The sequence below is a fragment of the Grampus griseus genome, assembly GCF_964374135.1.
Source record: "Grampus griseus genome assembly, chromosome: 3".
Classification (NCBI taxonomy): domain Eukaryota; kingdom Metazoa; phylum Chordata; class Mammalia; order Artiodactyla; family Delphinidae; genus Grampus; species Grampus griseus.
In genome coordinates, this window is record NC_139019.1 from 102569276 (window position 1) to 102713454 (window position 144179).

At 40.2% G+C, this 144179-nt stretch overlaps 2 pseudogenes across 2 annotated transcripts; one reads left to right on the forward strand and one right to left on the reverse strand.

Moving 5' to 3' along the window:
* Positions 1-758: 758 nt before the first annotated feature.
* On the reverse strand, positions 759-3897 carry LOC309819854 (elongation factor 1-alpha 1-like; annotated as a pseudogene). The gene is made up of 2 exons: positions 3883-3897; positions 759-2030 (listed from the first exon to the last, which is right to left on the reverse strand). The product of its transcript is annotated as an elongation factor 1-alpha 1-like (transcript).
* A 384-nt stretch (positions 3898-4281) lies between these two features.
* LOC309819855 (small ribosomal subunit protein eS6-like) lies at positions 4282-110956 on the forward strand (annotated as a pseudogene). The gene is made up of 3 exons: positions 4282-4321; positions 30597-30845; positions 110261-110956. The product of its transcript is annotated as a small ribosomal subunit protein eS6-like (transcript).
* Positions 110957-144179: the final 33223 nt, after the last annotated feature.

Here is a 144179-nt window from a genome sequence, read left to right on the forward strand (position 1 = left end):
GAAATAACTATATCTCCTTTAGTCCAGTATATTACAATACAGTATTGGGTTTTTAAAAATAAATTAAAACAGAAAAAACTTCAATTTAGGCATTCAATCAATGATTTTCTTTATTTTCAATTTTTGTGTAGGGTGGGGAGCACGGAAGAGAGGGGAAAAAAAACCCCAATGTGTAACATTGCAGGAACAGTGTATATTTCATGTATTATAATAGAATTAGCGTATTTCCTGATAAATTCCTCAAAACTGTGACCATGTTAGATTTCCAGTGGAGGTGGGAAATCTATAAAGCAGCAGTGCTTTGGAAATCAAACTTCTTGTTACCTGTACTCCATGTGCGCGTGACTTTGAAATGGTGTTTTTATTAGCAAGTAGATCTATCGGAAGGCATCCCTGCTGCCTCTGCCCCAGCTCACTCCTCTCTTCCCTGTTTCCATTCTCTTCATCTTAGTCTTCACTCCCCACTTTCTTTTTTCACTTTTTTTTTTCTCATTAAACTTTCTTTTAATGGTTTTCAAAATTCTGGGACAGATTTTTGGTCAAGTTGTTTCCATGAAAGAGTACTGGTTTTTTAAAACGAATACCTTACACACAAAAAAATATGGTTCACAAAACATTCTCCTTTCCTCCTGAAGGTTTTACGATGCATTATTATCACTAGTCTTTTACTAATAAACTTAAATGGCCAGTTCAGACCACCCATTCTGAGACTGTTCTACCACGATTAAGAGCAGGCTGGCAGGTATTAGGGATAATATTTATTTAGTCTTCTGAGTCTTCCCGGCAGACTTGGTGACTGAACCAGCTCCAGCCACCTTCTTGTCCACTGCTCTGATGACACCTGTGGCAACCGATTGTGTCTTATCTCACAAACAGCAAAAGGGCCCAGAGGCAGATAGGCAGAGAAGCTAGCAACACAGGTGGGCTTGTCAGGAACCACATCAACTCAGAAGCATCACCATATGGCATGAGTTTGGGCCCAGAACAACAATCAATCTTCTCAGCTTGGCAAACTTGCAAGCAATGTGAGCTGGGTGACAATTCAGCGCAGGTGTGTAGCCGGCCCTGATTTGGCCTGGATACGGTTCGGGATCATCACCCAAGCCATGAAGCCAGCTGCTTCCACTGGTGGGTCATTTTTGCTATTCCACCAGCCATACTGCCCATGATGAACATCTTTGACAGACACGTTCTTGACACTGAAGTTCACACTGTCCCCAGGAAGGGCTTCACTCAAAGCTTCATGGTGCGTTTCAACAGACTTGACTTCAGTTGCCTGGAGCAAAGATGACCACCATGCTAGGGGTGAGAACACCAGTCTCCACTCGGCTGCCAGGGACAGTGTCAATACTACCAATTTAGTAGATGTCCTGGTGGGGCAGAGGCAAGGGCTTGTCCGTTGGACGAGTTGATGGCAGGGTGCAATCCCAAGCCTCAAGCAGCACGGTTCCACTGGCGTTGCCATGTTCACAGGTGACTTTCCATCCCTGGAACAAGGCACGTTAGCACTTGGCTCCAGCGTGCTGTCACCATTCCAACCAGAAATTGGCACAAATGCTACTGTGTCAGGGTTGAGTCAATTTTCTTAATGTAGGTGCTGACTTCCTTTATGATTTCCTTGTATCACTTCCGGCCACAGAGCAGCTCAGTGGGATGCATTTTGTTAACACCAACAATTCATTGTTGCACACCCGGTGTGGAAGCCAGAGGGGCATGCTGACGGTCTGCCCGTTCCTGAAGGTCCCTGCTTCAAATTCACCAACACCAGGAACGACAATCAGGACAGCACAGTCAGCAGATGTGCCTGAAATCAGGTTTTCGATAAAGTCTCTGTGTCTTGGGGCATCAGTGATGGTCACAAAATACTTGCTGGTTTTGAATTTCCATAGGGAGCTATCAATGGTGACACCAAGCTCACCTTCAGCTTACAGTTTATCCAAGACACAGACCGCCCTGAAGGAGCCCTTTCCCATCTCAGCAGACTCCTTCTCAAATTGTTTGATGGTTCTTCTGTTAATCCCACCATGTTTCTAGGTCAGATGGCTAGCAGTGGTAGACTTGCCCGAATCTAGGTGTCCAGTGATGACCATGTTGATAGGAGTCTATTCCTTTCCCATCTTGGCTTAGATTTAGCAGTGGTTTTCATGACATCTGTGTTCTGGCAGCAAACCCAATGCTTCTTCCCTCTTTTTATTTCTTTAATTCCCATTTTTCTCCTTTGGACTTTGCCTTGCCTTCAGTGTGCACACTGGACCTTAGCCCTCGGTGAACTAACACTTAACAGTTTCATGACCCTTAAACCACATCAAGAAAGTCACAAAAGGCTCCTCAAAGGATCGGGAAGAAATACTGCACCTATAAATACACACAGCCGACTTTCTAGGTCTCCTTCAATCATAACTTCAACCTCAAAAAGCAGTTGAAAAGGCCGTCTGATTGTTTACAACATTTGTTAGAACCCTGGATGCAGTTTGGTTTGGAGGTGTGATTCTGATTTGGAAGTTTCCCAGGTGATTCTTGTCCACACCCAAGTCCCCACTGAGATCCTTCCCCAGATAGCCATTGAAGAACCAGAAATCACAATGAAATGCCATAGTCCATATGAAGCTATTTCCACTGTAGGGAAAAACTGTGCTTCATGGGAAACTATGCATTGTCTGCACACAGCACACCCTTCCTGTTATCTGATTCTAGTCTTCACTGCCCTTGAGCTATTTTACAACTTGTATGTTATAGGTAACTGACAGACATGCAAATACTTCCCTGTCTGGTAGAGGTTCAATTGATTTCTCTCCACTCCCCCTGGAAAAAAACCCAGTTTTGTTCTATTTGCATTCTGATTTCAATATTTCTAATCTTTAAATGTTTCTTTTCAGATTCTCTTGAACCAGTTATAACATCTGTCGGTTCCATCTTTGATTAATGAGGAGAATCAAATCTTTAACATATACACATTTTTATATCTGTATGAGGGTCACGATTTTACCTTTCTATGAAAACTATCTTTTAACACCACTCTCCCCAGCCTTTTCTCATCATTCTTTTCCCACCTCTGATGGTTCGTTCAATGTATAAATCAGGTGATGGTGATTCAGCATGTGATGGGTATAAATAATTTTATAGGTACAACAGGCCATAATACTTTGGAGGTGGGGTGTCCCAGAAAATCTGGGATGTGTGGTTGCTGAACAATCTTTTTCATAGAACGATATAGCTGGAAAGGGTCTTAGTTCCATCTAGTCTCCTTCACTATAGGAACTAGGCCAACCAAAGCCCAGAAATATGGAGAGTTTTTCCAAAATTGCACAGATCTTGAGTAGCAACAAAATTGAGTTTGAACCCAAATCTGGCTAATTCCAGACTCCAAAGCCTTTATTACTACAGTCAATCTTCTCTTCCTAAAGTGGGCCTGACAATATGAACCTGAAGCTGACTGTAAGACTTAAAGCCAGAATCTAAATAGAAAACCCTAACATCAATGCCACAGCAGGCCCTCTGTGCTCTCCCTCAATGCCTGAAATGAAACGACAAAACACATGGCAGAACTCCTGTGTCTGACTGGTCAACCCGTCTCCTTAATTCACAGGCACACTTCACATGTCATTTATTCCCCCACAGCGCTGAAGCACGTAATAAATGCTCGATAAAATTTTGTTGAATAGAACTGATTGGAGTAGAAGTAGCAGAGACGCAAAGGACCCACAGCTGATTTTAAACAAGGACGCTTTAACTAGAGAGCTCGAAGGAGCCAGCCTGTTGTTTTGATCCCAAGTTGCACCCTAATCCTTCTGTGAACCATACATTCTAAAAATAACCCAACCAGGTTTGTAGTGAATAATTTATAATCTAGAACAATTATTATAACTAAATACCCTGACCCACTTTTTGCTGGTACATTCCGATTGACATAGCAGGACTGTCAGAAATGCTTTGGAGTGAATGACAGCCTATTTTAGGAAATCAGTAGCTGCACTTACATTGGTTGCGCTTCCTTCCCAGGTCGGTTTTCAGTTCGGGTGGATGATGCAGGGCGGTATTAACAAAGGCGCCCTATAGCATGGATGCCTGAGAGCTCTTTAAACTGTGTGCTAACAATATTTTTATATACTCTGTCTTTCCCTCACCTTCCCGCCCCCCGCCCCCCCAAGCTGTTTCCTTAGCTGCCTGAGCTGTTTGGCCCTGTCTGAATTGCTGCTGCTGAAGCCTTTTCTGGCAGGTTGCCCAGGGAGCAGCTCTCCTGTCGATTCTGCCTCTCTCCAGGAGTTGCCTGCCTTCGGTATAATGGGCAACATTGAAAGCCGCAAGGCGTTCGGTCGGCAAGGTCAGAGTGCCTTTCATTCCCGCAATAATCAACCAGTGTAGCTCTTCCTCAGACCTGGGGAGAGAGAAGATAGAGGTCAAAAGAGCAATTACATTTCACATTGACTCCAGAAAAGGCTGGGATCACGAGACTGAAAAGCAAAACGGATTCTTGCTTCATTCTGTTCCATTCTCTCTCTGGTCATCTTTGTTATTAACACTAGCCTGAAACCATAACAAGTTTTAGCTTGATGACGTGCAAAGCGCATTTTCCGCCTCCAGATGAGATCTTTCTTCTTAGACATTTAGCACTGTCAGAATATTGCAAAAGAATGCAAATGAGCTGCAGGATCTATAACCAGAGACAGTAAGCAAAGGCCATTAATTATGTTTTTAAAAAATGTTAACCCTAGCAGACTGTATAACAAGCAATTGTGCTAATTTCAATCTGTAATCAGTCCCTACATTAGCATAACTTTATTTATTTAGCATTAAGGCAACAATTTAGAGAATATAATTTAGTTGCAAATGTCAGTAATTTTGCAGTGGCAGACTGTTGTTACAAAGCTACCTCTATTTGACCTTACAGCTGCCAGGACTAATTACTTTAATTGCATTAATTGCACTGACCATTCTGGTGTTTAGTGTAGTTGCTGTTTCCCTTTAACCATTGAGCAAATCAACCAGGCTGAATTCTGAGGAAAATGGGCCAATGTTTTCTTCTAAATCTTCTTTGATTCTTTTCTGCTTTTTGAGACGCCAGATAATTCGCAGATGATCAGTGCTCTCTCACTGAGATCAAGAATTTTGAGGAAAGCCCATGAAAGGGAAAAAAAAATCTGTGTTTCTTAACTGAACTTTATTGCTATTGCTGACTCGATTAAAATACAATCATTTTACTAACTACCAAGAAGCATTTAAAAGATGGTGTGGCAGGTTGACAGTAAGTTAAAAGTCCCTCATTTCACACTTTGGAATGAAAACATTTCAGGTTATTTTTTCAGATAACTGAGATTACTTTGCTCAACAACTTGGATTGCTAAAATATTCTATTATAAATGATACATATCTATCTGCTTTGTAATAATAATAGCCAACAATAGCCGGTGCCTGCTATTATTCCAGGCACTGTTTTAGACACTTGACATGTATTTATTCATTTAATCCTCTCAAAAAATCCTATAAAATACGTATTATTACTGTTGTTGTTGTTATACATAGGAAGTAATGTAATTCATGGCAGAGCCAGGATTCAAATCTAGATATCTGGCTCTGGAGCCTCTGAGCTTGACCTTGAAGCTAGATCACTTCAGAATTAGATCAAATTCTTCCTACAATTCTGCTACACAAAATTGATAAAACAGCTTTCCTCCTAAGTCCTGGCTTGCTGTCTCTGGTCCCTCATATTTATACGACAGAGCTTCAGTTTGGCAAAATTCCTCTTGGAAGTGAGGTGGCCAGATCTGATTAAAGTCTTAACACTCCCAAGGGGTGCAATACTTCTTCAGGCTAAGTTCTACTCATCTCTAAGCTTTCAGCCCCTGTATCATGTCTTTGGAGATGCTTTCCTTGACCCCCTCCTCTTATTATGAGCTCTGGTGGGACCATGAACGTTTCTTTCTTAGCTCTAACATCCTTCAATTCAATATTTAATAACCCCAAATTAACACAACATTGTAAATCAACTAAACTTCATTAAAAATAAAAAAATTTTTAAAAATAATTAATAACCCAGATACTCTGCCTTTAATAGGGTAAGGAGGAGTGGTACTGTCCATTTTCAATAGTTTTACTATTAACTATTCAATCCCACAAAAAAGCACAAAAAAATTCACAAAACCCCTGATTCCATTAGGTTTGAGACGTATATTCCAATTACCTGGCGTCCACAGGATGAGATACATGAATGGCTTCTATCACTTTTTTTTTTTTCCAATTCCACCCTAGCTCCTCAGCGGGTGTGGAGCCCTCATTCTGGATTTTCTGATGAGTAATAAACCTTTGGACTTTATCCCTTCCTCCATGTCCCCTTTATATCCAGCTATTATAACCCATGATTCTGGCAAACCTGGATTCTCCCTGTATTAAACATACCCCAACTCTCTGTGTCCATGACTAGGTTCACATGATTGCTCCCCGCCCACATTCCCCACTCCCCCATCCCATCTGCTTTTTGTTTTCACAGAAGATCTGTGAAATCCTCATATAGCATATTCATATCTTTTCTAGAGCATCTGCAATGGGTTATTCCATCAGTTCTATCTCCTCAGCCTTGACCTCCTTTCTCTGACCCTCTGCTCGGCCTCCCTTCAACCCTTCATCATCTCTTGTAGGGACCGTTGCAGCAGTGGCCCAACTTCTGGCTGATCCCATCTCTGTCCTTTACACAGCTGCGTCCCTTGTGGACAATCATGCAGGAGCTCCCTGCCTGGCATTTAACACATTTTGTTTTCAGTCCTCAGGTACATCTGCCAGGCATCTTTACATTTTGAATCTGAAGGGTGTTCTTCTGGTAGAGAAGACAGAGCAAAACAGGAGCTGAGTAATTTTATTTTCTCTTTGTCTTGTTACCATTACATCACAATCTTTTAGAAATATGACTAACACTTCCTTGTTCTTCTTTGCTCCCTACACGTTGGTAAAAGTCATTCTTTGTTATCCCTTTTTTCCCCTAGCAAAATTGAGCTTATTTTTTCCCTTATTCTTTATGACTCTACTCTTCTAGGTTCGTGCTACTGTGTTGCTTTTGTTCTTGGCTACAATTTCTTTAATCTGATTTCAAACGTGCTTTTAAAAATCTTAGCTCAAAGGAGAGTTCTCTGAGCAACCATATCGATTTCTGTAGTTTTTCTTCCATATTCGGCTTATTTTTATGACATAGCTAGAATTTCATTTTCTACTCCTTATGGACCTAGCTACACCCTTTTAGAAAACCCTCTGGTCAAGAGACTGAACGTATATTTTCTTTGAACTTTTTGGAATTTGCTTTTCCATAGTCTTGAATGCATGTCAGATACTGATGAACATTCCTGGCTTTTGCTCATTTGAATTCTGAGAAGCTCTCATTTTCTCCCAAGGTTCGCAGCACTTTGTTCTAAACTTGCCCTATCTTGAAGATCAGAATCAAGTTTAGAGGAACTGTGTCCTTCAGATCCAAGCCGACAATCTACATCTCTTGATCTGCTGAGTGGAAGACCTCTGTCCCTAGAGGCAGAGAAATGCCCAAACTCCACACTGCCTAATGATGATGGGTGATCCTACCAAGATTTGGCTCCTGTGCACAGGCTCTAGGAAAGAATGACAGAGGAAGTGGTGGCAGCCTCAGGAGAGGTACCCAGCCTCATTCGCAGGAGGGGAGGCCACCAGGTCAATCAAACCCTTACCTAAGTTATTGAATGCCATCTTCCTTTGCCCAGAGGTGTTCCTCTGAAGATACAGAGTTGCAAAACAGAGTACAGAGTGTGGAGGTGGGGAAGTAACAGCTATTGAAACTCTATTGTGTGCCAGGCACTGTGCTAGGTACTTACATACCCCTATCATTTATTCCTCCCAATACCATTTTTAAATATGCGGAAATTGAAACACATTAAAAAAGTTGACTGTCTTCTGTAAGTCACAGGACAGGGGATGCAGAAGCCAGGAATTAAACCTAGACCTGAGGATGAGAGGGTAACACAACAAAACAAAACCAGAAAATTAACGATGCGTTGCTAATACATATATTACAAAAGTCATGACCTTATAAAGAAGATATATGTACAAATCAAGGCCTATTATGATAAACTTCAAGAAAATATCTATAATATTTTGTTGCACGTTACTAATAATTTTGATGTATATAAGTAGAATTTTTATCATATCCATTTTCTTAAAAAATATAACCTTTATTTCAATATTTTTCCTAGGCAGAGTTTTTTTGTTTGTTTGGTTTTTTGCGGTACGCGGGCCTCTCACTGTTGTGGCCTCTCCTGTTGCGGAGCACAGGCTCCGGATGCGCAGGCTTAGCGGCCATGGCTCACGGGCCCAGCCGCTCCGCGGCACGTGGGATCTTCTCGGACCAGGGCACGAACCTGTGTCCCCTGCATTGGCAGGCGGACTCTCAACCACTGTACCACCAGGGAAGCCCATAGGCAGAGTTTTTTTGTTTCCTTGACTTTTGTTTGTTTGTTTTAGTTTTAAAAGCTATTGGTGAAATTTCTTGTGAAAATAAAAACGAAATAACACCACAGTGATAGTCACATAATTTGTGATCCTTAAAGGAACTAGTCTTCTTGGCACATAACTGTCAGCTGCACATATAAACGTTCTTTGGAAAGTCTCTCCCAGATGTTAATGGAAATACTGATTTTCCCCTCTTTTTTATAGCATCTATTTACCATGCTGCCTCCTCATCTCCATTCTGAGCTATGGTCTCTTAAGTGTCTGTGTCAGAGGCAAATGCCAAAACCAAGGTGACTAAGCTGGTGTCAAGCCAGTTGCAGAAACAGAGAGAAGACTTAACTAATGGCACAGATCTTCTAAGTCAATGGACTCTGTCTCCCCTAATTTCATTATCAATTCACCGCAGGAATCTGATAGAGTCAGTATGTTAAGTCAAATTCAAAAGCTCAAAAACGAAAAGGGAAAAAAAAAAAAAATCCAATCTCAGAGTCAGGTAGACACATCATATTTCAGAGAAAATCTTTAGTATCGATTTATAGCTGCAGACTCTTGTCCAATGGTTTCCTCTTTAAATTAAGAACACTAATGATTTCCCATCCTGAAATTAATAAGCCAAAAGCCGCACAAATTCAAAAAAGGCACTGATTGTCGTACTTCATCCAGGAAGTGCCAATAAGTGGATGCCCAGCCTGTTCCCTTCAGCGACTGTGGTTGATGACGCACTATAGCATCTTGAGAGTCACTCGCGTCCTTGGGAGGCGTTCTGGCGTATGCCGAGAGGCCATAAATTTGAGATGGAACATCCTGTTTGTTGAGGCTTCTGTGCATGCAATCTAACTGCTCTCTGATAAACAGATTTGTTTGGGAGAGAAGTTCCTGCCTAAGTACTTTGGAGACCTAATTGTGCTCGTGGAAAGGCGACACAGACCCCACGTGGAGACAAGCCAGGCAGTCTGGGGCATGTGCAAGGCACAGAATTAGTTCCAGAGGTGGGACAGCCACAGAGACTTGAAACAGAATCGAAACCAGAAAAAAGGAAACAGTTGTTTGTGGGGAACAGGAAATAGATAGTAAGAGGAAATCGACATAGAGTCATTTTTGTACTGAGTATTTTTATTTACCCTGTGCTGTTGTACGCCATCTTTGTAAGCCACATTAAGTTATTTTAAAAATAATGTGGGAGGGCTTCCCTGGTGGCGCAGTGGTTGAGAGTCCACCTGCCGATGCAGGGCACACGGGTTCGTGCCCTGGTCCAGGAAGATCCCACATGCCGCAGAGCGGCTGGGCCCATAAGCCATGGCCGCTGAGCCAGCATGTCCGGAGCCTGTGCTCCGCAACGAGAGAGGCCACGACAGTGAGAGGCCCACATAACGCAAAAAAAAAAAAATAATAATAATAATGTGGGAGTATGATTGAATAAATGAAGTCTCTTTAGAACATTTTAAGTTAGTTGATTAGGAAAAAAAAAGATTCAGAAATCTTCCCAATGTTCCCTAAAGGAAAAAAAGGGCAGCTTATATTCCTACTTAATTATCTGTTTTTACAAAAGTAAGTTGATTGTATTAAAATATTGGAGTCCTCTGTAACTACCTTGGAATCTCTTCCGGGGGGTGGTAACTCTACCATTTTGATTGGTGCATACGTTAAAGAGATTTACATTTTTAAAACGCGCACTCCTACAGCCTTCTGTTATATATCTGTTATGGCCGGACTTCCTTGGTGGCGCAGCGGTTAAGAATCCGCCTGCCAATGCAGGCCACACAGGTTCAAGCTCTGGTCCGGGAAGATCCCACATGCCGTGGAGCAACTAAGCCTGTGCCCCACAACTACTGAGCCTGAGCTCTAGAGACTGCGAGCCACAACAACTGAGCCCATGTGCCTCAACTACTGAAACCCGTGCGCCTAGCACAGCAAGAGAAGCCGCTGCAGTGAGAAGCCTGAGCACCACAACAAAGAGTAGCCCCATTCACTGCCACTAGAGAAAGCCCATGCACAGCAGCGAAGACCCAACACAGCCAAAAGTAAATAAATAAAATTTAAAAATTTATAAAAAAATATATATATCTGTTATGGCATTTTTCTTTGTAATGATTCACTCATATGTTGTCTTGCCCACCAGACTGAATTCCTGGCGGGATCACAATGTCTCCAGCACCTACAAGGGTACCTAGAACAGAGAAGACATGCAGTAGATACTATCTGGGGATTAATATTAAATAATACAATGTAGCTAATTTGTAGGATAGTTACAAGAATTAAATGAGATAACATAAAAATCCAACACGTGTCTGAATCACAGTAGGAACTCAACAGTTAGTTCTCTACCACCTTCTTTGAACTAAAGGAAAAATATTCTTTAATTTTTAAAGCAGTGTAGAATACTAAATACCAAATTTCACTTAATAAGAAATATGTGCTCTGTAGAACTTAGTTAGCTCATGAAAATAATCATATTTAGAAATGTAAGGCCCAGGTAGATGGATGGGAACAGAAAAACATTGGGAAACAAAATTTGGCTTCTTTCCTCACAATGCTTCATGGGGAAAATGGCCATAGGGAAATGTTGGTCTCCCTTCTCCTACAATCCCTTATCAGTTCCTGGAACTAACCTGGATCCTTTTTCCATCTTGGATGAACCCCTAGGCCCCAAACCCAGACTAAGGCTTGGCCACTTGAAGGGAGCAGTAGGAAATTTGGCGCCAACAGCTCAGATCAATATTTTCTCAGACTGGGTCACTCATTGTTCTGCACAAATTTCATGGCTGAGTTGTCTTCTGGACTCTCCTACCCCAGAATAACCTGGCATTTACATCTTGCAAACAGACAAGCTCTTTGCTCTAAAGTTGGCTGCTGAGGAATAGCTCTACAGGTGTTATAAGGAGAGGAAGGCTTTGTGAAAGAAAGTACAGTATAGATATATGGTGGGGGGTGGGGAGGGAGGCAGTGTGCACCTAAAAGGTTTTTAGTCAGTTGTTAAGGACAAGCTATGACTTTGGCCTTCTAGGAAGAACGATTTCCCGTATATGGTAAACCTTGAGATTCGCCCGACAAATCTATATGCTGGTTAAAAAATGTCCGGTATGAAGCAAAGGTGAAAGAGAGAGTAATTACTGTGTCCACAAGTAGTCTTGTCTATTCTAGTGAAAATGACCACTAGGCTACACTGTATTGCCTTTGTGGTTGGTTTCCATCAGACCATAACTAGCTACAAAAGAGTGAACAAAGGATGTCCCTTTCTGAAAACGGTGTCTATCATTTCAATGATTTCTAAACACATCTCTCTCTCCATCAACTTTCTAATCTCTTTAAATTGCTAGTGAGAAGGGCTTTAACACATCCAGTTAGTGATTCTTACTTCTTGGGTTGTAATTGGAAGAGGAGCAGTGCCTCTGATCACTTAGAAGAGATTTTGGAAAGAACACCTATAATGAGATTTAAAAATAAACAGCATCTTTTTACTGTGGTCTCTGTCTGCCATTGAGACTTATTGTTGGTGGACTGACTGATGGGAACAGCATGGAGCTGACTCTACTTATGAGAGATCTATCTGCTTACTCTTTCAAGAGGGAACTGAACAACTTTCTGTTGAATTCTCCTCTTCTGTGTCACCAAAACTCTCTGGTCATCTACAGTTCTTCATTTCAAGAAATGGGGCATATTTGAGACTCTGAGGTCTTTGCAGAAACCAGAAAAGAAATGAGTCTAAGAACGTGAGTCAGGCATCAGCACTGACCTCAGTGTTTTCCTTAAAAGGCAATGCTCGGGCTTCCCTGGTGGCGCAGTGGTTGAGAGTCCGCCTGCTGATGCAGGGGACATGGGTTCGTGCCCCGGTCCGGGAGGATCCCACATGCTGCAGAGCGGCTGGGCCCGTGAGCCATGGCCGCTGAGCCTGCACGTCCAGAGCCTGTGCTCCACAACTGGAGAGGCCACAACAGTGAGAGGCCTGCGTACCGCAAAAAAAAAAAAAAAAAAAAAAAAAGGCAATGCTCCACTATGATTCTGAAAATAGGGCTCAAAACACTTTTGGCCTCTGGAGTAGCCAATCCAAAGCTTGATATTGGACCATATTGATGAAAAGTTCTCAGCCTCAGGCTGCACCTCAGAAACATCAGGGGCCTTAAAAAAGAAAAGAGAGGAAAAAAAAAAAAAGAAAAGAGAAAGGAAGGGAAAGGAAGAGAATAGTATAATATGATGAAAAAAAGGCAAACCATGCAAAAAAGTGCACTGTGAAATAATGTTCTCTCCCAACTCAGCCTTCAGTTTTCCAGTCTCCAATTCCCTCTCATCCAGGATTAAAAAAGAATAGAGCTGTCCAGTCCTCATACCTACTGAATCAGTATCTCTGGCAGGTGTATGTTTAATAAGCTGCCCAGATGATCCTATTGCTCAGTCAGGTTAAGAACCACTGACCTTGACAGGGTGACAACACTCCCAGGACCTCCCACTACAGCGGGTACATGATATGATGCATGGGCTTGGGAACCGACTGAGTGCAGAGGACTTCAGAATTGGAAATCGCTTCTTGTGTGTACTTGTTAGGGAGAGGAGGTTTTGCACTACTTGTTTAAGAGGCAGAGTAGTATAGTTCAAACAAAACAACACAACAATAAAACAAATGTCCTGCCTGGGACTTAACAAAAAGGTCCAGATCTGACTTTGCCAGCAATTCCCTGTGCAACATTGCCCCCAGGTATGAAAACCTGGCTCTCAGAAATTTGTAAATTTCACCTCTCTAATCTTCTATAGTTTGGTGGCCTACCCTGGACCTAGTCATACTTTCTTCTTCCTGATCAATTCCAGTTTTGTTAGAGTATCTAAGGCCCCCCCCTCCCCCGACACAGCTCAAATTCCCCAAGGGAAGCTGACCCCCACACAGCCCAGGGAAGAGCCTGACTGGTCGAGGGATAAGTCCTTCCCTCTTCAGGAATGGGTATGTGACCCAAGTCCAGTTAATCTAAAGTGAAGACAGATTGGTGGGAGGTTTCTGAATTGTGAGAAGCCTTGTAATAGGGAAGAATAAATCTGACTCCATATTAGATCTGTTCCTTTTGCTTTAATCTTTGTGCTCTATTGTCTGTGCTTACTCATGCTGGCTCTGCACCTTTTGTAAAAGAATGTGGTCTATACCCTGAAATATACAGGATAGCCTATTCTCAAGGCTCCGACCTTCCAGAGTCCATTCATATAGAGGCAAAAAGTTGCAGAACAGAGAATAACATTTGTCTTTTGGAGGTTTACAGGAACATCATGACCTGACCTACGTGAACAGCTGTAAGAACAAATGATTCCGCCACCAAGTTTGCAGCAACTAACCATGCCCCTCTCTCACCTTGCCTTTAAAAGTCCTTTGCTCAAACCCTTTGGGGAGTTCGAGGATTTTGGGGCACGAGCCACCGAGCCACCATCTCCTTGCATGGCCCTGCAATAAACCTTTCTCTGCTGCAGATTCTGGTTTGGCTTCACTGTGCATTGGGCACAGGGATTTGTGTTTGGTAACAGCCTGTTCCTCTCTCCTACTAACAGTCAACATAGCTCTGATGGCAACTGGGGCCATCCTGTGGACTGAACTCTGGTGATGAGCTGACACTCGGTCTGCAGAGTAGAAAGACTAGAGAACATAGACCCAGTCGATATATTGAACCACAGAATCCAGCAATGCTGAAGCTCGCACTCTATCCAGACTTCCTGATATACGAGCCAATAAATCTATTGTTTAAGCAATGTTGAACTGAGTTTTCTGTTCCCTGAAGCTGAAATCTTCCTAAATAATCCATCTTCTTTAAGTCTAAATCTCTCACTCAAGGCCTTAATTCATTCCCTGCTCTCAGGTAACTATTATTAACTTCTTGGCCATTTACCTTGTCTTTATATCTTTTTCAGCTTTATGACCCTTAGATAACTTAGTGACTATTAAATCGCCATTTTTACCATTTCTTCTCTGTCTACTCTTGGCCCATCACAAATTAGCATTTAGGAGCACCGAAGTGTATATATAATATACGTAGCCCAGTTCTTGTTCACAGTATGGGGATACTTTACCCAGTGCCAAGTGGAGAGGGAGCTTACGTTCAGACTGTCACCAGCTTTGGAAATCTAGGGGTATCTGCAGGAGATATTACCAATGTCCCTTTCTAGCTTTCACTAAGAAAAGGACCTTTTGAATCTTAACGCTAAATGAACAAGAAATAGATTATTCTCTTCATGTGGAATGTAAAGTTTTTTTGTCTTTATCTTGGGAAGGCGATTTTATAGGAACTCAGGAGAGAAGAGGAAGGAAGGAAGGAAGGAAGGGAGGGAGGGAGGGAAGAAAGAATCAATTTTTTTCTAATCTTATGTCCCAGGATGCTTTCATATATAATTTCAGTTAAATCTCACAACAAGCCTGCAAGGTAGGTTTATCTTCACTTTACATTTAGGGCAACTGAAGCTTAAAGCAGTGATTTTCTCAAGGCCACTCAAGTGCATGTCAGAGCCAGATTCACACCAAGGACCGTGCAACTCCAAAGCCATATATCTTCTACACCTTAAACATTTTTAGCACTTTATCTATCCCCTCGGAAAGGTTTTTGGACTTTTGCAATCCCCTCGGACCACCCCTTTGCTGAGCAGGTGGTAGGCATCACCTGGGCAGGCTTCTGGCATCTGGCTGTTGGGCTTCCTTCCCTGGGTATTTCCCATGCTTCTCCTAGGGTCCCCAGAAGCCAGCCCTGTGCCCGGCTACCCCTCTCACAGGTGACTGAGGTAAACTCAAGGTCACTGAAAAAATGGCGGATAACGAGGCTGTGCTCCCGTCACATAGTTCCCTGGCTTGATTCCTCTATGATACTTTGGTGGTCTTGGGGTCACCATTGGTGAAATTATAGTCCTGGCTCTAGCGAGCAACCTGGTCTTGTGGATCACTGCGATGTACTGAATCGTTCACAAATACCTACTACACAGTTTCTATGCTGCATATTTTCTCTCAGGCAATCTGTCCCAGTTCTCAGTGAAGACTGCTACAGCTCCCAGGTACACACATCTATGTACTCACTCACAAGTCAAGCTTAGAGTATGAGGAATCACCGTGAGCAGAGTGGGGCCGCCCTCTTTTCAGCGTTGTCCCCGGTCATGATGTCAGAGAAGCGTGATAGTACGGAGAGAGAGTGGATGGGAAGAAATGTTGCAAGAAGGGAAGAAAAAAGAGAGGGAGGGAAGGAGGAAGATCTGGACTGGTTCAACTGATGGTACCGCTGATAAGATTTGTACCAATTCTACCTGCATAGAGACTGTTGTGGCTTAGTGATGTCAATATCAACACTTCTGAAAACTATATTTAGAGGAGAATAGCGTAAGAAGATCCAGAAATCAACCCAAAGATACTGCCAGAGTTCCTTTTGGTGTTGCAGTGTGGTCATTCTTCTTACTGAAGCAAATAACTGAAGGGAATCCTGATGATCTGGTCTCTTCCCCCAGTCCACCATGTCCTGTAATTTGATGGGAAAGGGGGAAGGAAGAACACAGATTCCCACATTTCATGATCATTTCTTGTATGACAGGAATTTTCATATTTATACTTCATTTGTTCATCACAAATCCTCTTCAGTGAAGGTAGGTGGAAATTATAAGCTCCGTTTTTTACAGTGAAGATAACTGAAGCTTAGAGAATTTGAGTAACGTTCCCTATCATCACTAGCGAGTGACTAAGTAGAGACTAGAACTTGCTCTTGTATCAATGCCAGGTTCTTCACATGCATCATCTCATTTAATCTACAGAACATTTGTATGAGGTACGTACTATTCTCTCAGAGTTCTGCAGGCCAGAAGTTCAAAACCAAGGTTTCAGCAGGGTCATGCTCCCTTCAAATGCTCTAGGGGAGAATCCTTCCTTGCCTCTTCTAGCTCGTGGTGGCTCCTGGTGTTTCTTGGCTTGTGGTAGCATAACTCCAATCTCTGCCTCTGTCTTCATATGGCCTTCTCCCCTGTGTCTCTGTGTATCCTCTTCTGTCCCTACAAGAACTCTTTCATTGGATTGACTCTTTCATTAGGATTGACCCTAATCCAGTAGGATCTCATTTTGATTCTTCCCTTGACTATTTCTGCAAAGACCTTATTTCCAAATAAGATCACATTCTGGGGTTCTGGGTGGACATGAATTTTTGAAGGACGCTACTCAACCCACTGTAGCAGGTCAGGAAATAGTATGTTTAAGATCACACAGCTATGTGGGCTCAAGATCTAATTACCAACTATATTTATTTAATACTAAGTCTTGTTTATAAGAAGTTTAGAGCAACCTTTGGGGGCTCACATACTTAAGTGGTGGACTTTGCATGGGGGTCTAGGTCTCATAATAGCAGGTAGAAAGGGAAGCTGGAGAAACAGTTTATTACAATTAATGTGGCTCTGTTTGAGGCCCCCTGCCTAATAGGTGTGGTAGTGTAGAAATGATAAAAACCACATGAACATTTTTGGTGAACAACTAGAGCAGAAGAACCTTGTCTTAAGGGCTCTGTTGGCACAGGGGTCACATGGGACAACACATGGTGTGAAGGGTGAGAAGATGGAGTGACAAAGATGACAATGATGAGATACTGTGATGACAGGGAGCTCAATGTTGGGACAATGAAGAGAAAGGCTCTCAGGTGTTTACAGGCTTTTTAAATGAGAGTAGGAGATTTTAAGCAAATTAATTAAAACTACACTCTTGCATGTCCTTAAGTGTTTGATGAGGATATCAATAAAGGTTAGGAATTACTTTTTTGGGTGTGCCTCTTTAGTTGAGATACATCTGCAAAAGTGGTCTAAGTGTTGGTCATGGATTTATAGACATGATACAAAGATTATATAGAAATTAGAGAAAAATTCTTGACATTGTGCTGGAAGTTTTGTATCTTCTATGTATTATCCAAATCTTGGGGGGAAAGAGCATGATTCAAAAATTAGGAGATGAAAAGATCAAGGAAAGGTCAGAAATGGGGGAGGGGTTGGGCACTCAAGTAATCCAGCAAATGAAAAAAGCGTAGACAAGAAACCTGATAACATGGAAATCAGATTTACAGTGGTGGGTGAATTAAGTCTAAAATCAAAAGCAGTCTTTAGACGCTCTTGTGAAACAGGTTTTTTTTTGTTTTTTTTTTTTTGACTTCCTCATAAACTTCCTTCTGTTGATAAGCTGCAACATTTTTATTATAGAATTGTTAAGTGCTCCATTTGGGGGCATCCATTGCTAGGCAGGTCATTGAAATCTAACAAAATGAACATTAATACATTTATTTCAAAAGAGGAGGATGAGGGCCTTATGGATGTGTCTACATATGAAGCTAAGAGGAAAAATGTGTTTTTCCTTAAGACTGTTGGTCACTTCAACAAAGGAGAAACTAGAATATCAATTAAACGTCTGATTTCACCTAAGTAACATGAAGGATGAGAATTCATTTAGTCCCTTTTGTACCCCAGCCCTGACTGTGCCCAGCCATTTGCTGGAGACTTTCTAGTGCCTTGAAACATTCTTAGTGTTTTGAGAATGGTGCTGAATTGCTTCCTTTGCAAGAGATTTAACCAAAAAAAAGGAGCGTTTTCTTTTCTTTTTTTCTCATTTTCAGACATAATCTTGGCAGAATGTTTAAAAGAAAGATAAACAAAATGTCAGGAACACTTACAAAAGAACACTAAAACAGAGAGGCAAGGGACGGCAGGAAACAGAATGAATGGATATTGTCATACAGATGGCGGTCACTGCTCAAGTGGCGGATACAGTGATAACTGAGTTTTCTCTCTCATGCGATGATTGACAGTGAACTCATTTCAAATAGCTCTGACAGGGCAGAAGCAGAAAGGAAGCGCCTCTCCTTTTCTTCTCTGCCACAAGGGGTAAGTCATAAAGTCCCTCTCAGTAACATAGAGTCATGTATTTGCGAGGTTAAGAGCGTAAGTGGGAGAATAAATGCTTAGCTTCCCAAATTACCTTGTTCCCTGGGAGGCTTCATCAAAACCTACCAGAATCTGCATGGATGCTCCAAAATCTGCCTGTTCTAAGCACCCACAGATGTTTTCTCTTGGCACCGATAATAAGGATCTAGGATTAAATGTTACCATTTAATAATTAATACCATTCAAACTCTCCCTCCCTTCTGTTTAAAGTTGGCACGAGGGCATAACTGCCGATGTGCTGACATCCTGGAACACCCTGCCTGCTGAGTTCCATGCTATTAGAACATGCTATTCAGGATAAAAGTACTTTAATTTCCCAAGATGTAATAATTGTAGTTTTCATAAACTGGGGCCATATGTTGGAATCTGTTCACATACCTGCAGTTACTTACACTTACATATAAAAATTGGCAAATGATTTCTTTCAAAGAAATTAGGATGTGGATTCTCTAACATTCTCCTGAATATTTTAATTGTGAAATCCTATGCTTTTATCATACATAAAAGAGCATACTATCACAGAATTATATAAGACAATGCTTGTTTCTGAACATGGAATTATCTTCCTCTTCCTTTAAATCACACTACACATCTAGAAAATGGTAACATTTGGGAAATCTGAGTAAGAGGTATCCAGATAATCTTTGTATTATTCTCTCAACTTTTCTGTAATTCTAAAATTATGTCAACATGAAACATTAAAAAAAAAATTGGAATCGTATCTGCACTAGCTTGATACACTCTTTTTAAACAAGCCGAATCTTCTGTTTTTATCTCCAAAATCATTGACAGATTAATGATCTGTCATCATTGATCATCACTGACAGATCATCCTTCTGTATACAGAAAACACTTAGAGTAAAAGTTCTACCCTAATACCTATAGGAACATAAAGTAACAGATATGTTTGTTGTATAACTAACAAGGTCACAGGCTGTTCAGCTGCTGGAACAAACTCGATTAAGACCGCGATAATCTTCTGAAAGATTGTAATTTATCTCCATTTGAAGGGCATTATCTTAGTTCTTCAGCTATCACAGGGAGCAAGGTTAACAAATATTCACTGATGAAATTTTGAAAGCTGTAGTCAGATCTTATTCTCTTAAACCCTTCTAAAGGGCTGTCAAAAGGCAGTGAAATAAAAATTGTCAAATTTGTACACAGACGTACTTCATGGCTGTTATCTGAGAAAGTGGTTTATGACTCATACAGTCACTACCTTTACTTAAGCAACTTCTCGTTTGCTTTAGATTGAAGACAATCTGTTCCCATTGCTCACGTGGGAGAGATTACCACAAAATGCTCTTGTTTACTTGAAGTAAGAAGCTATGAGACACAAAATCCACCCAGAGGGGATCTGTACTTTCAAAATAGTCTCATACTTTTGCTAAGGGTCCGCATTACTGAGAGTCTTCTTACTAAGTACATTCTATTTTAAATGTGGATTTTGGGGGCTTCCCTGGTGGCGCAGTGATTGAGAGTCCGCTTGCCAATGCAGGGGACACGGGTTCGTGCCCTGGTCTGGGAGGATCCCACATGCCGCGGAGGGGCTGGGCCCGTGAGCCATGGCCGCTGAGCCTGCGCGTCCGGAGCCTGTGCTCTGCAATGGGAGAGGCCACAACAGTGAGAGGCTCGCGTACCGCAAAAAAAAAAAAAAAAAAAAAAAAAATGTGGATTTTGGGGCCTATAAATGGCCTTGAATATTTCAAGTGGGTTTTGTTACTAATTTTTAAGGAGGATGGAAGGAAGGAACTAAAATCATTGAGCATCTTCTATGTGCTAGAGGCTCTGCTTGGTAAACAGGTTATGCTCATTGAATTTTCCCAACAACCCTGCAAGCTATGTCCTATTTACATCTTACAGATGAGCACATCTAAGCATGGAAAGATAAAGTCCACAGCACCTATTCACGTAGTGAGTCATGGGGAATTGAATCGGGGAAAGGTTCACCAAAAGGTCATGTCTTTCTACTATTATCCATACCTGCAACTCTTTGTCAAATGTTCTGCCTGATTTTTGCCTGGACATTTGCCCGAGTGATTGATTTTCCCCCCTATGCTGGGGCCAATTTCTTTGAGGTAGAGTATTGCTATGATGTAGACTTGGAACAGGCCTGAAAATCCTCAATAATACACAGTAATATGGACTCACTTAGTTGCAAGGAGGGGGAAGTGGGATGGGGCAGGCAGAGGGGAGGAGAAACTGCTAGGCCCCTCCCAGTGTCCCAGATATTTAGAATGCATGGACCCACTGTAACAGAGAAGAACAAACCTGACTCCATATTGGATCTAGTCCTTTAGCCCTAATCTTTGTGCTCTGTTGCCTGTGCTTAGTCATGCTGACTCTGCACCTTTTGTAAAAGAAAGTTGCCTATAGCCTGAAATATACAGGATAGTCCATTCTCACGCTCTGACCTTTAAAGGTATAACACTTTTCCATTCATACAGAGATAAAAGTTGCAGAACAGAAAATAACAACTGTCTTGTTGGAGGTTTATAGGAACATTGTGATCAGACCTACATGGACAGCTGCAAGAACACGGGATTCCTGCCCGGAGAATTTTACAGCAAGCAGCCACACCCCCTCCCCTTTTAGCATAAAAGAAGCCTGAATTCTAAGTTGGGTAAGGCAGTTCTTTGGGACACTAGTCCACCATCTTCTTGGTCTGCTGGCTTTCTGAATAAAGTCACTACTCCTTGCCCCAACACCTCATCTCTCGATTGACTGGCCTGTCGTGTGGCGAGCAGTGCGGCCTGGGACTCGGTAACACCACTAGCTTTCGGATACTACTGTATGAAACGTAACTTCTTGCCACTATTACACTTGAAGGTGATGATGAGAGAAGTGGGATAAAACAAGGATAGTGCAAGAGAAATCCAATTCAACTTTCTGTAAAAAAGTGTTGTGTGCACATGCTTTATTTTCACAGTTTCTTAGCTGTCCACAAAATCTATCACATAGTTAGGCCCAGTCCTCTCAGCAGAAGAGAGAGCCCAGGAGTACCTCGCTTTTTTGAGGTATAATTTTAAAAATGAACAATGGCCCAAACAGGCTTAAAAACCTTAAAGTATATTTAGAGACTTAACACTGAACACATTTAATGCTTCTACCTTCAAATTATTAAATGCAGACCCTATTTATGGAACTCATCAGGATGAAAAATATTTTCAGTCACGGGTGGTGTGGTCTAGTAACATGAAGTAAGCTTAAAGTAATGTGATGGTAATAGTCACACAACTGTATGCATTTGTCAAAATTCACCAAATGGACACTCAAAAACAGTGATTTTTTTTTAATATAAAAACTATCTCAATAACCCCAACTTTAAAAAAGGTTTCCGTCTTGTCAGTGTATTCCTGTGACTGTATAACCTTATTTGAAGATAACACTAAAAGCTTATGTTTGATTCCTTTGAAGACTGTTAAGTCCAGGCAGGGTCTGATTGTTTCCCTGAGATGCAAAGAGTGGGGGTACTCATGTGACTGATTTGGGATGGAAACCCAGTGCCTAGAAGAGCATTAGGCACGTGTCTGGGCCTCATTTGTACCGACTGATGGAATACGTGGAGATCCCCACTAGTCCAGCAGGGCACAGCCCAGATGGCCCTGTTAGCTCTAGGTCTTCTTGAGCCAAAGGCACCCTACAAACCGGGCTGCTTCTTAGGGTCCTAAAGATCTTTACAGGTGTTGGTGGCACTGGTCCTGTATTGCTTACTACCAGGATATGATCTAGATTGGACCTTATGGACATTTTAGATCCTCTTTCATCCTGAGAGTAGTCACAGAAATGCTCTAGAAGCTCATCTTCCTGCTGGCTGAGAACAGGGACATAACTTTCACCAAACACAAAATCATGTGTACCTTGAGGCTAGCCTGGAAAAAAATGAGGGGCAAAGTTGATCTACCTGGAAAAGCATGTTTGTTCAATCATTGTTCCTCCTGCTTAGGTAGTGATGGATACTTGCTTTTGGGATTCATTTTGTTTTACTTGCAGAGACATAATTTTACAATTAATTATTCTTCAAAATAAAGCTCAGCTCTTAACAACAATGAAAAATTCTTACTATACCTGAAGTCAAAATTTGACAAAGATAGATATATCTCCTTTAGACTACAGAAGTATTTATAGGGTCTCCTTCCTAATTATGAATTTATATTACTATGTGAAATTCATTTGAAGAAATAGTTGTATAAAACTAACAGAATATCACAAGCATTATGGATTTCTCCAGCTATTTATATTTCAGTATGTAGATGTAACAATATTATAACTAAATACTTGCACTATGTATATAAACACGTATCGGTTAAGCTATATCATCACATTTCTCCAGGAAATTGGCTGAAGTCTGTTTTTATCAGTCAACTAAAATTATGTGGGAATACTGCTTTCTTCTATGAAATTTAGCCAACCTTAGAAATACTTGCATAAATGTTAATTGCCCACCAAATTTCTAAAATCCTCTGAAGTCTCACCTCAGTGATTTTGGTACTTTATCTCTGGAGAATATGTCCTGCTCTTTTTATACGTCCAAGAGATATCTGCTCTAAATTGTCTCTTGTTTTAGTCCAGGCATGATGATGGTGCTGGCCTAAGCCAACTTATTTACTAATAATTTCTCCAGTGGGATGAATCTTTGGGGCCGCCACACAGGCCAGGAGCATTCCAGCCAGTGGAACCATTTTTTTCTAAGAACTGATGGTTCAGTTTTTAGGATTTTGGTGAGCTGGTTGTTAAACAGTCATTCTTAAAAATTAAGTTATGTAAATTTACAATTGAATGAATTATATTCGAACAAAGGTAATACCTCAAAACTTACCACTTCTTAATTATTTCCGATTACCTATCCTTTTGAGGTTATTTACATTTGACATGCCTGTAGGATGGAAATATAATGATGTGCTATTTCATCTCTTCCCAACTCTATGTTCAGTGACATTGCCTGGGTAACTTAAAATTGGCCATCATAGGAAATCAACAAACATTACGATTTAGAGCCGCCTACCCACTCCCTCTCCCATACACTCATCGTTTCCTGCCCCCAAGAGTTGTTAAGCATTTATAAACACATTTAGCAGCTTTATATTTAAAGTTAATTGGACCAGAAAAAAAAAGCCCCATGACTTTAGCCTCTCCCACCCATACCATAGGCATTATCATTATACAGCCATACTTAGAGAAATTACCTACCCATCCCTTCATTCGTTCATTCATTCAATAAATATTACTTACTGCTGTTAGTACAAAGCACTGTGCTAAACATTGTTGTAATGGAAGAAAATATACACTACACAACTCAACAAAGAAATGCTTAGTAATGGAAAGAACATGTGCTTTGGATTCAAAAGGATCTGGAGTCTGAACCCAACTGTGTAGGATGACCAACCTCAGGGGTTTTCCCGTGATTGTACTGGTTTTAGCACTGAAAGTCCTGCATCCCAGGAAACCATTCTGTCCTGGACAAACTGAAACATTTGGTCATGCTACAACTGTGACACTTAATGGTTTTGAAAACTTAGGCTAGTTCCTTTATATCTCTGAACCTCAGTTTTCCCTTATAGTATATGGGGGAAAGAAAGTCAATTTTCAGGACTGGTGTCAGGATTAGGGTTATATGGGCACTCCATATAGAAGTGTGCCCATACATGTAGGTAATTAGAACGCTGTCTCACATATGTAATATGCTCAATGTAAGTTTTTATTACTATTCATAATAAAATGCAGAATAAAAGAGGTAAAGAACTCTTTTGTAGGAGTTGAGATTATAACTATAGATTCTAACTGAAGGTTTTAGAATGGTATAATGGAAAAGGCAGTGTCTGACTTTGACCATTAGAATACAAACTGCCCTTACCCCATTATCAAACTATATCCTGCATATTCTGATGCTGCTATATTATTTTCCAGAATTTCACATCCTGATTTTCAGGTCCTCACCAACCTTACCGTGAAAACCAGGCTACTCCTTTCCACTTCTGCTCTAACTAGCTCAGGGCCTGCTCTTCTTTAATGCCTGTGGCTGGGCGGGATAAAGCAGGTATTTAAATCCCAGTCTCAGAACACTGTCAATAAAATGGTGTGCTCAGCTTGTATATCGGTGAAACAAAATTCATTGGGAAAAAGGAAGATGTAATACCTACACTGCAGATTCTCAGTGAGGCTTAAAGGGTATGAAACATTCCCAAACATTAGTAGGTACTCAAGAAATGCTAAATAATATTCTCCACTTCTGCTTAGTTGCTTTCCGAAGTCTAAACAGCCAATAAAATGTTATGCATTGAGTATGTTCTTGATACTGTGAAAATGTGAAAGCCTTTCATTTAATGATGTTATTAGGCTAGAGATAAAGGTTCAAAATAACTTAAAGATCTTGAAAAGGAAAGAAACACAATGTTTTGTTCTGGGGGATGAAAAAGTCCACAGAGAGGCTGATTAAAATACCGACAGTGGGCATTTAAAACTATAAATGGAATATAAGTAAAGCATCACTGTTGTTTGAAAGCCTTTTACATATGTGGGTACAGACATAATTTTGAATAGACATTAAAGTAAGACACATATGCAAATGTCCATCGATCTCACTGCTGGGGAAGTGGCTTCAAAATAAGTCTTATATTGTTTTTCATTTTATTTTATTTATTTTTAAAATTTATTTATTTTTAAAATTTATTTATTTTTAAAATTTATTTATTTTTAAAATTTATTTTATTTATTTATTTTTGGCTGCATTGGGTCTTCATTGCTGTGTGCGGGCTTTCTCTAGTTGTGGCGAGCAGGGGCTACTCTTCATTGCAGTGCATGGGCTTCTCATTGCGGTGGCTTCTCTTGTAGCAGAGCATGGACTCCAGGCAGGCGGGCTCCAGTAGTTGTGGCTTGTGGACTCTAGAGTGCAGGCTCAGTAGTTGTGGCACACGGGCTTAGTTGCTCTGCAGCATGTGGGATCTTCCCCAAGCAGGGCTCAAACCCATGTCCCTGCGTTGGCAGGAGGATTCTTAACCACTGTGCCACCAGGGAAGCCAAGGCTTATATTGTTCACCTCCTTCCTTCAAGGGAAATTACTCTTATTATTCTTATTTTGTGCTTGATATTATAAAATTCTGATAACGGATGCTGAAAGTTCACTCCTCCTTTTGGGAAAACTGTGAGAAAACTGAATGACTCCTTGGAGAAAAACCTTTGGTGACGAGGTTGCAGATCCGGTATCTTAGCCAGCCTCCAAGATGGCTCCCAATGATGTCTACCTCCTGGTATTAACATCCTTCTGCAGTCTCCTCCTACACTGAATCAGAGCTGCTCTGTGTGGCCAAAAATTACTGTAAAAGTGTTGGTGGATGATTTCTGAACCTGCATCATGCAAGTAGGGTTGCCAGATGACATACAGTACGCCCAGTTAACTTTGAATTTCAGAAACCAACAAGAACAATTTTCATATAAATATGTCCCCAATATCGCATGAGCCATATTAACACTAAATAATTATTTATTGCTTATCTGAAATACAAATTTAACTGGGTGTCCTGTATTTTCACTTGCTGAATCTGGCAACCCTTTTACGAAGGGCAGTTCAGCGTCTATCTTCTTCTCCTGGATTGTTAATCATCTTGTGAGGATGCTCAAGCAGCCTGGTGGGTCGGCCCACGTGAAGAGGAGCTGAGACCTCCTACCACCGGTCAGCACCAACTTGCTGCCTGGGTCAGAGAGTCACCTTGGAACCACTTTTATGCTTCAGGTATCTCTTTATGTAACAAAATTTGCCTCACTTCTGATTTGTTTATGTCTTTAGTGGATACTCTAGACTATGGATTCCATTAAAACAGAGACATACCCGTTTTTGATCCTTATTATGTTCAAGTACCCAATATAGCACAGGGCCAGGCACTTGTAGTTTCAGTTTTGTTAAAGGGAGTAAACAAAGGAAGAGCTCAGAGCCTCACTTTTTTTTTTTTTTTTTTTTTTTTTGCGGTACGCGGGCCTTTCACTGTTGCGGCCTCTCCCGCTGCGGAGCACAGGCTCCGGACGCGCAGGCTCAGCGGCCATGGCTCACGGGCCCAGCCGCTCCGCGGCATGTGGGATCTTCCCGGACCGGGGCACGAACCCGTGTCCCCTGCATCGGCAGGCGGACTCTCAACCACTGCGCCACCAGGGAAGCCCAGAGCCTCACTTTTGACATCTGTAGAATGGGATAAAAATGGTGTCCACCATATAGGGTTGGTGCGAAGACTGAATGAGTTAATAGGCTTAGACATGTGCCTGGTACGTAAGAAGTGCTCATTACACAAGGGAAGAGTGTTCCTTTATCTCAATGTTTAACTTGTATCGTAACTACAGGGAGGACTTGTTAAGATTCTGATTACCGGGACCCAACCTCCTTATTTTCTGATTCAGTGGGTCTGGGTGTGACTAGATGATACTGATGCTGCTAATTTTGGGAATGAGCCACTGCTTTGTCTTAATGCTTTCAGTGACCGTGGCTATACTGGGAGGGTGCCTTCCCACTTCTCTTTATAAATGATTCGTGCTGCCTGGGCACAGACCTCAGCCCAGGCAGAGCTGTCAAGAGTATGGAGTCTGATTTCTCTTAACACAAGCAGGCACAGACGTCTCTGATTTTTTTCTGGCTGTAATCAATATCTCTAGACCAAGGGATGCTCTATACTAGCAGGAAGTCTGCAACAGGAGAAAGACAGCAGCCTCCATTCTAAATTCAGAGATGAGTTCTGTTCAAATACTACCATTATTGCTGATTCCTGGACCCTGGTCTCAGTCTGCTTGAAAGCTAAGTGCATACGTTCAGCTGAAATCCTCACTGTGCTCCAACGTGGGAAGAAATGTTATAGTACATAGTGAACAATGCTGCAGTGGATCAGAAACGTTTTTTGTTCTCCTAAGTGGCACAGGTTTAAAGCATTAAACAAACAAATCTAAAAGTGTTCCTTGTCATTAGAAGTAATGTTATGTATAATATGATCACATAAAATCAGTGAGAATACAAAGTAATTTTGTCTGATTTCAAAAATGAATAAGATGGCTGCCAATTTTCATAGAGCAAAACATGTATCTTCATTTGATTAAATAGTTTTAGAGTTGTATATATGGATTGAAAGCAAAGTAGAAAACCAGGGGAAGGCATAATCATTTATTTTTGAGGGCTTTAATTTTGCTTCTGATTTGTATGCCTTACTCATTTTAGACTTACAAACGTGGATGGTCTCAGGACCAAACCCAGGGTCTGATGCTTATACAATTTTGGAAACCCTTTTTAGGAAAAAAGTCTAAAAGATAGTTTACTTCTGCAAAATTTACAGAAATAGATGCTCTCATGAACTTGATTAGGGCTCCTCACCAAGCCGTGGAAGGGGCCCATTCTCTCATGCAAGTGATGAGTTTGAAGTTTAAGCTTCATTCTCTTCACAGTAAATACACCTCTGGACTTATATACACAGCAGAACTGGGACATGAAGTTGAAGTAATCTACCCATCAAAACCACAACGTGATTGATTTATGTAAGGTTTGTGGAAATCAGTTTTACGTTTCAGTCATATTGTGAGAAAAAAAAATCATATGTCTATATTAATGGACTGGTAAAAGATCTTTGCTAAGCATATGGAGAGAGCTTTGTGGGATCACCACATCACTGATTTGCTTCTACAAGGAGGACTGCTTGGTGACTGACCGTTATCAGGATTATTTTTTAAAAAATTAAAAATTAAATAACAGTTAATTTTGGTTTTGTTATATGCACCTCATCTAAGATCTTCAAACTTTTTGGTTGTATCACACAGCAAATTATTTGATTGCATTTATGGACAAATAAGTAATAATACAAGGTAATTTGTATTGTGGGCAAAACACAGCAGAGAAAAACCAACGCTTACTATAATCAGAGATCGAAGAAATCCTTAAATCCGGTGTGATGTGGAGATTTCACAGAAATGGTGGAATTGTTTTATGGCTAGGGTAGGCACCTGTTATAAGCAGCAGAAACCATTTCAATACAGATGGGAGCATCAATTTTGGAAATAACAAATAGAAAACTTCCAATAAAATAGAAGGTTCCTGTGAAGGAGATTCATGGATGACCCTTTGAAGAGTTAAATAAAGGTCACATTACTATAAGAAAAGGCTTTGAAAGTCATACTAAAATCTGAGTTTTAAATTAGGAGTTTAAGGGACTTCCCTGGTGGTCCAATGGCTAAGAATCTGCCTGCCATTTCAGGGGACACGGGTTCGATCCCTGGTCCGGGAAGATCCCACATGCCACGGAGCGACTAAGCCCGTGCACCACAACTACTGAGCCTGCGCTCTAGAGCCTGCAAGCCACAACTCCTGTGCCCCACGTGCCTAGAGTCCATGCTCTGCAACAAGAGAAGCCACTGCAATAAGCCCATGCACTGCAACGATGAGTAGCCCCTGTTCGCCGCAACTAGAGAAAGCCTGCTTGCAGCAGCGAAGACCCAACGCAGCCAAAAATAAATAAATAAATAAATTTATTGAAAAAAATGATAAGTTTAAGATGAACATATACACACTACTATATATAAAATAGATGACCAACAAGGACCTATTGTATAGTACAGGGAAATATAATCAATATTTTGTAATAACCTATAAGGGAAAAGAATCTGAAAAAGAGTATATATATATCTGAATCACTATGCTGTACACCTGAAACTAACATGATATTGTAAATCAACTATACTTCAATGAAAAAAAAGGCCCCATTGGTGTGGAAAAAATAGATAAATAATTTTTAACAATAATAATAAAATAAAATCTGAGTTTTTGTGGGCCTCTCACGGCTGTGGCCTCTCCCGTTGCAGAGCATAGGCTCCGGACGCACAGGCTCAGCGGCCATGGCTCACGGGCCCAGCCGCTCCGCGGCATATGGGATCCTCCCGGACCGGGGCACGAACCCATGTCCCCTGTATTGGCAGACGGACTCTCAACCACTGAGCTACCAGGGAAGCCCTAAAATCTGAGTTTTAATGTCAGTGGTTGTCAAAGCTTGAGCTCTAGACCAGCAGGTTATATATGTAAGCTCTCAGGCCCCATCCCAGTCCTACCAGATTTGAAACTCTGGGGAGGGTCCCAACAATCTGCTTTAACAAGCCCTCCCTCCGGGTAGAGAACCAATGCTCTAAATTACTGTAAGCCACGGAAGATTTCCGAAAGGAACGTAATGCTTATAAAGCGGTGTTTCTGAAGATTAAGCTGGCAACTGTGGGTGAGATAGATTGGATAGAGAAAGGATTGGAGGCACGAAAGTCTGTTTTCTTAACATAATGTCTTAATTAGCATCATATATATAAATTATAATACCTGCTGCTGAATTCCAAAGCTGTTCTTTGTCAGAGTTTTAGCATCTTCATTTTATGGTACAACATATTAAATTGTGGCAATCTACCTTAGTGAGCCAGCTTTAAATTATTTAACAATCAATTAAATGCTTTCATTTTATTATCGTGAAAGTTAATTTAATAACTTGTAGCTAGTAACTAGTAGGAGGAAACTCCATCTTTTACACAAAATACAATAAAAATTCAGCAACCTTATAAACACAAATCAGAAAGATAGGAGGACCATTTTTATGTAATGAATTTGGGTGCTTTAAGGGAGTTTTAAAAGATACTCTCCTTCCCTAGACATGATAACTTCAAATAAACATGTGTGAACTCGCAGTATTATAGGATATTTAAGAGAGAGAAGGGGGATGGGGGAGGGGATGGAGAGGAGAGAGCTAATGGTTATTAGTGGTGAATGAGAGAGTAAGGGAGCAGAAGAGTGACAAAAAGAAGAAAAATGCAGCCAGAAAGTATAAAAGAATGTGCCTCAAAAATCACTCAAATCCATCAGCTGTTGGGTCTCAGTGAATCAGCAGAGCAGGACCCAATCTGGCTCTAAGTGCGGGGTAATGAGTACCTCCTATGACAGCCCAGCTGCAGAGAACTTATGCTTCTGTGCCTTGGGGCAAAAAATGACTCTAATGCTGCTGGACGGCTGCCCTTTGAGTGTTTTCTTAAGTTTGAAATCTTGGCACTTTTTATATACCCATCCACAGAAAACCTGCTATGTGAGAAACACGCAGAAAATGTACTTATGGAACCCCATGTGTGACGTGATATTGTTTACATAAGGCTTACACAATTTGAGAATAAGGCAATTTGACAGAAGAGACAGGTTGATGAAATGCCTGTGGTATCTTTTTTTTTTTTTTTTGGCATTACAGTTGAGTGGGTAGAATATAACCATGGGAAAGCCGAGAGCTGGCCCCGATTCCTGGCTCTGTTACTGACATCCCGTGTGATTCAGGACAAGAGACACCGCTTCAACCCCACGTTCATTATCCAGGAGGACCTGAGGGGAGATGGGTGTAAGGGCTGGTACAGGGCTCCAACATCCTCGTTTTTCATCAGATTAGAAGGTTATCCAGCAGACAACATCCAAGCCACATGTGCCCCTGCCAATCTCCCCTCAGGTCAGGCACTAAAAAGAGAGCTTTTCATCAAGACCAAACCTTGAATATTGTTAATGTTGGAACCGTGTAGGGCAGCTGGTCATGGAAGCAGGGTAGAGGCCTGGGAGAGTGTGATAAGAAAGGTTTGGAAATGGGTCAGACGCAGGCATAAGTGCCCCAAAGCATGAGGCAAGCTGCAAGGGCCTGGAGTCACAGAAGAGACCCAGAATCAGAACACACATGCGGGTTCCATGCAAAAATCAAGGCAGTGAGATAAACTGTGGCGGTGGTCAGGGGCCAGAGCCCAAGGTAGGGAATAATAATACTACTCATTCACATATGCCCAGAGCTCAGCATGTGCCAGGCACAGATCTTAGCATCTGGACTGTATTAATTCATTTAATCCTGGCAGCCCACCTAAGGGGTAGTATTTTGTAACGCCCATTTTTAAAAAAAATTATTTATATTTATTTATTTTTATTTATTTATTTTTTGCGGTACGCGGGCCTTTCACTGCTGTGGCCTCTCCTGTTGCAGAGCACAGGCTCCGGACACGCAGGCTCTGCGGCCATGGCTCATGGGCCCAGCTGCTCCGTGTAACGCCCATTTTACAGATGAGGAAACGGAGGCACACAGAGATACCACTGAGGCACACGGAGATATCACTAGGCAGAGGCTCAATGGCTGGGCATGCAGGCAAGCTGTCTGCAGGCTTGAATTTCACAGGAATAGAAGAGGAGCAAGAGGTAGCATTGTGTATATAGATCAGAAATAAAGTATCCAGCATAAAGGTTAACTTTCTGCTCCAATCAGATGCCTCCTACATGCTTCCCGTCAGAGCGCTAACCAATCACAGAATGGAAAGGCCTACAGCCCAGCAATGTGCCACATCTCGCAACCGGGAGAAAAGCAGCTGCCTGAATCTGTTTTACCACCGCCAGCCTCTTCTGCTGGTCCTGGTGCTCCGCCAGGCCCAGGAGGCAGGGGGTCGGCGGCCTCTGTGCCAGGATGGGAGAGTGGGCTCCGTCTGATTGCAAAACCATAGCCTTAACACAAGCTCTGTGTTCACTCAACAGAAAACGAAGTGGAAAGTTTGCAATTATGTAGCTTATTTGAACCAAGGAGTCATCCAAAGTGGTAATTCGACTCTCAGCCGTGAACCAAACTGGGGGAAAGAGATGAAGATGTTCACCGCACAATACAGAGGAAAACATTCACCCTGGCACACATGCACACAACCCTGTTTGAATAAAATGTAATTGGAAAAAACCTCACTTGGTTAACAGATTTGCTGAGATTCTTTTAAACTGTGCTTTAAGAAGAGCACATCAGTGGACAATTTTGAAAAATAACACTATAATACGCTGCAAATTCTCACAACACTTACAGTGATATTACAAGTGAATACATTTTTCTTTTCAGAAAGAATATAACCCATAAGGATTATGCCCTGGAACACTCATTTTTCTCTTAACTCCTTCTTCTGAAAAATGCCAATTGCTTTTCATATGAATGTCTTGTTTCTCCTTCCCTACAAGTGGGAAACGAAGTTTCAGAGCTTAAAAGTAAACTTAAAAGCCAACAAAAACCTCGAACTTTGGATCAAGCCCTGGAGCATCACGAACTATCACGTAAGCTTTGGTGAGAAGTCCTGAGTTGATTAGACACATTAAACCAAGGAATTATAGAAAAATGAAATGGAGACTTAATCACATAATTAGAGTCTTTTATTCTACAGATGAGGAAACTACAGCTAAAATGTCTCTCATTAGGTCATTTGCTCACAAAGCTGGGAAGTCACAGAGATGAGTCCATCCTTTCTACCATCCTCTGCTCTTGCTCTGCTACCCACTAGACTGAATTTTTTTTCTGAAGTGTTTTTTTTTCCTCCCACATATGAAATAAACACCAGAACTCAGCTTTCCTATTTAAAAATACATGGGAAACAGGACTGCCCTGGTGGTGCAGTGGTTGAGAATTAGCCTGCCAATGCAGGGGACATGGGTTCGAGCCCTGGTCCGCAATAAAGCCACCGCAGTGAGAAGCCCACGCACTGCAACAAAGAGTAGCTCCTGCTGCAAGTAGAGAAAAGCCTGCGTGCAGCAACGAAGACCCAATGCAGCCAAAAATAAATAAATAAATAAATTTATTTAAAAAATAATTTTAAAAGATCTCTTAAGCTAACTTTTAAATTCAGCTTTTCACAATTTGCTAATATAGGGTTAAGCTCTATTAATTCTTTCTTCAGATGTTGAGAACTTACGACATACCTGAACGGTGAATTTGGCATGAAACCAACATTTTACTTTTGTCAGCTCTGCAGAGTCAATATATCATATCCCCAGAAGAGAAGGTTGTGTTCCTCTTTGCCTCAAACATCATTAACAAAACTGACAGTGAAGCGCTAATTCCAGAACTGTTCCAGTTGTTACTGACGTGTAGAGTGGAAAGAACTGAGCCTGACTGTTAGATGTCAAGCTGGTTTCCACTACTAACAAATAAAAACCTGTACCGTTTGACTTGTAAAGAAGGGCCAACTGGGCTTCCCTGGTGGCGCAGTGGTTGGGAGTCCGCCTGCCGATGCAGGGAACCGGGTTCGTGCCCCGGTCCGGGAGGATCCCACATGCCGCAGAGCAGCTGGGCCCGTGAGCCATGGCCGCTGGGCCTGCGCGTCCGGAGCCTGTGCTCCGCAACGGCAGAGGCCGCGGCAGTGAGAGGCCCGCGTACCAAAAAAGAAGGGCTGACTGATCAGAACAGAGTAGGTTAGGAAAAAGTATTAAGAAACATGATTATGCCACCTTTTCAGAATTTTTTTAATCATAAAAAGGAGAAAACAGACGTCTAAGTAAAAACAAGGATGCTTTAAGGATAAATGAAAAACAAAGGTTCAATTAGTAAGAATTACATTTCAGTCTTCCTTCCTCTTTTACTAAAAGAAATACAATATTCCTCACATGTGTTACATTGCTAAAGACAGTTGAACTTCTTTACGGTCATCTTCTCTGGGTCTGTGGGCATTTCCAGACAGGCATAGATTCCAACTTTATGCTCTGGTTTCAAAGTGAAACAGGTATGTATCCCAATGTTTTCGGTTGTCTTCCATGTATGTTTTTTTTTAATGTATTTTTAATTAATTAATTTTTGGCTGCGTTGGGTCTTCGTTGCAGCATGCAGGCTTTCTCTAGTTGCAGCGAGCGGAGGCTACTCTTCACTGCGGTGTGCAGGCTTCTCACTGTGGTGGCTTCTCTTATTGCAGAGCACGGGCTCTAGGCACACAGGCTTCAGTAGCTGTAGCTCGCAGGTTCTAGAGCACAGGCTCAGTAGTTGTGGCACATGGGCTTAGTTGCTCCACGGCATGTGGGAATCCTCCCAGGCCAGGGCTCGAACCTGTGTCCCCTGCATTAGCAGATGGATTCTCAACCACTGCACCACCAGGGAAGTCTCCCATGTATGATTTTGATGGCTTCTATAGGTAGACACAAACATCAATTTTTTAAAAACTTTTTTACAAGTTAATTAATTAATTAATTATGGCTGCAGTGGGTCTTTGTTGCTGTGTGTGGGCTTTCTCATTGCGGTGAGTGGGGCTACTCTTCGTTGCAGTGTGCGGGCTTCTCATTGCGGTGGCTTCTCTTGTTGTGGAGCACGGGTTTTAAGTGCGCAGGCTTCAGTAGTTGTGGCATGCAGGCTCAGTAGTTGTGGCTCGCAGGCTCTAGAGCGCAGGCTCAATAGTTGTGGCGCTTGGGCCTTAGTTGCTCCGCGGCATGTGGGATCTTCCCGGACCAGGGCTCGAGCCTGTGTCCCCTGCATTGGCAGGCAGATTCTTAACTGCTGCACCACCAGGTAAGTCCCCATCAATTTTTTTTAAAGAGGCTTTTGGAATTCCTCAATTATGATCTTCCTTTACCTTTCTGAGTGCTTGGCTATAACTGGCGATGCCGGTTGCTTACCTAAGTTCAATGTTTCCACCTTCCTTCCTAGTAGAACCCGGATTTTGTTTGGGGAAAAAAAATCTGTCCTGTCAGCTTTTGCACAGCAAAGGAAACCATAAACAAGATGAAAAGACAACCCTCAGAATGGGAGAAAATATTTGCAAACGAATCAACAGACGAAGGATTAATCTCCAAAATATATAAACAGCTCATGCAGCTTAATATTAAAAAAACAAACAACCCAATCCAAAAACGGGCAGAAGACCTAAATAGACATTTCTCCAAAGAAGACATACAGGTGGCCAAGAAGCACATGAAAAGCTGCTCAACATCACTAAGTATTAGAGAAATGCAAATCAAAACTGCAATGAGGTATCACCTCACACCAGTTAGAATGGGCATCATCAGAAAAATCTACAAACAACAAATGCTGGAGAGGGTGTGGAGAAAAGGGGACCCTCTTGCACTGTTGGTGGGAATGTAAATTGATACAGCCACTACGGAGAACAGTATGAAGGTTCCTTAAAAAACTAAAAATAGAACTACCATATGACCCAGAAATCCCACTACTGGGCATATACCCTGAGAAAACCATAATTCAAAAAGAGTCATGCACCCCAATGTTTATTGCAGCTCTATTTACAATAGCCAGGACATGGAAGCAACCTAAATGCCCATTAACAGACAAATGGATAAAGAAGATTTGGTACATATATACAATGGAATATTACTCAGCCATAAAAAGGAACGAAATTGGGTCATTTGTTGAGACGTGGGTGGATCTAGAGACTGTCATACAGAGTGAAGTAAGTCAGAAAGAGGAAAACAGATATCGTATATTAATGCATATATGTGGAACCTAGAAAAATGGTACAGATGAACCAGTTTGCAGAGCAGAAATTGAGACACAGATGTAGAGAACACACGTATGGACACAAAGGGGGGAAAACAGTGCAGGGTGGTGGTGGTGGTGTGATGAATTGGGCAATTGGGATTGACATGTATACACTGATGTGTATAAAATTGATGACTAATAAGAACCTGCTGCATAAAAAAAAAAAAATATATATATATATATATTATTCAAGTCATCCAAAAAAAATTACATCATCTCGGTGTGTAGTAGTATATTAGAGATAATAGTTCCCACATCATTAAATATCGCTAGTGATGTAGCTAACATTAAAAATTCTAACAATGTGATCATAGGCTTCTTCAATGAAGAATCCAGCCTGGGATATAAATTCACTGAAATTATGATATGCTCGGGTAGGAGATTTTGCAAGCAAATGAGGCAACAGCTTTTGGAGGCATCTTCAAAAGATAGTACAAAAGGCCATTGGTGGGGCTTCCCTGGTGGTGCAGTGGTTGAGAATCTGCCTGCTAATGAAGGGAACACGAGTTCAAGCCCTGGTCTGGGAAGATCCCACATGCCACGGAGCAACTCGGCCCGTGAGCCACAACTACTGAGCCTGTGCGTCTGGAGCCTGTGCTCCGCCAACAAGAGAGGTCGTGATAGTGAGAGGACCGTGCACTGCGATGAAGAGTGGCCCCTGCTTGCTGCAACTAGAGAAAGCCCTCACATAGAAACGAAGACCCAACGCAGCCAAAATGAATTAATTAATTAATAATTTAAAAAAAAGAGTAGCTATTATCATCATTGAAGGGAAGTAAAAACTTTAAAAAAAAAAGGCCATTGGTGAGAAAGAACACTTATATTTCAACCCTCTTTGAATCCTGTGTATTCAAATTTTTAAATTAAAATGTATCTTAATGTCAGCATAAAAAATAAATTCTCACTGTGTTCATGTATTCTTTTCTGTAATCCAATTAGCATTCTTGGTAGTAATGCTTTGAACTCTTTTTCTGGTAAACTATCTATTTCTGTTTATTAGTTGTTTTTTTCAGGTGTTTTCCCTTGTTCTTTCATTTGAAATAAATCCCTCCGTCTTCTCAAAAAAAAAAGTGAACAGGCAAGTGACAGATAGGAAAATGTATTCACAAAATATGTATCTAACAAAGGGCTTCTATCCAGAATTTATAAAGAACTCCTACAAATCAATAACAAAAAAGATTGACAATCCAATATAAAAAGTGGTCAAAGGAACAGATACTTCCTAAAAAGGCAGTCTAGATGACAAATATGTACATGAAAAGGTGCCCAACGTCATTATTAATCAAGAAAATGCAAATTAAACCATAATAATTTACTCAGGAATGTCAAAGTTACCTACCAGGAGGCTAAAATAATCTCAAGTGTTGTTGAGGATGTGGAATAATGGAGCACTCATATGTTGCTTGTGGGAATTTAAATTGGTTCAGCTACACTGGAAAACTGTACCATACACCTGTACATTTACCTAACCTATCACCCAGTAATTCCACTTCTAGGTATGTACTCAAGAAAAATGAATGCGGTTGTTCACCAAATGATACATACAAGTATGTTCACAGCAACTTCATGCAGAAAAGCCAAATATTGGAAACAATGAAATAACCACCAACAATAGAATAAATACGTTGTAGCCTATTCATATAATGAATATGAAACAACAACGAGAAGAATGAACTCCTGACATATCCAATAACATGGACAACACTCACAGACAAAATATGGAGTGACAGACACCAGATACAAAAGAGAATATACTATTGATTCCTATTTGTATAATATCAAAAAGGAAAACAAATCCATTGGTCAAAGTAGCTGTTACCTTTGTGGATGAATATACACTGGAAAAGGGGATACAATGGAGATGCTGAAAATGTTTTACCCCTTCTTAGTGATGTTTATAAGTTTGCATATAAAAATAAAAATCCATGCTCCCCCCCCCCCCCAAAAAAATCTGTCCTGTTGAAAACTGTTCTCATCAGGCTTTCTTCACCACCCTCCTTACCATCACTCTCACTGCTTTTCACCCCACTTCACTTTGTAGCTAAAGGTGGCCACGTGATGGTTTGGGTCACGAGTATGTAAGTGGGGATTGCTGGGTAGAGCTTCTAAGCAAAAACGCTTTAGAAAGGAAGCTGACTCAGCTGGTGGCTGGCCTTGGCTTTCCCCTTCTTGCTGGAAATGGGGTGTGAAGTTGGGGTGGAGCAGCCATCTTGGCACCCTTTGAGGGCTCTCCGTGAGGATGTGCTGAACAGAAATAGAAAAGACCCTGGATCCCTATTGGCTGACTGGGGCCACAATGTCAGCTCTTGACAGCTTACTTCCAGACTTCCGGTTATATTAAAATAATGACAATAGTGGTAATCATGCCATCAATTTGTTTAAGCACTCTCCTTTCAGCTTCCTGTTACTTACAGACAAGCTTACTTCCTACTCATGGGAATATTTTATTTCAAAAAAATTTTATTATTATTATTTTTTTGGCTCAAATTTACATTTATTCATTGTCAAGATACATGTACCAAAGCAGTACAAGTGTATCCAAGGGAACTTGAAGCATGATTAACATTTTGGTCAAATCTCAAAGGGAAAAAATTACGTAACAGCTCATCTCTCTTCCCATCCATTCTTTTTTTTAACATCTTTATTGGAGTATAACTGCTTTACAATGGTGTGTTAGTTTCCGCTTTATAGCAAAGTGAATCAGCTATACATATACATATATCCCCATATCTCCTCCCTCTTGCGTCTCCCTCCCACCCTTCCTATCCCACCCTTCTAGTTGGTCATAAAGCACCGAGCTGATCTCCCTGTGCTATGTGGCTGCTTCCCACTAGCTAGCTATTTTACACTTAGTAGTGTATACATGTCCATGCCACTCTCTCACTTCGTCCCAGCTTACCCTTCCCCCTCCCCGTGTCCGCAAGTCCATTCTCTAGTAGGTCTGCGTCTTCATTCCATGGGAATATTTTAGAGCAGAAAATTCAAAAGCAAAATACACTAGAGCCTTTAATGAATGGTATTTCCCTAGGCTAACTTGCTTAATTATGAGGATGTTTAGTTAATATACAAATTATGAAGCTTCGAATAATTGGCTTTTATCAGCATCCTCATTATTATCATTAAGGAGGTTTTTATTCAGAACTCATTTGCATGGGAAGCTTTCTCAGCTATTTACCTGGTGAATGGTTTTCTGTATTGGAAGCCTGTCTCCAGCTTGGAAATCACTGAGGAGAGTCTGGAGTCTTCAGTACGATTATAGCAAGAGAAGAGTTTTATAAATGAGTGACTTTCTCAGAGGTGCTGCAGCATGTTGAAGCTGTCTTCATGAGAGTTGTTACAAATGATCTTTAACTGAGACTAGTTATTTGTGAAAATTTGATATGACTTAATATCTTTTTATATAAAAGGAAATTCAAAGTTGTCAATTATTATATGGTTTGTAATAATATCGTTCTTATCCCCATTCGTATATACTTTCTTCAGTGGGATAGAAGATGATGGAGTTACAGTGAGCAAGCTGGGAATTTCTTTTCACTCTGGGCATGCCCATGGGTGTTTCACATTGTGAATATCATCTGTTCTATTTCTTGAAGCAGAAAAAAAAAAAAAGAAGTTGAGAACTGCTTTATACACGAAGAACAAACCCCCCTAATGAGTACCTCTGGCAGCACCCAGACAGACCATGGGAGCTCTGTTCTAGATATTCTCAACAGGCATGGAGTGTGTTGGGGGGTAATAACCCTTCAGGGATGTATCATTATCTCAAGGGTGAGGGCTTAGAGCTTTTTATGTGTACCAGAAGTGGTATCAAATTAAAAGTTGAGAAAAACTGCTGGAGAGCCTTCATTTAATATGTTTCTCTCGGCCTATGTCCAGTTCAAAAATTGGTAGTAGTGACCTGAATCTTCACTGAATTGAGAAGTTTTATGAGGCTATGTTCAGGCCCAGTACGGGGTGACTACAGTGATTGTCTCCCTGGCCTTTGGGCATGGCTCCCCATGTCCCATTGGTACCTCCTTACCCTTTTGCTTACTAGGGCATTTAGGTTGAAGTCATTTCCATTAACCTGTGTAAACAGCCTTGGCCAATTCTTCTGCACTGCCAGCACATTTGGGCATTCTGTAAATCTGTATTAGCTGGGATTACTTTCAGCGGCAAATAATAGTGAGCTCTCAAAGGACAGTGGCTTAAACAATACAAAAGTTTAATTCTCTTTTAAGTAAAGTAAATCTGGAGGTAGCGAGTCAAGGACTGGCATGGTTCCTTCTAGTTTTCTGCTCCATTTTCCTTATGAGGGGGTTTACATTTTTATATTCTGTATAGCAGGATGAGGAAAGACCAAAAAAAAAAGAAAGAAAGGTTTAGTCCCTGCCTTGTAAGGAAACTTTCTGTAAATACTATATAACACTTTGGTTTTGTATCATTGGCCAGAACTTCATCACATGGTCACATCTAACTGAAAGGGTGGCAGAAAAACAGAGCCCTCTATCTGCGTTCTTAGATACACTCAGATAAAGTCAGGATTCTGTTACTAAATAACTGGAGAATGATTACTGGGAAGCAATAGCTGTTGTTGCCGCCATTTGCAAATAACTGTAATTAACAGTATGGCTATTTGTAAATGCACTGATTTCAACATACGGGCTGTAACCCTTGTCTCATTTAGCACCTGAAATGCTTTCTCCACTTCCAAGGATTTATGGAAGCCAGATGGCGGCCAGTTACCAGCCATAGGGGTTTAAGTTTTCTCCACTGCTTTTGTTTATCTTGATTCTGTAGATGAAAGAGCTCTAATTTATCTTTTTGTTCTCCCAGGCCCCATTCCATTTAGTGGAATTGCTTTTCAGATAGGATACACGTCTTCCTCCCCTGTCATGTTGGATGCCTGCTTATTTCTGAAGATTATTAGGGTGCTCTTCATGTGTATACCCCTTTCAGGGGCCCATTCCAGTGGCTTGATCATGACATGTACTAAAGAGCTCTGGTGTTTAACTAGACAAGGAAAAAAATTGCCAAACCAGTGAAAAGTAGTTTTAATATCTCCTAGCTGGATAAAGAATACACCTTAGGGATTATTAGTAGCAATTGTTAGGCACAGGTGAACCTCTTATTGCAGAAGGAGTGATGACGTCCTCTTGGTACTTTCTCAAAGAGCCAGAATTCTAGAGCACCTCCCTATCAAGTGACCCACAGTGGCCCATCAATGAGGAGTAGTAATAGGCTAAACAACTGGACTATTTAATTCCACATTTCCTGGCTTCTAACGGTAGATTTTGGTATTTAAAAGACTTTTTAGCAGTGGTTCTATTCCTCGAAGGGATAGGATTTTGAAAATAGATTAAGGTTTGAAGGAGTGATAATCCTGAGAATAAAAATAACACGTATACCTATCAAGACAATTAAAAAAAATCTTTTTCTCTGATTCATTCAACAACTGAGAGTTGTGGTGGTGTAATTTATTTATTTTTGGACTTTTTTAATAGAATAGTACCTTTTTCACTGGGATGGGACTTTAAGAGATTTTGCTATCTTAAAAGATTGGAAGTCTTTTTATTTTGTTGTTAAAATCATGACACGGAAGGCACCATGTTGCCACAAGAGTAGAGACATGTTTTAACAACTGCTCAACAATTCCCATATGGCTCTCTTTAATTCAACTCAATGCAGTTCACTGCAATAAATCAATGGAATTCAATTTAATTAAATACTTACCAGTTCTATGGAGGGGGTAAAAAGATACCATTTTATTTAGGACGTACACATATATGCACCAAGAGAAAAAATATGAGACAGGCTACATCTCAATGCCAAGATGTTCGTAACAGGACATCATTATATCTGTATCATAGTATTTATTTTACTTTCAGTTGGATTTGTGGAAAGGAGTCCCTGAAAGACCATCAGGAGATTGTACCTGATGGCACGTCTATATTCATCATACTCCTTTGCAAAGGTGACAATCTGAGTACAGAGTTATTTACAGAGAAAGAAGTCAGTACACCATCAAAATCTTATTTATGCATGCAGAATACTATATATAAATTAATGTTAATGGTAGTTGTCAGTGGGTTGGGGGATTTTAGTGCTTTTGCTTTATCTCTTACACTTTTCTGTATTGTTGGAATTATTTACAATGAATTTGCATTATTTATCTATTATGAAAATGTAAATGCAATAGATGACATTTTCTATCATTGTTAAAGAAATCTGGGTATTAAATTAATGATGTCTTTGAAAGAGGTCACAGCCATCACTTAATATTTTGCTTTGTTCATCCTCTTTTTTCAGTATTCTACCCAGTTCTCTAAAATAATTGAGGAAAGAAGACCTACTAAAATAAGCATAATGCGATGAGGGGTTCAAGATGGTGGCAGAGGAAGATCTTGAACGCACCTCCTCCCAGGGACACAGCAAATCTACAACTACATATGGAATAATTCTCTCTGAAAAAGACCTGAAAACTGGATGAACAGAGTCTCCACAACAAAGGGTAAAAGGACACAGGTGGGTAGGAGAAACAGAGATATGGCCACACCAAGGAAAAAAATGACATCCCAGGTACGGCGATCCACAATTGGGAACAATCACAAAGGTATAGTTAATTTTCCTGAGGAGCAAGGGATTTGAGCTCCACATCAGGCAACCCAATGCATAGATCTTGCACAGGAGAGATGAGTCCCCCAAATACCTGACTTTGAAAATCAACAGGGAACACATACAGGAAAACTATGGAACCACAGGGAACAAAAAAACCCCACTCTTAAAGGGCTCATGTGCAAACTCACCTGACCTGAAAAGCAGCACAAAAACATCACATTGAAAGTGCACGGACCATAGGTGAAGGGGATCCATTTACTAATGTTGAAACATCTGCTGGAGAGGCAGGAACCAGCAGGGATGCTCCTGGGCCCTGAGACACCAGAGGAAGTCATTTTTGTGATTGTAGGCTACCTTGCTAATACCAGCACTGGTGAGCAACATTTTGGAAATCTCCATCTAACCTGTTAGTGCCAGGCGGTGAGCCCTGCTAAGAACCCTGTGCATGCCTGCATCTCAGCTAGGCCTCACAACCTGCTGGGTGGTAACTCCACCCACCAGTGCCTGGCAGCCACTAAGGCCAGGTCTCACAGCTATTCTGGGGGCCAGTCCTGCCCATCAGAACCCAGCAGCTACCACACCCTCACCACAGCAGGAGGGCCCACACAGCCCACATAGGGGAGGCCCCTTAAGTGCTTGGCTATGGTGGCCAGGTAGGACTGTGCTTTGGAGCCCCACAGGACATCTCTTATATAAGGGCACTTCTTCAAAAATGGGAAGAGTAGCTGATTTACCTCATCCATAGAAACAAACACAAAATTAGGCAAGATGAAGAGACAGAGGAACTATGTTTCCATCCAAAGAACATGACAAAACTTCAGAAAAAGGGATAAACAAAACAGAGTTAAGCCATCTACCTGATGAAGAGTTAAAAGTCATAGTCATAAAGATGCTCGCTGAACTCAGGAGAAGAATGGACGAATATAGTGGGAACTGTAACAAAGAAAATACCAAACAGAAGTTTTAATTGAACTGAAAAACACACCAGAGGGGTTCAACAGCAGATTGGATGAGGCAGAAGAACAAATCAGTGAACTGGAAGACAGGGCAATAAAACTCACCCGGACAGAGCACCAAAAAGAAAAAAAAAAATTAAGAAAAGTGAATATGACTTAAGGGAATTTGGGGACAACATCAAGTGGAAAAACATTCATATCATAGGGATCCCCCAGAAGGAGAAGAGAGAGAGTAAGGGTCAGAAAAATTATTTGAAGAAATCGTGTCTGAAAACTTCCCTAATCTGGGGTATGAAACAGACAGTTAGGTCCAGGAAGCCCAGACAGAATAAGATGAACTCAAAGAGATACATACCAAGACACATTATAATGAAAATGGTAAAATTTAAGGATAAAGAGAGAATCCTAAAAGCAGCAAGAGAAAAACAACTTGTTACCTACCAGGGAAACCTCAGAAGGCTATCAACAAATTTTTCAGCAGAAACCTTACAGGTTGGAAGGAAGGGCATGACATATTGAAAGCACTGAATGGAAAAAACTTCCAACCAATAATTCTCTACCTAGCAAGGTTATCATTCAGAATTGAAGGAGAGGTTAAGAGTTTTTCAGATAAGCAAGAGCTAAAGCAGTTCACTGCCACTAAAGCAGCCCTACAACACTTTATCATTTTACTCCCCCGTTCTGCATTTTATACTTTCGATGACACATTGTACATCTTTTTGTTTTATGAATCCCTTAACTAATTTACTGTAACTTTAGTTAATTTTACTACTTTTGTCTTTTAACCTTCATACTTGCTTTATAAGTGATTGATCCACTACCTTTATTATATATTTACGCTTTCCAGAAATATTTTTACTTTTGTATGTTTTCTTTTCATTAGTCAGTGCTATTTCTTTTCAGCTTAAAGAAGTTCCTTTAACACATCTTTACCCTTCTTCTCCTACCAGTTAAGATGTGTGCTTCATGAAGCTGGTTACGTTTGTTCCCAAGCCTATTTAAGCAAGTTGTAATGGCTGTTGTAATTATAAAATTTAGTTCAAATTTATGTAAACCAGTAACGTATGAGGTTGAGAAGAAACTTCTTATTTCAATGTAAACTAAGTTGAAAGTGTTGGAAATACTTAACAGAGTTGCTATAGAGGAAATGCAGTAGATTACGTATGGTAGAGACAACTATGAACATTGTGGGGAGGGGATCCTGATGCTAGGAATCTAGAAGTGATTTGCATCATATTTCTCCATAAATATGTTTAAGTTTCTCCTACAGAAAAATTAGTGATGCATTTTGCATGTGATTTCTGAAAGAAAGCCAATGTTCAGGTCCCTGATCTCAGCTTTATACAAATGGCAAATGAGTGTTAAAATGTTTGAGATAAGCCTGTATTTTGTTTTTTGGGTGATTTCCTGTTTTAACTGACATACTCAATAACACTGGTACAACAAACAGTGCATCCAGAGAATAATGTGTTAAGTAAAAGGATTATAATTCGTCTGTGACATGTTTTTGTTAATTTTTATCACAAACAATGACATTTTAAGCTTAACAAGTGCCTGACAGCAGCAAAGACTGTGAAGGTGTGGAGTGTAGAATTTGCTGGCTCATGCTAAAACAGCTTCACTTCTCTCCTTACAACTTTCTCTCACTGAATTTTGTAAAGGCAGGTGTTTTTCATTTGACCTTATCAAGAAAATAGAAAACAAAAGATTATCATGAAATTTAATGAGAACATGTTTCTTTGTGTGGCTTGCAAAGCAGTGGAAGTCGATTTCTCCCTTCTCAATTCGTACCCTTCCTTAGTACATCTGGGCTATTTTGCACACTGGGGACTATTTTTCCTAATGGTGTTTTCATTCTTTTGTCCAACTCCTTGCTTCAGTTTTCAGAGTGGGAGGCATCTGCGGTTCCAGATAAATCGTAATGCCACACTGCTCTCAGTTGCTCAGCACACCAAGCTCTCTGCTTTCTCAGGAGTTCCCAAATGCCGTTCCCTCTGCTGTTCCCTATGGCTTTTCCTCATAGCGTTCACCCAGTTAGCTCCCTGTTTGCATGCATGTGCACATTAGTAGGGAAAAATATAATAAGTACATAAACCACAGACTTCTGGGGAGGGGAGAGGGGCTGGAAATTAATTTCAATCACCAATGGCCAGTGGTTTAATGTCTATATAATGAAGCCTTCAAACAAAAAAACAAAAAACAAGAAGAAAGGATCTGGAGAGCTTTCATGTTGGTGAACATGTGGCGATGTGTGGAGAGTGGCTGACTCAGAGAGGATGGAAACCCTGCACTCTTTCCCCATACGTTGCCCTATGTCTCTTCCATTTGTTATATCTTTTTATATAAAACTCATAATCTAGTAAAGTAAAATGTTTCTCTCAGTTCTATGAGCTGCTCTAGTGAATTAACCAAACCCAAAGGAGGGGGTGGTTGGAATCTCCAATCTATAACTGGTTGGTCAGAAGCACAGGTGACAACCTGGACTTGTGATTGGCATCTGAAATGGGGGAGGGGGGCAGTCTTGTAGGACTGAGCCCTTAACCTGTGGCATCTGATGCTATCTCCAGGCAGACAGTGTCAGAATTGAGTTGAATTGTAGGACACCCAGCTGGTGTTCGAGAATTGCTTGATATGGGGAAAGACCCATACATCAGAACTGGTGACCAGAATGGTTAGCTATTAACACATATACCAGGAAAGCTTTCATTTCTGTTGATTTCTTCCCTGATAAGAACAAAAGGTTGCTCATAGTGCCACTTCCCATCGTTGCCTCAGAATGTCCCAAGTTTCTCTTACAGTAGATTTTTTATGTGGGTTAGCTAAAAAATTTGAGAAACGAAACGAAGAACCCCTGCAGCTGCTTCCCTATTGGTCTCATCTGGTGTGCATTGCTGGGTCTGTGTGTGTTGCTAACCACCATCACTGGTTCATCAGCTGCGTTCCCCTGAGGGTGGTTCAAGTCATAGCGTTGGTGATGTCACTCCCGCCACCACTGCTGAGACTGGCCTGGTCCCAGTCAGTGATGCGTATGGTAGCAATTTGCATCATGCTGTGCTATCCAAAACTTTCTGAATGTGCACTTTCTATAGCAACTCAGTCAGAAAGTCCAGCAGCCCCATGCTTGTTGTCTCAGACCTCTTGCGCTAAAGTCTGATCACGCAGAGAGAAAGATGCACTCACCGATGCAAAAATTCCTGATTATTATTGCCTCCACCTCTTTATTTGGAAGGGGGTTTGGTATATTGGCTAATAAGGAGGAGGAAAATAAAAATAAAAACCAGTACTGTTCACATCCACTACAGACACAAAGCATTACCTGACATCCTGAATATTTATCAGAACTGTAAGGAAAGGGCAATGCAGATCAATTTCAGATTCAGGCCCCTCTCTGTCATAGTCCTGAAAAATTTCCAAAGGCTTGGACAAAATGGTAACCTTGATGAATTTCAGGAATATGACTTTATATGGCTTTCCCTTTCACAGTCTGAAAGGCTAAACAATGGGCTTATAAACAAACATCTTAGTAGTGGTATAAGCTTTGTGGTTTGACTATATAAACGGATGAAACTATGCTTTTAAAGTGACACGTGAAACCGGCCACATTCCTTCATCTGATATATGGCCATGCTTAGTGTGAGTGTGATAGCTGTGCTGGTGAAGATGACGATGAATCCTTTAGGTATGTTGGGCAGGATTCAAATCATTAACTGGAATTGGATGAAATTTCAGAATTGTGAAGACAAAAGAAAGTACTGAAATGGAGGAAATTGAAAGCTCACTAGAAATATTTGGAAGAAACAGAACTTGCTGCCTTGCAGTTAATGATCTGAATCCTGCTCAGCATCCCTGAGGTCATGGGCATCATCTTCATCAATGTCATTATCATTGAATTTCTCTCAAGCTCACACTGTGAATGGCCGTATAGTAGGTCCTTTGGTGCCTTCTACTGCTCTACCTCCTGGCTTATTTAGAGCTTGTTAACGGTGTCATCGGGTTTTTAATTGGTCAGCTGTCAGAAACTTAGAAAACACTGAGTCATCTCCCTGAGTAAAATTGGTGCTTCGCAGCTTCAAACTTGAGTTTACTGTGAGAATAAGACAGAGGCACGTCCTACTGGGAAGCAGTGGGGCTGGGACAAGTGAAAGGCCTCCCTCAACCCACTTACAGCACTTCACCTCATCAGGGTGATTTGCCTGTCACTGTCCATATGGTGCCCGAGGCAAAGGGTTACTGCTGCTGATGGTGACATCCCCTACAGCAGCGGCTGCAGCAATTACCTGGGAGTCACATTATATTTGCAGTTTGTTTGGATGGATGGAAGGGAGAGGCTGCAGGTCAACATCCAGTTTTTTTGGTCAGACTTGTCAAACACAGGAATAAAAATATGACCACGATGGTCATTTAAATACAAGCTATTATAGTCTTATATCTATTCACCCTTGAATATGTCCTTCTGTTTATGTTTCTGAGTTCTTACTCTATATAACTCCTTCATGGGATTATATTTCACATGAGTCTTACTTTCCTCTAGGTGAAGCAGGTTTTCCTCAAGCACGATCAGAGACAGGGAAAGAGAAGGAAGGAATGATAAAGGGAACATAGTAAAAGGATTTAAGGATGATTTTTAAAAACTGAATTCAAATAATCAGAAAAGTAAAAATGAGAAGAGAAAAATGGAAAAGTGTACTGAAAGCAGTGACATGCAAAGAAAATAAAAAGAACAGAGAATGATAGTAGCAAAACCTGAAGGTCTCAATATATCATAGAAAGGAAAAGGGAGCAAAAGGCAATTAAATGCACTGCATTATGGGCTTCCCTGGTGGTGAGGGCTTCCCTGGTGGCGCAGTGGTTGAGAGTCCACCTGCCAATGCAGGGGACATGGGTTCGTGCCCTGGTCTGGGAAGATCCCACATGCCGTGGAGCGGCTAGGCCCGTGAGCCATGGCCACTCAGCCTGTGCATCCGGAGCCTGTGCTCCGCAACGGGAGAGGCCACAACAGTGAGAGGCCCGCGTACCGCAAAAAAAAAAAAAGCACTGCATTATACCATATGATCCAGCAATTCCACTCCTTCATATGTGCCCAAGAGAACTGAAAACATGTCCACACAAATGCCTGTACACAATGATCACCCTAAGCCGGAAATAACCCACATGTCCATTAACTGATGAATGGATAAACAAATGTGGTATATACATACAATGGAATGTCACTTGATGATAAAATGGAATGAACTGCTGATATATGCAACAGCATGCGTGGATCTTGAAAACATTATGGTAACCGAAAGAAGCTAGTCACATAATGTATTTGTTGTATTTTCCACATATTGTATTTACATGAAATCAGAATAGGCAAATCAATAGAGACAGAGAGTAGATTGGCAGATTAGGACTAGGGGGAGGAGGGAAAGGAGGAAGACTGTTAATGGGTATGGGATTTCTTTGTGGGGTGATAAAAATGTTCCCAAATTGGACAGTGGTGATGATTATACAACTCTGCGAAAATACTAATAACCACTGAATTTTACACTTGGAAATATTACATTTTATGGTATGTAAATTATATCTCAATAAAGCTTCTATTAAAAAAAAAACTCAGGGCTTCCCTGGTGGCACAGTGGTTGAGAGTCTGCCTGCCCATGCAGGGGACACGGGTTTATGCCCCGGTCCGGGAAGATCCCACATGCCGTGGAGCGGCTGGGCCCGTGAGCCATGGCTGCTGAGCCTGCGCGTCCGGAGCCTGTGCTCTGCAATGGGAGAGGCCACAACAGTGAGAGGCCCACGTACCGAAAAAAAAAAACAAAAAACAAAAAACAAACCTCACTGTATTATTTTTCTTTGATTCTCTAGGGTCTTCCATAGGGATGGACCCTAGCAGTATGTCTAAGGAATAGATGGGGGGAAGGAAAAGAGGAAAAAAGAAAGAAGGTGGCTTAGAAGGACAAAAAGATATAGGCAGGAGGCAGATATAGAAGAGAAAGCAACAGTTGAGACTTTCAGCTGGGCTTGTTAAACTGCAAGGAACAGAGACCTACTCCAGTTAACTCAACAAAAGGGTCCACTGGAAAAGAAACACATGAAGAGACCTTGAAATGGCAAGCCTTGGGCACAAAGGCAGATCTTGCAAGCAACTCTGTCATCTTCCTCACGGGCTGCATGTTCTCTTTCTCACATGATGTTTCTATTCTCTCTGCATCTGATCCACTTTTTTCCCCTAACGTCCGACTTTTTCTGCTGTCTCATAATTTCAGCCAGCATGTGACTTTGACTTAAAGCCTTCTCTCCAAATGTGACTCTACCTTATAGCATTCTTAGTACAATCTTTGCCCTCTGCCTCAGTGGGTATATGATTCAGTCTCTGTTTCCTGATTCTCATTTCCTAAGAGAGAAGTCGAACTAGTTTAGCTCATGTTTGTAATCCAAAAGCTGGATCATAGGCTACTGGTCAGTGAGCCAGTCTAGACAGACCCTCTTCAGATCATGGGCCTATCCCAAGAAAAATTAGCATTAGAGGGGAGCAAGGCAGTGGGATTATCTGGTTCATGAGGGGCACAGTGGGCTGGAGGGAAGAGAGAGGGAAGAGAGAGGCTGTTTGCCAAAGGACACTGTAGATGGGCAGTGGAAAACATTTCCAGTACTGTAAGAGAGGAGAGGTACACAGGAAGCTGGGGATGGAACTCTTGTCAGCTGTGTCTCCCAAATGATAACTACTGTTAAGAAGTGTCAAGTTTTTGCTCTGTTTATAACTCAGAGAAAGATATTCATTACCCATGTAAGTCCTTTAGTTGGGACCTCAACTCTACACTATTTGCTAGAAGAAAATTATAAAGAGGATGGATTCCATTTCTTTTCCCATTTTCTGAAGTTTCAAAATCTTCCTGCAAACATTCAAATAATTGAAAGACAACAATTTAAAAGATCTTGGACTAGAATCAAAGCAACTAATACCCAATATTTGCTAATTAAAATTTCTATTCTTTTTCTTACCTCACATATCATGGCCTAACTTACACACTATTACACACAAAAAACTACACTTTGCAACTCCACTTCTAGGTATATACCCAAAAGAATTGAAAGGTGGGGTTCAAACAGATATTTGCACATCAATGTCCATAGCAGCATTACTTATAATAGCCAATAGGTGGAAACCACCTGAATGTCCATTGACAGATGAATGGATAAAGAAAATGTGATATATACAGGCAATTGAATATTATTCAGCCTTAAAAAAAAGGAGCAAAATTCTGACACATGCTAAAATACAGATAAACCTTGAAAATATTATGCTAAGTGAAATAAACCAGATACACAAAGAACAAATATCATCTGATTCTACTTACATAAGGTACCTAGAAAGGTAAATTTTTTTTTTTTTTTTTTTTTTTGCGGTACGCGGGCCTCTCACTGTTGTGGCCTCTCTCGCTGCGGAGCACAGGCTCCGGAAGCGCAGGCTCAGTGGCCATGGCTCACGGGCCCAGCCGCTCCACGGCATGTGGGATCTTCCCGGACCGGGGCACAAACCCGTGTCCCCTGCATTGGCAGGCGGACTCCCAACCACTGCGCCACCAGGGAAGCCCTAGAAAGGTAAATTAATAGACAGAAAGCAGAATGGAGGTTACCAGGGGCTGGGGTATATTAATCTGTTCAGACTGCTATAACAAAATACCACAGACTGGGTGGTTTATAAACAATAGAAATTCATTTCTCACAGTTCTGAAAACTGGAAGTTCAAGATCAGGGTGCCGGTCTGTTCAAGTGAGAGGCTCTTCTCTTCTGATCACAAATTTCTGGCTGTACACTCACAGAGCAGGATGGGCTGGGGAGCTCTGTGAGGTCTCTTTTATAAGGGCACTAATCCTATTCATGAGGGCCCCTAAGCATCTCCCAAGGCCCCACCTATTAATACTATCACATGGGGCATTAGGATTTCAACATATGGATTTTGAGGGGACACAGGCATTCAGAACATAGCACGGGTTGGGGGCATTGTTTAATGGCTATAGAGTTTCTGTTTAGGATAATGAAATAGTTCTGGAGATGGATGGTGGTAACGGTTACACAACATTGTAAATGTACTTAATGCCACTGGACTGTACAAATGGTTAAACTGGTAATTTTTTTTTTTAGATTCCATATATATATATGTGTTAGCATACAGTATTTATTTTTCTCTTTCTGACTTACTTCACTCTGTATGACAGACTCTAGGTCCATCCACCTCACTACAAATAACTCAGTTTCGTTCCTTTTTATGGCTGAGTAATATTCCATTGTATATATGTGCCACGTCTTCTTTATCCATTCATCTGTTGATGGACACTTAGGTTGCTTCCATGTCCTGGCTATTGTAAAAAGAGCTGCAATGAACATTTTGGTACATGACTCTTTTTAAGTTATGGTTTTCTCAGGGTATATGCCCAGTAGTGGGATTGCTGGGTCGTATGGTAGTTCTATTTTTATAAACTGGTAAATTTATGTTATGTGTATTTTACTACATGCACATACACACAAATCCAGGAAGAACAACAAAAACTGTATAATTTGCATGAGTGCTTCTTGGTGAAAATCATTTCCGTTTTCATGAAATCACTGGAAAGTTGTAGTCTCCACTAGATCTTCTTACAGAGGTGTTGCTATAGAAATCAGAGCCGTGGTGCCCCATCCCGACCAGGATTTACTCTGCTGCATACAGAACTTGTGGGGTATAGTTACACAGAGGCCTTTTTATACACATATAGTAACCCACTTCAGTCTGGTTAAGAGATCCAGCCCTACATGGCATCATGATAATTACATTACTGTTAAAACATCTCAACTGTTATATATAGTAACATGTTTCCTTTAGAAAAAACCATATTGCTTGTTCCACCTTTTCTTGTTTCTTTTGTTTTCCCATGTAATAAAGTTGGCTGTCTTATGTGAAATTGTTCAAGTTACAAATTTTAAGTTATTAAAACAAGGAGCCGTGAGTATCAGGCAGAAGGCAGGGATTTCTGCCCCTCAACCACACTTTTGGCTATTACTTTCTTTTGAAAAATGAGGTATTCTTGGAATAAAATGAAACGTAACTCTCTTAGAGTTCTTTTTTAAGATATGGTTTCTGGCTTGTAACTAAAGAGTTATGTTTATGGCCAAGAAATAGTAGTAGCTTAGAAATTTTAAATGGTGGAATGGTAGAGGTCGAACCTTTTCTGTACAAGGTTTGTCAACTACCCCTCACCTAAGTGCTGGCCCACAGGTGCTTTTATAGTTGAGTACAGGGACATGTACCCTCTTTGAGGATTGTCAGATCAGCAAAAATCGAATGTTTCTGGGAGCAAAAGGCTTAAAGACTTAAAATTTGTTTTTAATTTTAACGGTGGTTATTTTTATTATCTTTGTGCATCCATTTTTGTTTTGCTGCTTTGTTCTTGTGTGAAACGAAGTTTTAGTAATCCAACACCTTTTTATCTTGCTCTTTCTTCCCCTCTGGCTCACTCCTCCTGCTTCCCTTTTCTTTCCATCATGCCCAAAGCCAGATAACACTTTCCCGCTGAGACATTTTTAAAGTCACCACACAGCTCTAGCAAATGAGGGCTGTCATAGTTTTTGGATGAGAAAATCTACTGCAGCTCACGCAGATCTAGGAGTTGATAGTGGTTAATTGACAGCCGGAAGGACCTGGTCTCCTGGCAGAGTTAGAGGGAGGGTGAGCCCTGTGGGTTTCATTTGGGTAGAGATAAAACAGGTTTTTATTCAGTACTCATGGAGAGAGCATAATTAACCTTTTAGAAGTTTAAGGATGATCAAATTGTTATTCATTTTGCAAATGAGAAGAGAGAGCTTCCCTTCCTGCCAGCAAAATGCCAGTGCAGATTTCAAGGTCACTAGATGATCTCTTTGAGGAAAAAGAAAGCAGTAAACACACATACGCACACACATACACACACGCACACACACACACACACGCGCGCGCGCGCGCGCACACACACACACACACACACACACACACACACACGCCACCCCTAAACCCACAGACCGAGAAATGTCACCATGAAAACATTCAGGAATGAAAAGGAACAACTGTTCTTTTCTATCAAGCTCCGCAATAAAAATGGAAGTTAATGTTTGCCGCACATTCACACAGGCCTATTGGATTATAATGGCACTAACCCTGCCAGAGAAAACAGATATATGGCCCCAGCTGGTAACTCCTATGCTCTGGTACGTTCTGAGTTTTTTTAGAGGATGGGGGAAGGGCTTTTTGAGGTCTAAGCATGTTTTAAAGATGGCATGCATAACATTGCTATCACATGAGAACTCTGTGGTGTAAATAATAAACTCTAGTGCTTCAAAAAATTCTAAAAAGGATTTAGCCAAGTCTATGCGCGAAAAAAAAGGGGTTTTCACTAGGTATCATGCTTTACAGATGACGATGCTTGTTGTGTGAATGACCTTATTTTGCAGCTATGTGCTTTACCACATCACAAACAACACTTCATTCACTGTTGCTTAGGAGAATATTCTGGCTATCCTTTTTTTTTTTTTAAACTATATTTTGTGATAATTTCAAACACACAGAAAAACTGCAATAATGGTACAAAGAACAAATAATAGTACAATGTGTACCCTTCATCCAGATTCAGGAGTTTTTAATATTTTTACCTCATTTACTTTAATATTCCCTCTCTCTCTATATATATATCTCTTTAGGTAGATAGAAAGATAGATATTAACTCTCTCTCTATATATGTAGATAGATAAAAAGATATATATTTGCTGCAAAACAAATATGGGTTAAAATGACACATAATACATATACATGTATGTAATGATTATATGATTTTTCTGAACCTTTTGAGAGTAAGTTGTAGACACAGTGTCTCTTTATCCCTAAATAGTTCAGTGTGTATTTCCTAAGAAGAGGGATATTCATTCACATACTTATGGTACAATGATCAAAATGAGGAAGTTGAACATTGATACAGTACCATTATCTAATCTACAGATCTTTATTCAAGTTTTGCCAATGGTTCCAGCGATATCCTTTAGAGTAATTTTGTCCCTGGTTCAGAATCCAATTTAGGATCTTGCATTTTGTTTAGTTTTCATGACTTTTATTTTTCTCTAATTTGGTATGTGTCTTTAACCCTTCTTTGTCTTTATGATATTGTTTTGAAGAGTATAGGTCATTTATTTTGCTGAATATCACTCAGTTTGGGTTGTTCTGACGTTCCATTACAATTAAATTCAGAATCTACCTATCTATCTATCCATATCTCTCTCCTTTTTTTAATTTTAATTATTTTTGGTAAGCAATACAAGGTAAGTGATAAGTGGTACTGTATCCTTGTGTCCTTTTTTCACGATGCTGTTAATCTCACTATTGGTGATGCTAAGTTGGGTAGGGTGGCACCGGACAGAGTTCTCCACGGTTCAGCTGCTATTTTTCCCTTTACAATTTATTAGCAAATTTCGGGGAAAATCTCCTTTTCTTTGTTGGTTTTGCTCTAAGATAAGCATAGCTGAACAACACGCTGCTAGAAGCTATTTTCACATATTTTAAGAGGAGGCTAGATAAGATTTCTTAAATAGTTTAGAAAACATGTTGACTAAACATATTTGGATTTTATTTTTCTCTTACTCTGTGGTGTACAGTCCCGCACAGAATCAATCAGTGCCCTTCCCTTATCCGAAACTCAAGGCTTATCATTTGTTGACAAAATAATCTAGGAACTCCCTGCCTGCCATTTCTGTGAGGGAAGGTGACAGGGGTGTAAAGAACTATTAATGGGGAAGAGGCATGAGAGAAGAATGGGGAGAGCACATACATGCTAAAAGCACGATAATGACAGTTTACAAAGTCTTCTCACATAAATTAGATGTGCACAAATCCGCTTTAGCCCTTTCAACATATACAGGTCCTAAGCCATTTGCTTCTCCCCTCACAGTTACTCCTACTTCCTGCCATTGTTTTCCATTTCAGTGGAAACAGTGGCATCTTCCTGCAGGAAATAAGCTCAATTAAGCTGACACAAAGTTTGTTATCGGTTTCCTCAAATTGTCTTAGTCATACTCATTGTTGAGAGCATTCAAAAAAGTAAATATTATTATGTATATGTTGGAAGATGAAAAAGTATAGCCAAAAGGGGACACGCCTGGGTACGCGATTGACGTTGTCCGTAGATCAAACCCAGGGTTGAGGAGAAACAACTCGTCCTGGCACTGAGAGCTAAGAGAAGTTTCTCCAGCAGGCCTTCACAAAGAACGTGCTTTGTAGTGAAGTAAATACCGTCCTTGACAACATCCTTACAGGAAAGCAGCAAATGAGCTACAGGGTTGTTTCTTATGAGGTCTCTCAATGTGGCTGATTGCCTTATGCAGAAGCACAGGGGATAAAAAGAGATCAGTCAGCTGGTGACAATGCGCTCTGTGGTCTGGTTTATTCCAAGGTTAACTTGTAGAGTATCTAAAGCAGTATTTCCAAATGTCCTTTTTTGAAATCTCCCTCAGCCATGTCCTCAGATCTGTCAGATGGGAATTATAAAGCTTCCTCATTGATTGCAGTGAGGGTTGAACGAGGTAAACCGATGGGATCCAAGCAAGGCAGAGCCAATGATGGCAGAAGAAGAAATTAACAAATGGAAGATATTAGCAGTTTTGTCTCTCAGGAAACAAAAAGAAATGAATGGATAATCAAGGCCCCAAACAGGGAATGTCCACAATAATGTAGCTGGAAAATTTTAAAGCAGTTTTACCACTCCATGACGCACGCTGTTAGAAATGATCTTTGTAAGTCATCTAGTGAATGTCTGGTTTTATGTAATTTATCTTTCTAGGAGACAGGAAAAGCAGGATATAAAATATGTCCCTACGTGACTTAGTAGATTTGCTAGGTGGGGTTGTTAACTATAACCCAGTTACCTTTCAGCTTGGGTGCTGGAAAAGCACACAATTTCAGTGACTCTCAAAGTGTGGAATTCGAACCTGCAGCATCAGGACCATCTGGGAACTTGTTAGAAATGCAAGTTCTCAGCCTTATCCTAGAACTACTGAATCAGAAACTGTGGAGTGAGACCCAGCAAGCTGTGTTTTAACAAGACCTGAAGGTGACTCTGATGCTGGCTAAAGTTTGAGAATCACTGCTCATGCGTCATAGTTAAATAAGAGGGCTAATAAGCTATTAAGGCCTTTCCCAGGATATGACTGTCTCCTCAAAAACAAAAATCCCCTTTTCACATAGAAGGATGCTTATTTTTCCTTCTCTATGGAGAAGGAGGAAGTAGAACATCCAGTTTATGGTTCAAGTGATATCACATTATGGTATATTATTAAGATCAAAGTTAATATGAAAGGGGATCAAACTACATTTGTCTCTAATTTATCCCAATGGAAAAGATTGAATTTGGCCAATACTGTACCTCCTGACTCTAATATTGGCTTAGCCTAAAACTGGTTTCTCTTCACAGAGTTAAAAGGCTGTGGGACAATCAACAAATGTTACAAATGATGCTATGAAAATTAAACCAGTACTGCTAACTGGCTTTCTTCTGTTGCATAAGGCAAAGGATGCTGAAATATAGAGCACGTGCTCATAGGAGCAGAGGGAAGTTAGAGGATGAGCTGTGTATACTTTCTGGTGTTTGAGCTTTAACTGGGCTCCTTTCTCTTCTAATAAGAAAAACATACTGAAGGGCTTCCCTGGGGGCGCAGTGGTTGAGAGTCCACCTGCCGATGCAGGGGACACAGGTTCGTGCCCCGGTCCGGGAAGATCCCACATGCCGTGGAGCGGCTGGGCCCGTGAGCCATGGCCGCTGAGCCTGCGCGTCCGGAGCCTGTGCTCCGCAATGGGAGAGGCCACAGCAGTGAGAGGCCCACGTACCGCAAAAAAAAAAGAAAACAAACAAAAAAACTGAAACGCAGTAACGAGTGTGATATTTTATAGGAAAATTCATAAATGTCATCTCATTTCCGTTTTAATTAATTGTTTGTCTGCAACTTTTGGCACTTTACGAAGAGCAACAAATTTCCGGTGGTACCCACATAACCAACAGGACTCTTTACAACTATACTAGTGCATTAAACAGTATGCAGGCAAAAATGGGTTCTGAGCAGTAATTCCAGACCTTATTCTGAGTGAACCAGGCTTATTAAGTTTTTTTTTTAATACGCTGCTCAGTCTTGAACTGCACATTTAGGCTGTAGCACTGGAGGTGATTTAGAATTTGGATTCCCAAGTAGAGTTAAGGGAGCAAAATGAACATTTTTCTCTCCTGCTCAGTAAATATTTAAAAGGAAGAGAGAGCTAACTAGAGAGAAAAAGAAAAGGAGGGAAGAAAAGGGACGGGGGATTTTCAATTTTCGTAATGGCCCAATCATTTGGTCACCCTGGGGAGAAGTGACCTGGCTTCACCACTACCCTGAAAGCCTCAGCCAGACTGCCTGGTGTCGAGAACAAAAACGCAGATGGCAATGACCACACAGACCGGGGTGGCTCATCGGGTACATGCTTTAAAGACAGATCTTTAACCATAATCCCATGCGATATGGGAAAAGAAGTGGGGAACTCTGTAAATATGACTGCTTTTCAGTTTAGTCTGAATGTTCAATAGTAAATTTTAGAAAAAACAGGTTACCTTTAATTCTAAAATTGGCTCATTTGGCTAAATGTCATATCCCTGTCAAAAAGGAAGAATGAATGTGTTGCTGTCTTCAAACTCGTAGCAGGCTTTTAGGTTTTCCATTTTTAAAAACTTATTTAGTTTTTACAATATGAAAATTATAGACAGAGTGACATTTAAACCTTTGCTTTTCATAGCATTTCACACTTACACCATTTTAAAAGACAGCTATTAACATTTACAAAAATCTTTCAGAAACCAAATGTTCTAACATGCAGAATTCCAATTATACTGTGTAAGAGGGATATCAACCATTCTTCTATAAGAATACTTTGAAGTGTCTGGTATTAAACCAAGAGCTAAAATGTCAGTTGCACATAGACAATAAATTAGGGTTTATAAAATCTTGTAAGATTTATTTAACATTACAATTTTGACCTTTAGGCTGTCCTCACCATAGCTTACTTAAGTTTCTTTCTCTCTCTCCCCCTGCCCCCCATTCCTGTAATTTTACTTGAATGTTAAACAAAGCTTGTGTGGCAAGTTATATAAAAGTGATAGGATCCATTCATGCTCCTCAAGCCTCCCCAGACACCCCTGTTTGGGGTGATGGAATCCATGAGGCACTGCCCATTTCCCTACAGAGAGCACTTGTGGGGTTATCAGTGGAATGCTAACCCTCTTAGCAGCAATGCCAACAGAGCACAACCTGTTCTGTTCCTGGAGCAGGAAGGCTGTCCACCTCTTTTAGGACCGACTTTGGAAGGCAAGCCTGAAAATGTAAGAACCACTCTCACACCCCTTAACTACTTTGCAAGAGAGATTAAAAGAAGGTGGTATCCACATTTATTATGCTTACAATCTGGGGTGAGATTCGCTGAAATTCCCAGAAAAAATGATCAAAAGAAAATTTGATCATTCCCACTGAGCTGAGGAAGAGTCAGGGCATTTCCCTTGAAGAATGGGATTCCGACCAGGTACCATCCCTTGGACATCTCGTGGGAGGCTCCTACAAACAAATCGTTCTCACCATTGGGCGCTTTTCCCAGAAATGTGGGAAATGTGGAGGGGAGACAGGAAATACGAGAATAGAGAAGCGAGCAGTCGATCATCTTGGTCTTCTCCAGCTGTTGGCAACAATGAGAAATGCTCCCTCTCTTCCACATGTTGGAAAGCAGCTAGAACCGTTGTAGTTTTTAGGAATGCTCTCTCAACCGCTAAATAAATCTTAATAATATCAGCCAACTGTTATACAGCGTTTCTATAGCCCAGACTTCATTCTGAGCACTTTACATATTCACAACTCACAAGGACTCTAGCATTTACTGATGAGTAACCAAGACATGGCGAGCTTTAAGTAATTTGCTCAGGGTCAAACAGCTAGGAGATGGTCGAGCCATGATTTGCACCCAGGCAGTTTGGCTTTAAGGATGGCAAGGGTCTTTCTGAGAACCAACCTATTCAGCTGGGTTAAGAAAACTACACCAGCCTATTAATGCTCTTACGTTTTTTACCAACAATCTGTGAAGTTACAAATGACCTGAAATAAGGCCGTGGACTTGAGCCTTTATAGAATTCATTTTGTCACCTGCTTTTGAAAGCAGCTTTGCGCTGGAGCCAAAAGCAACAAGCAGAATCTAATCGCGAGGAATTGCTTAAGTAAGTGGTTCTCTTCAGCCAGCTACCAAGTCAGAAGCCTGTGAACAACCTGCAGCTGACGCATTAATGACACTTTTCATTTGTGGCAGATATGACTTTTTTTCTATATTTTTGTTAAACAACATATTGTGACATATTGTGCGAGCACATTTCTGAATGTTAGCTTCTGAGATAGATCTATGTAAAAAATAGATCAGTATTCATGAACCCATGGAAGGGTATCTTGCTCTACTAGACTACATTTTATGATTGTAGTACAAATCAAATTCCATTCCAATGAAATATATTCAAAGACTTCTTACTTTCAGCCAATGGCCCACTTATTTTAAGTAATATTCCATACAACAAAATTCTAACATAACCATAGAATTGGGTCATTTTCTTGGAGTTCACTGAAAGGGATTTGGCATGCAGCCGTAAGACTGGCACTGTAAGCAGCCATCCATTTATACTGATATCTATCTAAAGTGGTTTTAACCCCTTATCCACTTCTACTGGATTTCTATGCACTTAGGTCATGGGTAACAAATACTTTACACCTGAATAGGCCAGCTCTGTCAACAAGAAATATTTGCCGATTTCCATTTCTTAAAAGGTAGATATCCATTTTTTTGTGGTAACTCCTGATAAAATGGAGGCAACTGGGATTCTTTTTCACCTGACATGATGTTGCTTTTTCTGCAAGAAGCGTTCTCTGGAAGGCAGAGATTGCACAAGGCCTTTGTTATTTTATTTGTACTTAACTTTCAAAATATTGGCCTTTGCACTTGGCAAGTGGCCCTTTTAAAGTAAATTCTATCATTTACTAGAAATTTACCTCTAGCGTTAAGCACCAACCTAGGATAATAGAAACAGTCATCTACCTACATTTGGAGCTTTGGTTTCAAGACTCCATTTACAAAAAAGAAATCAAGGCTGTTAAAACTGGTAATAAAAAGATTACATTTTAGTCTTATACAGATAAAAATAGGAACACAAGTTAAAGATTTTATTTACTTCATTAATGAGGAAACCAGTGAGCTGCTTGAACCAGTTCAAGGGAGAAATTTTTTTTAAGTTTACATTTTTAGATCAGAAATGTTGAAATAAACACACAAATGGAGGCAAAACTGGCCTCTTCCGTGTGGGGAAGAAAGTCAGTTGAACTTCCACTAGGCAGAATTTATACATCTGCAGACAAGAATTATTTTGCATTGCTAACAGTTGTCTACAAATTACAGAGTTGTAAAAGCTCAAAGACAATTAAAGACTAGAATAAGATAACCTGGAAACGTGTGCTCCAAAGAACGCATTTTCCACTGAAGCACATTTTTTCCTTTACTAAAGTCTCTGTGAAAAACCAGGAAGGGAATCAGAAGCAGACTTATTTCTGTTGGCCTACCATCGGAGCAGTTAACAAATCTCCTAGTTCAGTCCCTCATTACTGCATTACTTCTCACCTGTAGAGGTGCAAAAGCTTCCTACCTGGTCTCCCCTTCCAGACTTTTCTTTCTCCAGTTTGTGCTACTTGCTGCTGACAGTTTGATCTTCTTAGAGCACTTCTGTGATTGCTACAATCCCCTTAAAACTTGTAAATGGCTCCCTGCTGCCTGCAGATAATATTGGAAAGTTCTAACCTGGTCCCCCAGGATTTAGTCCTCTATCAGTCAGGGTCCCACGTTGTAAGTTACAGGAACCGACTCTGGTTGATTTAACCAAGAAAGGAATTTCTTAAAAAGGATACTGGGCAGTTCACAGAATTGCTGGGAGGGCTGGAGAACCAGGCTCAGAAGTTTATGCTGCCAGAGCTTATTCTCAAAATCACGCCGAGGAACTGTTTGGATGAAGACATCACTGCTGCCGCGACCAACAGCTGGAAGGGGCGGTTCCCACCACTCATGTTGTTGCTGTGGGCACTGGCTTCTGCTTCAGCCATCACCCTCCTGCTGCCCCCAGCACAAAGTTCTGCAGCTGTCACCAATGCCACCGTGGATTTCTTCCTCTCCCTGCTACTTACATTACAAACCCCCTATTCAAAAATCGGGGGTGGGTGCAACTTAGGTCACAGGCCCATGCTCTAGCTGCAATGCAGGCTGGGAAAGAACAGTTGGCAACTGGCCATCTTTAATGGTAGGTGGATCTACCTCCTTCCATGATTCAAAAATGGTGGATTCCATAAAGGAAACTTGGAATTCCTCAGAAGAAAAGGAACGGGGGTTAGATTCCGGGTAAAGGCAAAATGTTCACTACAGGCTCCCTCTGTCTTCCCAATCTCACGTCCTGCTACTCCCACTCCTATATCCTACACTCCAACAAAACCCAACAGCAAATCAACTAATTACTGTCTCATTTAGCAAATATTTGATGATACCTATATTCTCAGCACTGTGCTGGGTAATGAAAATAGAGAAATAGTGGTTACTTCAAGGAGATTATAGTCTAGGCAGGGGCACATACAGGTAAGCAGGCAATGATAACCCTGTGCTGTGAGACAGGTAAACTCAAGATGCTTTGGGAATGTTCATGGGGTGGGGGGGGATATTCTGGAGGGAAGAAATCATCACCTAGTTGTAGTGGTGATTTCTTCCTTCAATGCAGACTGAGTCAGAACAGGTGGTCCTGCTGGTGCCTTTGTGCCTCTTCTGGTCATCCATCAAACCATGACTCTTCTATACCCCACAGCACTATTTAGGTCTGGCCACCAGCATGTTTACTAGGACCCTCAGCTTGTCCATCTCGTAAGCTACCTTCAGAAGCTGCCAAGAGCACATTCCTGCAGAATGGAAGGAACTCAGCCCTGCCCCTTTCTTGTGTCTCTGTGGAGGTGATCATTTTCCTACTCACAACGCTCTCCACTACCTGTGCCTCTACTCTTCGACTGCCCTGTTGCAGCTCAGTTTATTCAGAGAGAAGCTGCCCATACTCATCAGCCTGGTCGCCAAAGCTCTGCTCAGGCAGCCTGCAGAGTGGCATTGGCCTGCCCCTGACCCCTGAAGTCCCTCGTGATGTTCGGTCTTTCTGCCTGCCTCTTGGCATACTTTGGTATTTTTGCCTACCTCTAGATTAGTGATTGACTTTCCCTGATCCCAGCTGAGATAGTCTTAACACTTTCTTCATCCAAGGAGCTGCTTTGATTTTAACTAATTTTTCTGAACATGATAAGAAAGGGGGTATGATGTTTCAAGTTCTTGGAGCATGGTTTCAGAACACCTAAACTATATAGAGTGTCATGTGCCAGCTTGGCAGTTGGATGCTGGCCTGGAAAAACTGGTTCCCAGCTGACAGCAATGTCTTACTTCATTTTTTTCACCATTCCTGAACTTTGCTGCCAGGGAGAGATCCAAAAAAATGTCAATGGGTTGTTTAAACTGAGTTATTGTGAAATTTGTGTTGAATGGCACGTCACACTGCTGCCCTGTGTTAGCCTTTTGAGTCTATCACCCTTGTAGACTGTTGGTCCCCAGAGGACAGGGCCTCTGACTCATTTTGGTAAGACTCAAAATCTCCATCAGACTGCCTTGAACTCCAGAAACAGATGTCAAATACATGAATAATTGAATAAATGGTCTTCCTACTAATAAAGAAGTTGGCAGCCTACGTTTCATGGGATGATTTGACCTACTTAATGTTTTCAAACAACCTGCAGTGTCTTCAAAACCTGTAATTGGTCTGACTCATGTCCAGGGGCTAGAGTGAATGCCAGTTCTGGGCCCTGGCCCAGAGGTTTGCTGGCTTATTGTTTTTCTGAGCAGATGAGGAGTGAAATGTGCTGGTGATGAGCAACGGGATTGGAAACAGTACGTCGTATTCTATTCTTTCCCTCCTTTGCTTTCATGAAACTAGATGACCTCTTAGGAAATCAAAAAAGGAAATGATTTCATAGCTGCTAGTCCTTGAAACTATGTTCTTTTTCTACAGATCTTTATAAAGGTATTGTTTCTCTGTTTGTCAGCCACCTAAATATTTAGTGTCTTTCACATATTCAGGTGCATAGAGCAAGCACATTAGACACCATTAGCCCTCTGCTCGAACTACTTTGGAGAAAGGTACCAGGTTCTGCTGACTGAGTCTTGTGCTACTGATTTGGGCATCTGACCTTTCTTTCCCCTCCCACTGCCTCCATCCCAGCTGAGTCTTTATGAGATCTCATCTGGACGTGCAGTACCCTTCCAGCTGTTCACCCTGCCGTTTACGGATTCTATCATTTATCTATTACATGAATTTAGATGTCACTAAGTACATTGTGAGCAGCATAAAGTTCTGTTTATCTATTCATACACTCCACTGCTCAAAAATTCTTCCATCCTGTTTACAGTATGAATGAAGCCCCTTAGAGATGTGCAGGGCCCCATCTGCGCAACTGTAATGGTGGTTGTCCTATTCAGACTCTAAAACGGCCCCAGATGATCCCCATTTTCTGATAGCCACAGCGCTGTGTAGTCCCACTCATACGGCAGGAGGGTTGGGCTGAGAGACCCATAGAATATGGTGGAAGTGATGGTAGTCGTTTCCAAGATCAGGTTACAAAAGGCACTAGAGCTTCTGATCTGGTCTTTCTCTCTTTCTGCCTATGTCTCTCATTACTTACTCTAGGGGAAACCAGCTCCCGTGTGGCGAGGTCCCCACGGAGGCGGACCGAGGTCTCTGGTTGACAGCCATGTGAATTGAGAAATGGAAACTCCAGCCCCAGAAAAGCCTTAGGTGACTGCAGCCCAGACTCATAGACACCATGATTGCAGCCTCATGAGAGACTCTGAGCCTGAATTACTCAGCTAAGCTGCACCAGGATTCCTGACCTACAGAAACTGTGATGTAACAATTATTTTTTGCCTGAAGCTGCTAAGTTTTGGGTAATTCGTTATGCAACAAAAGAGAACTAATACTAAATAGTCCTGATGCTCTTTTCCATCTGTCTTCTCCTCTCCCTTATATCCTTATATATGTTTTAAGCTCCAGCCAAACTGAACAGGTCTTCTTCCCCCAAACAGAACCAGAGGATACAGACTTTTACATCCACGCCTTCTCCTCAAGATGCTCTTCTATCCAAACTGCCCTTCCCTGCTGTCTCCACTTGCCAATGCCCTCCTCATGTTCGTTAAGGTTCAGTTCATGTCACATCTCCACCTTAAAGCCTGTCTGATCATGTCTATTGAATGGAGAGTACTCGTTCCATCTAAGTCACAAAATTACTTTTGTTCCTCTCATGTCATTTAGCTCTTGGTGTCTTTTATGTGTTCATCTGAATATGTCCTTCTTGCTGTATGAACTGAGTTACACAGAACAGGGATATGTAAATATCTGTCAAATGAGAAGATTACTCTTAAACCTGAAAACCAACCTGGTTTGGCTGGTTTAGTCATTTTCACTGCAATGACGTCTTCTCCCCTGTGCTAAGCATAGGAGACATTTAAACTTCACGACAATGTCCAGGGAGGCTTTTTCCATCTATTTCAGAGAGACAGGTCTCTGGGAGATGAGATTTTCAAAGGCAACATTGTTTCCTGGACAATAGTGGTTTCCACTGTTCTATGATTTCCACCGTCACCCTAAATGAGCAGTTCTTGTAACTCTATATGTTTGATCCACAGACAGGCGTTTTCAAAAACACAGAGCTTTGATCCTGAGCTTTAAACTTAGGCTTCAATTTTTCAAACTACTTGAAAATCTAAATAAATGTCCTTATGCAGGTCCTTCTTCCAACCATTTCCTTACATCATTTATTAATAAGTAAGATGCTAATGCCGGAAAATGGTTACGCAAATGAGAAATGAATTTGCTTTGCTGCTGGCTCTAGCACTGTATTCTATGTGAAAACAATCACGTTCAATTCTTTGTCCCCTTCGGTTGTGAAACTAAGGTACATTTTTATTTTATGGCTCTGTGGGGAATAGGAGAACGATTGAAGCAAATGGGAAGCTGGTTCAAGAAAATGAAACAGAGAATATAGATGGATAACGGTAAAGAGGTTTCCTCTGTGTTTACATCAGATATCCAAGGCTCAAAGGGCAACATATATGAGGTCTGTTCTTATGTGGGAAATCTGGTCACCCAGACTTTTAGAGAAGTGAGTATAAGATGACTCTAGGCAATTTAAGGAATGAGGTTCAGAGAATGGGTGGAGAATGGGAATAGCAAACTCTAATTAATATGTAAGGGAGAAAATGGGATCTTATGGTAGAAATTTAAAATTTTCCAATTGGTTTGTCACTTCAGTAAACCAAATTCCTTAAACTTAAAAAATAAAGAGGCTTAAGAGAATGAGAAGACAAGCCAGAAACTGGGAGAAAATATTTGCAGAAGATATATCTAATAAATGACTGTTATCCCCCAAATTCAAAAAACACTTAAAACTCAAAAATAAGAAAATGAACAACCCAATTAGAAAATGGGCAAAAGACCTGAACAAACACCTCACCAAACAAGACAAACAGATGGCAAATAAACATATGAAAAGACGTTCAACATACGTCATCAGGAAATTGCAAATTAAAACAACAATGGGATCCACTACATACCTATTAGAATGGCCAAAATACAAAACACTGACAACAGCAAACGTTGATGAGAATGGGGAGCAACAGGAACTCTCATTCTTTGCTGGTGGGAAAGCAAAATGGTACAGCTACTTTGAAAGATGGTGTCTTAGTCAATTTGGGCTGCTATAACAAAGTTCCATAGAGTGGATGGTTTATAAACAACAGAAATTTATTCCTCAGAGTTCTGGAGGCTGGAAGTCCAATATCAGGGTACCAGCATGATTAGGTTCTGGTGAGAACCCTCTTCTGCGCTGCAAAGTGCCAATTCTCATTATATCCTCACATGGCAAAGAGCAGAGAGGGGAAGCAAGCTGTCTCTTATACGGTTCTTATAAGAGCACTAATTCCATTCCTGAGAGTTCCATCTACATGATATCTAATCCTAAATACCTCCCAAAGGCCCTCCCAATGCCATCACATTAGGGAAGGGGGTACGGATAGAGTTTCAATGTATGAATTTTTGGAGGATACATTCAGTCCATAACAGAGTTTGGCAGTTTCTTACAAAACTAAACACACTCTTGCCACACAGTCCAGTAATAATTCTGATGGGATTCAGTACATGCTACCTCAAAATACAGCACTTTGGCATACTGAATATTTCCAGCTGAAGGAATTTGAGAAATGGCAAGTGTAGGAAGGACTTTCTGATCTTCCCCTGAGGCAGGTCATAAAACCCTTCTATGAGAGGTGCCCTCCCTATACTTGGAAAAAAGGAGCATCCTTGTCACTGAAGATGGAAGGACACAGAAGAATCTGAAGGAACAGGCCATATAAATTTCCCCAGTTTACTACACTTGCCTCGTACTCTTTCTACGTACAACTTTCCATTCTTTCTCAAAACTAGCATACAAACACTCAAGTTTAACCATTTCTTTGGGGTCTTCATTTCCTTCTGAAGGTTCCTGTGCCACATACAGTTTTATCTTAAATAAATGTGTAAACTTTTCTCCTGTTAATCTGTCTTATGACACTTAATTTTAGGCCCAGCTAAGGACCCAAAGAGAGTTGAGAAAAACTTTCCTCCCCTATAGCACTCCTTGGTATTTCCCCAAATGGATTAAAAAATTATGTCTACACAGAAACCTGCACACAGATGTTTAGGGCAGCTTTATTCAAAACTACCAAAGCTTGGAAGCAACAAAGACATCCTCCAGTAGGTGAATGGATAAATAGACTGTGGTACATTCAGACATTAGAATATTACTCACCGTTCAAAAGAAATAAGCTATCAAGCCATGAAAAGACATGGAAGAAACTTAAACGCATATTACTTAGTGAAAGAAGCCAATCTGAGAAGGCTACACACTGTATGAGTCTAACAATATGACATTCTGGAAAAGGCAAAATTATGGAGACAGTAAAAAGATCACTGGTTTCTAGGGATTAGGGGAGAGGGATAGATGAATAAGCAGAGCACAGAGGATTTTTAAGGCAGTGAAACTATTTTTACGATACTGTAATTGTGGATATGTGTCAATACACTGGTTAAAACCCACAAATATAAAAAACCGAGGAAGAAAAGTAATGTGAACTATGGACTTTGGGTGCTAATAATGTGTCAATGTAGGTTAAACAATTGTAACAAATGTACCACTTTGGTATGCGCCGTCAATGATGGGAGAGGTTGTGTATGTGGGTGGACAGGCAGTATATGGGAATCCTCTGTACTTTCCACTCAGTTTTGCTATGAACCTAGGAGTGGTCCTAAAAATAGTGTGCTAAAAAAAAGAGACCAATAACTCACCAGAAAATGGCATGAAGAACTGAATTTATCATGAAGTTTAAAGTTATCTGAATTTAAAAAAATTAACTTTACCTCTATTATTTGTATTTAAATTTATGATGTGATCTTGAACACTGGAATATCTTCTTATATATTTTACATTTTTACATAACCTGATTCTATTAAAGTTATTTTCCAACAAGTTGTGTGACAATTGAATATTTGTAAATACACTCCTGTTTTTCTTACGTTTGTGAAACTACAACGTTCCAAACATTTTTATTTACAATGTAAAATATCCCTTTATATCTCAAGTAACAATTGAATATATGGTCATAAAAAGTTCAACAAGAGCAAAACACTGAAGGTGGTTAACCCTGTTGGGGGGAGAGGGAGACTTCAATATTTTGTTTTATAGTTTTCATATTGCTTGAATTAAAAAAATGCATTACTTTTGTAATTTGTAAAACACGAATTACAAACATCTTTTTTTTTTTTTTTTTTTTTTTTTTTTTTTTGCGGTACGCGGGCCTCTCGCTGCTGTGGCCTTTCCCGTTGCGGAGCACAGGCTCCGGACGCGCAGGCTCAGCAGTCATGGCTCCCGGGTCCAGCCGCTCCGCGGCATGTGGGATCCCCCCAGACCTGGGCACGAACCCGTGTCCCCTGCATCGGCAGGTGGACTCTCAACCACTGTGCCACCAGGGAAGCCCGGCATGACCCTTTTAAACAGAAATCATGTCCTGTCAGATTTTTGTTGTGACCCCTCTAATGATTTCACATCTCATCTAAAATAAAACACGAAGTCCTTATAGTGTTCTACGTACCATACAGAATCCTTCAATTCAGCTCATTAGGAAGGCCTTCAGTGGCCGCCCTTTACAAAATGGTATCTCACCATGACCTTGCCCTATCACTCTGTAACTTCATTCTTTTTTTTTTTTTCATTCTTTTCTTTATAGCACTTATCATCACCTGACATAGAATTACCCCTACTGGAAAGTACGTACCAAGAAGGCAGAGATTTTGTTTGTATAGTTTACCATTTTAAAAAACAGCTTTATTGAGATATGTCACGTCACCCACTTAAAGTGCACAATTCAATGGCTTTTAGTATATTCACAGAGCTGTGCACCCATCATTACAAATTTAGAACACTGTCTTTGCCCCTAAAAGAAATCCCATTTATCCTAGCCATCACCCCCATTCTTCCTGTTTGCTCCAGCCCAAGGCAACCACTCAACTGGCTATATAGATTTGCCTATTCTGGACATTTCTTGTAAATGGAATCATACATGGTTCTTTGTGACTAGCTTCTTTGACTTAACACAGTGTTTTTTTTTAAAAAACAAATTATTTATTTATTTTTGGCTGCATTGGGTCTTCGTTGCTGCACACGGGCTTTCTGTAGTTGCAGCGAGCGGGAGCTACTCTTCGTTGTGGTGCGCGGGCTGCTCATTGCAGTGGCTTCTCTTTGTTGCAGAGCAGGGGCTCTAGGTGCATGGGTCTTCAGTAGTTATGGCACGTGGGCTCAGTAGTTGTAGTGCATGGGCTTATTTGCTCCACGGCATGTGGGATCTTCCAGGACCAGGGCTCGAACCCGTGTCCCCTGCATTGGCAGGCAGATTTTTAACCACTGCACCACCTGCGAAGTCCCTAACACAGTGTTTTTAAATTTCATCTATGTTACAGCATGTATCAGTACTTCATTTTTGTGTGTGTGTGCCGAACAATATTCCACTGTAAGGATAAACCACACTTTGCTTATTCATCAGCTGATGAACATTTGGGTTGTTTCCACTTTGTTTTTTTTGCTATTATGAATAGTGCTGCTATGAACATTCATGTACCAGTTTTTGTGTGGACATTTTTTAAAATTCTTATAGGCATATACCTAGGAGTAGAATTGTTAGATCATAGGGCAACTTTATACTTAACCATTTCGGAAACTGCTAGACTGTTTTCCAAAGCAGTGGCAACATTTTACATTCCCAACAGCACTGTATGAGAGTTCTGGTTTCTTTTCATCCTTTGCCAACATATTTAAAAAAATTCTCGCCATCCTAATGGGTGTGAAATGGTATATCATTGTGGTTTTGATTTGCATTTCTCTGATGGATAATCATGTCAAGTATTTTTTTCATGAGCTTATTGACCACTTGAATATCTTTTTCAGAGAAATGTCTGTTCAGATACCTTGCTCCTTTTAATTGGATTATTTGTCTTATTATTGAGCTGTAAGAGTTCCTTATATATTCTAGATATAAGCCCCTTATCAGAAATATGATTTGCAAATATCTTCTTCCATTTGGCGAACTGCCTTTACACTTTCTTAATGTTGTCATTTGAAACACAAAATTTTTAATTTTGATGATGTCCAGATTATCTATTTTTTTCTTTTGTTACTTGTGCCTTGTCATATCTAAGAAAATCATCAACTAATCCAAGGTCATGAAGGTTTACATCTATGCTTTCAACCAAGAGTTTCATAGTTTAGCCTTTATATTAGGTCTTTCATCTATTTGGGGTTAATTTCTGTATGTGGTGTGAACTATGAGGTAGGGGTCCAAGTTCATTCTTTTGCATGTGGATACCCAGTTGTCCTGGCACCATGTTTTGAAAAGACCATTCTTCCCTAGTGAATTGTCTTGGTACCTTGTTGAAAATCAGTTGACTAATTATGAGGGTTTATTTCTATATCTCAAGTCTGTTCCATTGGTCTACATGCCTATCCTTATGCCATTTCCATACTGTCTTGATAACTGCAGGTTTGTAGATAAGTTTGACATCAAGAAGTGTGAGTCTTTCAACTTTATTCTTTTTCAAGATTGTTTTGCTGTTGTTTAGAGAGTACTGCAGAGCTGTTATTAAAATACTGTCTTGGGGCTTCCCTGGTGGCGCAGTGGTTGAGAGTCCGCCTGCCAATGCAGGGAACACGGGTTCGTGCCCTGTTCAGGGAAGATCCCACATGCTGTGGAGCGGCTAGGCCCATAAGCCATGGCCGCTGAGCCTGCACGTCTGGAGCCTGTGCTCCACAACGGGAGAGGCCACAACAGTGAGAGGCCCTCATACCGCAAAAAACAAAACTAAACAAAACAAAACTGTAAAGTAAATGCAAGTCATGCCATTACAAAATACTCAGTTTATCTAGCTTCCTTTACCTTTTGCATGATCTCCCTTCAATCTCAAACAGTTATCAATCAATAACCATGGTTTTACCACTCCTACCCAGAAAAGTCCTATTTAGGTTGTTACGGAAAAATTGTCAGATGAATGGGCATGTACTTATTCTGCAGAATACCTACTATGCGCAAGAAAAATGTGCAAACAACCCAGATTTAAGTGTGCTTCGGTTTGGTGCCATCTATTTTAAAAATAAGGGCTCTTTGCTTTTGTTTCAGTTTAGAGACTCAGTGGTGAATCAGCTCATTTGATGAGTTATAGATGAGAGCAAGTACTCAGGGAACATCAAGCGCTAAAAGTTCGGAGGATTTGATTTTTTTCAGTCCAGTAACCAAAAGCATTTGATCTTTTATTGACTGAATATGGTTGCTGTAAAAAAGAAATGAAATGTCCTAAGTATTCAGGGTTGAAAAACTACAAATGCTTTCCATTTCCACTGTCCAAACACCCTTAACTTTATGCTGTGTATAATAGTATATTAGCCTGTTCAGGTTTTATTAAGAAAACAGACTTTTTTTCCTGACAGTATTAAAATGGTCTCTTTAAAATGTAGATTTCAAAGGAATGAAATTCTCTCCAGGCTGTAGTTCTTTGTATTAACAATTATTTTTCCAGATTAGTCTTCTGTTTTACCTAGGTAAAACAAGTCAAGGGAAAGTAACATAGAGGGATGCTTCTTATTTGAAAGAGTAGGGAATGCAGTTTTCTTCCGAATTGTCATTTCCTTTGATAAATGTGCTGTAACTAGATCCTGGGGGCTACTCGAAGTGCACTCAGGAACAACATACAGCTCGTTGGGCAAATCTTCCCAGGAGGCCCTGGAGACAGTCCCACTGGGCTAGAATAACAGTTCCATTATTCAGCCCAGCAAGTCTATCACTCTACTTATTAGCATAGTTTGGAGGTTAAACAATGGTATCTCCTCCTACTTATTCATTATCAAATTACTTCACGATGTTTATTTAGACTACTATCACTGAATCAGTGATAAAAACCAGTTATAAAAACACAACTTTCTGAGAAGCCTTCATTAAAGTGAACACTCCAACAGAAAAGCTCTCTGGGTAGGAACACAGGAAATGTGCTCCTTTGCACTCAACGAAAACAATTCCGATATGTTTCAACTATCTCAAAATTACTATGTGGGACATATCAGTTACTTTAATCAAAAAATAATACTTAGAATGGTATCATTTAAATATTAATGTAATTAATGCCACATCACAGTTAATTGAAAATCACTAACACTTGTTAATAATAAATGGAAAAATACGCTTTACAGCCAATGCCAGCAAGTAAAATGTGTATTTTGCACATGGCGGTTTAGAAATACATAAGCAAACCAAGAGGTGTCAGTTTTTAGCGGGCAAGCCTGAATCGGTTTCCTTTACGTTTATATTTGACGGCAACACTTATTTAATTTTTAAGAAGTCTTTGTGATGAATCAGAGGAGGAAGGATGATCTGTGGGTTAAGTCTGGGGGTTTGGAACAGAGAACTCACTTTTCACTTTCAGTCACTGAAAAACTGATAAACTGGTTAATCTTTTACTAGGAAAATGTCCACTGATTAGGTAACTTGGAAACATGCTCGTATTTCCTAGCTAGGAGGGTAGATCTGCCAGGTCAATTTACACGTTAAGTCTGGGAAGTGGAAACTGTTGATCCTGGATGTAGGTCTACCCAAAGCTCTTTGGTGTCCAGCCCTCCTTCCTTCGCCCCCAGACATGGTTTCCCTAGAGGAAGCAGCCTTTGCAGTGGGTATGTGAGCGGCGCCCTGCTCCCCAGCACACACGGACAGTCAGCTGTCTCAGCACCATCTAATAATGAAGTGAGCACCTAGGCAAGCCCAGATCCTGAGCAAATTCTGTTTGAAAGGCAAGCAGCTGTGTAATCATTCATCTAGGCTTGGGAGGAAATGGCTTTTTTTACATCATTTTTTTCAAAAGCAAACTTGAAGTTCTAGTTGTAATGTGACACCTTGCCTATCCTCAAAGTGGAGTGAGAAAAGGAAAATTTAATATGGGTGCCAGCTTTCCCCCTCTCCCCCTTACTAACAGTATGCTAAAATTTGGGAAGAGCTGAGGTCACCTTTTTTGGGTATTTTCATTTTACAGTTGGTTGTCAGGGCTAAACTGAATTACATTAAGTTCCATGAAATTAAGGAGGATAAGAATTGTGTTAACTGCAGAATAAACCCACCAACCACTAGACTGTTTACAGTGAAAAGGACCCTCAGTTTTTTTCATAGACCCTTGATATTTACAGCCTTCTAACCATCCACTTTCTCCAATTATAAATGTTAAGGCAATTTCAAAATCGGAAGGACTATAGTCAATCCGTGAATTTAGGAAGAGAAAAATTTCTTTACGTGCTTACTTTGCGTTTCAAGTCTTCCAGAAAGAAGGCTCTGGCACATCTGGAGATATCTTGGGAGTTAGTTACACAAAGGTATGCAAGGCATCTCAGATTTATATTTGGCATCTCTGCCATTTATTTAGAAGCTGCACACAAACAGAATTCCTCCTGTTCTGGGCAGCCCTTGCCTCACACTAGGAATACATCAGCGTGCTTCTGTTTCTCATGCAGAAGGGAGCCACAGATATGGTCCAGTTATACTTTTATAGCCTCCAGTTTACAGTTGAGCACTATGCCTTTTTAGGGCTGACTAGGAAATCAGATTGGATGAATCTGGGAACACAGCTTCACAATGTGCATAACCCTGACTCTGCAATGGAGGAAAATCAATGAGGGGAAGGAAGCATTGATCTCCTTGCAGAGTGCAAATGCAGTTGGCTCTGAAACACTCTGCCCAGGGATTTTGTTATTCAAGTCATTCCGTTGCACATGTTTTCAAACCAAGCTCTTATCATGAAGCAGCTCTCTGGATTCAGCTTAGCTCCAGTTACACATGCATAAAACCCACAGCTTCTAGAAGGGAAAGGAACTCTGCGTATCCACAGTTCAGCTTCTGTGTTTGCTCAAGGCTAAACAAAACAGCCTTCACTTCAGTGATATTTCACGATGTCACTCTGTCACTGGGTGGAGAAAACTCCTGCAGGAAGGTGAGAATATGACTCACTTCAAGAAAATATTATCTTCAGCTATGATGAATGTGATGTGCGTCTGGGCTGCTTGGCCAATTTGTTTTCCTTTTTTTATTAAGAAGTAAATGTGACCAAGAAATTACCTGGAGGGCCTACTAGAGATATGCACGTTTGTGCAAATACGCACAAAAATGAAACATATAGCCACATGCAGTATGTATAAAAATATATATTGCAATATTTCATACTTGTTAGTGAAAATATTTTTACAACATAGTGCCTCCCAAGTGCAGGAAATAAATCAAGCCTCTTAAAAGTGACTGTAGTTGATTCATTTAGTGCTGTCATAATATAGCGTTTTCTTTAATGAAAATTTATATCGTTTTTTTCCTGGACCCAGTGGAATAAATTTTTACTGAAAGATGGAAGCGATCGATGTATTCAGTATTAAACACACCCAATTCCTGACAATATACAGGAGCTTGATCAAGTGAGGTACAGACGGACAGAGCTTAAGCTTAAATGCACCTTTTCTGCTCTGAGCTTTTCCACATCAAAATTGTCATATAAACGTAGTAGAAACCAGTGGCTTTTGGCAATGAGACACAGCACTTTCAGATCGACCTTGTGCTGGTATCACAGTCAACTACCAACACACTGATTCAGATTCAGATAATGGATTTACGTTTAAAGCAATTTGCAATTGTGAACATCTGCAGTAAGAAAGAAAGGAAGTTAGCGGCTCTAGCTTAAGAGCATTTAGAAATGCAGACAGATGTAAAAAATAGTACTAGAGAAGGATGACCCATATAAAATCAGCAGGAAAAGAGAGTAACTGAAAGATTCGTATACATGCGTGCCTTGTTTTACTGTGTATATTGCTTTTTTTTTTTTTTTAAACAAATTGACAGTTTGTGGCAACCCTGCGTGGAGCAAGTGTACTGGTGCCATTTTTTCTAGTAGCATTTGCTCACTTTGTGTCTCTGTGTCACATATCGGTAATTCTAGGTACATTGTTTTTTTTAGACATATTGCTATTGCACACTTAATAGACTACAGTGTATTTGTAAACATAATCTTCACATGCATTGGGAAAGCAAAAAATTTGTGTGACTTCCTTCATTGTGATATTTGCTTTATTATTGTCGTCTGGAACCAAACCTACAATATCTCTGAGGTATGCCTGTGTGTATGTATGTATATATATATAATCTTATAGTCCTAGAATATGAAGCAAGGACTCATGATAAACAAAGAGTCGGGGCCATAAATTAGGACTGAAGAGAAAAAAAATCCTTCCTGGTGTAGTCAAGGTAATCACAGAAAAGAATGTAGTTCAGGAGATAACAATCTTTTCAAGTTTTAATGATGAAATAAAAGGCTCTCCTGCCTAGGGGCGGGGGCAGGGATGGGGGAGGTTTGAAGTCGGGCTAGGTGGGAAGTGGGAGAAATGGGGTGAACCACCAGGACTGGGGTTTCATCTCAGTGTTTTGGAACATCAACTTCATAAACACTGTGAGCTGTGGTCCACCATGGACCACAACCGTGTGCTGCAGAGTCCAGAAAACAAACCAGGCAAGGAACCCGTGGTCCTGTGTTAATATTCTCCAGGATTACCAGTATGAGAGGGAGGGCGACTTTTTATTGCCCTTGAAGTAAAAAGTGAGGTTAAAATTTGATTCTTGCTCTTATGATAATCTAACTTGGAACATCAAACAAAATCTTAAGTACTGTATCAGTCAGGGTCCAATCAGGAGAGAGAATCCATACAAGAATCTCAACGGGGAAAGTTTAATATAAAAACTATTAATTTAAGAGGGGATTGGAGTAATGACCTATTGGCTAGTAGGAAATAAAGAGAACTCTAAAGACAGTAGGAATGGCAGATAGAATAGCATGTAGTAATATATGATATGATATAATATAAAACATGTAACAGAATATAATATAATATGTTACTACCCCTATGGCTGAGAGAGAAAAACCAAGGAAGAGGCCCCCAGAGCTCAGATCTATAACTTGTTGGAGAGGGCGTAGCCACGGCTCACACACTGGATGGAAGAAAAGTTGCTAGTGGAATTTTCCGGAAATCCACCCTCTCAGAGGCCAGGGAAAGCTGTTCATAGGAAAGTGTCTCACTGGAGTCACTCTAGTGCAGAACCACCTGAGGCAGGTGTAGGAGGAGGTTGTAAGGACTGTGCACTGGAGAATCTGTGGGCATATCAGGAATCAGGTGCTGGAAAAGCCAGCCGTGCTGCAGGAGCTGGGCACTGAGGGAGCAGTGTGCCCTGCAGGCACTGAACCTGAAGAATCCACCTGTGCTGCAGTTGGCAGATGCTGAGAAAACATCTGGAGAACAAGGAAGAAAACACTTCTCCTCCTGCAATGTCTCTCCAGTGCTCTCTACTGATAAAGCTATCACGCCTGTCAGCAAAGGGAACATAGTTAAGGGGCCCAGATCCATTTTCAAAGAGCAGGCAAAAAGGTTTAATTTGGAGCTGAGAAGCAACAAATCACAACTGGCACAAGCATACATACAGAATCATCATAATCCTTTAAGTTGAAAATTTGAACACATTGAGAGTCTTTGTACAGTGAGATGATTCTTATACTGTGAGTTGTTTTTTGTTCTCTTTTACATCTTCATGAGATGAGTACTCAGAGGAATAGCAGAAAGGGTAGCTGTGTAGGCAGCACAAATCACCCAACTTACAAAACTCTAAATCAGTCCTCCTACATCATTAACATCGTATTTTGATTACAGACAATAAAGAAATAGAGCATTATTGATGCTTCTTTTTAAAATTCTTCTTTACTGCAGAGTGAAATACATAAATAAGTGACCTGGGCTCAAGCCGATTCTTTTTTCTTTTTATAACATTGCTGTTAAACGAATGTTCTTCATCTCTTTTCTGTTAGCCTTGTAGGATGGTGTATTAGTTTGCTAGGGCTGCCATAACAAATACCAGAGATTTCTTTTCTGATAGTTCTGGAAGTTCTCAAGAAGTCTGAGATCAAGGCATCGGCAGGACTGGTTTCTTCTGAGGCTTTTTCTCCTTGGCTTGTAGATGGTTGTCAGCTCCCTGTGTCTTCACATGGTCTTCCCTCTGTGTGTTTCTGTGTCCAAATGTCTTCTTTTTATAGGGATACCAGTCATATTGGACTAAGGCCCACCCAATTCCCTCATTTTAACATAATCACCTCTTTAAAGACCCTATCTCCCAATACAGTTAGATTCTGAAATACTGGGGATTGGAGGCTCCACACAGGAGGTTTGGGAGGAACAGAATTCAGTCCATAACAGGTGGTTAACTGCGAGGGTCGTTAACTTCGAAAGCCTGGGTTCAAACTCCAGATCAGCCAGTTTGATACGTCAGTTGTGTAACGGGGCAACTTATTCACCCACCTTGAATCTCAGTTTTCTCATCTACTTTGTAAAGCTGTTGTGAGAATTAAATTAAGTAATATAGGCAAAGTATTTAGAATAGATTCTGGAGTATACTATGAGCAAAAGATGTTAACTATTAGTAATGGTGATATTATTTTTATCTTCACTTATTTATTTGATTATAAACACATAATGGCTACTTCCCAGATGACATAATACCTTTGCTGGTAATATGATAAGGAGGCACACACACTCATAATCACCAGGTTAAATTTGTGCTTTCCTCAGGACCTTTGCACTCGCTGTTCCTGGTGCCTGGACCTCTGCTTTGCTGGCTTCTTCCAGCCTCTGCCCAGATGGTACCCACCCAGAGAGGCCTTCATGGACACTCTATGTAAAGTAAATGCTCACTCCTGCTCTGTGTACATCCTATCGCCTTCTCTTCTTTTTGTCATCGCCCTGAGTGCAATCTCAGATTCTCATTTATTTTCCTATTTGTTCTCTGTCTCTTCCACCATAGTGTAGACATTGCTACATCTCAACTTCCTAGTGTACTAAACCTGGCACACAGAGCCATTCAAAAATGTTGTTTACATGAATAAAATACAAAAAACTGTGTAACACCCTATTTTGAGGTAAGTATGTGGTGAAAAAAAACACACAGCCATGTGCTCCAGAGCATAAATAAAAGATCTCAAAAAGGAGAAAGGGATATATTAAACACATTTTGAATACTTCTATTTTTCTAGTTCAGTGATACAATATTAATTGTTTTTATTGCTGGAAAACCTTTTGTTCCTTTCCAGGACACTAGCATTCGTGTTACTCTAACAATAAGTTGGTATCTTAAAATGTTAACTTTTAAATCTATGAATGGAGAGCTAGAAGTCTTTCAACAATCACTGTCATCCACTGAAAATGATCTAAAAATGGGAGCACTTAATGAGCGCTCTTCTCCTTTCCTTCCCAACCCACTCCAATGCATTTGTTCTGATCTTAGGGTTACCACAGACTTCAAAGGGGGCTACGGTCAGCTCTGCAGGAAGGAGAAGAAAAGTCCCAGTAAACACAAAGCCCATCAAGTCTGAATACACATTTCTTTGACTGAGTCCACAGTGCATGAGTATTGGGACAATGATTGGTTCTGGCTGAGGACTGTTTTGTCAGGCCTATATGGTTAGGCAGGCCATTTAAATGGTCATATTTTATTCCGGGAGCACGAAAGAGTTATAATCAAGTCAAATATATTTTGCGTATGCACAAATGAGCCTCTGTATATCTTTTTGGCATGAAAATTTGAATGCAATCCTTATTCGAAATTCTAGCTAAATTATTAGATGATTTGGATTAGGAAATATTACACTTACATACCTTTGTCTGCCATGAACCTCATCCGTCGTAGTTTTATTATCAATATTTTAACGACACTGACGGAAATTTAAGCCTGTCCAAATGTGATGCCACATCTTCGTGGTGCTTTTCAAATATAAACTGAGATAATTTGAGTTTGTTAATATAGTTAGTGAAAACTTTTAACAATTAACTTTAAAGTGAATAAGGAAAAGACAAATTCTCTGCAATCAGTATGCCAGTCCTGGTACAACAAAGTCTACAGTCTAGCATGAGTCACTGTTGGGCATGGGTCAGTATGGGACCCAGAGGGATCAGGGGGCAGCCAACAAACAAGATTATTTTCCCCTAAACAATAGGTGGCTAAGGATTTCACTATTTTACAAGCGAAATACTGAAATTAACGCTAAAACCACGTACCATAGACTAAGATAAGAGTTGAGTCAACTACGTTTAGTCTATTTCACATTATGAAATTAATTCTTCCCAGCTTCTAAGTTTTGCTGCCCTTTAAAAGATATGTGTAAGGAACAACTTCATAGGCATATTAAGGGGACTTTATCTGAGTGAGTTGGACTCAGATGATTACTGCAATCATGATTCTGATGTCCAGAAACATAAGGTCAGTTGATTAGCTCCTGAATGCTCAGCTTGGCAAAAAGTAGTCTTTGCGGCTGGTTACTCAGAAAGTATGGTGATTATTGATGTGGGTAGGGGGTAGCAGAACTAAAATGAGAACACTTGCTTTGCCTGTCTTAGAGAATAATGTCTAAATGTGAGGTACCACATAGAAGGTTTTCTGCTATTATGCAATACACATGTTCCTGAAAGACTTTCTTGTTCTGAAAAATTATGCATGGAAAATAATAGGGTTCTCTGGCTAAATAGGGTTGGGTCAGATCATTCAAACATATGCAACTTCATAACCAGAGCACCAAGAACACAACAATAATCTTAAAATACTAACACAGTTAAAAAGATATTCCAAATTCCTACTGAATAAATATCTTAGCAAACATAGGATTTTATCTTTTTTTTTTAAAAAGTAGACTACGTCTGAAAGAGGGTACAAAGAGGAGCCAAGGTTGCTAAATAACAGAGATAAGGAAAAATATACAAAGACTGAGGAAGAACCAAGCCCAAAGCACCTACATGAAGTTCAGAATAAACTGAGCCAAGAGGAAGACCATGCAGCAGATATGCATCACTGGGAGAACCCTGTTTCTTGGTGGTTTGCCGCATTCAGTGCCTACTGCTTGGTGACATAAAACAGTCATGTGGGGAATGATTCTTTTGTGTGCCAAATCGACTGGGCGAAGGCATGCTCAGATAGCTGGTAAAACATCATTTCTGGGTATGTCCGTGAGGGTGTTTCTGGAAGAGATTAGCATCTGAATCAGTAGAGGAGAAGAGAAGATGGCTCTCGCCCATGTGGGTGGGCACTGGACAATCAACTGAGGTCCCGGATACAACACAATATCAGAGGAAGGGTGGATTCATTCTCTGCTTGACTTATCTATCTTCTCCTGCCCTCTGACGTCCACAGTCCTTGTTCACAGGGTTTTGAACTTGGACTGAATTACACCACTGGCTTTCCTGGGTCTCCAGCTTGTACACAGCAAACTATAGGACTTCTCACCCTACATAATGACATGAGCCAATTCCTGTAATAAATCTCTTTCTACAAAATACAAGTATAAATTAAACAGATATCTCCTATTGGTTCTGTTTCTCTAGAGAGCCCTGACGAACACAATGCAGTGGGAAAAACCCACGTAAGAACTAACAGGACATCCCAGTTATGTTAGCATTGCTTTCTTACTTACAATTGCATATGAACTCGTGTCCTTCAGAGAGGCATGTGTGGTACCAGAGTAGACTGTATTTCACTTTGAAGTGTGTGTACTTATTTCTATCATCATTTACTGATTTGGGTCACTGGCTTTCAAACAAATTTTACTGAATTTAGCTAAAAACTCTGTATTTGTTTATCGGATATTGAGATCACTGCTATCCTGGTTTCCCTTTTTTTCTTGACTATGGTTTTCTTCTCAACTTCTCTGCTTTGTTCCAGGTGGGGTTTTCAGGTAAAATGTTTTTTCTTCCTTTCTTTTTTTGTTATTGCCCTTTTGTCTTATTCTTTGTTAATCATCCTTGTTCTTAATGTACTTGTGTTTTGATGGTAAGATATCTCATATACATATTTGAAGCAAATAGTGCATAAACAAGCAGTAACACATATTTAAAGACGTTGATACTAAAGACACACCTCACCCAACATATCACCAATCCACTTTTCCACCAGCTTGTTCTCTCCTCTCTCACACAAGCATAATGCTCTCAGTCAAGCATATTACTGTCCCAGGACTGCTTTGACACATTACCACAACCTGAGTGACAGTTTTATACTCTCACAGCTCAGGATCCCAGAAGTCCAAACTCAAGGTGTTCAGAGTGGGTTCCTTCTGGGAGCTTTGAGGGAGAATCCATTTCATTCCTCTCTCTTAGCTTCTGGTGGCTACCGGCAACCTTTGGGGCACTCCTTAGCCTGTAGAGACATCACTGCAACCTCTGTCTCAGTCTTCAAGCTGACTTCTTTGTGCAAGTCTGTCTTCTCCCTTCCTCTCATAAGGATACCCGTCATTGGTTTTAGGAACCACACTAATCCAGGATAACCTCATCTTGAGATACTTAGCTTACGTACCTCTTCAAATAAAGCCACATTCACAGGTATCAGAGGACAAAACTTTTCAAGGGACACCACTCAAACCACTACAGGCATAATCAGAGATACTGTGGGTACAGTTCCAGACCACAATGAAGTGAATATCAAAATAAAGCAAGTCACATGAATTATTTTGTTTCCCAGTGCATATAAAAGTTACGTTTACACTATACTATAGTCTATTAAGTGTGTAGTAGCATTGTGTTGAAAAAAAAACAATGTATGTACCTTAATTTAAAAATACTTTATTGCTAAAAAGTGCTAACCATCATCTGAACTTTCAGTGAGTGGTGATATTTTTTTTGCTGGTGGAGGGTGTTGCCTTGAAGTTGATGGCTGCTGGCAAATCAGAGTGGTGGTTCCTGAAGCCTGGGGTGTGTGGCAATTTCTTCGAATAAGACAACAATGAAGTCTGCCACATTGATGGACTCCTCCTTTCATGAATGATTTCTCTGCAGTATGCCACGGTCTTTGATAGCATTTTATCCATGGTGGAACTTCTTTCAAAACCGGTGCCAATCCTCTCAAACCCTGCTGCTGCTTTATCAACTAAATTTATGTCCTATTCTAAATCCTTTGTTGTTATTTCAACAATCTTCATCGCATCTCCACTGGAGTAGATTTCATCTCAAGAAACCACTTTCTTTGCTCATCCATAAGAAACAACTGCTCATCCGTTAAAGTTTTATCATGACATTGGAGCAATTCAGTCGCATCTTCAGGCTCCACTTCTAATTCTAGTTCTCTTGCTATTTCCACCACATCTGCAGTGACTTCCTCCACTGAATTCTTTAACCCCTCAATGTCATCCACGAGGGTTGGAATCTACTTCTTCCAAACTCCTGCTGAGGTGGATATTTGGAGCTCTTCCCATGAATCATGAATGTTCTTCATGGCATCCAGAATGGTAAATCTTCTCCATAAGGTTTTCAATTTACTTTGCCAGATTCATCAGAGGAATCACCATCTACGGCAGCTATAGACTTATGAAGTGTGCTTCTTAAAGAGTAAGACTTGAAAGTCGAAATGACTCCTTGATCCATGGCCTGCAGAATGGCTGCTGTGTCAGCAGGCATGTACACAACCTGAATCTCATACCCCTCCATGAGAGCTCCTTGGTGACCAGGTGTATCATCAGTGAGCAGTGATATTTGGAAAGTAACCTTTTTCTGAGCAGTAGGTCTCAACAATGGGCTTAAAATACCCAGTAAACCAGCAGATGTACCGTCATCCAGGCTTTGTTGTCCCATTGAGAGGGCACAGGCTGAGAAGTTTCAGCTTAATTCTTAAGGGCCCTAGGATTTTCGGAGTGGTAAAGGAGCATTGGCTTGAACTTAACGTCAACAACTGTGTTAGCCCCTAACAAGAGGGTCAGCCTGTCTTTTGAAGCTTTGAAGCCAGGCATCGACTTCTCTCTGGCTATGAAAGTCCTAGATGCCATCTTCTTCCAAGATAAGGCTATTGTGTCTACATGGAAACCCTGCTGGGTAGTGAAGCCACCTTCATTCATCATCTGAGCTGGATCTTCTGGATAACTTATCACAGCTTCTACATCAGCACTTGCTGCTTCACCTTGCACTTTGATGTTTTGGAGACAACTTCTTTCCTAAAACCTCATGAATCAACCTCTGCTAGCTTCCAACTCTTGTTCTACAGCTTCCCCTCCTCTCTCAGCCTTCACAGAATTGAAGAGAGTTAGGGTCTTGCTCTGGATTAGGTTTGACTTAAGGGAATGTTATGGCTGGTTTGATTTTCTATCCAGACGACTAGAAGTTTCTCCACCTCGGCAATAAAGCAATTTTGCTTTCTTAGCGTTCGTATATTCACTGGAGTAGCACTTTTAATTTCCTTCAAGAACTTATCCTTTGCAATCATAACTTGGTTAACTGGCTCAAGAGGCTTACCTTTCGGCCTATCTTGGCTTTCCACATGCCTTCCTCACTAAGCTTAATCATTTCTAGCTTTTGATTTAAAGTGAGAGACGTGCAACTCTTCCTCTCACTTGAGCACCTAGAGCTCATTGTAGTGTTATTAATTGGCCTAATTATAATATTGTTGTGTCTCAGGGAATAGGGAGGCCCAAGGAGAGGGAGAGAGACAGGGGAACAGCCGACAGTGGAGCAGTCAGAACACACGCAATGTTTATGGATTACATGAGCCGTCTTATACGGGCATGGTTCATGGTGCCCCCAAACAATTACAAAGGTAACGTTAAAAATCACTGATCACAGATCATCATAGCAAACTTAGTAATAACGAAAAAGTTTGAAATATTGTGAAAATCACCAAAATGTGACAGAGACACAAAATGAGCAAACGCTGTTCGAAAAATGGCCCCGACAGACTTGATGTACGTGGGGTCGTCACAAACTTTCAATTTATAAGAAACACAGTATCTGTGAAGTGCAATAAAGTGAAACACAAGAAAACAAGGTATGTCTGGATAGTATGGTTTAAGCAATTTTTGTTGTCTGTCATGGAATGATGATGATAGATTTTACTTAATTGTTGAAAATCTCGTGTTAAATAATTGGCTTGGTTAGGACTGTGGACAGTGGCTGGGAGAGTTTTCCTCTGCTTGAAATTAACTTATTTTTATTGAATCTGTGACCTTGGCTGTGTTAGTTGAATACCCCATGAGAAAGTACTTTGATTAGACAGGCAAGTTCAGGGAAAAGTGACTCTAAAGGCCCAACAGTATTAATGTTGGCTCTCCCTCACAGGCAGTATAACTCTTAACAAGTCAATTGCTTTACAGCAACCAGAGTGTGAGATCATTCATAAATTATACAAATTCTCACAGGGGCAAAGTGAAATTTACCTGTAGGGAAAAACACAAATGTAAAAACGTTTCCTGTAGTCTAATTCTGTTTGTAGCAAGATAGAATGATTGACCTCATCTTCTACCACTATTATACAACCCCACACCAACACACACACACACACACACATGCAACACTTTGACTAAATACCCAAAGTGATTTCAAGCAACTCACAGAGTATAGACTCAGTAAGCAGTAATTAAGAGCAATGAATTTATTTCCTTTATTTCTTCCTTTTAGTACATTCTAGACTCTGTTTTTAACCTTTCAATATCACTCACTTAATTAAGAAAAACGACCCCACATTTCTTTTACGTAATACACCACTCCTTAGCAAATATAAGGGGATCTTGGCATACAAGGCTATTGTTTTCCTTTTCACTGATCTTCCTCTCTAGAACCAAGGAACATGAATCGCAATTACTTTATCCACTGAGAAAGGAAAGTTTAAATCAGTGCCTTTATGTATAGGGCTACATGAGGCTTTTAGATCACTAGATGAAACTAAATGCCTGACTTAAAAAATAACTGAGTTTACAGATACTACCAGAATTTTACTAGCGTTTCTGTTTATCTGTGGTTTAAAAAAAAAAATAATGCCAGGGCTTCTGGTGAAATATAGATGACCCTTCGTAGACCTGAGTCAATGTCAAATATCTTATTTTCTCTGGAGCTTCTTGTGTGGTCAACTGTAATTGCTATTCATAGATCCACAGGGCAGGCTTCCAGGTCCAAAATGTACACATTCTACAGTTTGACCCTTCAAGGTGCTGTAAAAACATAAAATACATTTCTTTGGAGAAAACTCTCTGCTACAGCATGGTCCCTTGAACTGTCCAATTTGATCTGTGATTCCTGCTGAGATATGCATTACATCATGGTCTATTTTCAGCTTGTTACATTAATCAAAACCTATGCCATTTATTAAACAGCTTCCTGCAGCTCAGGCATTTGAAATGCAGAGTGCCAGCACGCGGCTGCCAAGCACCGTGAAGGAAAGAGGTGGGCTGGATTTAAGTAATGTACAAATTGAATTTCAAGTGACTGAGCAGCCTCTTTATCTCTTGGTGACACAACCAGGGACTGTAGCAGCGTTCTTAAGGAAATGAAACCCAGAGCCATGGTTCAATCATGGGGTGGTTACCAAGCCTCTGCCCAGCAGTCTTTCCGGAACTGCTGATGAATGTGACCTTTGCAAAAATGCACAAAGCCTTGATTTCTGCACGGTTAACCTTTACAAGCTGGAACCCCTCTGTGAAACCTACCCACAGCAAAGGGAAGCTTCAGAATCAAAACAGACACATACACATTTCATGAAAGAGCGACTACAGACACGCACATGCTCACGCGTATTCTCAGAGGATGAAGACATTGAACCATTTTCAATGATTCTCTCAATTGTGTGTTTCCAAGCATTTACATTCCTCTTCCTTATGAGCAGGAAAGTACCAGAACTCGATGCAGTGTCAACTCTGTACTTAAATGCATTCGCTCCATTTCAGAACTGCCTTGACCGGAATTGGTGGTGGGAATGGAAATTATATGTGTTCAGGTTTGAGAAGAGTCACTGAGACCCTTTGTTCACCATTAAATAATGATCGTGTGCACATGTTGAGGAGAAGGGGGTGGGTATTAAATGGACAGCCTCGATTTCCACTGTTGGTCTACCTAGGAAAACCATTGTGCTGTGATAGCACCTCACCACGTTGTTTTTTCCAAACGTATTGGATATTCACTGTGAGGAGCAGGTAGGATGAGCATTATGAGAGTGACTATGTCAATATTCTTAACCGGTTACAGTAGTGAATCAAACTTCCTTTCTATGGCTTCTCCCTGATTTTAATAGAATTTTGTTTTTAAACAAATCTAATTTTTCTCATTATTAATAAGTTGATTCAGATGACATTAATCATTAAGGAAAAGTAAGTTACACTAACTTATCTAATCCTCTTGTAATGTCTAGTTCTAGTGGTAATTTTTTTTTTTTTTTTTTTTGCGGTATGCGGGCCTCTCACTGTTGTGGCCTCTCCCGTTGAGGGGCATAGGCTCCGGACGCGCAGGCTCAGCGGCCATGGCTCACAGGCCCAGCTGCTCCGCGGCATGTGGGATCTTCCCGGACCGGGGCACGAACCCGTGTCCCCTGCGTCGGCAGGCGGACTCAACCACTGCGCCACCAGGGAAGCCTGGTAATATTTTTTATATCATACTTTTCTCTCAACTAAGTTCTTTACTACCTGATCATGTGATTTGCCTAGCAAGCCTATGAAGTAATTAGAATAGGGTAAGCTATTATCATTGATGAGAAAACTAAAGTCCAAAGAGGATAAAGAGCATGCCAAAGGTCAGCATGGCAAATCACTAGTAATCCTGGAACGTTAACCTCTCTTTCCTGTGATTTCTATGAACCATGAGGGCTATGGCAATAAGGATATGGGGAAACCAGTGACTTCAAAAGACACCTTGATTCATCTTTATAGGGTCTCGATCTGCAGCTTCCTGTCCACTGTATTCACTTCAGAATCCTTGTCAAAGTGCAGGAAACCCCTGATCCTCAAACACCAGCTTAGAAATGACCCAGCCATGCAAACACCCGCTTTCTGGCTGTGTTTTTACTGTCAACTGATCAACCGTGGGGAAACAGTGGGGAGGGTGTAGGGCAAGCTTCTAGAGACATCAAATGAAAAAAAAAAAAAAAAAAGTGGGAGGGAGGATACACTGTAAAAGAATAAAGAAAGAGCAGGTGATCTCCAAAGTCATTCATTCATTCACTCACCCACCATGGGTTAGGCAGGAAAAATGCAAGTTAGCGAAATTCATGAACCCTTTTTAGTCCTTGTGCATTGCACTAAGTATTGAGAACATAGACCCAAGATGTGTCTACAAGTAACTCTAAGCAAAGAATGAGTGAGAAGAATGGTATTTGAAAAGTACAAAGCAAATTAGAACACAGAAGTTGGGAGGTTTATTTCTGTCTGAGGTAACCAGGGAAGGCTTTGTGTCCAATGATGGGGCTGTGACGGATGAGCTGGACTCAGTAAAATCCCAGTTCTCAGAAGTCACGCTAACGTGTTATTACTCCCTTGAGTCCAATTTTCAGCCCAAAAGGTTTTGTGGGGATTCTAGTTACTTTCATACAATGTAAAATACATAAAGCAATGGACATTGTATAAGGCAAAGTCATACCAATATGTTAGGACCCTCTGTATACCAGGTGTATATTATCACTCATCTTTACAACTGTTTCCCAAGGTAGATATTCTAACATCATTTTACAGATGGAGAAACTGAGGCTCAGAAAGGCTAAGTCTCTTGCCATCACCAGTAAGTGGGAAATGAATGCAGTTATTTTCGAGCAAAGTGTCAAACACACAAATGGTCTTATAGTCCTAACGTGTGCAGATAACCTAGCCCTACTGGTTACTTGGCTGGCTACAGTGTGCTGAATCTTCCACAAAAATATTTTGAGATGGTGAGCTACCGTCAGCGTACTTGACCCCTTTAAAGCTTTCATGTATAACGCAAACTTTTCCAAAATACGTGTTCTTTTCTGTAAGACAATGTCCCTTTGATTTTGGCTAAGTATGGTTTCCCTCCTTCCCTGTTCAATACGGGGGCATCTGCCTCAAAGACATGATTTAGCTGAAGTTAAAAATAAGGGGGGAAAGGGTATAAGTAAATGTGAAGGCTGATCCTACTTGAACGAGAGGTGATTGTCCCAGGGAAAAGTAGGCGATTCTTTTTTTATTTTATGCTGTCAACTCTGGCCTATGTCTTTAGAGGCACCTAAGGCCTTAGTGTATTAACTGTTCAGACTTTTGATTTCAAAAGATTACTTCTTCCTAAAGGCTGACCCAGGGCTTGGCTGTGCTGCTTTAAATTCGGGTCTCTAAGAACTGAGCAACTTTCTTTGAGCCTTCAAAGTAAGGCCAAATGCTCCATCCTCAGCGGGAAAGTGACTTTAATTAATTCTGGACGACCTTTAGGTTGAAAAGCAAAACACTGCCCCGAGGCTTTTTAGAAAGGTTAGGTTGTACCTTTTCCCTCTTACTGTGATGAGTTTTGAGAAACACATGTGTGTTTCTCACACAAGTCTCTGCTTCCTGCATTCTTGTAGATGAGCATGTTCTTTAATAAGGGAAAAACAAAATAAAACAAACAAGCCAAAAAGCCCTGTTTGTAGCCAATTAACTTCTCAATTCTAGCTAGAACTAAACCACAGTATAAAATCTTCCGTAACAATAAAATATGACTAAAGACCTCATCAATTCTCATTTAGCAAATGCTTCGTACTGGACCATCTTTTTCTAATACTTAGGAATTCCATTATTTCTTATTTCAGTGAACATGTTAGGAAAAAAAATTAAGTGAAATGGGATTAGGTTTGCCATTTGTCATTTACTCGGAGCAGAATTCTGGTCTGACATGTGGGCAACTCATACCCAGAGCTTAATGCTTTTAGTAATTATAAGGATCATGTAGAGTATGTTGATTGGTGGGGGGAAAAATTCTTTATTAACTGCTCAGAAATAGTTAATTCTTCATTAGTCAGAGCACTGCACTAGAGGCTGCAGCCTGTGAACCATGGATTAGAGTTTATGATAGTAATAACCTCCCTGAAAAAACATTTGTTACTATACTTAATGACCAGATTTTAGTGCATTAACCTTCCTCGGGAGGTCAACTAACAAAATGGATGTTAACTGCTGGTAACAACCAATTCCTCTGAAATTAATATTTAGATGCCTTTGGTGTCAAAAAACCTTCCTTCCATATCAGGGCATTAAAAACACTTCTAAATTATTAATAGCAGGCAGGATTCAATGCCTCAAAGATTTCCATGCCAATGCTCTTTATCCTCGGCCTCTTCCTATTTTCTCAAACAGTTCTCTTCTGCAGGAACAAGGAAGGCATTCAGGGAAATTAGGTCTCAGAAATGCATGTGGGTCAACAATGCACTGCAGTTTGGAAAAGGTCACTCTTTAAGTTCAACAGAAATAAACATAACAGGAGTGTGAAAGGCGATGCTGAGAGCACTGGGAACCCGACGGGGACTAACTCCCCACCAGGCCTGGGCTCCGGAGCCACGGCCCTCTCACCACCTGTCAGGAACTCCCTGCCGACACATTTTTGCATCCCTTCTGTGACTGACCTCCTGGCTCATCTCTTCAGCCCCTCCCCCTGCCCTCAAATTGGAAACAAACCACACTTATGTCAAAACAACTCCTGAACTATTTCCTTCCCAAGCAACCCCAGAATATAAAACATGTTCTGAAAAGCTGCACCATTCCCTGGAGAAATTTTATGATTTGGTTATTGCAGCGTGTGCTGCTCCTTGGCCGGGGTAGCCTTGAGTCCTTGCCAAACAATGAAGCATTGCTATTATTAGCCTTCCTATTCAATGGCCACAAAACAGTCCCTGTTGCTATTTTCAGACTGTGTTCTTCTGGTGCAATAGGGCCGACGTTGCACCAGGAGGGCAGAGTAGCTGTCTATTGCCAAAACCTGCACAGTGGTATGAATGTGAAAATGTTTTCATGGGGGTATTTTTAGGCAGAGGTGAAATACAGATAGAGAGCCAAAGCCCAGCCTGCTGAAAGCTCTGCTAGTTTCAACAGAGACATACCTACTGGCGTTGGGAGAGCGCCCCTGGGACCTCAGTGATGAAGCTGCTGTGTTTAATAATTTCCTCAAATCCCATGAAGGCAGTGACAGTCCTGACTCAGTCATTTACATCAGCCCAGGTACAGGCACAAAGTGATAAACCAATATCATACAGAGCTGCGACGGGGATGATAAGGGTGACCATGCAAAATGCATGTACATTATAAAAGGGCCTTTCCCTCATGGCCTGGTCAGTTACAAACCCAGCAGCAGTGTTTCCAGAGCTGTAATTGATATAACATTGTATCAGTGTCAGGTGTACAACTTAATCATTCAATATATATTTGTGAAATGATTACCACAGTAAGTCTAGTTAACATCCATCCCCGAACAGGGTTACAATTTGTTTTCCCTTGTGATGAGAACTTTTAAGATTTATTCTCTTAGCATCCCACTTCACCCATTTTACTCACCCCCAACCCTGCCTCTGACAACCACTAATCTGTTCTCTGTATCTATGAGTTTTTTTTTTTTTAAAGATGCCACATATAAGTGTGATCATACAGTATTTGTCTTTCTCCGCCTGATTTATTTCACTTAGCATAATTCTCTCAAGGTCCATCCATGTTTTCACAAATGGCACTATTTTATTCTTTTTTATGGCTGAATTACATATATATATATCTCCATATATATATACACACACACATACATATGTCTGTCTGTCTGTCTATCATCTGTCTCACATTTCCTTTATCCATTCACCCATCAGTGGATACTTAGGCTGTTTTCCATGTCTTGCCTATTGTAAATAATGCTGTAGTTAACATGGGGATGCATATATCTTTCCAAGTTAGTGTTTTCATTTATCTTTGGCTAAATACCCAGAAGTGGAATTGCTGGATCATATGGTAGTTTTATTTTTAGTTTTTTGAGGCACCTCCATACTGTTTTCCAGAGTGTTTGAAACAATTTTCACTCCCAGTAACAGTGTACGAGGGTTCCCTTTCCTCCACATACTTGCCAACATTCGTTATTTCTTGTCTTTTTGATAATAGCCATTCAAACAGGTATAAGGGGATATCTCATTGTGGTTTTGATTTGCATTTCCTTGATGATTAGGGAAGCTGAGCATCTTTTCATGTACCTGTTGGCCATCTGTGTATTTTCTTTGGAAAAACATCTCTTCAGATCCTCTGCCTACATTTTAATTGGGTTAGGTTTGTTCTTGTTGTTGTTGAGTTGTGTGAGTTCTTTATATAATTTGGATATTAGCCTCTTATTCAATATGATTTGCAAATGTTTTCTCCCATTCCATAGGTTGAGTTTTCATTTTGTTGATGGCTTCCTGGACTGTACAGAAGCTTTTCAGTTTTGATGTCTTCCCACTTGTTTGTTTTTGCTTTTGTTGACTTTGCTTTTGGAGTCAGATCCAAAAAATCATCCCCAAGACTGATGTCAAGGAGCTTACCACCCATGTTTTCTTCTAGGAGTTTATGGTTTCAGGTCTTATGTTCAAGTGTTAAATGCATTTTGAGTTAGTTATTGTGCATGGTATAAAATAGTGGTCCAGTTTCATGCTTTTGTATGTGGCTGTCCAGTTTTCCCAACACAATTTATTGAAGAGACTGTCCTTTCCTCATTGTATATTCTTGGCTCTTTTGTTATAGATTAATTGACTGTATAAATATAGGTTTATTTCTGGGTTCTCTGTTCTGTTCCATTGACCGAGGTATCTGTTTTTGTGCCAAAACAATACTGTTTTGATTACTATAGCTTTGTAATATAACTCGAAATCAGTGAATGTGATGCTTCCAGTCATCTTTCTTTCTTTTTGTTTGCTTATTTGTTTGTTATTTTATACTGCAGGTTCTTATTAGTCATCAATTTTATACACATCAGTGTATACATGTCAATCCCAATCGCCCAATTCAGCACACCACCATCCCCAACCCACCACGGTTTTCCCCCCTTGGTGTCCATACATTTGTTCTCTACATCTGTGTCTCAACTTCTGCCCTGAAAACTGGTTCATCTGTACCATTTTTCTAGGTTCCACATACATGTGTTAGTATATTTGTTTTTCTCTTTCTGACTTACTTCACTCTGTATGACAGTCTCTAGATCCATCCACGTCTCAATGAATGACTCAATTTCATTCCTTTTTATGGCTGAGTAATATTCCATTGTATATATGTACCACAACTTCTTTATCCATTTGTCTGTTGATGGGCATTTAGGTTGCTTCCATGACCTGGCTATTGTAAATAGTCCAGCAATCTTTCTTAAGATTGCTTTGGCTATATGGGGTTATTTGTGGTTCCATACACACTTTAGGTTTGTTTGTTCTATTTCTGTGAAGAATGCCATTGAAATTTTGATAGGGATGGCACTGAATCTGTGGATTGCTTTGCATAGCATGGATAGGTCATTCTTGTTTCTTTCTGATGGATACTTTTGTACTATTGGAAATTTAGTACAGACAGGGGTCCATTAAAATTTTGGGCCTGTTTTCATTTGAAAACACGATTTGCTATCTGACCACTCAGCTAGGACAAGTAAATCAAGCAATTTAAATTTAATAGCTAGATTCTTCATTACTTTGGGAATAATTTCTAATCGAAAGGCTGCAATGCCATTGCATATATATTATTCCTCCTTTCAATTGTTGCTGCTTTTCACTTTTTTTATATTGTCTTAGGAAAGAAGTATTTGCAAACAGTAAATAAGCAATTCTTTCTTTTAAACCATGACAGATTTTGCAGATTCAGTTGCTAAAATTTCAGATGATGGTATCTCTCTCTTAAGGTTTGGTGTTTTACTTTTTCATTTAAAAATACAAATTAAACAATTAAACTTTTTATAAATTCAGTGAAAAACACAGGATGTTATCTTGGTTTTTAAAATATTTTTTTGCTAGACGTTTTTTCTTAACAGAGGCATTTAGAAAAAGATCTCTTTCCAAATATAAAACTGAAATATGAACTGTTGACATTCTCCCCTGCCACCCTTTTTCCCACGGAAATATCAGTTATATTCTGCTGGTAGCCAGCTTTCAGACATAGTGTTCTGAACTGGTAGGAATGATCAAAATACAGTTATTGTCTTGCTCTGCTTTATCTCTAAACTGATAAGGTTTCTGAAAGCTATTTAATTGTCCTGTGAATCATTAACTTCATTACGTTTACAGAGAATATGTTATCTCCCCTGATTCTGGGGAACTGTGGATCCTTCATCAGTGACCTGGAATGGTTGCTATGTGCAATGCAGCTAATGTACCTGTGCAATTTATTAGTGCCAGGTAGAGTTTTAAATCAGCATGTTGATTGTGGTGTTGTTCACTTAATGAACTTCCATGCACTGCTTCCTGAAAACCCTTTTATGGTTTCTGTTGGCTCCATATGGCATTCTGATGAGCTTACACTTCTCCTTAAGTGCTTCTATATCAGAAAACAAGAGCAAAGCTAAAACAAAGTGAGTCATCTGGTTTTGTCTTTGCTTTCACTGCATGAGATAATGTGGAGGTGTTAATTACAAGACTTCACTGAGTCTTGACTAATAACAGTGTGCAAACAAATGCATGTCAGGCTCAGCCACAGAAATGCTTCTACTAATAAGGTAAAACTAGCAATTAGAGCTGACAATGAAGTAATACTTTCCGCTGAATATTCATTAATGAAGTTCTTGTTTGGGAGAAGGGAGGCTTCTGATTGTCCAGATGGATACCTAGAATAGAAACCCTGGTCATTCCTTTTAAATGAATTAACCATCATTTGGTGAGCCAGCACACTGGATTAATTCCCTTTTGTACTAACGCACTGACCCTTTGCTTCAAAGGCAGAGCCCTGATGACCACTGAGATCCCTCAATCCGTGACCTTGGCATAATAGGGACAAATTGAATTCCCAGAAGGAGAAAAATGATAGTGACCACAGAACATCACAAACAGCGGGCTGGAGACACAGCATGTTTTATTTAAATTCTTCGCTACAGCTCCTAGGGTTTCAGGGAGAAAAAGTGTGATTAGCTTACCTAACCCAGTCATGTCACTTCATCTGATGTTTTCCTTTTTTTCCCTTTTCCCTTTCCCTTTCCTTCCCTCCTCTTGTCTCTCTCATTTAGAGAGCAGTTCTGACATACTTCTTTAAGCACACAAGGTCCACTGTTTTCATGTCAAAAAAGACACCTCCCAGGAAATAGAGCTTTGGGCACTGACTGCTCTTTCATACTCTGCACCGTTATTTCTTTTTCATTTTTTAGTTACTTTTTATCAGAGTACAGTTGATTTACAATGTTGTGTTAGTTTCAGGTATACAGCAAAGTGAATCAGTTACACATATACCTTTTTTTTTTTTTTTAGATTCTTTTCCCATATAGGCCATTACAGAGTACTGAGTAGAGTTCCCTGTGCTATACAATAGGTCCTTATTAGTTATCAGTTTTATATATAGTAGTGTGTATATGTCAATCCCAATCTTCCAATTGATTCCTCCCCCCTGCACCGTTATTTCTGATGCCAGATCACGAGCTATACTACCCAAGTGATATATGCCTTTTTGGCATTTCTTAGTAAAGATGCCCAAATGAGAGACTCTACTGATGAAAGCATTTCCTTTAGGGGACCCTTTAAAAGCTCTCTATATATTTACAGAAATACAAAGGGGGATGTATATTTTTTGGATTGGGAGAATACAAAATCTTCCATTGCAATAAACCGTCAACGTATCAAATTTTTAGAATGGATCATGACCTGGGTAAAATAAAACAACCTTCTGTTTTGACTTTCTTGACAGCCCAAATCCTAATTTGGTGGAAGTGACTCTGCCCTGATTTAGAAAGCCACAGTCCCAGCCTTCTTTGCAGTTAGAGGTGGTCACATAACATACATCTGGCCAATGGTATATAAGAGGAAGTTACTCAAAGCTACTTAAAATAGCACAGTAGCTGCTGAGAGGCACAGATTTTGTTCTGTGTGTTCTCCTGTAGTAGCCGGAACCAACTAGCCAGTCTGCACTAGACCATGAGAAAAAAGTGAAGAGAATCATATATTCAGAGCAATAACGGTGCTCTGTACTTCTCCTGATGTAAGGCATTCCTCCTTCCTCCTCCACATTATGCTAGTAATTTTCAGTTCTCTGATTTGCACAGCCAAATGTAACTCCTAATTGAAATAGACTATGGTATCAGAACCATTGGGGGGTGTGGGCAGGAAAGGATGCTTCAAGTAATAGAATCTAAAATGTTTAATTTGCTTAATGGAAGAGGTGGGATAATGAGGGCACTATTGCAGGGGGTAAAGCTGGATGACCCATATTAAACAGGGCAAAACATTTTTTCAGACTCTAGGAACGCTGTCTACTGACTCCTAAGTAATACAGAACGTTGGCATGTGTTGGACCCTTCTTGCTGCTTTTAGCAAAGCCCTAAGGGACTGATGAACTAATTCAGTACACACACAGTCTACAAACAGATGCGGAAGCAAAGACAGCGCTGCTAAGAGAAGTGCTTTTCTCAAGACTTACAATCTAAGTTGTTTGAGAATCTCAAAAGCTGGAGCCTTTTGATAGCTAGGATCAATGTTTGACGGCTGGAAATGAAACTCAAAATATAATGGAAAAGAAAAACAGAAGCTTAGTTCTCTCTCCTGTAATAGTCTGAGCGTAAGCCAGAAAGCCGTGAAGTGCATCACTCCAAGGTGCATTTCTACCTTGCTGCTTCTGCATCTCTTTGTCACAGAGATCCAACATGACTCGCAACCACTTGGGCATTTCAGCAGGCAGGAGGGGAAAGAGGGAAAGAGAGGGTACCCTCTTCCCTTTAAAGGCATACTCTGGAAGTTGCACACATTATTTCTGCACATAACTTATTTGACAGAATTTAGTTATATGTCCACTCCCAAGCACGAGGTCTTTAATCTGGGCCACATGTGCTCAGCTAAAAGCCATGGGTTCCATGACTATGGAACTGGGGGAAGAACTGACACTGCCTCCCTTGTAGAGTTGAATATCCAGCTTCTCCTCTACCTCAAGTGGAAACCATTCTAAGCTGAAGACCCTACTCTGTTTTCCTCCTTTGATCTCCTTCTGAAAATCCAGCTTTGAAAAGCCACCTACACCAATCTTAAATTTTTCATGCTCCACGTTAAAAAAAAAAAAAAAGCAATGTAGGGTTTCCCTGGTGGTGCAGTGGTTGAGAGTCCGCCTGCCGATGCAGGGGACACGGGTTCATGCCCCAGTCCGGGAAGATCCCACATGCCGCGGAGTGGCTGGGCCCATGAGCCACGGCCGCTGAGTCTGCGCGTCCGGAGCCTGTGCTCCGCAACGGGAGAGGCCACAACAGGGAGAGGCCCGCGTACCGCAAAAAAAAAAAAAAAAAAAAAAAAAAAAAGCAATGTAGCTTTAATAAGATAGCAATACTTTGTATTTATATTTCACTCTTCCATTGGGCCAAAGGGTTATAGTGTTGGAATGCTCTTTGGCAATTCCAATCAGGAAAAACAAAATCTAAAAAATCTTTTGAAGATATCTAGGATAGTGGAAACGTCTCAAGATTTAGTTCTAATTAGCCTCTGAAATAATGTTCCTGGCAACTCTATTGCATTATCTGAGTTCAGATCAGGCATGCTGGGACATTTTCTTCTGTTTTGAATGAGGTCCATTGCTAATTCTCTAATCAATGAATGAACACTCCATTTGTCAAACGGCATAATTGCCATTCAATGAATATAATTCATAGCTAATTGTTAAATAGGAATAATTTGCTGGGACTTGACTAGGTTGTATTCCTTGACTTATGGGACCATCTAATTAAATAGTGGAAAAATCTTTTTTAAACCTATATTTTGGAGAAAAACTTGGCAATATGTTTTTGAAATCACACATGGGATGGATTAATTGATTCAAACATTATGTGAACAAGTATGCTGCTACAAGGATGTTCATTGAAGCATTATCTACAATACCAAAAAATTTCAAGCAACTTACCTATCCCTCTACAGGGGATTAGTTAAATAAAATATAGTATATCTATGCTAAAAAACAAAAAAGTTATGCAACCCTTAAGATGAGATAGGTCCATGGGGAAAGATATTCAAGATACAATATTAAGATTTAAAAAATTATAAAACAATATGTATAGTTCAAGTTCATTTGTGTAATACAGAACAAATCAGGAAACATACACATATAATTGTATATGCATGGAGGTTTCTGGAAGCATATACAAGCATCAATTAATAATGTTTACAACTAAATAGTGGACTGGTTGTCCTGGTATGAGGAATGAAAGACTCTTACCTTTTACATTATAAATCTTCTGTATTTGCTGAAATTTTTACCTTAAATGTGCATTCGTTTTAAATTTTAAACAATTATTAAAACCTCTAAAAATAATTTTGTTCCAATGTATATTGTCTTTAAACATTTCATAGAGTATACTGCATAAGGAATTATTGAACGAGTATCTAAATTGAATTCTGCTTCCCTTTGTTTTATATTGATTAAGAGCCTGCTTCCAGACAATTTACTGTATTTGTTTAGATAACATAAAATCTGATACTGATTTGTTTCATTTGTACTCTTGCCCCAGAAGCAAAGCCACTGTAAAGGCACACCATAAGATCTTTCAGTAATGTATTTTAAAAAAAAATTTTAATTTAATTTAATTTTACTTTTTTTGCGGTACGCGGGCCTCTCACTGTTGTGGCCTCTCCCGTTGCGGAGCACAGGCTCCGGACGCGCAGGCTCAGCGGCCATGGCTCGTGGGCCCAGCCACTCCGCGGCATGTGGGATCTTCCCGGACTGGGGCACGAACCCGTGTCCCCTGCATCGGCAGGCGGACTCTCAACCACTGCGCCACCAGGGAAACCCTCAGTAATGTATTTAATACGTTGCAACTTATTTTTTTTCTAAATTTTACTTTCACAAAGGGTTTCAAAATTAGTGAAGTTTGTCTTATTTAGCAGTTTTGGAATTCACCGGATAAAAATGAGAAATGTTCTTCGTCTCAAACTAAGCTTAATCCCTTTCCTTATAACTACGAAGCCCTGGCCAGAACCTGTCAAGGAAGAAATCGTCAGTAATTTCCTACCTTATCTGCAAGGTGAAAAACAGATGAAAGGAGCTGATGCTCACTTTGACAGCTCACAAATTTATTTAAAAAATTTCCCCATTTATCAAAATGAAAAGTGCTCAATCAACTGGACCTCAAATCTCAAACAAGTATGTGGTAAGTACAGTTTCTGCTCATTTTAAGAAAGAATACATTCCTCTTAAGGGGAACACAAGGCTGAAGTCTGCAGGAGCATGAATTTGAATTTGATTGCTGTATGAAATTGTATGACATCAATAAGAAGGCCCGACTTCTCTAGCCTCAGGGGGTCATAGGTCAGAGCAGAGAAATGTTTAATTCGTAGGAGCTCACGTAACAACCACACTTATCATTATGGTAAAAAAAAAAAAAACAATGATTGAGGCTATGTCCTATAAGCTACTGTGTCCTAGGCCCTCTGCCTGCAAAGGGAGAAGACAAACTGTCATCTGAGACTTTATCACCTAGTTGGAGGAGACCAGATTTTGCTATGGAAATTCTTCATAACGAAAAAGTTTTATGTTGCTATACCACAGTATTCATTTCTGAACTTCAGAAATTGAGAGCTTAGCTATGTTATAGAAAGACTCCTCCACATGAATGTGATAAATGCTTTTTTGAATCTAATTTGCAAACAGAGAAGAGTAAGAATGGCTGAACAATAACAGAACTTATCACGATAGGCATCTACTCTGAGTTCCACCCTTCACAGACATTCTCTCTAAACTTCACATGGATCCTGCAAAAATGGATACTATTAGTTTCATTTTGCAGAGGAAGAAACTGAGGTTATGCACCAGTTAGCGACTGAGTCAGGAATCAAACCCCAAGCACAGGTTCTTTGAACCTCTGAGCTCTAATGCTTTGTACTCCTAATGAAGGGAAGTGGAGATGGGGAGGGGGTAGGGAAAACCTTTACATTCTTTTTTTCCTCCTGAAACCCTTTAAAAAGACAGACAGGACAAAAGAAGAATGCGTGTTCTATATGCACGATTCTTTGCCGCCCTCTGACGAAGTACCTCAAAAGCTAAGCTTCTATCAATCCTGGAGAGATAGGATCGGTGGAGCATTAGTGATGGAATGAATGGTTGAAAAGAACGGCGGTGACCAAAGAAGTTTTTATGCAGAGAAAATCCCAAATCTGGAGCAAAGCCCTCCTGTTCATTTTATCTCACAAAAGGCAGGTAGCGCTGCCTGTTAAGGTAATGCATTACTACACTGTTTGGAAAAACTACAGTTCTAATTAGACGAGCAAATAAATGTTCATTTCAATTTATTAATATAGCTGTAGGCCTTGTTACACTTTATCTCTTGGTTCTGAGACCAATCCATCTCGAGCTGGGAATCATTGTGGGGAAGTAACGGGTTTTAATAATGGATACAGGCAGTGAATTATTCAGGCAGATGGGAGCAAGCCTTGATGCCTTCACTCACTTCTTTAATTAACTGTGAGATGCTGACGAGTCTGGGCTGTCTGGAGGCTTTCTAAGTTCATCTCCAACAGAACTGTGAATTTTTCTTGAGCCATGGATATGTTGTGTTCTGGCTCATCCATATCTGAGAAAAAGGAACGCCCGTTCTCCTGTCACCATTTTGTCTTATGGTCTGAATTTCTTTGTCTGCTTCAATATTATTTTCACGCAACTTTTTAGCAATGAACATTTTTCTTGATAAAACCCACACCTTCGTTTGACTGCACCTCTGGATACGACTTTAGCTAAAGAAAATCCAAAATATTTCAATCCTGATTGAAGTCTGGGAACTAACCCATAAACAAAACAAAATCCGGTTCTGGTCACTGAAGCCCATTTGCTTGGCTTAAAGCCACTTGTTTTAATGGCTCAGAAAAAAAAGAACTGCTAGAAAAGAATTTTTACAGTCTTCATTTGACAGAGCATCAAACAAACAAAGCTAAAACTCTTATGAGATGCAGATTGCATAATTTGCATGGAACAGGGTATATTAGTTATGGAGCTTTGCAATGTGCCCTAGTGGTTCCTGTAAATAAAAGTTCTAAATGATGGAACATGGCCTTGTCCAGTGAATTTTCTCCTTTGCTTAACACAGATTTTCTGAGTGGGAAATATAGCTTATAAACTTTGCCCCAGTGTAAATCAATGGATTTGCTCTGAACATGTTAATAACATGTTAGATAACCGATTGCCCTTATTTGGGCAATCTACTTTGCCATTACCTATTACTATGAAAATTTTGTTTCAAAAGTGCACATAAGCTGCTATACAACCATTTACTAATGCTGTGACAAGAGAGTTCCTCTTTCAGTTTTGTCACAGCAGAGAGAAAGTAAGGATCTGGGGGAGGTCTGAGCTCACCACTTCTTGGTAGAAATTGAATCACGATTTCTATAAATCAAAAGTCATGTTAAAAGCGCTGTGAAGTAAACAATGATGTATACGAATTAGCAGCATGACTGTAGTCAATACAAATCAAAGTGGCTTTATGAACATATTGATGTTTTCGGCTCTTCTAAGGTTGAATACATTTAAGTGTTTATCCCCCAGGGCATTGTTGGTTTAAATGAATCTATTTACTCTGAGACCAGACCACAGTTGCAGCTGGAGACACAAACTATCCACACTGACCCAAAGGTGGTTCTGACCCAAACCCAGTGACCCCATCTGTGTCCAGATGCTCATGGTAAACTGAAATTAAATGAACGACACTCAGGACAAAGACACTGTATAAAACAGTGGCTACGTTTGTGTTCGGTCTCCTTATATATTGATTTCAGTTTGGAGTCTCTTGGAATGCAACACAAAATTTTTTTCTAAGGATTTGGCCCAATAGCACGCGTCTGGATGTGAATCCTGTATCAGGATTTAACTTAAACTATGCTCTTAAGAGACTGATTCTGTATCTTCAAGTTGCATCAATACATCCTGTTACGGGATATTGACTAACTCAGTAGGTACCATAGACATATCTTGCTTGTCTGAAAGGAAAGTTTATTTTTATATCCAAATGCCATGTTTTAAAAATCAGATAATGCAGGCATCCTGTTAGGATTTACTAGATTAGCTGAAGAACACAAAACATCAGATTGTAATTAGATGACTACAGAGAAAAAACATAGGATGCATATTTCCACAAAATATCTGGCATCCTTCAGCATACTCAAAGTAAAGATAAGTCATCTATTTTGGCCTCTCTGTGGTTTAGAAAAGGATTCTTTGCACAATGGCTACACATTGGAATTCATCTCGCTTTTCTGAGAATATTACAGCATCTCACTATGCCTCCAAAAGGACCAGCCTCAAAATTATCAAGGGCACTTACATAGAGTCCAGCAGTTAGAAAGAACACAGAAATGAAACATAGACTGATAAGTGGGTGGAAGTCATTCATCTTTTAAAGCCCATTAAAAAAAAGAGAATTTTAAATTAAAATGTCTACAATAGGTTCAACACCTCTCTCTCAGCCCCTCCCCTCCCTTTGTCACGGAACAGCATTCAAGTGTGGGAATGTTTCTCTTAAACATGTGTAAATCACACATTTAGTCATGCTCCAGGCAGGAGCCCCTACCAAGGGGTCCAAGGGGAGGGAGGCAAAGGATATTAAATACTAGTCCAGCAGTGTGTTAATGAAACATTTACACAAGCATTTTGTGTGGTTATAATAAAAAGGGGGACCTCTTTCATGGCACCCTTTCATTACTTAGCACAATCTTTAAGAGGATTAATGTTGGGGGAGGTAGGGGTAAGAATGTGCTTATCAGTTGAGTCTCAGGATCAGTAATGCCGAGTTCTTAATAGATTGCCTCTGGATTTGGGATTACTGCCGTGCAAATTCTTCCAGGCTTTCAATAGAATAGAGAGCAGTTTGTTTTCTCCCCTCCGATGCGGAGAGCTATTGACTTCGTGATGAAATGACCTGGTTTATTTATTTATTTATTTACCTCAGTTTATTCATATTCCTCCTTCCTCTCCTCTGTCACTTCAAACAGACAGACTTATTTATTTATTTAGGCTCCTGGTGGCCGATGCATCAATATACGCATTCATGCCACTGTTACTCTGATTAAGAAGCAGCTAAGGAAGCAAGTTTAATAGCAACCAACTGACGTTTATGACGTTCATATCAAGAAAAGGAAGTTACTGAGAAGGCAGATCTACATTTTAGAAGTTGTTCGTTCTCTGCATCTCATTTTCTGAAAGGTTTCCAAACAGCTCAGTTAAACTACATATTTTGGAGGACACTGAAGCTTGTAAGTGGCCCTTTTATTTTTCTGGGGAGTTAGAGGCAGCTTTTGTTGGCAGTCTCCTGAAAGAGTACAGCACTGATGGATCATGCTGCCTGAGGTCCCGTGGCTTCTCACTATTTTTAGCACAAGAAAGATGTTAGTTGAAACAGTGTACAATGGACTAATCAGCCATAATAGAACTCACACTGTTTTTTACCTCACATTGCACTTATTATGTGCCTTGAATGTAAACAGCTCTTTGCTCTGACAAAGATGGCAGCTTGCCATGGTGGGATTCAGTCTTCTCTAAAGCTCAGTAAACACTGAATAGAAACAAGCCTGAGGACTCTGAAAAAGCAATTGTTTGAATGTATGTCACTTGCAGCCTTAGACAAAATTATTTTTGTTCCTTCCATCCTTTACTCTCCACCTCCTTCCTCAAATTAGCAAGCATTCACATACACCAGTTATCTGTGTATGAAAAATTATTTCGATCATTTCTCCACCCACATTTAAAGAATCAGAAAATCACATTTTACATAAAAGGCTTGAATGATGACACCCTGTACAATTTACACTCATTGTGAAACATGTGCAACTTAATGTAATAATATAAAGCTTGATCACGTAAGTAAATTGAAGTCTCTTTAAAGTATGATAAGAGAGATTCCGATTCTATTTAAAATTATACCCAACACCAAAAGGAAGGTTATTTTTTTGTACCATCTGTATCTGCCATTAGCAGATTCAATAGTTTGCTCTCAAAACAGATTTAGAGCAATTTACTATAAAGTAAATTGTTGTTGGCCAGCCTTCCTACATTGTTATCATTCCATGATTTTCCAGCCATGTTGGCTTATTTAAAAGTATTTTGAATTATGATCACAGTAATACATGCCTATGACATAAACAATCAAATAGCAGAAGAGGGTTTATAAAGAAAACTATCCCTTTCCCACACAGCCCTTTCCATGCTCAGGCCCATTTCCAGCAACAATTTTTAAACTTTTTGGTTTTTTAGCTCTTCTGGGAATTACCTTCTAAACTCTAAATAAATAATAGGCTTATAATGGTTATCCTTGACTCATTCAACGAATGAGTCAACAAATATTCATTGTGTGGTAGGAATGTAAATTGGTGCAGCCACTGTGGTAAACAGTATGGAGATTTCTCAAAAAACTGAAACTAGAACCATCATATGACCCAGCAATTCCACTCCTGGGTATATGTCCGAAAAAAACAAAAACACTCATTTGAAGAGATATTTGCACCCCATGTTAGTAGCTGCATTAGTTACAATTGCCAAGATATGGAAGCAGCCTAAGTGTCCATGAATAAATGAATGGATAAAGAAGATGTAGTACATATATACAATGGAATGCTACTCAGTCATAGAAACGAATGAAATTTTGTCATTTGCAGCAACATGGATGGACCTGGAGAGCATCAATCTAAGTGAAATAAGTCAGATAGAGAAAGACGAATACTGTATGATATCACTTATATGTGGAATCTAAAAAATAAAACAAATTAGTGAATATAACAAAAAAGAAGCAGACTCAGATATAGAGAACAAACTGGTGGTGACCAGTGGGGAGAAGGAAAGGGGAAGGGGCAATATATGAGTAGGGGATTAAGAGGTACAAATTACTATGTATAAAATAAGTCAAATACAAGGATATATTGTACAACATGGTGAATATAGCCAATATTTTATAATAACTATAAATGGAGTATAACCTTTAAAAACTGTGAATCACTACCTTGTCCACCTGTAACTTATATAAAATTGTACAGTAACTATAATTAAAAAAACCCAAGTATTCATTGTGTGCCCACTATCTGTCAAGCTCTCTTCTAAGACTGAGATACAAGAGTAAACAAAACAGACAAAAGTTCCTGTTCTCATGGAGCTTATATTCTATTAGGGTGGCGATGAGGAGAGTTAAGTAATAAACAACATCCATGAACAATTTCTATAGTATATTCAAAAGTTAAAACTGCTACTGAATAAAAGAAATGGGAAAGGTAGGCAAAGGGAGCACTGAGGAGGAGAGGTGGTTTGCAGTTTAAAATAAGGTGGTCATTCCATCTAGAGGGGTGGGATAGGGAAGGTGGGAGGGAGGTGCGAGAGGGAGGGGATATATGTATACATATAGCTGATTCACTTTGTAATACCGTGGAAACTAACACAACATTGTAAAGCAATTATACTCCAATAAAGATGTTAAAAAATAAATAAATAAATAAAATAAAATAAGGTGGTCAGTGATGACCTGAGAATGTGATATTTGAGCAAAGACATGATGGAGGCAATTCAGTAATCCACGAGAATATCTCAAAGGAGAGTGAACAGCAAGCGCAAAGGCCCTGAGGCAGGAACATGCCCCCGCAAATGATACAAATTAACTTATTTACAAAACAGAAATAAAGTCACAGATGTAGAAAACAAACTTATGGTTACCAAGGTGGAAAGGGTGGGGGAGAGGGATAAATTAAGAGCTTGAGATTAACACACACATACTGTTATATATAAAATAGATAACCAACAAGGACCTACTTTACAGCACAGAGAACTCTACTCAATACTCTGTAATGACCTACATGGGAAAAGAATCTGAAAAAGAGTGGATATATGTATATGTATAACTGATTCACTTTGCTGTACACCTGAAACTAACACATTATACATCAACTACAGTAAGTCCCCTACATACGAATGAGTTTCATTCTGAGAGCACGTTTATAAGCCCAGTTCATTCCTAAGTCCAACAAAGTTACCATAGGTACCCAACTAATACAATCGGCTATATATACTGTACTGTAATAGGTTTATAATACTTTTTACACAAATAATACCAAAACAAACACAAAATATAAACAGTTTTAATCTTACAGTACAGTACCTTGAAAAGTACAGTAGTACAGTACAACAGCTGGCATACAGGGGCTGAACAGGCAAGAAGAGTTACTGATGGGATGACGGAGAGAAGGTGGGAGATGGTAGAGCTAAAGGACAGTCAGCAACAGGAGACAGAGGGCAAGCTGCAATTTCACTCACACCTGACGTTGATGGAACTTTGCACGTTCACATCTTTGAAAGTTCGCAACTTGAAGGTTCATATGTAGGGGGCTTACTGTATACGCCAATAAAAATTATTAAAAAAAAAAAAAGAAATAAACAGCAAGGAGACCAGCTTGGCTGAAGCGGAGTGAACAAAGAAGACCGTGAGATGGGGCCTGTGAAGGAAAGCGATTGGGAGGTCAATCATGTAAGGACCCCACTGAATTTTACCCAGCAAGAGATGGAAGTTACAGGAAGAATTTGAGTGGAGAATTGATTAAATAGTATCTAAGTTTTTGCTCTATTGAGGAAAGGATGTACGCAGACAAGAATGGAAGCAGGAAATTGTTTTGGAATGTCTATGGTGATCCAAATAAAAAGAGAAAACTCAGAATGGGCTAATGGCAGGGGAAGGGGTAAAGTGGTCAGATTCTGGGTGTACATTGAAGCGTACATGATTTCCTGACAAATTGGATTTTATAGAATGTAAGAGAAAGACTTTGCCTGAGCTACTATAAGGAAGGGGTGGCCCTTAATGGAGATAAGAGAGACTGAGGTAGAGTGGGTTTTGGGAGGAAGATGTGGTTATGGACATGTTCAGTGTGAGATGCCTTTTAGACTTTGAAGTGATGATAACAAATAGACAAGCAGGAATAAGAAGCTGGAGTTCTGGGGTGAGATCTATAGTATACATTTGCATTTTTGGTCACTAGCACATATATAGTATTTAAGGTCATATGACTGGATGAACTCACTAAGGGAATGAGACTAAAAAGCAAAGTCCCAAGACTGAGCCCTGGAACACTCCTGCAATAAAAGGTTAGATAATGAGGAGAAACCTGAAAAGAAAATGGAAAGAAGTGAGGTGGAAAGAAGTGAGGTAGGAAGAAAACCAGGAGAATACTGGAAGAAAGGAAAGTAGAAAAGTAGACTCATAAATACATAACAGGCTCACATGATTCACAGTAATATACCCATGTTAGAGAAAGAATTAAGAAGAGAATGGAGATCTTGCAACCAAATAAAAGGTAGCACTAAAAATATTATATGAATAGTTTTTATTCAATGATAAATAATCATATGAATAATGTTTCATTAAACATTAGAAGCATTCCCTTTAGAGCAGGGTTCCCCAACCCCCAGGCCACAGACCAGTACAGGTCCATGGCCTGTTAGGAACCAGGACACAGCAGGAGATGAGTGGCGGGTGAGCGAGCGAAGCTTCATCTGTATTTACAGCCGCTCCCCATTGTTCGCATTACCGCCTCAGCTCCTCCTCCTGTCAGATCAGCGGCGGCATTAGATTCTCATAGGAGCGCGAACCCTACTGTGAACTGCACACGCAAGGGATCTAGGTTGTGTGCTCCTTAAGAGAATCTAATGCCTGATGATCTGAGATGGAGCTGAGGCAGTGATGCTAGTGCTGGGGAGCGGCTGAAAATACAGATTACCATTAGCAGAGAGGTTTGACTGCACAGAGACCATAATAAATCAATTGCTTGCACACTCATATCAAAACCTTATCAGTGTGTGGCAAGTGAAAACAAGCTCACACTGATTCTGCATTATGGTGAGTTGTATAATTATTTCATTATATATTGCAATGTAATACTAATAAAGTGCACAATAAATGTAATGAGCATGAATCATCCCAAAACCATCCCCTCCCCACCCCGTCCATGGGAAAAATTGTCTTCCACGAAATCAGTCCCTGGTGCCACAAAGGCTGGGGACTGCTGCTTTAGAGTTTAGAATCAGTATTCTAAAACTGTCTGGAATAAAAGAAAATATATGTAAGATAACATTGCTATGTACTAGTAATAATCACTTTTGAGTATTATGAAACTCAACATCAGCAGAGACTATACATACCAAAGAGTAGCTTTAACAAAGAATGTGAAAGATGCGAATGGATAATATCACAATACTGTTTTGAGAGGTATAAAAGTTAAAAAGATTTAATAGAGATACACGTTTATTTGATTATGAACTGTAAGACTGGATATTGGAAAAATGTCGATTTCCCCTAAATGTGTGGGTTTATTATAATTCAAAACAGAATTTTGATGGGCAAATTTGGGGGTACAATAATGATCAAAAGAGCACTATTTGTAATAGCCATCAAACTATAAACAATTCAAATGTCCGTAAATAAGTAAACAAACAAATAGTATGTTCATTTAATGGAATAATATATAGCAATGAGAATGAATGAGCTCTAACTATAGACAATGATGGCGATGAATCTCAGTAATATAATACTGAGCAAAATAAGGCAGACACTAAAGAGTATGTACTTTATGATTCCCTTTATATAAAGTTCTGAAACAGATAAAAGTAATGTAAGATTCCCAGAAGTTTTGGAAGGGAATCTTTAGCTCTGGTGATGTTTCATTTCTTGATTTTTTGGCTGCTGGTTACATATTGTGTCCATTTTGTAAAAACTCGTTGAAATTACATTTGTAATTTGTGTACTTTTTATATGAGTATTTGACTTTGATAAAACTTTAAAAATACCAATAGTTTTAAAAAATTGGACATACTGATTTAACCATTTGCTTGTAATTGCAGACAATAAAAAAGTAGCTGGTTCAGAAAGGAAAGTAATAATGAAAAGCTGGATAAAATGTATAAAAAATCAGAAATGAGTGGAATATTCTGGCAACAGCTAAGGATCAATGGACAGAATACAACATTTGGTTGAGAGGAAAAATAGTTCAGTAGGGGAAAGGCATGATCAATAAATGATGTTGCATTTTCAAACCTCCCTATGCAACTGGGTACAACCATGTGATCAGATTTTAGCTAATGGGATATAAGTGAAATTGAAAAATACCACTTCCAAGTCTTGCTGCTCAAAGGATTGGGCTTCTGGTCCTTCTCTCCTGTCCTTCTAATTTAGAGAAGGTCAGATTTAAACAAATGCCTGAGACGCAGCTGTTTAAATGGGAGCCGCTGGTCAAGAATAGCAGAATCACCTTCCTAGGCTTGGCCTGTTAACTGTACAAGAAGTAAACTTCTAGCTTGTTAAGCAAATAAGCAAACAAACAAAAATACAAATAAAGCTGCAAGTGCTGGCTGTTCCTTTAGGAATATATCAGTTACCTATTGCTGCATAACCAATTACACCTAAATGTAAGAGCCGAAATCTACAAACATATATCATAATTTCTTTGAATAAGGAATCTGCGGAGCAACTTAACTGGGTACATTTCACTCAATCAAGATCCCTCATGAGGTTTCAGTTGAGCTGTCAGCTGGAGCTGCAGTTATGATCCAGACTCAGCTGGGCCTGAAGGACCTGCTTCCAAGCTCAGTCACTTGGTGGCTGGCAGGCTTCACCTCGTCACAGGCTGTTGGCTAGACAGTCTGAGCTCCTCTTGTTCTATTGGTTTGAGGGCCTGAGCTCCTCGCCACCTCGCGTGGTTCTCCCATAGGGCTGCTTGCAATAGGCTGCTTCCTCCCCGTCAGTGTAATAAGTGAGCCAAGAGAAAGGGCGAGAGAGAGCTCAAGACAGGACCTGCAGTTATTTATAATCGAATATTGAGCTACTGAGTCCAGCCCACACTCAAGGGGAGGGGATGACACAAAGGCATAAAAGACAAGAGGCAGAGATATTCGGTGCCACCCACCACAGGAAGAAAAATCAGGTTAGGTCCTCACTTAACACCACACCAAAATAATTTGCAGATGAATACAAAATTGAAATATAAGAAGTCAAGTCCTTCTTAAAAATAGAACCAAGTCTATGTGAATGTTTCTCTAGTATCAGGATGGGAAGAACAGCTAAGCTTAAAAGCATGGTAGCTCCTGTCACAGGCTGCGTTTTCTAGGAAGCAGACACTGAAATGGGTTAGAAGGTGAAAGCCTTACTGGTAGGCAACAGTGTGAAAGGTAGAGAGGAGGAAGCAGGATCGGGCAGGGAATGTGGATCTGAAAGAAGTCGGTTAGCCCCAAGGGGAGCTCCGGAGCCAAGATTTCCCATCAGATCAGTCCCAGTCTGGGTAGACCAGCTAGGCCCTTGAACAAGTTTCTTGTTCTATATATGGTTAGGGCTGCCTTGAGAACAAGAGCAATCGTGGCATGAAAGCTGAGGAAGATCAAGAAGGAACTTATAGCTGGAGGTGGTCCACCAGCTGTACCATTTAACTGGGCAACAAGTCCATTTTTGAAGATCTGAGCTGAGCGTCTAGGTCTCTGCCACAGTCTACCCCTTGCGGCATTTAGACACAGTGCTTCAAACACTTGTGCAGAGCGGCTCCTTAGGGCTGGAATGGGCTTCTTTTCCTGAGGAGGAACTGCCCTCAGGCTCCTGCTCTAGGCCAGAAATACCCATTAGAGGGATCATGCACTGGGCAGAAATGGCCAAGCTTCAGTGCCTCTTTACTGGCTGAAGATGATCCTGAAAATAGTGGGCCCTCAGCTCAAAAGCGGAGGCAAAACCTAAAAGGCTAAGAGCTAGCGGCTGAAGCGAAGCACACGCCTGGTCACGTGGCAGGGAGTCCTTTCTAGGAGGGCCGTCTGAGCAACACACAGTCACAAAAGAATATACCAAAACAATTTTTTTTTACTTCACAAAAACATAATCCTCAACATGCAAATATATAAAACATAACAGGAAAAAACCCATGACATGTTAATAGCATAATTTCATAAAAGGCTAACGCCCTATCAGAACATCAGTCTTTAGTAGAGTCCATAGCGTATGTACTGTATACGAATTTAACATATTGTTAAACACTTAAGACATAAGTGAATACTTAGAACACAGCTCTCAAACCCAAATAAGTATAATTAACTAATAGATATGAAAAAATATTCAGCTGGCCTCACAAGTAGTCAAATGAATGCAATAAAGTTTTATTAAAGCAATAAAAAAGTTTTGGCAGCCTATCGAATTTCCAATTTTTTTAGTAAATGATTTAGTTTTGGCAAATGAGCTTTAAGTTAGACATTTGCACATGCCTGGCAGGAGTGTCAATTCATATTTCTGTAAATCAATTTGGCATCAGGTTTTAGGAGTTGTAAAAACAAATCCTTTTACTCAGTAATTCTACTTCAAGAGTTTTTCATCTCTGCTGTGTCTCAGAGGCAAGCAACTGCTTCAAGACAAAGCTGAACATCTCTTTCCCAACGACGGGCTGCCAGAAACTCACTGAAGTGGACAACAAAGGCAAACTCTGAGCCTCCTATGAGAAGCGTTTAGCCACAGAAGCTGCTGCAGATGCTCTGGGTGAAGAAGGGAAGGGCTATGTGGCTGGAATCAGTGGTGGGGATGACAAACCAGGTTTCCCCACAAAGCACGGTAGACTAGGAGGACTAGAGAAAGCAAGCACAAATCCGTTCAGGGGATGCACTGTGGATGCCAATCTGAGTGTTCTCAACTCGGTTACTATTTTAACCAATAATAACCATTGGAAAAAGATATTCTTGCACTCACTGATACTACTGTGCATCATCACCTGGGGCCCAAAAGAGCTAGCTGAACCCACAAACTTTCCAATCTCTCTAAAGAAGATGGTGTCTGCCAGTGTGCTGTGCAAAGCTCCTGAACAGAGAAGGTAAGAAACCTCGGTGCCCAAGACGCAGTGTTACGTTATTCCCTGTGTCCTGCAACACCAAAGTCGGCTTGTTGCTCTGAAGAAGCAGGGTACTAAGAAAAATTAGGAAGAGGCCACAGAATATGCTAACCATTGGCCCAGAGGATGAAGGATATCAAAGAAAAACTCCAGGAACAGACTGCCAAGAGATGGAGGCTGTCCTGTCCGACAGCTTCTACCTCTAAGTTTAAGTCCAGTCAAAAACAAGGTTTTCTAAGAGTAAGAAATAAATAAAGTCAGACTTAAAAAAAAGAAAAAAGTTTATCTTAAGGAAATAATCAGAAATGTGGACAAAGATTTATGCATAAAGATATTCATCTTAGCATTATTTGTTATATCAAAAGCCAGAAGCAACCCAAGGGCTCAAACTTAGGAAAAGTGTTAGATAAACTACATCGTATCTGTAGGATAGTGTGTCATGCAACCATTAAAATGAAAATGGGTGATGAAGCTTTAATGTCAAAAGATAACGCTTATGATGGACGTGTTAAATGAAAATAAAAAGAATTGCATATATAGCATTACCCCAAGTATGTAAAAATCCATAAAAAGATGTGTAGAAGATATGCCAAAACTATAAACATGGATTTAATTATCTTTGGTTGGGTGATTTTATTTTCTTCTTTTTATTTTCAATTTTTACAGAATAAACATTCTTGGAGTCGTCTCAAGAGACAATTGCTAGAAGCTTTCCTTGTCCTTAGAGAAAGGGCTGGGTCACGTGCTTCTCCCTGTGTGCCTCCTGCACTTTCTCAGTGCACACCCCTCTCTTAGCATTTCCTCGTGGTGCTCAAGTTTTCTGTGCATATATCTGCCATGCAGTCCTGACACGAATGATGTGGAGTTGGGTCAGATTTCACAGGTCGAGAGCACAGTGCTCTACAACATACCCCTCACTTCAGACACCAGCTGCAAGCTCTAGAGTTCTCAGGCCACTCACACTTCTGACCAACCGGCTAGGAATCTGGAGCTTCCCACTACCTCCCCAGGTTCTGTAATTGGCTAGAATGACTCAGAGAATTCAGGAAAGCATTATACTTAGGATTATAATTTTATCATAGAGCACACAAATTAGAACCAGCCAAATGAAGAGACACACAGGGTGAGGTCTGAGAGGATCCCAAACAAAAATGTTCTCTGTCCTCAGGATGTAGGACCCTCCTGGCACGTTGATCGGTATCGCTAACCTGGAAGCTCACCAGAGCTTCAGATATACAGAGTTTTTACTGGGGTTTCATGACATAGGTTTGATTGATTGAATCACTGGCCATGTGATTAAACTCAATCTTGAGCCCCCGTCCCCTTCTCAGATCTTGGACTTATAAATGCATGGCTCAAAACCTTAACCCTCTAATCATGCAGTACAGTCTCTCCAGCATGGAAGCCCCATCCTGAAATTATCTAGGGGCTCACCAGGAGTCACCTCATTGGCATAAATTCCAGTGTGGTCCAAGGGACCCACAATGAATAACAAAGACACTCCTTTCATTTTGGAAATTCCAAGGATTTAGAGGCTCCCTCCTAGGAAGTGGGGCAAAGTTCAGCCGAATCCTTTCTTATACAACAGTATCTGTCTCACCCATTGGCTATGGTGTCCAATATGGAGGGACCATGCCTATGCCTGGGACTGGCACCCAGCAGATTTTTTTTTTTTAGTAAATCTGGCAGCTTAGGAAAGTTAGCCTAAGGCCCATTAGTAAACTAGAGAAGCCCCTTTCTGTCTGTGAGTCCCAAGTTGACACTTTCTCTTTTACCTTCCACCACAGTATCCTCAGAAGGTCATTTTTCCAGGAATTAGTAATGCACTGATATTTTGGTCCTTTGATAATTTAATCCATCATTGAGAACAGTAATATGACAGCAATGACCACAAAACAGTTTTTTCTTTCACCATCTCTTTTCCCCCCTCCTGGGTGGTATCTATCTATAGAAACATGTTAGCTAGTCTTGAATTAACTAGGAAATTAATAGAGAATGTATTAGCTTTGTACCAGGAAAGGCAACAAATAGCACAGGATTGACAATTTCATGGCTGTGTTTATGCGGGTGCTTAAGATGTCAATATTAAGTAAGTTACAGAAGTAAGTGCTGGTGTTTCCATTTTTGTTCTTAATCTAAACATGGCCTGGGGATGGGCTTTTAGAACATCAATATGGTGTTTGGTGAATTTAACAACTTAGTTGATTGTATTTATGTTTGCTCGTTTATTCCAAAAGCTATTTACTTCTGGTAGGTTATATAGTCAATGCTGAGTATTGAATATTTAACTTAGTTCTCCAAGTCTTTCATAATTTCTATTTCACAATTTACTAGATTAAAACTAGGACTACTGCCTGGAGTTTTTTTGTTTTACTTCATAAGACTATGTACTCAAAATTAAGTCGCTTAAGATTAAATCAACTTTTTATTGAGACAAAATAATACATATCCTAATTTTAAATGTTTTACACAAAGACAAGGGCAGAAGTTTCTGGGCATCACAATTCACTAAGTTTTTCCTCTAAGCACATGGAGACGCCTTGCTGGCGTCCTAGGACAGTGGCCCTGGGTGTTGCTTCACTTTCTCCAGACCCCTGACTGGTCTGAACTCTTATTTTTTCTCTTCTTATCTGAGCAGACTTGAGTCCAAGCTTGTGCGAGAAGACAGGACGTTTTGTAAATTAGGATGAACAGAGAGCCTTCTCTGTTTATTGGATTTTTTATAGTCTCCTGTTGTTGCCTGAGGGTAGGGGTCTCCTGTGACTATATTCACAGTAATTTCTAGGTAGCATCCAATACCTGGTCCATATTTAAATTTTCCTATTAAAATCAAGGGTTGATTTTACTTTATTTAAAACTGTGGAGAATAACAGCATGTTTGTATGTAACAGGATGATGCAGCCAAGAAGGGAAAACTGATGATGCAGGATTGAGTAGAGACCTTTGCAGGGGTGATGCCCTTAACCAGGGCCGTGCACCTCACTCAGCTCCAAGTGAGACTGTCACATGGCCTTCTCTGTGCATGGTTGTCCCAAGAGGGTGCATCAAAGGTACATCAAGCCTGTCTGTGCAGGCTACAGGGGATAGGACTGAAGGAATTAGCAGCCCACCGAAGTGGGCTGAAGATTATTTTAAACAGAAAACATCTGAACAGACAGTAGCCACAGAAAGACATTATCTCAAAAAGAAAAACCTCCCGAAAATACAGCTGCCACGGACTCCCCCCATCTACCCCACCCCGCCCCCCAGGGAGTTTCCTGTTTGAAAGAAGACAGACCTTCAGCCCTGGGAAATATGAATTCAGCTGCCATACTCTGTACTCCCCACCAGGAGGAAATTTCTACCCAGGAAGGAAATAGTCCGCCCATTTCCATTAGCATCTAAACACTCAATAAGGGCTTCCCTGGTGGTGCAGTCATTGAGAGTCCGCCTGCCAATGCAGGGGACATGGGTTTGAGCCCTGGTCTGGGAAGATCCCACATGCCGCGGAGCAACTAAGTCCATGCGCCACAACTACTGAGCCTGTGCTCTAGAGCCCGCGAGCCATAACTACTGAAGCCTGCGTGCCTAGAGCCCATGCTCTGCAACAAGAGAAGCCACCGCAATGAGAGGCCTATGCACCACAACGAAGAGTAGCCACCGCTCGACGCAACTAGAGAAAGCCCGTGTGCAGCAACAAAGACCCAATGCAGCCAAAAAATAAATTAATTAAATTTAAAAAAAACCAAAAAAACACCCAATAAAAGCTTCCATACGTTCCCACTGAAACCCTAAGCCCTGCTCTTTGTTAAGCTGGTATATAAAACTTTATCTCTATCCATTCCCTCAGTTACTCACTATTGAGCAACTCCTGTGTGCTCCTGTTAAAGAGGTCTTGTCTTTTTCTCTAGCTAATCTGTTTATTTTCAGTTAATTTTCAGGCCTCTGACTATTTGGACCTAAGCTGGTAGAGAAAAACTTTTTCCTTCCCACAAGATCGTAGGTACATGTGGAGAGCTGGCCTTAGTTAAGAGCATGGATCTATAGTAACAGGAGAGAAGGCAGAAGGATTTATGTATATTCAGACTCTCTCATTCGCAAACACACTAGAAGTGTCATCTCTTCTCACTGACTCATGTCCTCACTTCCCATTCACTACTCTACCTATTCCAATAAGGCTGCCAGGCTTAACACATATTCATCCAATTATTCATTCATCAAATGTTTCTTTAATCCTACTAAATAGTCTAGGCCCTGAAGATATAGCATTGAACAAAATCCAAAAATCCCTGCCCCTATGGAGCTAGATCTCTGGTGGGGGAAAACAGATGTGAAACAAACTACATAGTACTTTCAGTGGTAATAAGTGTGATGGATAAACACACACACACACACACACACACACACACACACACACACACACACACACACACACACACACACACACACACACACACACACACACACACGCAAGGCAGGAAAGAGAGTGATGGAGTGTTGGCTGCCTCACCAAGAAGGAAGCACTTGAATAAAGACCTGAGGAGGTAAAGAGCAAGCACTATGGATACAGTGGGAAGTCTTTTCCAGGAAGAGGCAGCGGATAAGCAGTGGGAGTGTGCCTGGTATATACAAGGAAGAGCAAAGAGATAAATAGGGAATAAACAAGGGGAGGAGGCACAGCAGGAGATAAAACCAATGAGGTCATATGGGGACAGATTGCGTGGGAGCTTATAATCATTGCAAGTGCTTTGGCTTTACTCTGACTCAGCTGAGGAGCCAGTGGAGGGATGTGCGCAGACAAAATGGACTTGGGGAGCAAGGATGGAAGTAAGAACAGCAGTAACAATGTTGATGAAATAATTCCACCAAGAAATAATGGACACTGCTTTGGAAAGCAATCTGGCAGCTCCTTAAAAGGTAAAACATAGAGCTGCCCTGTGATCCAGTGATCCAGCAATTGCACTCCTAGGTACACACCCAAGAGAAAGGAAAACAAATGTTTAAACAAAACATGAATATTTACAGCATCATTATTCCTAAGAGCCAAAAGGTGGAAATAACTGAAATGTCCATCAACTGATGAATGGATAAACAAAGTGTGCTATACCCATACAATGGAATATTATTCAGTCATAAAATGAAGTACTGATATATCCTACAACATGGATAAACCTTGAAAACATTATACTATACGAAAGAAGCCATTCACAAAAGACCTCATCGTGTACAATACCATTTATATGAAAATTCCAGAACAGACAACTCCATACGGATACAAAGTAGAATAGTGACTGCCAGGGACTAGGGGAAAGAGGGAATGGGGAGTGACTGTTAAATTTTTTGGGGGGATGACTAAATGTTCCAAAATTAACTATGCTGATGGATGTACAACTATGCAGATACAATAAAAACCACTGAGTTGGGCACTTTAAATGGATAAACTACACGGTACATGAATTATATTTCAATAAAGCTATTATTAAAAATAAGAAGAAACAATGGAGTTTAGCATAGGGAGGTGGTGACATGTGGCTAGGGGTCGGAATACTTTGAAGGTAGAGTTAATAGAACTTGGTGAAGACTGGATGAGTTGTAGGAAAGTAAACTAAGAGTCAAGGATGGTGCACTGACACTAAGTGAGATGGGGGAGAATGCAGGGGGAGCAAATTTGGGGAAGAAAATCAGGAACTTTCTTTTGAATGTGTTACGCTTGTGATGCCAAGTAGACATACAATATGCAACTGGAGATATGAGTCTGGGGTTCAGGAAAGAGATGGACTGGAATTTTACATTTGGGAGTTATCAGCATATGAATGGTACTTAACTGGTTAGAGTCATCAGTTACCTCGAGGGAGCCAAATCTTCACCTTGGCTTCTCAATAGCACTGGACATTATTGACCACTGTCTTCATGTAAAATTGTCTCTTCTCTTACTTTTAGTAGAGTAATTTTTGCTGTTTTCTTCCTTCCTTTCTTGTCTCTCCCAATCTGTTTCATTTGCAGGCTCATCGTCCTCCACCTGATCTCCAGTTCAGAGTTGTTTAAATTTTGCTCCTGTATCATTTCCTTCATGATACTGTATATTCTCTGAGAGATTGTATCCACGTCCTAATTTCAACTATTTCTTATACATAAACTTGTAAGTGAGCTTCAGATCCTTCACATAACCACTAAATACATATCAAAAATATCTCTAATTCAATCTGTGCAATATTGAATTCATCATTTCTACCTCCACTCCCAATCCAAAACCAGTTCTCTTCCAACATCCCTCATTTCAATGAATGAGTTATGTATGAGTTACGTAAACCACAAGCCAGAAGCCATCCTTGGTGTCTCTCTCGTCCCAGCATATCTAATCCATCATCAAATTCTGAGACTTTCATCTCCTAAAATATTCTCTAAATGTCTCTACTTTTCTTTATTTTTACTGGTGAGCAATGCAAATACATTTCTACTCTATAATTTTTCACACAACAACCCCTACTAATAACCAGCATTTCTACCATTCTTATACCTTGGAGACAGACTAATTACAAAATATTGTGGATTTTAAAAAGGGGACGATGGGGGCATGGGCTCCTTTTATACGTTGAGGATTTCTCCTCCTCAATGTTCTCTACAACTTTCCTTTTCAATTTTCCTACTTCTTGTCTCTTTTAAATCCAAATCATTCCACCAGTTATCGCCAGACTAATTCTCGTAACACGTAGTTCCATTAATTTCCCAGCTAAAAATTCAAAACTGCATTTTGCCTAGGAATTTAAGAGCAAACTCCTAATACTAGCATTATCGTTCCATCATGACAAAGTCTAAATACTCTTCTTCTCTATGTCCCAGTGTTATGGGTTGAAGAGTGTCCCCCAATTCACGTCCTTCCTAGAACCTCAGAATGTGACCTTATTTGAAAATCGAGTCTTTGCAGATATAATCAAGTTGAGATGAAGTCATCAGGGTGGGCTCTAATGCAAATGACTGGTGTCCTAATAAGAAGAGAGAGATTTGGAAACTGACCCACAGAGAGAACACCATGTGACAACAGAGGCAGAGACGGGAAGGATGCATCTTCAAGCCAAGAAATGCCAAAGATGGATGGCTTCCACTAGAAGTTAGGGAAAGGTAAGGCAAAGTTCTCCCCTACACGTGACAGAGGGAGCATGGCTTTTCAATGTCTTATTTTGGATTTCTATCTTCCAGAACTATGAGACAGTAACTTTCTGTTATTTCAAGCCACTCAGTTTGTGGTAGTTTGTAATGGTAGCCCTAGGAAACTAATACCTGCAGTTACTTTGGAAAATTCAGTGTTCTCCTAAACCTGCACTCTGTTTTTTAAAAAATTCAGGTATAATTCATGCACTATAACATGTATCCCTTTTAAGTATACAATTCAGTGATTTTTAAAATATTTTCACAAGGTTGTATAAACAACACCACTATCTAATTTTAGGACATTTTCCTCAGCCTTAAAATACATCCCATTCTGTTAGAAATATAGTTCCCCAATGCCCCCTCCTCCCAGCCCCTGGCAACCATACATCTTTCTCTATGGACTTGCCTGTTCTAGACTGCACTAATTTTATTTGTTTCCATGCCTTTTTCTCATGTCCTCTCTCCATTACTCCTATTTGTGTCTTATAACTATTATGTCATTCACTCACTCACTAAACTGGTTCTACCTGAGGACAGGGAATGTGTTTCCCTGTTCCTAGTACATATTAAGCATTATAACAGGCTTCCTGAGTGAAAATACGAATCAATGTATGCCCATCTCAAAGGCCATCCTCTTTCTATCATCTATCTTTTCTCATTTGGTTCAAATCTATGCTTCTAACTCACGTGGTTCTCCTTGGAATCAAATTGGTTTTGATGTATGAAATATAAACACAGTAATGTGCGCTACAATATTCAGTGGACAAAATTTATTGAATAAACTACTCTGCAAGTAGCATTGAACAAGACTCTACTGGGCAAAATAATTACGATCATGAAACAGACATAAATGAATGGTTGAGTTTCTTGTTTTTTAAGGCCATCTGCACCCTTTAAAGATATTACAGTCTGAATGGGGCTGAGACTAGAAATACTATGAAATACAAGAGATCAGCACGTGGAATCTTGGTCTAAGTATGAATTGCTGATAGAAGACAAATGATGTTGCTTGAAATTGTAACTTGAAAAGCAAGTACCATGAATCATCCCCATGTATAAGGTTGTAATCAGAACAATGGAGAACTGATACGTGAATAGTTGTCATTTACTATGTTGTTGGCAAAACACTGGCCAATTCATGGCTATGCATGAAGCTTAAATGTTGCAACATGAATACACTTCACATTATCTGGAACAGCAGACACTTCTGTTTCCAATTATTATTTTTTTTACCGTATGTTTAGAAAAAAGAAGATATCTTAAATTAGCTACAGCTAGGACAGCACGTTGTGCTTCTCTGGTTTTTCTTTAATAATTAATTTATTTTTATTATTTATTTTTTTATTTTTGGCTGTGTTGGGTCTTTGTTGCTGCGCGTGGGCTTTCTCTAGTTGAGGTGAGCGGGGGTTACTCTTCGTTGTGGTGTGTGGGCTTCTCATTGCGGTGGCTTCTCTTGTTGCAGAGCACGGGCTCTAGGCACGCGGGCTTCAGTAGTTATGGCTTGTGGGCTCTAGAGCACAGGCTCAGTAGTTGTGGCGCACGGGCTTAGTTGCTCCGCGGCATGTGGGATCTTCCCAGACCAGGGCTCGAACCCGTGTCCCCTGCATTGGCAGGCGGATTCTTAACCACTGGGCCACTAGGGAAGTCCCTGGGCTTCTCTATTGAAGGACTCCATATTAAAAGAGATAGGACTAATTATGTATAGCACTGCATAGTACTTTAAGATATTCACAATATTTAAAACACTCTTGTGACTTAAGCATTATTATTGTCCCAAATTTACAAATGAGGAAATGTCCTTGGTAAAATGAGATGACTGGTTTATGAATCTATCAAGGTAGTACATGGTAGGGAGGCAGGACACAAACCCACATCTTCACCTTCAAACTTCAAACTCACTATGTCCACAATCCAAATGGTAAGCACGCACTAATAGGCAAAGTTGCTCTATTTAATCATGATGATGATGATGTTGTAATAAAAATAACAATAGTAAATCTATTGATTTATTTGTCTCCATTAGAATGTGAGGGCTATGAAGAGAGAGATTTAGTCTTGTTCACTGCTGTATCCCACTGCCTAGAACAGCCCCTGGCACATAAACCGTCTAATAAAACTTCTTTGTAAATCAAAATAATACATCACATTTTCAAAGACATTTCACAAATATTACTTCATTGTTGTCATAGCAATTTCTAAGATTTCTGACTCTGCTCCAATATTCTTTTCATTACTCCCCATTGTATAAAAGAGGACTTCAAATATCAGCACTGAGATATTACGAATAGGATATATTAGTCATCAAGACCAGTACCATAATAGGATCCCAGCCGATCTTACCTCAAGGATGACAAGTACTGACTTGAATAGGTTGGCTCCTCTATGGATGGAAGGCGTTGAAAGGCACGTAGAGAAAGTCATCAGTGAGGAACACACACACCTGTCAAGATTAAAAAAAAAATTCTGTTAAAGTTCTGAAATGTGGGAGAAGGTTGGCTTCCCTTCATAAGGAAGGTAGTGTTCAAGATCATTGCCTATGAGAGTTACTAAAATGACTTTCTCTACTATTATCCTGGTTTTTTACATTCATTATGGAGAATCAAAGAGTAAGTAACTGAGTTTAGAAATGAGTATTTTGTTTTCGAATAGAAAGGTAGTAAGACCCTGGACTCTGAGGAGTCTCTTCTTAAGGGGCCCAATGGTTTTGAGAGGAGGAGATGCCAAGTAAGTGGGATGTGGCTCTGCTTCACTTTCTTTAACATAGGAAGTGGGAAAAGGGATTCTGCTGTTTGAAAACCACTTTTATTTAAAGTATAATGCCATCTGTATCCAGAAAAGATGATTACTCTAATTGGAAAAGATACATACACTCTAATGTTCATAGCAGCACTATTTACAATAGCCAAGACACAGAAGCACCTAAGTGTGCATTGACAGAGGAATGGATAAAGAACATGTGGTACATATATACAATGGAGTATTACTCAGCCATGAAAAAGAATGAAATAATGCCATTTGCAGCAACATGGATGGACCTAAAGATTATCATACTAAGCAAAGTAAGTCAGACAGAGAAAGATAAATATCACATATCTCTTAAATGTGGAATCTAAAAAATGATACAAACGAACTTATTTGCAAAGCAGAAATAGACTCACAGACATAGAAAACAAATTTATGGTTACCAAAGGGGAAAGGGGGTGGGGGAGGGATAAATTAGGAGTTTGGAATTAACAGATACACACTACTATATATACACTAGATAAACAACAAGGACCTACTGTACAGCACAGGGAACTATATTCAATATCTTGTAATAACCTATAATGGAAAAGAATCTGAAAAAGAATATATATATCTGAATCACTTTGCTGTATACCTGAAACTAACACAACATCGTAAATCAATACTTAATTGATAATTAAAAAAAAACCCAATGTGGATATCAATGTGCAAATCAGAAAAAAATTAAGGATTTTTTTTATAAAAAGGTATAATGCCATCAATACCATTTTGTATGGTCTTATTTATGTTTTACTCTCCAGCCAGAAGCAATATCCAATCAAAGGTAGGGCAAGGTATTTTGAATGTAAACGTTGTTTATCCAGCTCTCTCAGAAAACTGGAGCTCAGTTAAGAAGCTGAAAGGTCATGAAGAACCTAGGGGCAGGATGGGAATAAAGACGCAGACCTACTAGAGAATGGACTTGAGGACACGGGGAGGGGGAAGGGTAAGCTGGGATGAAGTGAGAGTGTGGCATGGACACGTATACACTACCAAACAAAAAACAGATAGCTAGTGGGAAGCAGCCGCATAGCACAGGGAGATCAGCTCGGTGCTTTGTGACCACCTACAGGGGTGGGATAGGGAGGGTGGGAGGGAGGGAGATGCAAGAGGGAGGAGATATGGGGATATATGTATATGTAAAGCTGATTCACTTTGTTATAAAGTAGAAACTAACACACCATTGTAAAGCAATTATACTCCAATAAAGATGTTAAAAAAAAAAAAAAGTCTCACAAATAAGCATAGGCCTCCCTGACACCACAACACCATCTTCAAAACTATTAAGCTGTTTACTCACAGGCAAGTCTTCAGTCTTCATCAGGACCCGCTCCCTGGAATGCTAAGAGCCTCAGCTCTCTGGTTTCTCAACCCCTAACAGGAATACAACACCCACGGAAGGACGAGAGGCACCAGGAGGGTGATGGGGCTCTTAGAAGTAAGTTCTACTGGCCGCAAAATGGAAGTGGGAGAGATTGGTTAGGAGGACAGAGCCCCTCCTCACCACCGCACCGCCCGCTGATTTTGCAGAGGAGACAGGTGTGCATCGTGAGGGACTCAGACTAAATAACTTTATAAGCTTCAGCTGACTCACAGGACCGCAGATAGGGAGGTGTAGTCAGTAATGTTTATAACAGTGATGGGAGTATTTTAAAAATATTTAAAACACTCTTGCAAATTAAGCGTTATCAGTTTCCCACGTTTACAAAGGGGGGGTTAACTTATGTTTAAAAGATTAAATGATGTTTAATACTGCTCTTAAAAACAAAGAGAGACCTATGCGGTACAATTTTAAGGAAATACTTGAAAAATCTTGGTAGGTTAAAGGGAAAAGGCTCAGTTACCTGGAAAAAATCCCAGTGTTTGGAACAGTGAATCCCTAAGGGATTTCCAATAAAGGAGGTGTTACTTTACTTAGATGTAACCATATGTTCAATTACAGGAAGGCACATTTGTGGAAAATCAACAAAATATCCACAGATAGTTTTATTTCACAAAGCATAGATGATAATGTGGGTTTCTGTAATTGTTTCCTTGAAATCTACATTATTTCGAATAAACGTTTTTAGTTTGTGGAAAGTAAGTCTGTTCAAGTTTGGTGTTTTGTAAATAAATACATTATTTTAAAAAATGCATTCCTACCAGAAAAATGAATGGTACTGTCTACTATTTTGCAAAGAAATATGTATAAAGATAATTGCTCTGTTTTAAAAACTAAACAGATAGTGTTTAGGCTTTTTAGTCACCTATTATATTAAAGTGCTTTATTATCATTAAAATTACTTGTGCCCTTAGTTCACCTAAAAATTTGTGATCTCAATTCACCAGAGAAATCATTCATCCAATAACATGAGTGAAGAGAACTGATCAGGTACACACATATACACACACATACACACACACACATCTTGTGACACCACACAAAACCCACAGCAATGGTGTCAGCTCAGAAATACAACAGCTATTGAGAAACAAATATTCTTTTGAAGAAATATTTCCTTTGTGTCTATCCCACTTTTCTGTTTTTAAAAATTACTTATTTCACTGTGAAAAATGAAATCAAATGAAGTATCCTTGAAAAAATGAAAGCTTCTGTACACCCCATATGCAGGAACTAAATCAGGACATGTGGAAAAGTGTATATGTGCTATGATATAATGCACTTGGAAAAAGAATTAGTTTTTTCTCCGCTTTCTGATGGAGAACTCCATGAAAAAGTGTGCCAGGAACAACAAGTTCCTCTAAGTGACATTTCATTTCTTAGCAGCTAGATAGATTAATGCTTGCTTCTCTACAGCTCATGCATTACTAGCCCTAGTACTTCAGAAATGAAAAATCATGTACTCAATTTATTCTTTATTGCACAAATGTTATACAAAGAGAATGGAAATTTGCATTGGGGTCTTCATTCCTGATAAAATATTGTGGTCTTGATAATAGGTTAAGAAATTCTATAGTACCACTGTCCTTTCATATTTAGCCTCTATAAAACAGCCTACTGGATTATATGTATAAGATAAGGAGAGATGAAAGTAGAATTATGTTAAACTGTGTAGCCTCTAAATAGATTACAACAACTTTTATCACCTTTTCAGGGCATCGCTAAAGAGACACACCTGTAAATCTTCTGAAGAGCCGAGTCCCAGAGAACCAGAGACATTTTCAAATTATCAGCAACAAAACTCAACCAAAGGGCAACTGAACTACAAAACTCAAAAGGAAAGTCTAAAGGAATACACAGTGAAGGACTGAGAGACTCCTGAACAAAATGCTTGAAAGCAGGTCTAAGAGTCTGATCTCTTCTCCTCCAGACAAGAGAAAGCAATTTTCAGTCAAGCAAGTCCAAGGAGCAAACTTGGACTTTCATTTGTGGTGCCCACACTATTCTGCCTTTATAAGAGTCCCTGAGCCACGACCTTTAGTACTTTGGTTAAGCTTGAGCTTTTGTTCTTCAGATCTCTATTTTTTGCCTTAGTTAGAACCTGAGTGTTTGAGTTGGGATGGGATAGGGGTGGAGGAGGACTGGGGTGAGAAAAGATATTAAGCTTTTGCTGCTTCTCTCCAATTGTGAGTTTATCCAAGTAATCTTCAGTGCTTTGGAAAAATATTGTTTGAAAAAATTAAGTAGAATTAAAACAATTATGGCTGGTAGACTTGTATACATGACAGATCATTAAGTCTGTTATAAATATATTTGGAGGGTGAAATAAATTCTGGGCAAGTGCAGATGTTTCCAACTTAATGAATCAGCATGAGAATCTTCAATTCTGAATCATTTCTTTAAAATATTTGATCTGATCAATGTTTTAACCTTGAATAAATTTTTGGATAATAATTCTACACAGCTGCCTAAAATTCCTTTCCAGCCACGCAAAACTTTGGAAAACAGCACTTCTCTTCCCCCGCACCTCCCCCCAACCTTCAGGATGCACCCTCAACCCCTTCGCTATCCACAGACACTCTGGCCTCCAGTGTGTTTCTACACTCAGCTGAACACAGGGGCTGTGTTGAACATATGAACGACAGATCCTAGCAGCATCTTTCAAGGTCAAAGTTTGAATTTCTGCTCCCTGTGGCCTTGTGGACTGCTTCTAGAAACTTGCTGAGTTAAACTTGAGTCTAACACTCAGAGGAAGGAATTGTTTGTGGTGCTAAGGAAGAGAAAGGGAAACACTTGGGGGTTTAATTTAAAGTAATTATGACATTGGACTACTGCCAATGGAAAATTTTCAGAAAGCCCTTCTTTTGTGAGAAAGTCAACTCCTGAATAGTTGCAGGAGTAAAACCATTTTTCTGAGAAAAAAACACCCTAAGAACCAAGTAATTATTTAAAGCAGTTTTTTCCCTCCATGGGTAAGATCTTTGTACTTTCCTAAAACACAATGTAGAGGAAACATAAAATACAAAGAAATGCAATAAAACTGAATATTGTCTTTATCTTAGGAAAGTCATAGCCATTTACGTAGTTCCATGGGACCTAGACTTCAAGAAAATCGTAACAATGGAGCGTAAGCCTGAGGGAAATGAAACGTGGCGTTCACCTCCCTTCTGCTCTGTTTCTGTCTACTTCAGGAATTCAGGTAGCCAGACAGAGAAACTGAACGTTGCGGATATCCAAGTGTTCCCGTGTTTTGATTCAGTGGGGGAGAAGTAAAACAAAGTTGGGATGTGTTGAATTACTCACGTGTTGGTCAAAGGAGTGAGGGGGAGCTTAAAATGAATTTAAAAACTATTTGTTTAAAAAAAAAACTAAAAGCCTCTTGCATGTTTGGGGTGTAAAGGTGCCCAGAGGCAAAATAATTTCTGATGACTTTTCCTAAATGCATTTTGAGAAAGAATTTTCATGTTTAGAGACCAATGGGCAGACAGGGTAGGTTCAGTTGGCACAGAGAATATTATTTTTAATAGTGTCAATGTGATTGTGTTGCTGCTTTTATTTTTGAATGCCTTTAGGCAGGTTCTGCATTGCCCAGCTGACTGCTCCCCATCATCTTCTACATAACTGTTTTCATATGTTTATCCTCATTAGCCTTTAAGTTAGCAATTACAGAAGAAAACTGTTGTTAGATAATAATAATAAAAGCTATCCTTTTAATGAATGCCTACAATATGTCAGACACTTAACATTCACCATTAACCTTTAGAGCAGTCCCAAAAGATAGATATTATTATCCCACTTTAAGATTAGAAGCCTCATAAGTGGCAAAGCTGAAATTTGAACACAGGTACGTAAGGCTCCTACACACCTCTTTCCATTAAGCCTCAGCTTTGTTGTGATACAGAATTAATGTTGTGTGCCAATTTTGAGGATACGCCACTTCAGATAATACACAGGATAAATGACACCTATATCCTGTTAAGTTCCAATATAAAAGAGTGCAAGAGCATTTGGACCTCAACTGAGATTCATAACAGAAAGAATGATGCATTTGTTCTACATAAGATCAGACCAGAAAGAACAGATTTTTCTCTTTTTCCTTTTGGTAATACGGCCCCAGGGCTCAAAGTGGTCAACCCTCGTCATAATTCATTTGGCAGTCCTGTCAAAGATAGCTCAGTCATTTAGTCTAACAAAATATTTTTTAACAGTCAGGGTACATATTTGATTTGGATCCAGGGACAAATTGCTCTCCAAAGGCTTCCTGGCAGGTTGATGATGCGATGCATCAACCGATGTATCAGGACTTAATAGCACTGAACCATGGAGTACATTTTAAAAGCTCACATACATTCTCAAATATTATAGTATATAACAAATTTCATTGCCTTTGACTCAATGATATTTAGCATATGTGATATATCAGTCTTTCTGCTCTGGGATTTAGTCATATTCCAAGGTTGTTGTCTTCTGTTCAAATGTAAAAAGCTTAACTTGAAATATAGGTCATTTATCTTGGGCTCGGTTTGAAATGGCATATATTCAATCATGTTGTAATGTATAATAGCTTATAATTTAACCAAGGAGGAAGTTACAGTCACACATCATTTATCCAGAATCACTAACAATGGAGATGTTACACATAAGGACATTTTCCTGAATACCTTAAGAGTATTTTCAAAACCACAAAATCTGTACTTATTTTTATCCATTCAGACTTGATTTAAACGGGGTCATCATGACAATTTGACTTCTTGATAACTTAGAGTTTTTATATTACTAGCTTTTTTATTAAAAAAAAAAAAAAGAGAGAGAGCACTAAAGAAAAACTCACGAATCTGTCTGGACCCACATTAAACCTTCAGCACTGCAGAGATGAAGGTGCTGTTTTTGCTTTGTTTTCTTGCCAGTTATCACGCTTTCTTCATCCTCTTCTTCTCCATCTTCCTCTTCCTCCTTTTCTTCTTCCTTTTGTTCTTCCTCAGCCCATTTTTAAATCAAATTGTTTTCTTATTGTTGAGTTTTAAGAGTTCTTTGTATATTTTGGATAACAGTCTTTTATCTGATATGTCTTCTGCAAATATTTTTTCCCAATCTGTGGCTCATGATCTTCTTCTCTTGACATTGTCTTTTGCAGAGCAGAAGTTTTTAATTATAATAAGTTTTGATGTCAGGAAGTGTCAGTCCTCCAACTTTGTTCTCCTCCAATATTGTGTTGAATATTCCAGGTCTTTTGTCTCCATAAAACTTTAGAATCAGTTTTTTTTTTTTTTTTTTTTTGCAGTACGCGGGCCTCTCACTGTTGTGGCCTCTCCCATTGCAGAGCACAGGCTCTGTACGCACAGGCTCAGCAGCCATGGCTCACGGGCCCAGCCGCTCCGTGGCATGTGGGATCTTCCCAGACCGGGGCATGAACCCGTGTCCCCTGCATTGGCAGGCAGACTCTCAACCACTGCACCACCAGGGAAGCCCTAGAATCAGTTTCTTTATATCCATAAAATAACATGCTGAGATTTTAATCAGGATTGTATTGAATCTATAAATCAAGTTGGGAAGGACTGACATCTTGACAATATTGAGTGTTCCATCCATGAACATGGAATATCTCTCCATTTATCTAATCCTTCTTTGATTTTGTTCATCAGAGTTTTATAGTTTTTTCTCATATAGCTCTTACACATATTTTGTTTGATTTATACCAAGTAGTTCGTTTAGGGGGGTGCTAATGTAAATAGTATGGTGTTTTAAATTTCAAATTGTACTTTTTCATTACTGATAGGAAAGGGATTGACTTTTGTATATTGAACTTGTAACCTGCAACCTTGCTAAAATTGCTTATTAGTTCCAAGAGTGTTTTTTGTCAATTCTTTTGGATTTTCTACGTAGCTTATCATGTTTCCTGTAAACGTAGAGTGTTTTATGTGTTCTTTCCTTGTTAGATTAATTGAAGAGATTCCCATTAGCCAATTTGGGCATAAATAAGAATATAACTGGAATGGATTAAAACATATAAAATATGGTTAAATTTAGAAGTGTATACTGATCTTACAAAAACAAAACAAAATCTCACTGCTTTCCTTCAGAAGATGCCAGAGAAACAACTCATTATTTTTTAAACTTGTAAATATAGGGAAACATTCAAGCATTTATCCTTCCTTTCTTATATATCTATACTGCAGGATAAACAAAAGAGTTTGCAAGGGGAAGTTACTGTTTATAGAAGTACTCCAGCTGGTAAATGTAGAAGCCATGCTAGAATTATCATATCACCATTTTGCAACACTTTATGAAATAATGGATCTACACAATAATTATCAAAGAGTCCTAGCAACTCAAAAGGAGAAACAACTTGACATTATATGCTTCATGATGGAAGTATACAATACCACCAAATAAGCATTACTACAAAAAATTAGCACTTGAAATGACCAAGCTTCTAGAATTGCAGGAAATATACGGGGCAGAGGAATATATTAAATATTAGTACTACAAAGATACAATTAGCAAAGTCCAGACTGAGAAACTCTACAGGACAAATGATCTAGTTCTTTTCCCCTTAATAAATTGTAGGAGAGAGAGAGAGAGAGACAGACAGAGAGAGGGAGAGAATGAGAATATAGTTTAAAGTAGATTTAAGAAATATTTCAACAATGAAATTTTATGAACCTCATTTGGATCCTTTAAAAAAGAGCATATTGAAAAATCTGACAATCAGGACAATTTGAACAGTCTGGATTTTAAAAAATATTGCTAAATTATTATCGTTTTTAGTATCTAATATTCTTACCGAACCAAACTTGGGTCTGCTTGCTCGTGAGTGGTAAAGTCAACCTACTGACACCTGTTTAGGGTGAAGGAAAGTGCAGTGTTTATTGTAAGGCGTCCCAGGGGTTCTGGGACAGCTAATGCTCAAAAAGCCCGAACTCTCCAATGGGTTTCAGCAAAGCATTCTTAAAGGCCAGGTGAGTGAGGGGAGTCTCAGGATAAGTGATCGGCTTGTGCATAATTCTCTGATTGATTGATGGTGAGGTAACAGGGAGGTGTCATAGGGGTTAAAATTATCAATCCTTAGGCTTCAGTAGGCCTGGGGGCCTGGGGGTCATCAAGTAGTTAACATCTTCCATTTGGTGGGCGTTTTTTAGAATCTGTAAAACAACACAGGAAATGTGCATCAGATACTATTCTCTAGGTACTTCAGAGTGGAGCTGAAGTCGAGGGTATGGGGGAGGGGTCTGTCCTGGGAAGGCCCCATAGGGCCCTGCTGGGTTATAATGTCAGTGTGATTTTTTGTTGTTGTTGTTAGTGTGATTTTTTAAAAAATTATTTTAATAGATCTTTATTGGAGTATAAAATTGCTTCACAATACTGTGTTAGTTTCTGTTGTACACCAAAACTGAATCAGCCATATTCCATCCCTCTAGGTCATCACAAAGCACCGAGCTGATCTCCCTGTGCTACACAGCTGCTTCCCACTAGCTATCTATTTTACATTTGGGCGGAAGACCTAAGTAGACATTTCACCAAGGAAGACATACAGATGGCCAAGAGGCACATGAAAAGATGCTCAATATCACTAATTATTAGAGAAATGCAAATCAAAACTACCATGAGGTATCACCTCACACCAGTCAGAATGGGCATCATCAGAAAATCTAGAAACAATAAATGCTGGAAAGGGTGTGGTGAAAAGGGAATCCTCCTGCACTATTGATGGAATTATTAGTGTGATTTTTAAAAACAAAAGTTTCTAATCTTTTGGAGATACACTCTGAAATAGTTATGGATATAATCTGAAGTCTGGGGTTTGTTTTACAATAATCTAGTAGGTAAGGCAGGGTATAGATAAATCAAAATGAGTAATTGTTGAAGTAGAGGATAGGTATGTGGGACTCATTATATTATTCTTTCGCTTTTGTATATGTTTGAATTTCCCATAATAAAATGTTAACAACAACAACAAAATGAAAAAAAACCTAAAGCTCTGATACATTAAATTATTTGCCCAATGCCATATAAGTAATTAGGGATAGTTCAAACCTGAAACTGGACCCTTGACTTCCCATCAAATACCCTCTCCCTTATAACAAGTTATTCTGCAGAGAAGCCAAACTTCTGGGGTACCAGATACCTGCCCAAAGCTTGACAAGCCAATGGGTGAACTAGGGAATACACTCTGGGGCTATCAGACACTGGTACAAGCAGCTCATCAGTAAGCAGCCAAGTGGCAAATTGGGATTGACTGGGAGTGCAGAGCAGCTGTTGACTTTTGAAGTACTGCCCAGAGTTCTTGGCATCCCCCCGTTTGGTCTTTAAGGGAGCCATTTCAAAATCAGACCAGCCTTAAAAATACCCAGAGAAACAGAGTTGAAAAGCTGCTTAATCTGTACCTAGACTTTTAATTGCATCACAAGAATACGTTTTTGCTGAAAACTATATAGTCAGACCAACATGGAGTTGTGAGGTGACAGCTGAGGTTACAGTGCCTGGGCACGAAGGATTAGAGAATAGTTAGATTGGAGTGTCATTTCCACATTGATGAAGATTGCTGTTTCATGAGACACTAAAACTCAGTGGCCATTGCTTTAGGTTTGGTATGGTTGAGACACTGGGCTCGTGAATAGATCTGTGCGTAGATGGAGAAATTATGAAAATCAGATGGAAAATCAGAAAGGGGATACAGTGGTGGTGGCAGCAGTACAAAACCAGGAAAGGGCATTCAAATCCTCCAAAGGAGGCCAATACTGACCTAATGTTACCAACCAGACCCAACAGCAAGGTGCAGCAAGGCCAATCTACTGATACCTGGTTGTGGTGAAGGAAAGCACAGCGTTTATTGCAGGGTGCCACTCAGGGGAGTGGGAGATAGGCCTCAGATCCACCTTTACTTGGTTTTTGAGTTCAGGGTTTTTTTAAAGGGGAAAACAAAGAGGCTAGAATTAATCATTGTCTTTTGACATTTCTGTGACATTTCTTAATCCTAGTTTCGGGAGTCAGGATGCCTCTGGTTTATGATTCTCTCGCTAGGTGGTCCATGGCTTGGAGGTCTGTTAGCTCATCTTGCCCTGGAGAAAAAAACCTGAGTTTTTATATTAATGATGATATCTATAGTAGCAATTTTAGTACATTAACAATGTTTCCGACAACAAAAATTTTAGTCATCTGATCTGGTTGATTAGTGTTCAGTTAGCACAGGATTGAAGTCAGAGGGGACAAGACAGGGAATAAAGTTTTGGATAGAGAGATTAATCATAAACTTGGTAAGGGAACGTGTTTTTAAAGGGACTCGGTTTCACCAATATTTAAATGCAGCTAGCTAGGCAGACATTCCCTTCCATTACACAGCGTCCTTATTTCTGGGTTTTTACTATGTATTAAGAGATTGAGGATCTCCTTGGAGGTCATTTTTGGGAAAGAAAGGCAGCAAGAACTTTTTCTGTTGCCAGTGCTTATACTCTCACCTCTCACCTTTCCCTAATCAACACTCAACACAGGTATATTTCAGGCAGCTGCTCCTAGTAGACACCTGTTGCGTTTTCCTGTCCAGTGTTCATTCTCATTTTTCTAACAGCATGCATGCTTTCCTTGAAAACCTATTACTTCCTCATCATGTGTGGTCTTAGTGGACTTGATAATCAAATGGGCACCTGACCCAAGTTTTGCTAACCTGACCCTTTTTAGTTTAAGTTTGGATATCGAGGCTGTTATTTATCCCAATAGTGGTTTCTTAAAACGAGTGGCTATTGGGTTATGCTCTCTAGAACCCTAAAACTTAGTTAACTCTGCATCTTGTCCTTTCAAAGACCAGGAACTTGTCTTTAATTCTGTGACTTTTCTCTTTTCATCTAACAGTCCCCTTTTGCTTAAGTCAGAATTGGTTTATATTGCCACAACCCAGTCTAAATGCCATATTGTCTACATGTGATAGGCAGCCACTAAAAGGGAACAAATCAAGGGTACTGAATATTCATTTAGCACGTGGCAGGGCAGTATTTTTGAGCCACATCACTCAGGTTATTGGCAAACACGAAAATCAAATCTTCTATGCTCCTTGACTTGTTCTTAGAGAAAGATGAATTGTGTACTGAAATTGTGTTGTATTTTTGGTTTTCTGTTTCTTTTGAAAATAAATTTTAAAGTTATGGTATTTTTATCAGCCCATAATGCAATACACTGATATCACATTCATATTTTTATTCTCCTGCCTTCTGAAGAATTAGATGCAATAGATAGCAATAGCATGACACTGAGATAAAACACACCTTCTTAAAGTGGAAGAACATTCATGATGGTCAGAATTCACACCCTGTTTAAATTGTTTTCATCGGTGTAGGTGAAGTGACAAATACTTCTTTTGGTTAAATACCCACAAGACTAGGGGGTGAATAAAGACCGTTTCTTGGAAACTCTGAGAGAGGGGAATAATGGGTTTTTACTTCCTGCAACAGGACTTTCTCATCTACAGGTCATATACAAACCCTTGAAGATGGACGATCATCTTTAGCTACCAGGTAGGAACAAGGCAGAACTCATAATCTTTTCCATCTCTTAGGTTCACTCATGCAAATTCCATCCTGGCTCTTTGTTATGGACTGAATTCTGTCTCCCCACATTCACATGTTGCAGCCCTAATCCCCAGTGTGACTATATTTAAAGACAAGGTCTTTAAAGAGGTGATTAAGGTTAAATGAGGTCGTAGAGGTGGGGTTCCTCAGGAAAGTAAGTCTTTGTCCTAATGTTATGAATTGTGTCTCCCCAAAAATCATATGTTGAAGTCCTAACGCCCAGTAACTTAGTATGTGATTGTACTTGGAGACAGATCTTTAAAGAAGTAATTAAGTGAACATGAGATCATTAGGGAGACCCCTAATCCCATAGGACTTGTGTCCTTATAAGAAGAGACATCAGAGCTCACCCCCTCTCTGTGTGAACACAGAGGAAAGGCCATGTAAGGGTACCAAGAAGGCCACCATCTGCAGGCCAGGAAGAGAGTCCTCACAAGACATCACTGATGGCCCTGTGATCTTGGACTTCCAGCCTCAAGAATGAGAAAATAAATTTCTGTTGTGTTAGCCACCCTGTCTGTGGTATTTTGTTATGGCAACCCTAGCAGACTAATACACTCCCTGTCTGTTCTCCAGAATACACCATATGTCCATATAAAAACCTCCTTTAGGCCTTAATAACCTGTGATTCTTAGGTAAAGTCAACTTAACATTTTGATCAATAACTCCAACTTGACTGAATCTTAACTCCCTCCCTTTCTTTATATCACTACCTTTATGCCACTACCAGCCCCCTGACGTTCCTAGGCTCCGTTGCTGCTCAGATCGATCCCAGCAGTGCTTCTGGCACTGTCTCAGCCCATTACCACTGCTGTGTTCAGGCCACCCAAATAATGGTGCTTATCAGCTTTTAACCTCCAAAACTTTAGGCACCCTGGTCTCTGTGCTTGACCCTGAGTTCCTTGACATTCTTGTATACTTTTGGACCAAAAACACATCTACCTCTTCTCCTTTTCTTATCCCACAACCACATATGGCCTTCTTTTCCCCAGCATATCCAGGGGATCTCTGAGGATTAGGTCAGGATGGAGTCAAGTTCAGTTTCACTCCGTACCTGAGTCCACTGTTCCCCGGTTGTTAGACCTGTTTTTGCATCTGGTCCACAATGCAAAACTTCTTTCTCATTATGGTTTTCCTTCTAAGGGATGCCATTGTTTCTTCTGCAGTCCAACCCCTCTTGCCCTCACTTACACCCCATCAATGTATGTCTGAACACACACTACAGCGTTCAAGATCTTTCCCTTGAATCTGCTGAGACTCATGCAAATCACTGCTAGATAGGGAGTGAAGGGTGGCCTCAGCTTATAAGCTATCATATCCAAGCCTCACCAAGCCAAGCCAAATCCCTGTGGCAGTTTCACCAGTTGGATTTTTTAGGTTTCACTCCATTTTAGCTCAGTTCTTAGGACAGAATCTATGACACAGAGAGGAGCAATTTATTCATATGAATGAGGGAAACAACAGTGTCACAGCCCAGAGGATCCTCCACAGTGTCTCCTCCCCCCTCATGCTTTCCGTGGATTCCTGCTGCCACCCAGCCTGCAGTGTCTTTCTCTGACGCCACCTAAGCATCTTTACTAAGGTCCTTATCACTCCAGTACCACCCCAACTTGCTTCTACTGTTGGATGTTTTGACAAGTGCTTTTCCTCTGTTTGCCTCCAATATAAAGAGGAGATATTCATATGATCTCTTACTCTCCGTCCCTGTTCTCTCTCTCCATTTTTTCTGAACATTCTAGAAAGCTGCTGGGAACAGAGACAGCCCGCATCCCTCCATCCCTTGCTTTCCTTCATCAGACCAAATAACACTGCAGAGTAGACTCTTGATCACTCTTCAGTTTGTCCAGACCTCACCAGACCCAGGCCAGAATGTATCCCTTCTACAGGGAACTGGTTGGTTTTCCAAAAGGAAAAATGCTGTGTACAATTGCATACCTCACATAGGTGTCTTGCTTTTTTTAGGTTAAAACCTAAAGGAGATGGTTACTTAAAAACCATCATTCATTATCTGCCGTTTCTTCTCTTTTCAGAGAACAGATATATCACTGAAAAGAGTCAGCAGATAAACCAGAGATTACTTAAAATGACTCTCCTAGCTTATGCTGGCTAAGTCTTTCGAATCAGATACAGAGGTTATCAACCAAGAAAGTGAGCAGTCAATCAACAGCTTCCAAAGAAGTTCAAACAACAAAAAAATAATAGCCTGGGTGTTCCCTAAATAAACAGGGAATTCCCATTTGGCTGATTTGTTACAAATTCCCTAAAGTGAGAAATTTCAATGCACAAAACAAATAGATATAAGTGTTTTCTCCTCATCACCTTATTATGCCTGTTACTACAGGAAGCGGCACAGCTTACTGGTAATCTGTTGATGTTAAATTAGCACTTACATGCCTTTTTCTTTGTAAACTGCAACAGAAATGCTTATTACGGGAGATTTTAGGTCATTGTTATTTGAACTGTATGTTTAAACTCAGGAATATTTTGCCTTAAACTCTAGTCCTACTAAGTGTTCTACTCTTGTCCATAGGTTTTCTCCTAATTTGTATTGCTTGGCTGTTGTGTTTTGACCACGTAAGGAACTTGCATAAATTAAATAAATTTGTATAGTCAAAGAGTGCTTTCCAAAGTCAATTCTAGATTTTTCCATCTTAATATTTATATAACTTTTGAAATTTCAGTCTTCAAAGTGTTGATCCACGAATGTAAATTGGTACAGCCACTGTGGAGAACAGTGTGGAGGTTCCTCAGAGAAACTAAAAACAGAGCTACCATGTGATCCAGCAATCCTGAGGCAAGAGACAGATGGGCCCCGGGGCAAACGGAGTTCGTTCCCTGCGGACCGATACTCTGAGACAAGACGGGAATAACAGGACAATTGAGAGAGGAGGCTGGGCCCTGCCCAGATAGAAGATAAGAGACCACAGGGCTTCCCTGGTGGCGCAGTGGTTGGGAGTCCGCCTGCCGATGCAGGGGATACAGGTTCGTGCCCCGGTCCAGGAAGTTCCCACATGCTGCGGAGCGGCTGGGCCCATGAGCCATGGCTGCTGAGCCTGCGCGTCCGGAGCCTGTGCTCCGCCATGGGAGAGGCCACAACGGTGAGAGGCCTGCGTACCGCAAAAAAAAAAAAAAAAAAAAAAGAGACCACACATTCCTCCTTCTCAAAGTCAGGAGACCTCCCCAACTACACATGTGCAGAAAATCTCCTTGGAAGTCAAAAGGGGAGTGATGCTAAGTGGCCAAACCTACCCATAGGCCTCTCTGGTAGAATCCATCTTGGCTAAGAGATGCACGCACACACCGGAAAATCCTGAGATAGACCAAATACGGACTCTGAACCACGTAAATCAAAATGATTGGTCAAAGGAAACATGGAAGAAATGCCCCACGTAAGTAATTTAAACTGCCACAAGGGCACAACTTTCTCTGAGTCCACACATACTGTACTCTTTTTTTCTCCTAATAAATACTTTACTTGTTTCACTACTTTCTGTCTTTGTGGGAATTCTTTTTCTGCAAAGCTGTAGGGCCAGGGCCTTGTCACTGACCACTGGTCTAGTGGCTAGGATTCCGTGCTCTCACTGCTGTGACCCAACCTCAATCTCTGGCCGGGAACTGAAACCCTGGTTCGGGCCACTGCAGGCCGAGGCCACCTGAGATCAATCCCACTCCTGGGCATACACCCAGACAAAACTATAATTCAAAAAGATACATGCACCCCTATGTTTATAGCAGCACTATTTACAATAGTCAGGACATGGAAACAATCTAAATGTCCATCAACAGATGAATGGAAAAAGATGTGGTACATATATACAATGGAATATAACTCAGCCATAAAAAAGAATGAAATAATGCCATTTGCAGCAACATGGATGGACCTAGAGATTATCATACTAAGTGAAGTCAGAAAGAGAAAGACAAATACCATATGATACCACTTATATGTGGAATCTAAAATATGACACAAATGAACATATCTACAAAACAAAAACAGACTCACAGACCATAGAGAACAGACTTGTGGTTGCCAAGGGGGAGGCGGAGGGAGGGAAGTACTGGGAGTTTGGATCAGCAGATGCAAACTAGTATATGTAGGATGGATAAACAGTAAGGTCCTACTGTACAACACAGGGAACTATATTCAATACCCTGTGATAAACCATAATGGAAAAGAATATGAAAAAGAATATTTATATGTATAACTGAATCACTTTGCTGTACAGCAGAAATTAACACAATACTGTAAGTCAACTATACTTCAATAAAATTTTTAAAAAAGTATTGATCCATGAAAGAATCCCAGGGGTTTCTTCTGAGAGATGCCACGTCAAGACCTGTCTCCTCATCAAGTTATCCGCTTAACAGTTAGCCCACAATAACATGTTGTGTGAAATCATCAGGATTATTTTTACTCCAGGTCTCAAGATAAATGTATATTTTGTGGACATGGAAAGAGTTAATTTCCTTTCCATCTGTTCCTCAAACTTAACATGCACCCCCTGCCTCCCAATACCTATGCTTGATTTTCAAGAGTCATTACTACAAATGCTTAATTTTGTGGGGAAAATTTTCACAGACAGTGATGGCACAAAAAAATAACGTATGAATTACTATAAAGCAGTCCTCCTTTTTTTTTTTTAACATCTTTACTGGAGTATAATTGCTTTACAATGCTGTGTTAGTTTCTGCTTTATAACGACATGAATCAGCTATACATATACATATATCCCTCTTGTGTCTCCCTCCCTCTTGTGTCTCCCTCCCACCCTCCCTATCCCACCCCTCTAGGTGGTCACAAAGCACCAAGCTGATCTCCCTGTGCTATGCGGCTGCTTCCCACTAGCTATCTATTTTACGTTTGGTAGTGTATATATGTCCATGTCACTCTCTCACTTCCTCCCAGCTTACCCTTCCCCCTCCCCGTGTCCTCAAGTCCATTCTCTACGTCTGAGTCTTTATCCCTGTCCTGCCCCTAGGTTCTTCAGAACCATTTTTTTTTAGATTCCATATATATGTGTTGGCATATGGTATTTATTTTTCTCTTTCTGACTTACTTCACTCTGTATGACAGACTCTAGGTCCGTCCACCTCACTACAAATAACTCAATTTCGTTTCTTTTTATGGCTGAGTAATATTCCATTGTATATATGTGCCACATCTTCTTTATCCATTCATCTGTCGATGGACACTTAGGTTGCTTCCATGTCCTGGCTATTGTAAATAGTGCTGCAATGACCATTGTGGTACATGCCTCTTTGAATTATGGTTTTCTCAGGGTACCTGCCCAGTAGTAGGATTAAAGCAGTCCTCCTTAACTGTGCTTGGGTTAACAACTGGTTAGTCTTCCCAAAGAGGTGAAATCCCACTGGCACCTCTCAAGCTAGGAGAGGTGGGCCAAATCAACACTCGTTTCTGTGTGTGTGTGTGTGTGTGTGTGTGTGTGTGTGTGTGTGTGTGTGTGTGAAGCAATGAGAAAGTACCATACCAGTGTATTTTAAAATTCCAGTTTGTTTAATGTCTGCAAAGGATGTGGGGTCTTTCTCAGAGACTGAAGCAATAAGAAACAAGTTTAAAAGTACCCAAACATGAGTGGCTTTCATTATTTTCTATGATTTTCAGTATTTTCTCATTTTGATCGGGTGAACACATACGATTCTCATGATAGCAAACATTAAGAAAAATATTCAATAATGTACTTAAGAACAATAGCAACAATCTATTGAGAACTGTAATTCAGTCCTCAATGCTCCCTCTAATCCTGCTTTTCTTTCTTTATGATCCCCCCCCCCGCCCCCCCAAGGAAGGATTATTTATTACTTGTAGCAAGTAAGGAGAACATTTCTTTCCCAAAGCAGTGTCTCCTCTTTTCACATGACTTTCAAAAGTTGTTAGGATTAGTAGTAAATAATTTTTCTGGAAGATGAGTAATTTTGTTTTGTTTTTTAAAGAAACTAAGAGTATGGGATGGAGACGGTTCACAGGACAGGCTGAGCCGGGCACAAGACTTGAAGGCGAGTGGGGGTGGGGGAAGGAGAATTCGAGGCAGAACTCTCAGTGGCTAGAATGTTTGTTTAGAAAGCAGCAGGGATTATCTGATAACACTGGGTAAACGGCTTGTCATTTTTATAATGTAAATGAAACCAGTAGTAAAACGAAAAGCTGACATCCTCTCACAGGACAGATAAAGCCAAATGATTATTTTTAGAATCATACAGAAGAAAGCAAACATTTTTTTCCTTGTTTGCAACACTCACCACCTCCTCTTTAGCCTCTTGGAATGTTTATTGGGGCTGAATGAATGAAAAGTGGAGGAAAGGCAGAGGGAGGGGTGGGTAGGTGGATGAAATCCTGTTTTGCCTTCAGGCTTGGGATGAAGTGTAGGGAGCATTTGAAATTGGCGACACAATGAGGATTTACACAGAAGTAAGACTTGGTTGGTTCTCTCTAGGCCATAGAGACGTCTGCAACTCACAATTATTATTCCAAAAAGATTTTGCCTTCCATTTCCCCACAAGGACCTGACCCAAAAGTTATTTCATTTTTAAATGGGCATACAAATCATTCAAAACAAAACAAGCTTTTAACAACAACAACAACAAAACCCCCTTATTTAAAATCCCTGGAAGGCTTTTAGTGGGAGCAGCGTGTGACTGACGTGGTAAATTAGGTCTGCTGGAGAAAAACCAAGAAAAAATATGGATTCATTGTTTTTTTGAAAGGCAGCCATCTTTCCAAGAGAATGTGTACACCACGTTTTATTAAGAAATTATATCTTTCCCCATGTTTTCCATCTCTTTCACATGCTGGCAATGGCAAGCAGGTGGAACAGATGTGATGAAAGAATTAATACCGGTCTTGGGAACATGTAAACGAAATATTTCTTTTGAAACACCTACCTTTAAATTCCATTAGTTCAATCAGACACTGGAAGAGCCTGGATTAGGGGAATGATTTACACAGCACAGGCTGTTTGTCCAGACTCAGAACTCCTTTGTAATATGAAAAACGTGAAGATGAATTTAATAGTTCTCCAATGAATTGGCACGGAGTTTAAAATCCTGCTCTGACTGAGATAACTGCGTTTGTTTCAGTGCTAATAAATTCACCTCGGTAAGAATTTTTCTTTCTTTTTTTCCCCAGATTCATTCATAGCTGCTACACATTTGTCTCTGTGTAAAACCAACTCTCCCCTCTGAAAAAGCAGCGTAACCAGTCAAAGAACAAGTATATAGGATTAGCGCATTATGAAGAAAAAAGAGAAGCTTTCAGCTTTCTGTCATGGGTGATATTTATCACACTTTTCATGATCGGCTCTAATAACAGTGCAGAGATAAAATAGGCTTGATGCTGCTCTCCTGTACAGAGAATTTTACAACAGCAACTCGAAGAAATCCAGGAGATGAAACATGTCCTTTTCCCCTCTTGCAGTTTTTATTAGTTGAAAAATGGGAGGTGTTGGGTGGGGGGGTATGATTTCTACCAAAGTGGGCTTGAATTTTCTGTCTGTTATGCTAATGTATTCATAGAAAAAGCTGGTGCTGAGGGCGGTTCTCCAATTAAGACAAATGAGGCACATTGAATTTTTCCCCCAGGGCACAGCAGGGGTGCTGGCAAAATCTACTTTATTCTCTTCTGTCAGGGCTGAACTGGAAACAAAAGCATGAAAATTCAACACATCCACTTACAGAATAATAAAGGCTGTTGTTTAAAGCGTGAAGAGTTTTGGCACCCTTCTGGGGCCTTATGCAAATCACTCTCCCTCTTCACTGTTACCACACCATCGGTCTTGGAAATTAAAGATGTACTTGGTCGGTTAACAGCTGAAAGGAGAAGAGCAGGCTGAAACTCAATTAGATTTGTATTAAGCAAATAAATCAGGACTGACTGATATTGGCTAAACTAAAATGCATTATGGGCTGACAGTAATTCTAATTTGATTGACAAATATGTGTGGTATGTTATTAACCTAAATGAAAGATAAGAATTTTTTTTAAGAGTTTTATTCTAGTAAACAGTCCTCTCCCCCTCTGAACTTACACAAAACCATAAACAGAGACCACCGGCTTGGTGCTCAAGACCACAGGAAATCTATTTCCTGGTACATGTTAAGAGTTGAAGACAAAATTATTTTGCAGAAAGACATTTGTTTTCATTATCTGGTGTAATGTAACAGCTAAACACATTACTTATTTGTGGGAATGAAGCACACTCAACACACTATTTTTATTATGGTGAGTAACAAAAGCCTAGACCTGTATACGCATCGCTATTTTTTTCCGGAACTCTGCAGTATGTGATGTTTTTCTATGGGTATATATGAAGGAGCTTCAAAGTCATAAATGAAGATTTCAATAAAATCTTCCAAGGTTTTAGGAAAAACAATCTTAAGTAGCATAAATGTGTTGGTATGTGTGGTTACGAGTGAGGTTTTCCCTTGCGAGAAGATTTTGGGAGTTCCTTTTTAACTCATTTCCTTGTCTGTGCTGCTTACACTTTTAGAACACATAGAGATGTAAGTCATCACATTTAACATACTCTAAGTTCATCATTGCATAGTAATTTCATGCTTTTGCTTTGGTTGTCAGCATCTTCTACTTACCCCACCTTTTCCTTTCATCCGAAGGAACACCTTTTCCTTCTGGCAACCAGATTAAAGATTCATTATCTTTCAATAATCTTTCCTTCTCTCTTTTCCTACCAGGCTCTTCTTGCCAAGTCCTGCTGTGTTCTGTGCTGCATCAGTGCCAGAAATGGTTTCTTCCTCCCCTTAGAAATTTACCCAAACCTTTGCTCCGCGTGGGCTGCCCCCTGCTGTAGCTCTTGCCAACGTCTGTTCTTCACTCTTCCGGTCCTCCTCTCTCCTCCGATGAGCACATCAAAGATACTCACACTAAACACTTTCTTTGGCACCCGATCCCCAATTTTCTTCCTCATCACCATCCATAATACTCCTCATTGATACTGAGAGTAAAGTTAGAACATTACGGGATGAGACATCGCCAGTCGCGGGCAGGTTTCACACACACTGGTTAATCCCAGGTTAAATTCTCTATTTTTAGCTTTTCAGGTACTTGCCTTCTCAGACCATTCAATCGCTACTCTCACTTATCTCTTCTTATTCCCCTGCAGAGCTGGTCATCTGATGAGCGTCTTTTTTTTTTTTTTTTGCGGTACGCAGGCCTCTCACCGTTGTGGCCTCTCCCGTTGCGGAGCACAGGCTCCGGACAAGCAGGATCAGCGGCCATGGCTCACGGGCCCAGCCGCTCCACGGCATGCGGGATCTTCCCATACCGGGGCACGAACCCGTGTCCGCTGCATCGGCAGGCGAACTCTCAATCACTGCGCCACCAGGGAAGCCCTAATGGGCTTCTTCTTGTCTCTCCTATTTTGTCTAGTTTTTGCTCTCTTTCCTGACACCTCTTCTGAAATTTACCCAAGAAATCAGTTTTAAAACTTCAGTATCCATCCCAACACACACACAATCTGCTAATGACAATCCCTACCACTCATTGTGGGTTTAGAATAACTTTCTGCCATAATATTTATTTAACTTTTTGGGGGGTTTCAAACTCTAGTTAACATTCTTTATTATTTGATGATTGGTAAATGTGGGATTAAATATCATTTTCTTGAAGGGCTTTGTTTATGCCAATTAGATTATCCATTTTGGTTTTTTTCCATTTACGAGCATTGACATCACAGAACTTTGACATTTGCCAGGAACCCACTCTACGGACCTCCATGAATCTTGGGATTTATTTTTTTCACTTTTTTTTTTGGTGGTAAAATATGCATAACATAAAATTTACCATATTAACCATTTTTAGGTGTACAGTTCAGTAACATTAAATACGTTCACAATGTTATGCAATCATCACCACTATCCATTTCCAGAGCTTTTCCCCCATCCAGAACTGAAACTCTGGACCCATTTAACAATAACTCCCCATTCCTCCCTGTTCCCACTATTCTGCTTTCTCTCTATGACTTTGACTACCCTAGGTACCTCATATAAGTGGAATCATACAATATTGTCGTTCTGTGACTGGATTATTTCATTTGCCATGACTATGACATCTTTAAGCTCATCTCTGTTTTTAACATCAAAATTTCATTCCTTTTAAAGTAGTATTCCGTTGTATGTATATACTGTATTTCGTTTATCCATTCATCTGCTGACGGACATTTGGGTTGCTTCCATGTTTTGGCTATTATGAATAATGGTGCTGTGAACATGAGTGTGCAAATATTAGAGTCTCTGCTCTCAATCCTTTTAGGTATTGAATTTTGAGATTTGACAACACAAATGCAGCATATGATTTTCCTCATAAAGCTTTTATCTTGCTTCTTAGACCCTTTCATGTCTCCCTCCTTGCTGTAACGCTCACAGCAGCTCATTTCTCTTTCGGGTGATTTTCTGTCAAGAAATACAGCTTCATATACACTTACAAGACAAAGCTAAGTCAAAACCAGCAAGATGATATTGACACTCCTTTCCCACCCCTCTTCAAATATGCACTGAGTCTGGGAAAAGGAAAATTGAAGACTCCCAGATCTGTGATCAACTGCCCAATTTAAACTAAATTATATCCTAGAGGATATAATTTTCACACCTCAAATTCATATTCAAAGTATTTTTCTGCTTCTTACAGTGCCAGGGAAGGAGTGAAAGCAACACAGGAAGCCAGACTTGAGAGGGAGAGATTTTCACCTGGGTAATCAGAAGGCTTTGTTCCCTAAAGCCCAGTCAAATAGTGTTGAGCTATCACTCAGTACTAGCAGAAACAGTTTTCTCTTGCATTGCTCTAAAACCAACTACTAAATAATGTTAGGATTTCTTTGAGGCAATAATGTGTAATCACTCACAGCTCTTTGGAAGGGAATGTAGTTAAGATTTTTAAAAAAGCCCAAAGGTAGAGAGCTTTTAACTAGTAGCCAGAGAGCTTTTAACTACTAGCCATTTGGCAATATTACTTTCACTCTCCTTCCAGCCCTATTTCCCTCCGCCATAACCCTTAATGAAAATTTTCTTTCTGTATTTAGAGTTGGAGAGAGAGAGAGATCCTGCCTTCACTTGAAGAAAAGTTCTTATTGTTTCTTCATTTGTTCTGTTGACTTCACTATATTTTAAAATGTTAAGTGTTGTGAGAGCAGACTGAGTTCTGAATTGCTAGGTGGCGCATCCACTTGCTGTAGAAGAGTATTTCAATCCACCAGTCAGAAAGCTCAAATTTTCTCCATAGCAGGTGGTCTAGAGCTGTAAGGCAGGTAAAAATCAGATGGGGTTAGGGGGAGAATGAGAGAGACAGAGGAGAGAGAGAGAGAGGAGAGAGACAGATGAGACAGAGATGAGAGAGAGAGAGGTGTGTGATTCTCTAGGAGATAATACTACTCATATCTCCTAGCTTATCTTGCAGGTATAGAGAAGGGAGGGAGCCAGTGATAGTCTTCAGGGGACGTACAGGGAGTCACAGTGTTATCCCACATGATTGGCAGGCCTGGTCCAAGCCAGTATGGATAATCTCTGAAGTATCCTTGAGTGGAAGTTTCCAAAGAGCAGTTTTCATCTGGGG